The sequence below is a fragment of the Dama dama genome, chromosome 15 (assembly GCF_033118175.1).
Source record: "Dama dama isolate Ldn47 chromosome 15, ASM3311817v1, whole genome shotgun sequence".
NCBI classification, from domain to species: Eukaryota; Metazoa; Chordata; class Mammalia; order Artiodactyla; family Cervidae; genus Dama; species Dama dama.
In genome coordinates, this window is record NC_083695.1 from 95,891,233 (window position 1) to 96,013,128 (window position 121,896).

Sequence of the window (121,896 nt, forward strand, 5' to 3'; positions counted from 1 at the left end):
TGTGCACAGCTGTTTCCAGGTGCACACGGTACATTTTCAACTTATAACAAAAGATTTAAGGTTTAAAAGGAGCGTTTTAAGGGAACGAATGGCCTCCCCCACGCCCCCATCTCCCCACCCCCTCTCCTCACTCCCATCCCAGCCCCCACCTGGGGGTCCAGATAGGTGTCTCGCTGTGAGCGCGGCTGAGGACCCAGACCTGCCGCCCCTGCCCCCGCCCCCTGCAGCCACACGCACCCCAAAGACAGCGGTCAGGCCACTGCCCGCGCTGGCCCAGGCTGCCGACCCCCACCACCTGCACCCCGACCACAAACCCCGCAGATTTTAACCAAGCAGAGCGGGTGACTGACTCGCTTCCATCCTAAAGATTGACGAGCTTACCTTCAGAAAGATTTGAATTATGTATGGTTTGGGAATGACCATATTTCTTACATAAAATATTGATTTGATTCTTTTAAAACAAATAAAATGCAGGCGAGTGATCCCCAGAAAGGTGAGCTGGGCTGCAGACAGAAGCTCCCGGGACCCTGGTGAGAAGGCCCAGCGATTAACAACCAGCGGCGTGGACTTCATTTACCAGAAACCGTCTTTTATTTACTTGCGTAAGCTTCACCCTCTCAAAGGCGGCAGAAGCCATTGCCTGAGATGTTCCTACAGAATACACGCGAGCCTTCAGGGATGCCGCCATGATGACCGGAGATGGTCCCTGCAGGGGAGCAGAGACTCAGACCCCAGCCCCAGTCTGCCCAGGAAGTAAGGATGCGGCCAGCAACCCGGGAACAGCTCCTGCGGCCTGGTCACCTGCAGCAGGCCGTCACCATGACCAGGAGATGGTCCCTGCACAGGAGCAGGGCCGCCTGTCCTGCCCCCTGATACCGACCAGGGTCCTCGGCCTTCCCCACCAATAGAAAGTGACTATCAAGAGGGAGGGGACATAGGTACCAATAGAAACTGTCAAGAGGAAACTGTCAAGAGGGAGGGGACATACGTACACCTATGGCTGATTCATTTTGAGGTATGGCAGAGGCCAACCACAATATTTAAAACAATTATCTTTCAATTAAAAATAAATAAAAGGAAAAAAAATGGATAGAAGCTGGACAAGGAATTTAGGCAAGGCTTTATCAGGCCCCTGCTTCAGCCCTGGGGAGGAAGAGCAACCAGCAGGTTTCCTTGCTCCTCACTCCCGCAGGGGCCGGGCTGGGTCCTTCTATGTGGGGAGAGTGGGGCCAGCCGAGGGGCGGCTTAGGTGGGCTGTGTACCCTTTGCTGGTGTCGTGTGCAAGAGACACGTGCATCTGCGTGCATGTGTGTGTGCTCAGTCATGATTGACTCTTTGCGATCCCATGGACTGTAGCCCGCCAGGCTCCTGTCTGTGGGACTCTCCAAGCGAGAATACTGGAGTGGGTTGCCATTCCCTTCTCCAGGGGATCTTCCCGACCCAGGGACAGAACCCGCGTCTCCTGCATTGCAGGCAGATTCTTTACCATCCGAGCCACCGGGGAAGATCCTCTTTTGCATCTGGATATTCAGTTATTCAGCAACATTTACAGAAATACTCCTTTCTCTGTTTAATAACTTTGCACTTACAGGGACTGTTAGGATCAAGTGGCACAGTGTGTGGACATGTTAGGCGTGTGGGAAAACTTAAAGCGCTGGATCAACAGGAACTTAAAAACCCCACCTTCTCTGTGCCCAGAAGTTTTCATGACACGTGGGGCACAGCTTGTCTCAGAAGAGTTCCAGATGCATCCTGTGCTCCGTGGGGTGGGGCGGGGAGGGTTGGAGGGGTGGGGAGGGGTGAGGACTCGGAGCTGTGAGGCTCAGGCCCCGGTGGGGCCTTGGGTGCAGATAGCAGTTCTGAAAGGCTTCCTGCCAGCTAACCAAGCAGCGGCAAGTACAGTGCCTAAGCCCCCAAATATTTATGTGATAACAGTGCTTTCTGAACCTGAGATCTCACTGTTAGTACCCGGACAGCCGTATTTAGAGATGCTTTCCTTAGAAAGTATTTATTAATAATTGATTGGGCGATCACTTCTCACTTTGCCCACTGAGGACATTATTTGCTTTGTGTGCAGCACAATTGATTTTGTAAACAGAGTGTATTTAAACATAACTTGACAACAGTGATGATTTATTTGATGTTATCCTTTGAAATTATATTTATCAAGCCATGTATCTTTGGCATTTCTAATGCTTCAGCCGAACAAAACCACCAGGAGTCAGGCCAGCCTCCCAGCAGGCGTTTAATTCAAAAGATCATACAAAAGAAGCGCCACCTCCCCACGAGGCCACCCCAGCTCTCGCCTGGGGTCAGGGGTCTTGTGCACCCACATGCCCCAGACAGCGCATCCCTCCAGGTCACCCTCCCAGCACCCTAGGAGCAGGAGCTAAGACCCACATTCCAGAGAAGACTGTGTGTCCCAGGGCTCAGCCTGCACCTGAGGTCCGGGGGCAACCCCAAACCACCGTCTGCTCCCCGGGAACAGCCAGGCTCCGAGGACAGCGGCTCCCAGCCCAGTGGCCACTTGGTGTCACCACCAGCAGAGGGGCACAGGCCCCTGGTGCCCCTGAGCCAGGCAGTGATGACCTGCAGGGCTGAGGGTCCCCCACTCTCCAAGGGACATTCCTGCCAGGTTCTCAGGGAAGGGCCTTCCTCAAACACACACCCAAGGAACCCCTTCTTCAGCAAACACATGCAAAGCCGGCCCAGGAGAGGTCTGTGCAGAAGCTGGGTCTCCCTGCAAACCTCTGTCCTGGGGAGTGTGAGTGCAAGGCTGCCTGCATGTCCCCCCTGCCAGCTTCCATTTGAAAAACCCGTGGCCGAGAGGTCAAGTCCTCGGTCTTTCCAAATCACGTGGAGGTGGACACTCCCAGCCACCTAGGAGTCGCGGGGTCCCTTCTGTGTCTCCAGATTCCTGATGGGGGCACCCCGTCCTCTCTTTCTGATGCCCCCTCTCTGGCTAAGCCCCCAGCTCACTGCGTTTCCCCCCGCCCCCGGTGTGTTTGCTGCACGCACCCAGCACCAGTGAGGGGCTCATCTCTTGTCCTGCATCCGAGCCTGTGTCTGTCGGGGGTTGGGAGGGACCTGCAGCGGGACCAGGGCCCAGTTCCTTGGCATGTGGACTCTTTTGGTTGTGAAATGCACATTCATCTCTTAACAACTAGGAAGAAAACCAGAAAGTCACCCCAACAAGGATTGTAGCCTGGACAGCCCGAGACCCAGCGCTTCTAGGGGCAGGACTCGGGACCACAATCAGGAACTTCCAGGACAAGTGGGGATGGCTGCGATCCCTCCTGCGGCCCTGGCTGAAGGCATTAAAACTCCAGGACAGGAACAGTACACCCAGGAACCTGCGGTGACCCCTACCCTGGCTCACACCCAAATCATTTCCAGAGTCCCCCTCAGACTCCCAGGGAGCGGGCTCACGGGGGCTAAGCCTGGCCTGTCCTCACTCACACCCGGGACCCAGGCCCAGCCCCAGGGCCGTCACAAGCTTTGCCATGAGCTCATCCCAGGTCATGTCGCCCGGATTCAGACACAGACTCGGTCACATGCTCCACAATGACCTTTACCCCTTGGTGCCAGAGAAGAGACGCATTGCCCCAGGAAGGCTGGAGGATTGGTGAGGTTGTGTGGGCCCGCTGTGCCGTCAGCCGCCAACAGCAGAGCAGGGTCGTCACTGCCAACCTCCTGGAGGCCCAAGTCAGCTTCATCGCTGTAGATTTAATAATCTGCATGTTTGAGGACGATGATTTTGGAGGGGGGAGAGTCACACCTCAGTTCTCTGACCAGGGACTGAACCCCAGCCCCAACAGTGAAAGCATCTAGTCCTAATCACTGGACCACCAGGGAACTCCCAGTAATCTACATTTTTTGACAGAAACAGATCTCAGTCCAACAACTGTGATCACTCTAGCCAAACCTGTGAGGAAGCAAAACTGGTTTAAAAAGAAAACAACCACAAGCATAATATTCTGACCCAAGCACGAGGGGAAATGAAGCGCTTTGGTCGTTTCCATCACCAGCGTGTTTCAATGATGGGATGATCCCAGAGCATGCGAGGACAAGGACATCCCCCGTTGTGAGGCGGGGTGAGCGGGAAGGCAGCCAGTGCCGGGGTGCAGTCCGTGTCTGGGGAAGGTCAGGCACCGACTGGACAGATGACACGCGCTGACTGCAAATCCAGAGGAGCTGGCAGGGGGACCAACACCAAAACCGCTGGAAGCAGATCGTGAAGCTGAAGAACTCCCAGGGACCCGTCTGCCCTGGAAACATACACACTCGTTTATGCAGGCGCCTTCCGCTCTCCTGTCCTCTGTCTGTCCTTGTTGTTGCTGCTCACTTGCTAAGTTGTGTCTGACTCTTTCCAGTCGCGCAGACTGCAGCTTGCCAGGCTCCCCTGTCCTTCACCGTCTCCCGGAGCTTGCTTAAACTCATGTCCATTGAGATGGTGATGCTATCTAATCATCTCATCCTCTGTCATCCCCTTCTTCTCCTGCCTTCAATCTTTCCCAGCATCAGGGTCTTTTCTAAGGAGTCAGTTCTTCGCATCAGGTGGCCAAAGTATTGAAGCTTCAGCTTCAGTATCAGTCTTTCCAAAGAGTATCCAGGACTGATTTCCTTTAGAATTGACTGGTTTGACCTCCTTGCAGTCCAAGGGACTCTCAAGAGTCTTCTCTAGCACCACAATTAGAAAGCATCAACTCTTCAGTGCTCAACCTTCTTTATGGTCTGTCTACCAGACTCCTATGCAACCCCCATGGCGCTCTCAGACCAGCCCCCTGGGTTGAGCTTCCTCATGAGTTTTCATTAGGAACCTACTGCCCTTCTCAGCATCTCCCAAGCCCTTTGCTTTAAACAGGCTGGGCTCTGCTCCCAACGTGAGCTTACACCACAGTGGCCTGTGCCCCTTCTGGGGGTCACGTCCCTCTCCTCCAGACTAAAACTTCCTTGACAGCAGGAGTTGTGTCTGAATGGTGTTGTCAACTCAGAAGATTATGTGGTACAAAGACACAGCGCTGGTTGGCTGGGCAGTGCCAGGAAAAGCCCTTCAGGTACGTCCCCTTCAGAGTGAGGCCTGGCCCCCACTCTCCCTGCAGAGCCAGGAGCTGGGCTAACAGCCCAGGATGCCTCACACACCATCTAGGCCTCCCAGGCCCGGGAGCCAGCTCTCTGGGTGCTGGAGTCCTGCCCCAGGGCCACCGTGCGAGGCCTCTGATGCCTCCCCCACAAAACCCGAGCTGGCCCTTCAGCGGTGCTGAGCCAGCTGCCTGGATGGGGTCGGGAAGCTTGAGCTCTGATGTGTCTCAACAGCAGCAGCACAAGGAGGAGACCCATGCCTGCGCTTTGGGGTCGAGCCAGGCCTCGGCCTCACCGGGAAAATCGGGACTCTGAGAGCCCCGCAGCCCCACGCGGCCTCTTCCGCACATCCATCCCGGGAGGCAACACGGAGCCCGCCTCCGCGAGCAGGCGCAGCTCGGAGGGCGGCTGGTGAACTGTACGCTATTGTGTAGAGATTATCCAACTGCGGACAGACCGCGGGGAGCTCCTTACACATGCCGTCAGACAAAAACTAAAGTGCCAAAGCTGGCCAGTGACTATTACGGGAAATCGATTCCAACATTAGCCAAAGAAATCCACCTCATCGTGGGTATTATGAAGAACTTATTATTAAGTGGCTTCAAGAAATAATGACTGCCCTCTGCTTTCAGAAGTACTAATCCATAGTGAGAAAATATAGACGCACTGTATTTATTCTTCCTTCCAAGGTCTGGGTGTTAACCAGCCCTTCCTGGTGACGTGGCCATCAGTCAAAATGCGGGCTTAACAGAAGCCACACACGGCAATTACTCCCTGAACGTAACGCTGTGGCTCCCTGTTGACAGAGGGACAGACTGCCGCAGGGATAGTCACTGCCGACCATGAGGGGATGCCCCCAGGGGAAGGGGACAGAGGGCTGCGGAACTGCCTGGAGGTGGACCACTGACCCACACGGGGCCCCTTGCCCTGGGCCTGCCCCCCCAGTGGGGGCTAAATTTGCAGACAACACCCAGGCGGCGCTAGTGGCTAAGAACCTGCCTGCCAATGCAGGAGACACAAGAGATGCGGGTTCAGTCCCAGGGTGGGGAAGATCCCCTGGAGGAGCGCATGGCAACCCACTCCAGAATTCTCTGCCATGGGCAGAGGAGTCTAGCGGGCTACAGTCTGTAGGGTCGCAATGAGTCGGACACAAATGAAGTGACTTAGCACATACCCACACCCAGGGTGCAGGAGAGTGTGGGCCTCAGTTTACACTCGCCTGTTTCCCCTCTAGAAGGGGTGGAAAGGGAGGCAGCGGGGGAGGAGGCATTGGGGGGAGGGGGCAGTGGGGGAGGGGGGACAGCAGGGAGGGTAGTGGGGAGGGGCAGTGAGGAAGGGGACAGCGGGGAGGGGGCATTGGGGGAGGGGACACTGGGGGAGGGGGACAGCGGGGGAGGGGGCATTGGGGGGAGGGGGCAGTGGGGGAGGGGGGACAGCGGGAAGGGGGCATTGGGGGAGGTCCAGTGAGGGAGGGGGACAGTGGGGGAGGGGGGACAGCAGGGGAAGGGATAGCAGGGGAGGGGGACAGCGGGGGAGGGGACAGTGGGCAAGGGACAGCGGGCAGGAGGGGGCAATGGGGGGAGGGGGCAGCTCTCCCTGCTCCTGCACCCACCCAGGCTCTGGCCCCGTCCTGAGGGCCCTGAGTCCTCAAGCCCAGACTCAGGCTCCCGGGAGAAGCCCAGGGCCGTGTGCAGGCATTGATGCCCGCCCCCAACACAGGGAGGAAGCCTCTTCCTGGGGACGGTGGCCAGGACCCTGTCCTTCTGGAGTTGGCAGCTCCTAAGGGGGACTCCGGCCACGCCACCCAGGCCAACAGTTCAGCAGAGGGCCTGTCCTGTCCCCTCACAGGCTCTGCCCAAGGCCCAGGCCTGAAAGCTTCCGGGACTCACACATTTGCAGAGGGCTGGCCCCCGTCCTCTCTTTCAAGGGGTGCACACCCCCAGCTGTGCCCATCCTGCAGGCCTCCCGGGGGTCCCCACGGAGCAGCTGCTCAGGACAGCCGGGGGTCCCTCCCTGAGTCAGGAAGGGGGCTTAGAGTGAGGGGTGAGGGTGGCCTTCTGCCTCAGAGACCACCTGGAGGGCATGGGGGTGCAGGGCGTGGAGACGGGGAGGCCCCTGGCAAGATAATAGGGAGCGGGGCTGAGTGTGAGCCTGAGGGCCACCCTGGGGAGTGCACAGCATCTCGGGAGGTTGAAAATGGCAGCCCCCTGGCCTCACGTCCCCCTGCCTGTCTGGGGCGGGGGGCAGGGAGCAGGAACCCACATGCACCACTCCCCACAGTGATGCTGGTTCTGACACAGTGAAGGAGGAAACAGACAGAACAGGCTCCACCTTGAGAGCGGGACTCCATCTTGGGCTGGACTGTGGACTTTGAGCTCTAAGCCCAGGATCTATGGAACTGACATACCAATGGGAAAACCAGGCCCCCTGGAGGGAAGCACCCCAGGGCTCATGCCTAGACTCTCCATCACCTAGAAGAATGCCCTAATTATCTGTGTAACCAAATAGAATCATACATTCTATTATGCTTATTGGGGTATGACCACTGGCCTATTGATAATTGTCCACTGTTAACTACCTAGGCTTAAGGCATACGAATCACAGGTTTAAGGCATCAGAATCACGGGTTAACTTTGATTGTATCTTTCTTTTCCTTTGTTCAGACTAGTTTCAGAGAATTTGGGGAGGTGGGTTTGGGCACGTACACTTAGGGTATATAAGGTTTTCACAAAACTGGTCGGAGTCCTTGGCTAAGAGGAGACTCCTCCTTGGGCCCGTCCACTATCTGCATTGTCCTTCCGAGTGAATTTGTCTCCTGGAATGCGTGGATACAACAGCAACACCCAGACCATCTTCTCAGGCCCTAGACTGTGCTTCTGTCAGGAAACACAGTAATGGAAGGGCAGCTTTGGGAGAAAGCCGGGTGCAGATACCCATCGGTGTCCACCGAGCCGAGTGATGGCTGACCACTCCCCGAGACCAGCCCCCAGGATACACAGCTGCAGTATGTGACCCAGGGTGCACTGAAGGCTCCCTAAACCTCACAGCTGGCCTCGAGCCTGGTCCTGGGAACCTGAGGGAGGAGAGGAAAGGGGGACAGTCAGCCTGGAGATGGACCCTCATGGTACGTCCTGCCTCAGCCACTCGAGGACCACCATCCTGGGCCAAACCATGGATCCCACCCTGTATCGGCCAGCCCCTGGGGGAGTCCTCATCCCCAGCTCTGCCTGCAGGACTCCCAGGCAGCTCGCCTGGTGACTCAGATCTCCCTAATGAGAGGATCGGCCTTTGCAGGCAGACGGCACCACTAAGAGAGAATTTACAATGACACTTGGTAATTGAACCTCCAGGGGTTGATTCCACTTCTGTTAGAAGCCCAGGGAACCTCCTCTGTTGTTAACAAGGCCAAGCACCCATGTATCTGGAGCTCATCCGTTGTGCAGAAGAGGCTGTTAGCACAGCACTCTGAGCTCCTCAACAGTGTTAGAAAAAGGATGCCAACAGGAATGATGTCAGGGGGCCAGGCATGCCTGAAACCATGACAACAGCAAGAAGTCAGGCCACAAACACGGGCTGAGCCTCAAAGCCTGTCTCAGCCGACCATAGCATCCCGGTGCAGAGGACAGCCTCGTCCAGGGCCCCCTGACCCCAAGTGGGGCTGGGTGAGGGTGCCCCAGGAAGGCGCCCCTGCTTCTGGCTGCTAGTTCAGGGAACACTGGAGGCAAGGGGGCCCAGGTGACGACACTGGGTAGAGATGATCACACTTTGTCCACAGTGTTTGGTCAAAAGCAATTTTTTTTTTTTTTGGTCAATGTATTTGAGTTAAAACAAAATTGGTAAATGAGGCAATTTTAAGAACTGATGAAAAATGAGAAACTTCTAATTCTGGTTAAGATGAAGTTAACACACTACACCCATCTCTCCCACTGACTACAAGTAAAAACAACAGGCAGAAAACATAGGCAACCATCTGCGGACACTGAAAATCAAGTAACAGCAGAAGATTGGAGCCAGAAATTGAAAGTCAAAGGGAGATAACACAGCAGATAATCTCCTGGTTTATTTCCTCCTGTTTTCCTGGGTTAGACTCCAGGCAGTTCGGATTCAGCAATCCCTTAAAAGAATAATACATCACAATCAACCAGGGTTTGTTCTGAGAATGCAAGGTCGATGCACTTTTGTAAATTAGTCAATGGAATCCACCGGATTAACAGACTGAGACAAAAAATACATGATTATATAGGTTGCAGCAAGAAAAGCATTTAACAAAATTTGTCAACCTTTCTTTCTCAAGAGGAAAAAAAACCTCCTTATCCTGCTAAAGAGCATTGACCAAAAACAAAAAAAAAATTTTTAAGCTATCAATATGAATAGCATCATACTTAATGACAGAAGGCTAACTGCTTTTGTGGTAATATTGGGAACAAGGCAAGAATTTCTTCACTTTCTTTTGCCATTCCTGTTCCATATCCTTCTGAGCCCTAGTCAATGCAGTAAGAAAACAAAATGAAAAGGCATAGAATATAAATGAAGAAAAAAATTATCCCTGTGAACAGATAACATTATTGTCTATGTAGGAAACCCCAAGAAATCTACAAAAGTTCTGGAATCAATACATGAGTTATCAAATTCCTCACAGAATAAAGGTCAACATATAAAAATCAACTATTTTTCTATATACTAGCAATTAATATTTAGAAAGGGAAAAAATTTTTAATAATGTCATTTACTATAGTTCTAAAAGATAAAACATGTAGGCATAAGCCTAACAAAAGTGAAAGATACAAGAAGTCCTAAATAAATGGAAAGGTATACCATGATCATGGATTGGAACACTCAATTTAGATAAGATGTTAATTCTCCCCCAAACTCATTTATAAATTTAACACAATCCCAAGCAAATTCACAGCAGGATTTAAAATACATGCAGATGCTTTTTCTAAAGTTTATACGGAAAGGCAAAGGAAGCATAATAGACAAAACATTTTGGAAAAAGAATAAAATTGGCAGACTCATATTGCTGGATTTTACTTACCCTAAACTGCAATGATTAAGAAAGTGTAATGCTGGTGAGAGGATACACATATAGCTCAATGGAACGAAGACGGAGGCCAGAAATAGACTCACAACAAAGTGACCAGTTGATCTTTGACAAAAATGCAAAGACATCTCAATGGAGGAAAGATTACCTTTTCAAGAAATGTTTCTAGAACAATTGGACATCCTTATGCAGGGGGAAAAAAATGCTTACTCCTTGGAAGAAAAGCTATGACAAACCTAGACAGTGTATTAAAAAGCAGAGACATCACTTTGCCAACGAAAGTCCATATAGTCAAAGCTATGGTTTTCCCAGTAGTCATGTACTGATGTAAGAGTTGGACCATAAAGAAGGGTGAGCACAGAAGAATTGATGCTTTTGAACTGTGGTGCTAGAGAAAACTCTTGAGAGTCCCTTGGACTGCAAGGAGATCCATCCAGTCCATCCTAAAGGAAATCAGTCCTGAATAGTCATTGGAAGGACTGATCCTGAAGCTGAAGCCCCAATACTGAAGCTGAAGCTCCAATACTTTGGCAACCTGATGTGAAGAGCTGACTCATTGGGAAAGACTCCAATGCTGGGAAAGATTGAGGGCGGGAGGAAAAGGGGATGACAGAGGATGAGATGGTTGGATGGCGTCATCATCTCGATGGACATGAGTTTGAGCAAACTCCGGGAGATGGTGAAGGACAGGGGAGCCTAAAGTGCTGCAGTCCACAGGTTGGCAATGAGTCAGACACGACTGAACGACAACAATGCAGAAAAAAATGGGCCTCAACCTACCCTTCACACACTACACAAAACTTAATTCAAAACAGTCCATCAGCTTACATGGAATACAAAAAACTATAATACTCTTAAAAGAAACATAGGGGGAAAAACTAACTCTTTGGGCTAAGCAAAAAGCCCTTGAATGGCACACCTAAAGCATGATACATAAGAAAAACTTGGTGAATTAGACTTCATCAAAATTAAGAATTTCTACCCAGGTGGTTCAGTAGTAAAGAATCTGCCTACCAGTGCAGGAGATGCAGGACACCAGGGTTCGAATCCCTGGGTTGGGAAGATTCCCTGAAGGAGGAAATGCCAATCCACTCCAGTGTTCTGCCTAGAAAATGTCATGGACAGATGAGCCTGGTGGGCTACAGTCCATGAGGTTGCAAAGAGTCGGACATGACCGAGCGACTGAGCGTCCATGCATGCACTCTTAGAAAGACATTGTTAAGGGGACAAAAGGACAAGTCACAGAGCAACAGGAAATATTTAAAATCATATATTTGATAAAGGACTTATATCCAGAATATAGAAATAATTGTCTAAATCATAAGAAACCTAGCAACTCAGGTTTTTTTTAATGGAAAGATTTGACCATATACTTTGCTTAAAAAGCAATATGGATGGCAAATGAGCACGTGGAATGTGGTGGGTTTTCTTGATCTTTTGCTGGAAACTGCTCTCCCCAGAACTTCTGGGCAGCTGCTTCGTCCCCAGTGCCTGTCCCAGGGCAGCCCCTGGTCCCGCGGGTGCCTCAAGCCTGTCCCCGCAGGCTGGCACAGGCAGGAAGCTCCAGGCAGCAGTCGTTAAGGGGGAGATTTACAGCAAGTCAAGTGCATGGCACACGTGCGAACAGACAAATGACCGAGATGGCATTTTCCTCCTTGGCCTTTTCTCTGATGAGCAGGATTTACGAGCTTTGGTAACGGGCAGCGGCGAGAAGGCCAAGTTTGTAAAACACAGCTCCTTTGTCGAAGGACGCCGGCTGTCCCAACTCCCAACTCTGCAGATGTCACACTCCTGCTCCCCGCCCCAGAGCAAGCTGCAGGGGTCAAAAGCACCCTGGGCAACTGCTGACGAAGGCCCCCCTCTGTCCAGGTGCCTCTGCCGCCCCAGCGCGGGTCTCCGCTTCCCACCTGCTGAGGTCTGATGGCACAGGACGGTCTGCAGCCGGCGTGCTGACCTAAATCATATGCGACTTTGGCTCAAGCTCCTGGACCCCCATGAAGCCAGCGGGCAGCAGGACGCTAGGTCCTGGCCAACCTTCTCCAATAAACCACCACCAAGCAGCAGCTCTGCCCGGGCCCCCAGGCATCGGCAAGTGTTTTCAGCACTCCCGGGGCTCGTGAACACACACACACACACACACACACACACACACACACACACACACACACACACACACGAGTCTGCGCGCCCACAGGTGTCTGAGGCTGCCCCTGGCAGGCAAAAGGGCCTGACCTTCTCAGAGGATCAGTCGAGTCTCCCGCAGGTGGTCTCCCGCACAGAGTCCCTTGGTGGCGCTTCTCAGCCTGGCCAACCCCGAGGCCAGTCCACAAGGGCAGAACCTTCCTTTGGGGCCAGGCCACCCCTCCAGTCACAGTCCTGGCCCCCTCCAAGTGCTGATGGGCTGCCCGGGGGCTGGGCGGGGGTGGCTGCGGGTGGGGAGGGCGGAGTCCTCGCTTAGGGCCAGCTCGTGCTCAGCCCCGCCACCCCCATCACGGCCTTCGTGAGCCCCACCTTCCTGGCTGTGGGCGAGCTGACAATCGAGCCGGGACACACTCCCTACATTTGTCCTGATGGCCTGGCAGCCCCTGCAGGCTCAGCGCATCACTGAGACTCGTCCTCGGCTCTGTCTTCGTTTTCTCCAACCATGCTCCAGACCGAGCTCCCCCGGGTGAGCCTGGGTGGGAAGAGCCCCGCTTGTGATCGGGGACCCAGTTTGCCCTGTTTCCTGTGCCCACGCTGTGAACACACTGTCCACGTGCTCATCCTTGAACGGAAGTCTCAGCCTGCCCACCCCGATTCCTGGCGTCTGACACTGGGGTCCACTTCTATGAACCACCCGCGCTGCACTGCCCTTGTAAAGCTCCCCCAGGCTCAGAGGAGAAAACGTTCATGTTAGCAAAGGGGGCTTGAGACAGGCCCCCGAGGGTGGTAGTGTCTGCAGGCTGGAGTTGCATGTACCAGGGCCCCTCCCTGGGTGCCCCCAGCTTGGGGTGGGCCATAGGCAAAGCACATGAGGTCACGAAAGGCAGAGGCTAGTCACAGGAGACATTGTCCCCTCTGCCTGCACTATGCCCATGCCTGACCTCAGGCTGTGAGGAGCCAGGCCACCCAGGGGACCCCACTGGTGGTCCCAGGCTTTCGGTCATTGAGACACAGGACTGCCCAAGCCTCCAGATGACCCCAGCGCCCAGCTGTGCCATCACCCCTGCCCTCCAGTCTTCCCAGCTGAGAGGGCCAGAGACAAGCCATCCCCCATTCCCTGGCCAAACCCCCCACCTCCGAATCCGGAAGCCCAACGAAATGACTGCTAACTCCTGGAGCAACGTGTTACACAGCAGGAGTGACCGAGACGCCACCTGTTTCAGCCACAGCTTGACTTGACATCTGTACCCAAGAGATGCAAAGCTTTGGGCAAGAGAGACCATTCCGGGGACGTGATCCCACGAAACACCTTCTGTTTTCTCACGCTAAAGAGAAAGTACTTTGCTGGTCCGAGGCTTGCCTCCGCCCTGTTACAGGTGAGGCGTGTTGGCATCACTCACCAGACTCATGGGCGTGCCATCCTCTGCCCAGCCTGGCTGAGCCTGGCAGGTGGGTGGCCCTGGTTAGCCACCTCAGTTGATGCTGCCCTGGGCCCTGATTAATCACGTGGCAGCAAAGCCTCTTTGTGGGTTTTCTCAGATTCCTGAGCTGTTTTGCCCTCCTGACCTTCAGGTGCCTCAGGCAGCTGTGCGTGGATGAGCCCAGTCTGCCTCTGAAGCTGACACCACATTCAATGCAGGGAAGAAGGGAGTGTGCAGAGCGGAGCTGCAGCTGTTGTTCAATTTAGAGAATGTTCATTGCAATAAACACACCCAGACACGATTCTTCCAGGGTGTTTGACAGACAATCTCTGGAGGCCAACTTCCCACATCATTTTTTCTAGCAAAAACACAGTCCTTACGTCTTTATTCTGGAAGAAGGAGATTTACTTCCTTAATAATGGGAGTCCCGATATCACGGGTGTGTGGCGTGCTCGAGTTTGCAGCACCATTCCGTCCTAAGAGCAGTTTAATTGACAACTTGAGATTTAACATAGCAAAGCTATGAAACATCTGGGGAACTCGAGGAATGCATGTTTTTATAGCCTGAAGGCTACCAGCAATTTGATAAACATAAGATGTGGATAATTTAAATGTTTAAGCATTTAATTACTAGTGAATGGGGATGTTTTGTTTTATGTTGTGTAGCTTATTATTTCATAAGTTTTCATTTAAGCATCGGGGACAGGAGCCAACTTTCTGTCTCCAAGTGTCTCTCTTCCTGGTTATTCTCCTTCTGAAGGCAGCGCCTGGGGGGGAGCCCGCATGACCGCAGAGCGGATGCTGACTCTCTGCCACCAGTGTGTTGACAAGACTCAAACCTCTCCGGCAAGACCTGTCTCCTCCTGGCCCCCCAGAGCATCCGTGCCTACGGAGCCCAAGACCACGACCTGCCGGAGCTCCCTGGCTACTGCCAACAGCCTGGAGACGCCACGCCAAGACCCAGAGAGAGAGAAGGACCAGTCCCAACCCTTCATCAATTCAGACAGAAAATCTGCCAGCGAGGTGGGCTTTTAAACATCTTTATATGGGTATCCACAGATGCACACTTCAATAAAATTGCACGTGCGTGCAATACGGTGCCACACAAACTCTATTTTAAAATCTAGCCACTTTTCTCTCCACTTTCATATCTGTCTCCCTCCCTCCCTTCTGACCGCTCTTCCGCCCACCCCCAGCTCTCCCACCTGCCCCCAGGTAACCAGGTGGAAAATATCACATGAGTGTGTCTGTATTTTTCTCTTTAATCACATACATGTAAATGTACCGCTGTTTAGGCAAACATACATCTAGAGGGGTTTTGCCTTGTCTGTGGTCCAAAAGTAGGAATGGGACACGCACGTCCTTCTGAGTCTGGCTCTTCCTTCTCCTGAGGAACCCCAGACGCCCTCTGAGCCCTGATGCGCTCTTGGTCTTCCTTGGCTGGTCCTCGGTGTCCGCCCCCTCTGCCGGCTCTCAGCTCTCGAGGGTTCCCAGGGCTTCGACTCCATGAGCCGGCACCAGACAGCATCCCGGAACAGGAGCCCTGCTGGGCTCATGAGTCTTCTTGCAGGAGACGGACACCCAGTAACATCCCCGGGTCACAGGACATGGGAACGTTTGATGGTAGCAGTCGATGCAGGATAAGCCATCCCGTGAGCACGTGTGGCCACAGGGGCCCACGCGCAGACGCTGTGACCGTGGTGCATGCAGGCAGAGGGGTGGGAGGGACCCCGGGTGGGAGGGGCCCCCAGCTCACCCCTTTGCAGACCCCACTCTCAACTCTCGTTCGCTGGCTGTGGACGCGACAGTCTCCAAGCGGGAAGAGGGCGAGAGGTAAGGTTTTAAACTCGACACGGACGTTAGGGACTATACTGCCGCCGTGATTCCAGAGTCTGAACGGACTTACAAGGCTCAGCCCAGCTGCCAGCCGATCACCGCCTCATCACACCGCAGACGAGAAGCCAGCCCTGGGGACCCCCCCAGCGGCAGCGTCACCATGCCAGCGCCCAGGACCTCAGTCCCTGCTGGACAAGCCCCCTGGGCTGCCGTGCGCCCGTCCCTGCCCACGATGGCAGCCTGCTGTCTTCCAGGGCGGGGCGCAGAGCAGCCACCGTCCCCCAGGGCAGACCCCCCACCACACCCACCCCTGCTGGTTGGGTGACAGATACTCTGCAGCGGATGCTTGGCTGGGGTGCGGGGAGGGGGGTCATGTGAGAGGTCTGGGAAGGTGACGGCGGTGACCCGCCCTTCACAGGGGGGCAGAGGGACAGGGAACAGGCTGTGGCAGGCCTGCTGGGGGAGGGGAAGGAGAGGACAGCCCACCTGGGCCAGCGTGCGCTCCACCAAAGGGGGAGCCAGGGAGGAGTCTGGGGCTTTGGGGGCCCGGGGCTGCCCTGGAGTGCAGGACCCCAGCGGGGTGTGGGGGTCCCACCAGGGTGGCGGGTTCCCCCAGGAACCCCGGCCCTTGATCAACTGGAAAGGCCCGGCCTGGTCAGTTCCCCGCACCGGGGAAGCGGCGTGCCTGGCAGGACCAGAGCACCATCACAGCATCACGTGCCCTCCAGACCCACCCCAAGTCAGACTTGACACGCAGCATCCCCAAGGTTGTGCAACTTTTAAATCTGCTCACCTGCACAAAACGACAATCAAAGAGGAGACAGCACCGAGGCCAAGAACAGGTCACAGGCCTCTGACTCTTACCCCCGACTGTCTGTGACATCATATTGAAGAGCAGTTTCCGGTTATTGACAGCAATACTTAATCCTCCACAATCCCCGGAGAAGCAGCTAAGCGCCCACGGCAGGGTCCACGCGTCACTACGGAGGCCTCTGGGCGGGCCTGGGGGCAGCTACTTGGTGCAGGACACTGGGGAGAAGCCAGCTCACAGCACTAATAATGGGGCTGGAAAAGAGGCTCATTTGGAGCCTGAGTGGACAATGGAAAGGCCCGCAGTCACTGCTTAAATTCTTTTAAACTCGCACAATCCTGGGGCCATCTGAGGCACAGAAGGGCAGGTGAAGGTGCAGGGAGACGGCTGCGCTGTGCCTGGCCTGCACCTCCCAACCTGGCTGTGGCCCGGCCCCCCCCCCCCCCGTGTCCACCCCAGTAAACACCCCGAGATGGCCAAGGCCTAGGGCCGCAGACAGGCTCCCCTGAGCCCCGGCACCGTCCCCTGACTGAGGAGGCTGCAGCAGACGCCTCCCTGCAGGGAGTCAGCACTCAGGGACCTTCCTGCCGTGCAACAGGTGTGCTCCCTCCTTCCCACACCCACCCCCAGGGGGCCCATCACCCACCAGCCCCCTGAAACAAGTCGTTCTAATTCAGTCTAAGATTAGGAAACATGCTGTCTGGTTCTCAAAGACTTGGTGTTGCCACCTGATGCGAACAAGTGACTCACTGGAAAAGACCCTGATGCTGGGAAAGGGTGAGGGTGGGAGAAGGGGACGACAGAGGATGAGATGGTTGGATGGCATCACCGACTCAATGGACATGAGTTTGAGCAAACTCTGGGAGGTAGTGAAGGACAGAAAAACCTAGCATGCTGCGGTCCATGGGGTCTCAAAGAGTTGGACACGACTGAGTGATTGAAATGAACTGACTGATTGTAAGACGTCACCTGATCCTCTCGGAGGACGTTGCATTTTGTTTTGTGGGCATCAAGTGATGCCCACACTTGATGCCAACTACACACAGAGCTTCGGTGAGCTCTGTAAATACTGGGTGGTGTCCTGGAAACAGAGCGATTCCAGTATTTAATATGGTGACCCACGCGGCCCTACGGTACAGCACAGCGCAGTCTGGTGGGTGTCATGTGGCAGCCCGGACCAGAGGGGAGTGAAGGGGAGAAGGGACACGTGTACACATGTGGCTGAGTCCCCTCACCGTCCACCCGAAACCATCACAACACTGTTCATCAGTTGTACTACTCCATCAAATAAAAAGTTCTTAAAAAAGGAGCCATTCCAGGGTCTTCCCTGGTCATGCAGTGAATAAGAATCCGCCTGCCAGTGCAGGGGACACAGGTTCCACTCCTGGTCTGAGAAGATCCCACGTTGGAGCAACTGGGAAAGACTAAGTCCATGCGCCGCAGCCACGGAGCCCGCGCACTAGGGCTGGGGCCGGAGCCCCTGAGCCCACGTGCTTCGCCTCAACTAGAGAAAGCCCACACACAGCATGAAGACCCAGCACAGCCATAAAGAAATAAGCAATTTTTTAAAAATTAAATTGATTCTTTTTTTTTTTAAGGCAATTCCAAATTGAAATCAACAATGTGAAGGCAGGAGAATCTATGTGCCACATTTATTCCCTTCAGGACACGGGGTCCCCTAAAGCAGAAAAACACCAGAAGTGGTCTTTGGTTTGATTTTCAGATCATCAGACTAAATAAGTGGCTTTTCTACACTTTACAGCTCACTTCATGCCCGCTCTAATGAGCCCCCTGTGAGGTGAAATAGGGGTGCTAAATAAGCAATGCCCACACTTGATGCCAAAGCTGCCCGTCGAGGTGTCGCCTCTTTGGGTGCCGGAGGAGGACGTCAGCCCAGCTGTAACTCAGCTGCCGGAAGACGCTTGGCCACAGGGCCGCCAGACACGTCCAGGCCCACCGGCCCAGGCGGGGCGAGCTGGGCCGGGCAGCGGGAGGCCCGCCCAATGCGGCACTGACCACTCCCTGCGAGGCGCGCCTGCCCTCTGCCTGGAGACGGGGGGACAGGAGGGGCGGGAGGAGCTGGGGGCGCTCCCTCCCTGGAACCAGCCAAACCGCAGCGATTCCATCAAGCACCCACTGATCCCCACCCCAGGGGTGGGAAGGGAGCCCCCACGCCTGCCCGCCTGCACCAGGCCCGTCTCTCGCCCCTGAAACACCCGTAAAATCAGGGACTCAGCACTGACCCAGGGCCGCTCCACGCCTACCTGCCCCGTGAGACCTCAGAGGCCCGTGTCTCTCCCTCCCTGAGAACAAAAGGATAGAAGGCATTCGCTTCCAAAATGCACATTCTCCAAAGTCCCCAGGGGGGCAGCCAGTGGCTCTGGCGGCCCCCTCGCCCTCTGTTAGGGGTGGGGTGCACTGTCCCAGGCGGCGTAGCTAATATCCAGCGTCCGTGCTGGTGATGACCGTCCACACTGGGGCTGAGCAGGATTTGGGGGGCGGGGGTGGGCAGCGGCCTCCCCAGGAGCACGAGGACCCGCTGACTCAGCCGCAGCCATGAGGCCCACTCAGGTCAGCTCCTGCTGGGGAGGACCCGGGACTCGGGCCCTGAGCGGTGGGTTCCAGACAGCAGGCCCGGGCCTCCCGCCCCACACGCCCCCTGAGAGCCCCCAGCGGCCCTTCAGGTTCTGCTCCACCAACTCAAGCCCTCGGTCTCGCTTCGACCCCGGGGTCACTCTGAGCGACCAGTGCTTTCTGTCTCACTTAAACCAAGGCCATGAGATTAGACAATATGACCGGCTAGACTTTTACACTGAACCTGAGGTCAGAGGTCACGGACCCGCCTGGTGCCCTTGAGGCCCATCACGGCCGCTGTGCCCAGGAAAAGCTGCCAGAAGGACGGCTTTCCCAGGAGTGAGAGCTCAGCCACCCCCACGCTGTAACACAGTTGCCGGCCAGCCTGTGAACTTGCCGTGAAAGCAAAAAGGAGTGAGAAGTAATTGAGAGTCCTGCTCCCAGGTCTCAGTCTCTTCGGACACTCGCTCTGTCTGGAGGAGCCTTGACCCCCGCGTGCCACCCAGGGGTCACCCGTCCAGGGAGACGAGCCTCCCTCTCCCCCTCTCTTTCCCGGGAGCCACCCCCTGATGACCCCTGGGGTGACCGCCCAGTGCCCCACAGCCCCACCGCGGCCCCCAGGTGCTCCGTCCCCCAGGGAGGGTATCAGACCCTCTGAGCAGTTCAAAGCCGTTCCCGGTTAGTGATCCGAGAGGCCTGTGGGTCTGAGATGGTTCAGACAGGCCAGACCACAGAGGAAAGCAAACGCTGGACATTAGCCATGTGGTTTCTGTGAAAGAGTGGCTGTTTTCCTTGCGGGCATTAGCACAGTCTTACCCTGCGAGACACAAGCAAACAGCCCTCGGGACAGGCATCCCGCTGGCCACACCCTGCTCACAAGGCCTCTGCTGCAAGAGAAACCGTTTCTTTCATCCCATGGAGATGCCTCGGCACGTGAAACCCCTGCCCAGGACACAGCGCTCCAATGAGGGAGGGCTGGTGTTTGCAGAAGGGCCCAGGCCTGCTGGCCTGAGTGACAGCGACATGGTCCCAGGCCCGAGAGCCACCGGCGCTCGCCCAGCCCCACTCAGGAGGACCAGAGCCTCCAGTCCCAGCTCCAGCCCGGTGTCCTCAGGGCTGAGACCGCCTCCTGAGGGAGGTCCCTGTCCCCCCATCCCCAGGCAGAGGCCTGAGGGCTCACACACTCCCCCTGCCCCTCGAGCAACACAGGCTCCGCCCTCCTCCGCGGGGTCCCACCAGGAACCCCATGTGTCCTGCTGGGACCTTTCTGCCACGGATGCAGTGACCCTACTCTCAGCTGGAGTACACAGCCCGCCCCCAAGCAGCTGCACAGAACGGGAAAGTGGAGGTGAAGGCTCCTCCATCCATGGGATTCTCCAGGCAAGGATACTGGAGTGGGGACTTCCCTGCTGGTCCACTGGTTAAGACTCCGAGCACCCAGTGGAGGGGACATGGGTTCGATCCCCGGTTGGAGAACTGAGATCCCACATGCTGCATGTTCAATAGATAAATAAAATAAAATAAAAAAGTGCACTGGAGTGGGTTGCCATATTTCCTTCTCCAGGGAATCTTCCCGACTCAGGGATCAAACCCCGGTCTCCCGCATTGCAGGCGGATTCTTTACCGTCTGAGCCACAAGGGAAGCTCCACATAGGACAGGAACCTCCCCCCAAACACATGGACCAGAAGGAGAACAGGGGGGCCAGGAGTGTTGCTGGGAAAACCTGGAGAATGTTCTTGCTTTTCACCAAAACAGCCCCACCTCTGAGATTTTGTCTTGAAGCCCTGAGGGGGTTTCCCTTCAGACAAAGGCGTCATGGCCGCTGCACCCAGGGAGCCCACCGAAGGGACAGCAGAATGTAACTGTGAGGCCACAAGCGCAGAAATCACCAGAGAGGGGGCAGAGGGGTCTGGGAGAGCGGCGGGTGGCCGGGCAAAGTGGGGGGCCAAGTGTGAGCTCACGCTCCGCTTGAGGCTGGGGGGCCGTCAGAGGCCACCCTGAGCAGAGCCACCGATGTAGGAACTGGAGCCCAGCCCCGCTGGTGGCTTAGCTGGTAAAGAATCTGCCTGCAGTGCAGGAGACCTGGGTTCAGTCCCTGGGTTGGGAAGATCCCCTGGAGAAGGGAAAGGCTGCCCACGCCACTCTTCTGGCCTGGAGTATTCCATGGACTGCATAGTCCATGGGGTCACAGAGAGTTGGACACAACTGAGCGACTTTCACTTGTTTCCCCTGTCCAGCCACAGATCCCCCACTGGCCCGCACAGCAGAGGACAGGCTCTCTTTCTGGGGTGCACAGGCTTTGGAGGGCCTGGCCTCCCCGAACACGGCTGGGGCCAAGTGATGGCCTGACCTGACCTGAGGGGTCCAGCTAGGCTCTCATCCTGAACACCCCAGCTCCCAGGACACCGCCTGAGACTTAAGGCCCGGGGCCAAGGAGACAAACCAGCCCTCCTCCTGAGAAAGGGGCCCCAGGCCCTGGTGTGGGGGGTCCTTCCATTAGGGACCAGCCCATCACCTCCTCCATCCAGCAGGCCCGGCACTCAGCAAGGCCTCCTCAGGGACCCCCTGAAAATGAAAGTGAAGTCACTCAGTCGTGTCTGACTCTGTGACCCCGTGGACTGCTGCCCACCAGGCTCCTCCGTCCATGGGATTCTCCAGGCATGAATACTGGATCCCACCCAGGGATCGAACCCGGGTCTCCAGCATTGCAGGCAGACGCTTTACCGTCTGAGCTACCAGGGAAGCCCAAGGACCCCTGGCCCCTTTCACTTGCCTCACTCTTTAGCTGCCAAAGGCTGGAAGATACATAAGGAAACACCTGTTAGGTTAGAAGTATGGCGGGGAACAGAGAGAATACAGGGTAATGAAGGAATTTTTTTAAAGCAATAATCACTCCTGATATTGATAAGAAATGATATTGCACCTGTGAAAAACCTGAAGGGTCCCCTCTGGGAGAAGCGGGCAGCAGGGATGGGGTGTCTGCTGTCCTGTGAAACCACCGTGATCGAAACCTGGGCAGTGCAGCTGGGTGTGGCCGTGAACGCTATGGCCAGTGAGCTACAGAGACGATGTGTGCCGCTTCCAGGTGGCGCCCACTTCTGCATCCTGCCGCGTGGGACGTAGCCCAAGCAGCAGGTCAGCTGCAGACCAAAGGAAGGTAATCACGGGGGAGGCAGAACAAGAGAGAAGGAACCTGTGTCCTTGGAGGGCCGCAGGGAGCAGAGACATCTTCATAGCCTGGGACCCCCTTGTCTTTGGACTACAACATAAAAGAGAAAAGATTTTTGTGTCTGCCGTGGTCACTAAGGTATCTCTGCTACATCCAGCCAAGCCAGTATTCTCAATAATACTGTATGTGAAAAAACTGATGAGTGGCATTAATAACTTAGCCTGGAAAAAAATAGGAGGCACTTTCATCACCCTCAATCGCCTTCTGCTGGCTATTTAATCAACCCCACCCTCAACCCCCACGAGGCCACTTTTCTGATTTCTGCTCCTCCTGAATTACCTTTTGCTGAGTGTCATACAAACGGAACCAGTGCGTTTCCCGTCTGGCTTCTTTTGCGTCGTGTGACACACTCGGGCTCCATCCATGGTGCTGTGTGGCTTTGGTCAGTCCCCCTTTTCTGCCATGTGCCCTTTGCACAGACGGATCACCATTCACTCGGTCGCTTGCCCACTGAAGAGCATTTGCGTTGTTCCTCGTTTGGGGGAGTGAGGAATAAAGCCACTCTAAATGCTCGTGGACATTTAGGACACTTAGGGACCTTAAGGGAAGGCAGCTTTTTATTTCTCGTGGGTGTCTCTCGAGGAGCTGAATGTCTCGTTGTAAACCCCTATTAAGCATCCCGTAAGAAGCCACCACACTGCCTTCCAAGGTGACTCGCAGCTTTGACTCCCACCTGCCGTGAACCAGGACTCCTGTTTCTGCACGTCCTCACCAGCACTGGGTATTGGCAGTATTTTTCGCTTGTTTTGATTTTTAGCCTTTCCACTGGTCTCCTATGGTTTTAATTTGCATCTCCCTGATTCACTAGTGACGTTGAGTGTCTTTTCATGTACTTATTTGTCATTCATGTATATTCTTTAGAGAAGCATCTATTCAAATCTTCTGCCCATTTTTAGATCCTTTGCCTACTTATTATTGAATTTTGAGACTTAGCTACATATTCTGAATGTGCGAGTCTTTTTCAGAATATGATTTGCAAAGATTTCCAGCTTGTGGCTTGCCTTTTCCTTTTCTTAACAGCATCTTTCATAGAGGAGTTCTTAATTTCAAAGTTCAGCTTACTGGGTTGTTTTTTCTTTTTTTGTCTGTGATTTTTGATATCACACCTAAGTTTTCACCAAATCCAAGGTCATAAAGATACACGCTCCTATGCTTTCAACTGGGAAGTTTTCTGTTATTCCTGTGTGTGTGTGCTCAGTCACTCAGCTGCATCTGACTCTTTGTGACCCCATGGACTATAGTCCACCAGACTCCTCTGTCCATGGAACTTTCCAGGCAAGAATTGCAGAGAAGGTTGCCATTTCTTCTTCCAGGGGATCTTCCCAACCCAGGGATAGAAGCTGTGTCTTCTGCATTGCAGGCAGATTCTTTACCTGGTGAGTTGTCTGGGAAGCCCTCTGTTATTCCTACAGCTATTTAAAGTTAATTTTAAGAGCTTGTTGGGACTAAGGAAGCAATGAAAGAAATAAAATGGGAGGGGGAACAAATGAGCCATTATCAAGTAGAGAAGAACTGGAAAGCCACGCAAATTTTCTGGATGGCTTAGCTTGTGGGAGTGCTAGCCGTAATGCTAGGAAGATGCAATTAAAGCCGAATTCATAAAATCATTTCTATAGGGCAAACATATTCAGAAAATCAGAAAGCAAATCAGTAAAATTACGAAATTTCTTTAAGCCGCTGAAAACGAGGGGCAGATATGGGAATGCATTGGAGAGTAGCCTTTTCTTGACACCTACTGGTCACTGTACTGGTACGTTGTTGGTCTGGGCGCGTCACTGGCAGGGAGGGGTATGAAGAGACCCTTTACGGTACTGTCAGCAGTTGCTTCCAGAGCAGAGATGGGAGACCTCCTCATTTCATCACAGGAAACTCTCGGGAACCAACCATGATGGACGCGCACACATGCGGACAGTGACTTGGTGCTTTTAAAAAAAGTTCTGAGTTGCAGGCCGAAAAATAAGATACATAAATGTCTTTAAAGTTTAAATCACAAAAGTGGGGGGTGGGAATCTCTTTGGATCACCACTTCCCAGAGAAAAGACACCAGTTCCACGGTGTTTAACAAATGCAGAGACTGAAAATGTGGGACAGAGGGAGGGGAGAGAGAAATGGAAAGAAAAATCTGAGACAAAGACGACGGGAAGATGGATGCAGGATTGGGAAGAGGGAGGGAAGGGGGAACCGAGCCCAGTGGGAGGAAGGAGCAGAGACAGTGTTCACATGAGACCCGGGGACACAAGGCCCTCCCGGCAGCTTTTCTCAGCAATTTATTATGGGTTATTCGCGCAAGCCCCAGTGAAGGTGTTGGTTGCTCGGTCGTGTCCGACTCTTTGTGACCCCATGGACTGTAGCCTGTCAGGCTCCTCTTTCCATGGGATTCTCCAGGCAGGAATACTGGAGGGGGTTGCCATCCCCTTCTCCAGGGAATCTTCCCGATCCAGGGGTTGAACCGAGTCTCCCGCATTGCAGGCAGATTCTTTACTGTCTGAGCCACCAGGTAAGCCCATAAGATACTTTCTATAAGTGCTAAGATTTGGGATCTGGATAAGGGGACGATTTAGGTTCTAGAGATTTATTTTGCAAGTGCACGCATCATCCAGGCCTGGATCGATGTCCCTGGGTGATCGGCACTCACCCCACCGCATAATGTCTGTTTTCGGGGGTCTTCATGGCGTCGCCGACTCAACGGACGTGAGTGAGGCAGCGGAGGACGGCGGAGCCTGGCGTGCTGCAGGCCGTGGGGTCGCCAAGAGTCAGACACGACTTTAGCAAGTGGCCGAGAGCATTCCCAGCGGGACGGCTTCGTTCCGTGAGGTCTGGAGGTGGGGCTGGAGACCCGCCTCCACGTCAGGCAGGAAACAGTGGTCCCACTTCACACCCAGCTTTGGTCTCCTTAAGGGGAGTTCGGGGGCGGCGCCCGGAGAGCCCTGATCCGCGCAGCTCACAGCGGGCCCCGCCTGGCCGCGGGGGCTCCCGCCGTCTGCGTCAGGACACTGCCCTCTGCTGCCCGCGGGGCGAACGGCAGGCACCCCCACAGCCCAGGAAAGGCAGGACCCCCAGGGCCCCACGTCCACGGCCCAGGCGGCAGGTCCACCTTCCCAGCACACCGAACCCCCCAGACGGGAGGGTGGACCCAGCTGCGCACCGCCTCCAGGCTGTCCCCCTGCAATGGCCTCCCTGAAGGCAGGCGCCAGAGACGCTTCCCTGCGAGGCGGCCGTGGGTGTAGAATGAATGAGTGAGTGAGTGAATGCATGAGCAAGTTAACACGAGGATGTGACGCAAAGCCCTGGCGCCCCCTCCCCGGTGGTTTAGTCACCAAACGGCGTCCAGTTCTCGCGACCCCGTGGACCGTAGCCCGCCAGGCTCCTCTGTCCATGGGATCCTCCAGGCAAGAGCACTGGAGTGGGTTGCCATGCCCTCCTCCAGGGGATCTTCCCGACCCTGGAATCGAACCCTTGTCTCCTGCACTGCAGACAGATTCTTTACCGCTGAGCCTCTAGCAAAGCCCCGGCACTAAAGGACAGAGGAGTTTCAATTCAACCAAGTTTAAAAACTGATAACAACATCCATTGACCCATTTCCTGCACTTCCGAGAATGAAATCTAAAGAACCAATACTAAATATTCACAGGTATTTGCATAAAAATATCCCTATACTGACAAGCAGGGGTCCAGGGAACACCAGGGGGCCCACTCAAGTGCCCTCCTGTGGGGTGGGGGCGAAACAGTAGGCTGTTGTTAAAAATGATGATCAAAAAGACTTTTAAAATATGGGGGAAGGCAGGATTCAAAGTTGTATCTATAATTTAATGAAAATATATTAAAATTACATGTGACAATTAGCTAAGCTGACCGCTTAGGAGGGAGAAGAGTAAACTGTCCTCCTTTCCTCGGCCTCCCAGCTCCTGCAGGGACTCCTCTGTGTGGACGGGTAACTGGGGGGTTGGTAAATCAGTGTCTTTAAGACGCGTGGCCCCAGGACGGTCACAGCCTGGACCAGGCCCTCGACTACAAGGCCGGGGAGCCCCATTCCGGGGGGAAGGGGGGCTGGGGGACAAGTTCCGAGAGGCTGAGCTGCCTCTGAGTCGCTGAAGGAGGTTGTCGCTGTCACATGCAGGACACCTTTGTGACCCTCGCGTTCAGGGGCCACACCCCAGTTCTGTCCTGATGCGGGTCAGGAAGGCACCACTGTGGGTCTGTGCTGCTGGGAGGCTACGGGGGACGGGGAGGCTCGAAGCCCAGGGCCAGGCATCCCCCCAGCCACCGGAATCACCACCCCAGGGACTCACTTGCCAGGTTCGGGGGCCCACAGAGAGGGGCAGCGTCCCCAGCACGGAAGGAGGCCAGCCTTCCACAGGGAGGGTGGCTCGAGGCTGATCAGGGCAGACAGCAGTCACTCTCTGAGCTGGCTTCTCCCCAAATCCATCAAAATGGGTTTCCATTCTTGCTCAAGAGTCACCAAAAGACAGTGATAAGGTTCAGTTGTTTCAAAAACAACCTCCCCACCCAAAATAGCCTCCCCAGCACCACTCCGCAGGTCCACCTCCCCAGCACTACCATCCCCAAGACAGGAGGGTGGACCCAGCCTCACAGCAGCTCTGGGCTGTCCCCCTGCAATGGCCTCCCCGAAGGCAAGAGCCAAAGAGGTTCCCTGTGAGGCGGCCGTGGGTGTAGAATGAATGAGTGAATGAATGCATGAGCAAGTTAACACAAGGATGCGATGCAAAGCCCCTGGCAACCCTCCCCTGGTGGTGGTGGTTAGTCACTAAACCGCATCCAGTTCTTGCGACCCCGTGGACCGTAGCCTGATTGAAGTGGCTCTGCAGGAGGTGTCTGTGAAGTCTGGGCCCCCATGACACCCATCAAGGGTCACGCCCAGCAGCCTGGCTGAACGGCCATTGGCTGACCAAGACCCCAAGCCAGGGGCTCCCTCCATCCTGCCTCTTGGGGAGAAGCCTCGTGGGAGGCATGGCGGGTGGAGGGTTGGCTCCAGGCTGTGTCTTATGTGGGTGCTCAGTCAGGGGGCCATGCTGCGGCCACAGGGGAGGGGCAAGCCAGCCGGACCCAGGAGAGGGTCACATTCAAGGCGCCCTCGGCCACCTGCCCAAAGGAGGGGCGGGCTGCCTCTGCCCCCCTGCCGCCTGAAAGGCCCTTCCCAGCCTCAGAGTCGCCGCAGGGCCAAGAGAGAGGTTCTCCCACAAGAAGCCCACCGACCAGCAGCGCCTCCTCACAGGAAGACCAGCGGAGGGCAGTAAGGGAAGACAGGCTGGCAGAGGCCACGGGGACGCTCCAGGGCCCATCGACAGAGCAAGGGCTCCTCCAGGATGCCCGGGGGCAAGCCTCCCACACCCCAGCATGCACGCAGCACCCCCGGATTTACAAAGGTGGCTGTGAGGAGAAAGCAAAGGAGTGGATCTGAAATGTCTGCAGACAGGCATCGCGGCCTGGGGCCGCAGACCCCACATCCTTCCCCCAAGGGAGAGCGAGGGAAGAACCAAGGTGAAGAAGAAAGATGCAGACGGTGTTCGAAGTGATGATTAATCAGGGGAAAGGGACAGGGTGGGGGAGGGAACAGGAGGCTGGTTGCGACTCTACCAAAGTGAAAGGGACAGTCTCTCTGGGAAAATGAGATCTGGGCAAAACTCTAAGGAGACGAGGGAGAGGCCACCCAGAAACCTGCAGAACGTTCCAGGCAGAGAGGAAAGCAGGTGCCAAGGCCCTGGGGCTGCAGGAGCCGCTAGGGAGTGAGGAAGATGAGGGAGAGGGGAGTCTGGAGGGTGAGGAGGGAGGCCGGAGGGATGCAGGGAGAGGCGGGGCAAGGTCTGGTGGCCACGGGGAGCTCAGGTTTCGGGCCAAGTGTGAGATGGGGGCCTTAGGTGGGTTTTGAGCAGAAAAGTGACCCAGGTGTGTTGAGACATCTAGGACCGGGGTGGGGGGAGGGTGTTGCGTATTGGTCAGCCACAGACCACCTAAGTGTCCATCCCAGCCCAGGCCGAGAGCCAGGGAAGAACAGGAAGGTGCTGGCCCCAGCAGAACTGGCTCCAAGCAGGGGAGGCCAGAGGTAAAAGTTCAGTTCCCAGAGCAAAGCTGGTCAGGGCCCGGCAGACACCAAGCAGAGCTGGTCAGGTGGAAGGCACGGAGACAGAACTGGGTCAGAACCCAGAGATCACGGAGCCCAGGGCAGGTCCAGCCAGAGGAGAGGGGCTGTGAGCTCAGAATCAGGGCCTCGGGGCCTGGAGGGATGGGTGGCTGGCTGGACGCTGGGGGAAAGCTGCAAGACACCCCCAGGCCCAGCAGAAGGGAGACTGCCATTCTCTCTGGGGTCCTCAGGGCACAGGCAAGACCCCAGGGCTTGTCTGATGTGCCTGGGGAGCCTATCAAATCTGCTCACCCTCACAGCAGCTCACAACTGAACACACTTATTATCTCAGCGCTCTGGAGGCCAGAGTCTGACAAGGTCCGTCTGGGCTAGAATCCAGGTCTCTGCAGGCCTGGCCCCTCCTGGAGGCTCTGGAGAGAACTGGCTCCCTCCGCCTTCTGGCCTGAGAGGCATCCCCTCCCCTGGGTCATGCCCACCCCTCCATCCTCAAAGCCAGCCTTGGCTCTCAGGCTCTGCTGGCCCCCCGGAATGAGGCTGGGCCCACCTGGATGGTCCAGGAAAGGCCAGCTGCTCACCAGCCTCCATCCCTGACATACTCACCAGTTCAGCAGATCCAGGTGCAGACGTCTCTGGGGCCCGCACCCTGCCAGCCCCGGGGCTGCTCTCCAGGCGGGTCTGAGATGGGGAGGGGACAGAGACCAAACCCACAGCAGGTGCATCTGTGGGCAGGGTGTGGCTCCAGCGGAGCTGGAAGCAGCCCCTCTAGCGGGGCTGCAGCCGGGAGAGGGGACAGAGGAGGCAGCAGCAGGTCTGTCCCGGAGGCTGGTGCAAGTGGGTGAAGCAGGTGCCGTCCAGGGTCGGTTGGCGGCGCTCTGCACAGATGCGGAGAACCATTCGGAGCGCACCTAGGAGGCACGCAGCAAGGTGGGAACCCAGGGAGAGGACCCGCTGGGCTCGTGGGCAGCAGGCAGGGGAGGGCTGTGGGTGCCGTGGGCCCCTGGAGCACAGTCCGCACCACCCCGAGCACGGGCACCTCCGTCCATCACCAGCGAGGAAAGGGGGCCGCCACCTCCAAACAGGAACGCGGGCGGGCGCGCCCAGCTTCGATCCGCCCAGACAGAGGATGCGGTGTTCACAGAGACGGAATAAGCAGAGGGCGGGGAGAGACACGTCTGCTACAAAGCCCGGCCCCGTGTTCCGAGCCGGGTGCATGGTGTGATTGGACACTGAGCCCGGCCCTCTCCCACTCCCCCCAGGACTGAGCTGACCTCAGACGACCACAGGCATGGCGGCAGGGGGCGGGGGACACTCCGCAGTCAGAGGCCGTCATCATGGCCATTCAAGTCCAAGGAATAATGACCAATAGCCGCAGGGGGCAAGTTTTTCAAAAAATGTTTCAACTTTGTGCAACAAACAGTGATCCCGGGAGGACTGAAGGCTGCAGAAACACAGGAGCATCTCAGTGGGTTTGCAGCCCCATGGGTGGCGGGGACAGAGCGGGGATGAGCGAGAAGTCCAGGCTGCGGCCCAAGGGCCTGAGGGTGGGACTCCGGCCCTGCGAACGCTGAACCATCGGCAGCTTCCAGCTTTAGGACCGGGGGCGACAGTCAGGATTCTCCAGAGAAACAGAGCCAGCAGGACAGAGGTGTGTGTACCTAGAGACGGAAGACTGATAGATAAATAGATAAGTAGGTGGAAGGGATCCGGGGGAGAAAAAAGAAGACAAATTTGAAGTACTCAGCTCACAGGATACGGGAGGCTGGCAGGTCCAAAATCTGTGGAGCAGACACAGCCTGGAGCCCCCGCGGAAGGCGTCTGCTGGCAGGAGCCCCTCCCTTGGAGATGTCAGTCCTCTTCTTAATGCCTTCATCAGATTGGGGGAGCCGGCCCCCCAACACACACACACACCCACACACACAGAGCGTAATCTACCTAAATCTACTGATATAAATCTTCATCTCATCCAAGGCATACCTTCATGCAACACCTAGAATAACATCCGCCTAAACACCCAGGTACCAAGGCCCAGCCAAGCTGACACATGACGGTACCCTCGCAGGGCCCGTGGGTGACTGCACCCCTAATGGGAAGGGCCAGGGAGAGCCAGCATCTCTCTCCAAAGGCCGAGAGGGCGTGCGGAGCTAGCACAGCTCCCGGGAACGCAGGTGAGGCCGGGCCGCACGCGGTGCGTCCACGTGGAGGGGAGTGCCCGGATGCGCAGATGAATTCGTCTTGTTAAAAATCTTCCACATGAGCGGGTAAGTGCAATGCCGCTTGAGTCAGAATCCTAAAGCAATCTTGCCCGTTTTCTTTGCTTAAAGAAGCAAAATGGTGTGTAAAATCACACGGAAGAAAGATGTCTGAAAATAGCTGAAAACGTTTTTTTTTTAATCGTGAGATGGGAATCGACCTTTTCAGCTACGAAAACTTCCAGCATCACCAGGGAATCCCGACCACAGGCCTGAACCCAGCAACCCGCAGGAGGAGCAAGGGCCCAGCAGAGCGGCCGAGGCTGGTCCAGATCCCGCCGGGAAGGCGGGCTGGGGCAGGAACAGCGGCTGGACGTGAGACGCCGGCATCACTGGAACCAGGGGGAGAAATGCAGACCCTGTGCCCGCCGGGGTAAAAACCCACTCCACATGGATGGAGATGTGCGTGGACAGGGTGAGAATAGGAAGAGATGACTAAAAACGACATTTCATCCTTCAAAGAGGAGAGACCTTCCCCCTTAAGACAACTAATCTGGAAACCATAAAGGAAAGTACGACAGTTTAACGAGTGTATAGCAGTTTTTCTTTTAAAATATTTTTATATATCTTATCACATCATTATTTCCACCTTTTTTCTTGTGCAGTTTACATACAGATAAAATGCATGAAGTTTATATGTATAGTTTAATCAATAATTATAAAGAAAATTCATACACCTATCACCCAGATAAATAAACTACTCCTAAACAATAAAAGCAGATGCTAAAAAATAACTGTCAGCTCAAAATAACAGTAGCAAGAGTGTGTGGGGTGATTACAGTGAGTGGAGAGATGAAAGGAAGGCAGGCACGGTCAGGGGCTGGGAACAGGGAGCGGGGAATGCTCTGCTGGGAGGTACTGGACTGCAGGTAAAGAGGTAAGGTGCTATTTGAAGGCAAACTCTGACTTGTTAAAAATGTATATTAAGAACCCCGGGGCGACCACTAAGAAATTTCTTAAAAGAAGGAAGGTTGATACTCTAAGAGTGGAGATAAAACAGAATCGTACAAAATGGTCAGTGAAAACCAGAGCAGGTAGGAAAAGTGTGAAGTCACTCAGTCGTGTCCAACTCCTTGCAACCCCATGGACTGTAGCCCGCCAGGCTCCTCTGTCCATGGAATTTTCCAGGCAAGAATACTGGAGTGGGTTCCCATTCCCTTCTCCAGGGGATCTTCCCAACCTGGGGATCGAACCCGGGTCTTCCGCACTACTGGCAAACTCTTTACCATCTGAGCCAAGTGGGAGGAAAAAACAAAGAATAAAGGCAAGAAAAAGAAATGAGTTAAAAATGGTAGGTATTAGTATTAGTTCAATAATATCAAGCCATTTTAAATGTGAATGGTCTAAACACATCAATTAAAAGCAGAGATGGTCAGAGTGACTTTTTTATAAAACGAGGCCTGACTAGCTATTGACTACAGTAAACCCACTTTGAATACAAAGACAAGGATAGGTTAAAAGTGAAGAGGTGGGGAAAGATGTACCACGAATCACTAGTCAGAAGAAAGCTGGATCGGCTCTATTTATTCAGATTTCATTCCCCGGTGGCTCAGATGATAAAGAATCTGCAGGCAATGCAGGAGACCCGGGTTTGATCCCTGGGTAGGGAAGATTCCCTGGAGAAGGGCATGGCAACCCACTCCAATATTCCTGCCTGGAGGAGCCCATGGACAGAGGAGGCTGGTGGGCTACAGGCCACGGGGCCACAAATTTCAGAACCGGGAGAATGATCAGGGACAAGGAGAGGCATTACATAATGACAAAGAGTCGGTTCTCCAGGGCACACGACAAACCTAACAATGAAGCATCAGAACACGTGAGACCAACGCTGGCAGAACCAAAAAGAGAAACTCGGGATTCCAGTGTGATAGATGGAGACTTCATCACCACGCCTCCGCACCCGACGGGTCCGGCCGGCGGAAAGCAGCAAGGGCACAGCTGACCCCAACAGCACCCTCAGTCACCTGGGGGCTGTCTCACCCAACGGCGGCATCACACACGCCCCTCACACCAAGAGAATGACAAAGGGCGTTCTTCCCTGCCTACCATCAATGAACAATTAGAAACTGAAATTTTAAAAACAGCTCCAAAACATTGAAATACCTAGGTGCATATTTGAATAAGAAAGAACTACAGGATCCGTCTGCTGAAAACTGCAAACACTAATGAGAGAAATCAAAGATTTAAATGAGCACAGAGATATTTGTGCTCACAATCAGAAGACTTTGTAATATTTAAGGCATCTAGTCTTCCCAACTTGATCAAGACGTTCAATGGGCTTGCAAAGTCACTTGGTAGATATTGACAAACTGATTATAAAGTTTTCGTGGAGAGGCAAAAGACCCAAAATTGGCCACTCTGAAGAAGGAGGAAAAATGTGAAAGTCTCACTCTACCCAATTTCAGGAACTACTGTAAAGTTACAGTAATCAACACAGCATGGTTTTGGCAAAAGAACAGACACACAGACCAATGGACTGAATAGAGGCCCACATAAACATGGTTAGTTGATTTTTTTAACGAAAGTGAAAAGGCAATTCAAAGGAGAAAATATAGTCTTTTTAAGAATGGAACAATGGTGCCCACATGCAAAAAAAAAAAAGGAAAAAAACCTACACACAGACTTGACTTCTAATGGGAGCTGGATTTCTCTTTGGCATGGTGAACCTCTTCTGGAAGTAGATGGCTTTGGTTTCCTCATCTGTAAAATATAGGGTTTATCTCCTAGGAGAACTACAAGGGTTAAAAAGCATCCACGTTGGGCACTGAGCATATTCTCTTACACAGAACAGTTCAGTCCAGCCACTCAGTCATGTCCCACTCTCTGCAACCCCATGGACTGCAGCACGCCAGGCCTCCCTGTCCATCACCAACTCCTGGAGCTTGCTCAGACCTGTCCATTGAGTCAGTGATGCCATCCAACCATCTCATCCTCTGTTGTCCCCTTCTCCTCCCGCCTGCAGTCTTTTGCAGTATCAGGGGCTTTTTCCAGTGAGTCAGTTCTTCGCATCAGGTGGCCAAAGTATTGGAGTTTCAGCTTCAGCATTGGTCCTTCCAATGAATTCAGGACTGATTTCCTTTAGGATGGACTTGTTGGATCTCCTTGCAGCCCAAGGAACTCTCAAGAGTCTTCTCCAACACCACAGTTCAAAAGCACCAATTCTTCCATGCTTACACAGAACACCCCTCAGTAAATCAGCTGCCATCACGGTTACTGTCTCATCCTTTATATATGCAAGCAGAGAAGCCTCTTTTGACGAGACAAGGAAAAACTTAATTGTCCTAAAAGGATTTTTTAAATTATTTGTTGATAGACATATTTTCCCTTATTGTGATACCCACGTATTTTCAATTAACAGCAAGCAACAGAAACGAGTTAATAAATAAATGAAACAATCGTGGACACTTTGCTCTCACTGGAGGTTAAGGCTCTGCCGTGAAATGAAATAAGGAACAGAAGAGGGGCCTGCAGAGACAGAGGCCACTTTGTGGCAAAGGCTGCCATCAGGTGCCAAACGCCAGACGCCCTGAGCCCGCGGGGGATTGCTCTCGGCCGGAAGGAGGCGGGAACCTGGCAGAAGGCCCTAGGGCGTGGGCAGCCAGAGCTCGGATGCTCCCCTGGGGTCACTGCCACCTGCCTGAGCTCCCGGGTGCCTGCCAGCTGCTCCGGGACCTTCCAGGCTGGCCTCTATATGCAAGCAGGGAGTGTGGGCCTTCTTAATGAGAAACTCCTGTTGGCAGACTCTCCGGGGCTGGGCCTGGGGTGGAATGGCATCTGGTGCTCAGGATGGAGCTCGAGGCCTGCCTGCTGGCAGGTCCTCGGAGGCTGAGGGCTCGGCAGGAGAGCTGCCCCTGCTGTCCCTTGACCTGAGGGCACTGAGCCCATGATCACCCCCAGGACATCGCCGAATCCTGCCCACTCCTGAAAGGGTCACGGAAATGCTGCCAGCTGATCCACCATCACCCACGGGCCCCCAAGGGGTGCAGAGCATGGGGAGGCCTGAGAAGAGGCCAGAGCTGGGGTGCCCTGCAGCAAAAGCACTTCTCATCACCTGCCCGTCACACCAGGGCAGGGCAAGGCCCGGGGGCTGGCAGTGGCCGCTCTGGGGAGTGAGTGATGAGAGAGGGTCTGCGGCCCGACCCCTGGCCCGCGGGCCCCACGTCCTGGGCAGACCCTACAGGGCCGGGCTGGCCACGACACCCATCCCCGGGGGTCAGAGAGCCACAAATGGCTTTGTCAATCGCCAAGAGCTAAATGCGTGTCAGGGCGGTTAGTATCACTGCTCCTCATCAGACTAACCAGCCATATTCCATGATCACAAAGTCTTTCTGCAAAGAGCAGGTCGGGACATGAATGCTCATTAAGAATTCCAAGTGACTTTACACGGTTCTGCTGACCTTTGCATGAATTCTTGCTTTTTCTCCCCTCATTAAATCCTATTCCTGGAGCCCTTATTAGCTCCCCGGTCTCTCCCCTGATTAAATAATGACCCAAGATCACTGACGTCAGTGTTTCCCATTCTCCTCACACGGCAACCCACGGCACCCCCACTTTGGACACAGCCGGCTTTGCCGCGTGTGCTGGTCGGTTACCAGGCGCTTCTCCATCACCCCGTTTGTGTGCACAGACCATGCCTCTCACACCAATTATGAAAAGCTTGCAACTTTCAGGGGGAGAAATTCACTTTTACAAATAATTAGGTTGGGGTTTGATGTTCCCTGCAGGAAAAGGGCCCTCATGACTCCCACTCCATCAGCCAAGTCCTCAGAAGCTTGGGACACCACAGGGAGATATTCTCTCTGACAGCACAGAGGAGGCCCTTCTGCTTTCTTCCTCTGAACTGAGCCGAGGCCACTCTGCTAGGTGGGCACCCACGCACGCTGCGACAGAGTGTCTGTCCTCCGGCAGCTCTGGCCCTTTGTACACCAAGTGTCTATCAGCTTAGACTAGAAAGACTTCCCTGATTCCTTACTGGGGCAAGCACTGCGGTGTAGGTTTCCAAGGGTTTGAAGTTTAAGGTTAACCCTTAACAACAAAAAACACTACACAAACCAAAAGAAGACTCTTGAGAGTCCCCTGGATGCAAGGAGATCCAGCCAGTCCATCCTAAAGGAGATCAGCCCTGGGCATTCACGGGAAGGACTGATGCTGAAGCAGAAACTAATACTTCAGCCACCCGGCGCAAAGAACTGACTCCTGGAAAAGACTCTGATGCTGAGAAAGATTGAAGGCGGGAGGAAAAGGGGACGACAGAAGATGAGATGGTCGAATGTCATCACTGACGTGATGGACATGAGTTTGAGTAAACGTCAGGAGTTGGTGATGGACAGGGAGGCCCAGGGTGCTGCAGTCCATGGGGTCACAAAGAGTCGGACACAACTGAGTGACTGAACTGAACTGAACTGAATGCAAACCAATTTGAAAGTGTGCAACAGTCTCAAAAAGACATTTCTCAAAAAAAAAAAAAAAAAAGACCAATAGCAAATAAGTACATGAAACGATGCTCAGCATTACTTATTATTCAGTTCAGTTCAGTCGCTCAGTCATGTCTGACTCTTTGCCATCCCATGAATCGCAGCACGCCAGGCCTCCCTGTCCATCACCAACTCCCGGAGTCTACCCAAACTCATGCCCATCGAGTCAGTGATGCCATCCAGCCATCTCATCCTCTGTCGTCCCCTTCTCTTCTTGCCCCCAATCCCTCCCAGCATCAGGGTCTTTTCCAGTGAGTCAACTCTTCCCATGAGGTGGCCAAAGTATTGGAGTTTCAGCTTCAACATCAGTCCTTCCAATGAACACCCAGGACTGATCTCCTTTAGGATGGACTGGTTGGATCTCCTTGCAGTCCAAGGGACTCTCAAGAGTCTTCTCCAACAGCACAGTTCAAAAGCATCAATTCTTCAGTGCTCAGCTTTCTTCACAGTCCAACTCTCACATCCATACATGACTACTGGAAAAACAATAGCCTTGACCAGACGGACCTTTGTTGGCAGAATAATGTCTCTGCTTTTTAATATGCTATCTAGGTTGGCCATAACTTTCCTTCCAAGGAGTAAGTGTCTTTTACTTATTACTAGGGAAATGCAAATCAAAGTACAATGAGATACTCATTAGAATGGCTATCATCAGAGGGGGAAAAAAGCAAAATAGAAAACAGGAAGTTTAGGGAGGTGTGGTGAAACTGGAAACTTTGTGCATTATCAGCAAGAATGTAAAATGGTGCAGCCTTTGGGGAAAACAGTATGGCAATTATTCCAAAAAAATCTAAAATGGCATTGCCATATGAACTAGCAACTCCACTTCTGAGTATAGACCTAAAAGCATTGAAAGCAAGGACTCAAACAGGTATCTGTAGACTCGGGTTCACAGCAGCCTGATTCACACCCAGGGAAAGGCGGGAAGAATCCCAGCACCCATCAGGGAACAAGCAGAGAAGGGAGTGCGGTCCATCCACATCACAGGACGCCGTCCAGCCTCCGAGGGAAGGAGGTTCTGACACGAGCTGCAGCCCGGGTGAACCCTGAAGATCTCAGGCTACACGCGCTCCGTCAGGGACCCTGTATGATGCCAGCTCACCAGGTGCACGAACAAGCCTGATGCTAGAGACAGAGAGGAGAGCAGACGTTCCCAGCACTGGGGAATGGGGAGGAAAGGAGTGCTTGATGGGGACAGAGTTTCTGTTTGGGACGATGAGACACTTCCTGAGACGGAACTCGAGATGGTTACACAATGTTATGCATAAACTTTAATGCCACTGAACTGTGCATATTACATGCATTCACCACACTTTTTAAAAAGGAAAAGCAAAATGCACTTTTTTAAAAGTTCAAGGCCCATGCCCTGACAGCCCCTAGGCCAGCCTGGGCAGGCTGAGACAGGCCGGCACCTGGGACCCTGAGCCGCAGTCCTGGTGCCTGGACAGATGTCTCCTCGAGCAACAGATACAAAGAAACTATAAAGGCCAAAAAAAATAACTTCTTGCATGGGCAGTTGGGACAAATTCTGGACAAAAGAAACTAAAGGGCCAAAAAACTCAACTGCCACTTCTGAAGAGGCTGGAAGCAAAAGCAGGGCACTGAGCAGGCCCCCTGCATACGACACTGAAGGGGCAGGCAAGACACCTGAGCCCGCAGGGGCCCGGACACCCCCAGCCCACCCCACAGGAGGGACCGGCTCCCCGCCCCACAGGAGGAACCGGCTCCCCACCCCGGGGAGTGAGGAGCAAGGGGACCACTCCCTGATGCTGCAGGGCCTCCAGTAAATCCTTGCCTGACCTTCTCTGTGGCCTCAAGTTGATTTCTGTTGACCAGGGAGACCAAGGAGCCTTTCCATATCAGAACAGCAGCCCAACTAGTCTGACGAGACAAACAGTTCTGCCCAGAGGCTGTGAGCGGCGCTGTCAGCCCTGGGAAGAGGGGAAGCCTGCAGGTGAGTCTGCACCATCTGCCCAGAGCCCCTGAGTCCTGAGAAGGCACCCTTCAAGCCAGCCTCGGGAAAGAAGGAGCATCACTAATGTTCTGACAATAATAAACTGAAACTTTAACTTAATTCTATTGAAACTGTCCCATATTTATAACCCACCATATTTTGAGACTGCAGCAAAACAGACTTGGAGAGTTTCTGCTGTGACTTCTCAGATTCTGTCCTTTCAGGCCACAGAGCAGACTTGGAGACCCAAGGCTGCCCTTTCACATAAAGGGACAGCAGGGTGCTTTGTGGTCTGAAAAAGCCTCTGTCTGAGATGTTGAAAAGGTTCTGTACCCAGCCTGAAGACCTAAGCAGGAGACCCATTTGAACTCTTTAAAGCAACATGAAAATAGATGAACAGCAAAAAGCCTTCCAAACAGGTCTTTGGACCCTAAGCCCTGGTAGATGAGTTGGCTTCCCCATCCTCCACACAGAGCAATGCAGTTGCTACCCTGGGGCTTTGGGAAGAAATGACTCTAGGTTTCTTGAGAAACTGAGGACAGATGGGATACAAGTCACCAGTGGCTCCCTGATATGAACCATTGTGAATTCTATCCTAAACCTACATTCATGAACATGAGAAGATTTACAGCAGGAGTGGTCAATAGGAGAAAGATGGACTTGCCAAGAGGAGGCAGCACTGATACGGTGCCCCCTCATCCTCAACCTTCAAGATATCCCGATCCTCCCAGCATGCACAGGGTAGCTAATACCCCACCCCCCGATCCTGGGATTCTCCCAGCGTGCACAGGGTGGCTAATGCTCCCCCTATCCTGGGATTCTCCCAGCATGCACAGCAGTGGCTGAACCCTCACTGGAGGTGGAAACGCAGGCCAGCTGCCCCAGAGGCTCCTGTGTTGTTGTTCAGTCGCCTAGTTGTGTCCAACTCTTTGCGACCCTGTGGACCGCAGCACGCCAGGCTCCCCTGTCCACCATCTCCGGGGTTTGCTCAAATTCATGTCCACTGAGTCAGTGATGAAGACAGGGATGAACTCTAGGTCTCCTACTAGAGTTTATCACCCAATATGGTAACCATTAGTCACATAAGCTATTTCACTTAAATCTAAACTAAGCTTAAATAAAATTTAAAACTCAGTTCTCCAGACACACTAGCCGTATTTCCACAGCACCACGTGGCTAGTGGCAACTGCAGTGGACTTGCCAGGTGGCTCAGTGGTAAAGAATCTGTCTGCCAAGCGGGAGACCTGAGTTTGATCCCTGGGTTGGGAAGATCCCCTGGAGGAGGAAATGGCTATCCATTCCAGTATTCTTGTCTGGGAAATTCCATGGATGGAGGAGTCTGGCGGGCTACCGTCCGTGGGGCCGCCCAGAGTCTGACGACTGAGCGACTAAAGAGCAGCAGCAGCGAAAGCACCGACAGTGCGGATCTGGAACAGTCCGTCCTGGCGTGAGCTGCTGTCTGCAGAGCTCTCCAGAGGCGGCCACATCCTCCGTCGGTGTGGAGGTCACCTCAAGGCTCAATTACATCACACCTACTCAGTGGCCCCCAAGCACTGAGCAATTCCAGAAGCAAGAGGAGAAACTCCAGAGGGCTCCCCCTCCTGCCCACATGCTCAGTGGCTGTTTCTGGAATATTCCCCAGTGTGTGAGCAACGAATGAAACCACAGCCATATTGGTGTCCCAGGAAAACAGAGGGCAGCTTGAGAAGCCTGGTTCCAGAGAATGGCATTGCCACCTCCCCTTCTAGGGCATCCTCTCAGGTGACAAAAACTCATATTTAGTAATTAAAGCTCCAGCATTATCCGTTTAAGGCATGAAGTTGACTTTTCACCTCCTAAAGCCTTCATAATTGCTCTTATTATTATGCCAGAATTTTATCTCAGTTGAAATTTTCTTTTTTTACATCCTACTGTAAGTGTTAATAAGCTGTATTTAAGACCTCACCTTGCAATTATGTTGAGCAGACTAAATAAATCAACACTGGCACTTTGTCCATTTAAGGGAAAAACCTGAACTGCTGCTAACTTAACAAACATTTGGAAAGACAGAGCTGATGAACCTTTTAATGCTGTCCAAAGTAAGCATATTTGATCTATGGTGATAAACATGGGGGTGGCATTACTGCAAAGTCCTGTGTCAGGGGGCAGGGGAGGTGAGTGGATGGGCCTCGTGCTGGACCCCAGGTGGGAGAGAAAGACGGGGTCACAGGAGAGGAAAAAGTAAGGGGATGCACTTGACAGGACCCAGCGTCCGGGGTTCAGAGACTCGCGTGCCTGTGCTTCTCCTTCCTGTTTAAGAGCCCGTGGGCTCATCAGAGAGCAGGCTTTTTTATTTTTATTTTTTTTTTCATGATTAAGAAGTTGAATATTTATTATTAAATTGCTTATTCTCCTGCAAGGCTGTTGCTTCACTGTATAAAAACAGCACCAGCAAACACAGTATATTGCAAAATTAAGACAGTAATATTCTTCACTGGACACTATATAACTAACAAACTTTTCTCCACTGGCAGTTATTTCTAGTGGGAAGATCATTTTGACCCAAATCCAAGGATAGCTGTAAGCAAGTTACAATGTCATATAAGGTATAAGATAACCAGGTTATCCTTGAATTCCATAATTTTTGTAATTAGTTTTATCAGAGATAATTTCAGGAATTCTGAATATTATAACTGGAGCCTAGCCTAAAAATAACAGGATGCTGTGGAAAAGATACACAGTGTTTATCTGAAGGCATTAGAAAGTTAAGGGGTATTTTCTTCAGGAAACATTGTTACAAGTAGTTTCTTTTGCTAAAAGTTGCTTTTTAAATATCTATCCACCACTAATTTAAGACAACTATGCTAGATTAAGTTGTTTCAAAGTAGTTTATTTAGGGGTTCCATTTTCATTCCTCAATAGATTTTATGTATTTTTCATATGTTTCTTCACTCATTAGTTCATCTAGTTCTGAAGGGTTACTGAATGTCATCTTGATCAGCCAACCATCTTCATAACAAGACTTATTGACAAGTCCTGGATTTTCTGCTAGAGCTTTATTAATTTCAGTTACTTCTCCTGATAGAGGGGAATAGAGTTCACTAGCACCTAACTCCTCTTGTTTGTTCAACTTTGTCCCAACTTCAGGCAGACTACAGTAAACAACATCTCCCAAAGCTTCCTGTGCAAAATTGCTGACTCCCACTGTTTCAGCACCATTTTCTGTTGTTACCCATTCGTGTTTCTCTGTGAATTTCCGCACCGACAGCAGAGCAGGGCCGGTGCGCAGCGCCCGGACGGCACCGCCCGCAGTGCCCAGGGCCGTGGCGAGCAGGGCGCGCGGGGTGCGGAGATGGCGCGCGGGGTGCGGAGATGGCGCGCGGGGTGCCGAGATGGCGCGCGGGGTGCGGAGATGGCGCGCAGGGTGCCGAGATGGCGCGCGGGGTGCGGAGATGGCGCGCGGGGTGCGGAGATGGCGCGCGGGGTGCCGAGATGGCGCGCGGGGTGCGGAGATGGCACGCAGGGTGCCGAGATGGCGCGCGGGGTGCGGAGATGGCGCGCAGGGTGCGGAGATGGCGCGCGGGGTGCGGAGATGGCGCGCGGGGTGCGGAGATGGCGCGCGGGGTGCCGAGATGGCGCGCGGGGTGCCGAGATGGCGCGCGGGGTGCCGAGATGGCACGCAGGGTGCCGAGATGGCGCGCGGGGTGCGGAGATGGCGCGCAGGGTGCGGAGATGGCGCGCAGGGTGCGGAGATGGCGCGCAGGGTGCGGAGATGGCGCGCAGGGTGCCGAGATGGCGCGCGGGGTGCCGAGATGGCGCGCGGGGTGCGGAGATGGCGCGCGGGGTGCGGAGATGGCACGCAGGGTGCCGAGATGGCGCGCGGGGTGCGGAGATGGCGCGCAGGGTGCGGAGATGGCGCGGGGTGCCGAGATGGCGCGCGGGGTGCCGAGATGGCGCGGGGTGCCGAGATGGCGCGCGGGGTGCCGAGATGGCGCGCGGGGTGCGGAGATGGCGCGCGGGGTGCCGAGATGGCGCGCGGGGTGCCGAGATGGCGCGCGGGGTGCCGAGATGGCGCGCGGGGTGCCGAGATGGCGCGCGGGGTGCGGAGATGGCGCGGGGTGCCGAGATGGCGCGCGGGGTGCGGAGATGGCGCGCGGGGTGCCGAGATGGCGCGCAGGCTGCCGACCGCGGCCCGCACGCTCCGCACCGCTTGCAGCGCCGTGTTCGCACGGGTCAAGAGCAGGCTTTTTTAAAGAGCTGCCCTGCTGCCCTTGAGTCAGCAGTGTCCCGGGGAGGTCTGTGCGGGGGCCCTGCAGGCCCTCGGGTCTCCAGGGTGCCGCTTGCAGGGCACGTCCCACAGCTCTGATCATTCCCAGTAAGAAGGTTTCTGTCTCCCCTGGCTATGACAGTGTGCGCGCTGCCACAGAGGAGGGCATGGCAACCCACTCCAGTTCTCTTGCCTGGAGAAGCCCTTGGACAGGGGAGCCTGGTGGGCTACAGTCCGTGGGGCAGCAAAGGGTCGGACACGACTGAGCACGCATGCATGAGCACTGCTAAGAGGGAAAATAAGCCCTAAGAGTAAAATCCAAATCGACTTCCAGACAAAAGTGTCAACACTCAGATGGTCACACCTCCAAATACCACCACCAAAGGCCTGAGCCGCTGAACCTGGGGAGTCCCTCCTGGCTGGTGGGCAGGAAGAAGAGGGGCTGGGGAGGCCTGCCAGGCACCAGGCCACATCCCCTCACCTGCAGGAGGCGAGGCCATCAGACGCTGAACTGCTCTCCCAGCATCATCCAGGGAGAAGCCACGGGGCCTGCCAACCATGCCAGGTGGCATGACACCTAACCCAAGGCTGCCTGAACTTTCTCCAAACTCAGAGGCTAGGAAGCTCACCACACCAGTGATCTCGAGTGTGACCCAGGGCTGCCCGCCACACGCAGAAAATATGCAAGTTTTATCCACTGTTTTGCAATTGCAATATTTCACTCTAGATACACTCTTGAAAAAGGCCAGCAAAAATTCAGGACCCTGAACAGAGGCGGCGGGCTCCCCGCCCTTTAAATGAGGGGCAAGGGCGCCACCCAGTGGCGGTCCGCTCCCATCAACCGTTTGCAGTGGGATTTGGTTCCCCAACCCAGGCTGAACCCAGGCCCAGGCAGTGGAGCGCCAAGTTCCAACCACCTGTTCCCCAGGGAATTCCCAGCATCTTCCTCCTAATTTTACTTATTTGGGTGCCCGGGACATCCGCACACCCTACCCAGCACGCACATCCGGCCGGAAGTGTCCAGGGGAGCCAGGCGGTCAGCAGACAGCCCCCCAGCTGCTCCCCGCCTTCCTTATGCCAGGGGAGCCCAGACCCTGCCCCACCCTGGCCGAGGGGGCGTCCCCCGAGAGCGTGTCTCTGGATGTGTCTCCCCAGGGGGCCTGCCCAGAGCTCCAGCCACAGAGCCTGGAGGATGGACGCTGGAGGGAGCTCCCTGGTCGGGGAACTAAGCCCCCCCAAGGCACACTGCCTGCTGCCTGCTGAGTCCCTTCAGTCGTGTCTGACTCTCTGCAACCCCATGCACTGTAGCCCGTCGGCTCCTCTGTCCATGGAATCCTCCAGGCAAGAATCCTCTGTCCATGGAATTCTCCAGGCAAGAATACTGCAGTGGGTTGCCAGTTTCTCCTCCAGGGAATCTTCACAAACCACACAACACAGCCAAAAACAACAACAATAAGATAGGAAAATAATTTCTTCGGAAAGAACTTTAGATGCATGCGGCCCCAGGCGTTTGTATGAGTCCATAATGATCCAGACTGTGTTCCAATGGGGTTTTTTATTGAACGTACGTTGATGCCACACGGTCCCTTTGGATCACAGCAAGGCTGACTCGCCATCACTTCTGTGGCTAACTTGTACCTGTGGTCTCCTCCTCACTACACGGCCTGACCGTCCTGCTTACCCTTGACCCAGGCGGGGGCAGGCTCCCCCAGGCCACTGGGCTGACCTCACAGGCGCCGGCACAGGGCCCATTTCCGCTAAGGATGTCTGGCGGCATCCTCCCGGCGGTCCGCCTTCCTGGACGGCCCTGGACTGGACTTGTACGTCCACTCCCTGCTGGGCTAGGAGCGCCTTGAGGACGGAGACCCCTCCCCACCCGTGCTCTCCCGGTGTAGAGCCGGTCTCGGAGCAGAGCAGGGGCCGAGCTGATGTGCGACATGGGACCCCAATTCCCGCATCTCTTGCGTTAGACGGAGGTCCCAGAGGCAAGCCGGGAGGGACCCGCCCCTGCTGGGCCCCCGGGGCCCCTGGGGCAGAGGAGGAGCCCGGCTCGGTAGGAAGGTGGGGCTGGCGGGCCCTACACGCCATCACGAGAGAGGCGGAGAGAGGCCGCCGCACAGAACGGAGGCCGCGTGGGGCGGATGCAGAGACTGGAGCCTGGCGCCAGCAGCCCCCGAAGCTGGGGAGGGCACGGTTTCTCCCCTCGCAGCTCCGGACGGAGCGGGGCCCTGCCGGCGTCTCGCTCTGGTCCCAGCGGTCCTGATTCTGAACTTGGGCCTCCGGGGCTGCAAGTGAACAAATTCCTTTTTTTCCAGTCAGCTGGTCTGTGGTGCTCTGTCGCTGCAGCCTCAGGGTACTCACCCGCCTCCCTGTCTCATTTCTCTGGACTCCTTTGTACATTTTGGATACAAGTCCTTCATCAAATGTTTCTTTTGCAAATAACGTTCTCCCAGTCGGTGACTTATCTTTTTATTCTCTTAATAGCGTTTTTCACAGAGCAGAAGTCTTCTTTTATTCTAATGAAGTCTAGTTTATACATTTTTCTCCCATCTGCTCTGTAGACACCCCTTCCATTCCCCCTCTGCTCCGGGACCCTTCCTCACCCCAATCAGATATACCAGCTCCGCCCATGAGCCCCCGGCCCGCCACCCTCCCGTGGCCTCTGGCCCATTGCGCCCAGCCCCTTGTCTCCGCAGTGCCCTCGGCCACCCGAGTCTTTCCTTGAATCTGGAAAAGTTGCAGGCCATGGGAGCACAGTGGATTTTATCAAACCACTCTTTTCTTTTTCTAAAGGAAACATTTCTAAAGTAGATTTCAAAAGTACACACTATATGCTGGGCGTTGTAATACCTTCGTAGTCTTGTGCGTCTGTGGGCACCTTCTAGGCACAACCAGTGGCCTGTGTTCGACCAGGACTCAGGACACCCTTGCCCAGAGCGAGCTCCTGGGGTCTCAGGAGGCGGTGGAAGGTGGGCCTGGATGGGTCCCCAGCACCTCCAGGGACAACAAATGTGTCGGGTCCCCAGGACACCCCTGCCCCAAATCCCTCCGACCTGCCTCCCTCTGGGACCGATACCCTCGTGGGGGTGGCAGACGCCCACAGGGAGGTGGCCGGCGGCACCGGCCTCCACTGTCGGCAGGAGAGCCACTTCCCGGGGTCTCGGGGACCCTGATCTCCTTCTTCCTGTCTCACGGGCTCACCTTGTGCTTCCCCTGCCCCAGATCCAGGGGTCGGTGCCCCCCTTAGTGGGAGCTGCTTCTGTGGCCAAGAGCAGACACGGGGGCTCCCGGCCATTTCTGCGGGCGGGGCCGGAAAGCACCTGGGGTGTGTGTGTCTGTGTGTGCATCTGTGTCTGTCTGTGTCCAGACCACATTCACAGGGCTTCCGTGGTGGTCCAGTGGTTAAGAATCCACCTTGAAATGCAGGAGACACGCGTTCAATCCCAGGTCCAGGACGATCCCACAGGCCACCGAGCACCTAAGCCTGTGTGCGCAGCAGGTACTGAACGCTCGCTCTAGAGACTGGAAACCGCAGCTCCTGAGCCCGGGCGCCCTGGAGCCTGTCTGTGCTCCCCAGCAAGAGAGACCCCCGCAGAGAGAGCCCATGCCCTGCAGCTGGAGAGCAGCCCCTCTCTCCACAGCCAGAGCAAAGCCCGCACAGCGACGAAGACCCCAAAGAAGACGGCATTCATAAAGACACAACCTGACCCGCAGGCTTGCATTTAACGTCTTCAGGTGAAATCTGCATCTCGCCTTGGCTCTTACCAGCTCTACCAAATGGCTCATCTGCTTCGTCCCGCGAGGAGGGGCCGTGGTGACCACTGGGCTCCAGCTCTGCTCCCCAGCAGGGACAACCAGGAGGGGAGGTGGTGTTCCGGAGGACGGGCAGCCAGCACCCCTCCACGCCTCCACTCCCACCCCCCACCCCCCATCCCCCACACACTCCCCACCCCCACCCCCACCCCAAGCCGGGGCGGGGCTGGAATCCTCCCGATGAGCCCTGAGATTGGCCGCAGCCCTGGGGCAGCGCTGGGCGCACAGAAAGGATGGGGGCCTGGCTCTGCTCTGCCCTTCTCAGCCTGAGCCCTGAGCCTCATACAGAGTAGGGCAACTCACACCTCCTCCTGGGGTGCGGACTTGATATTTTTAATTTAAATAAAAGTAACTGAAAGGATGTGTTTCCCCCCAGGGCGGCTCACATTCATCAGAACACCAGCCTCACAAACACTCTGCAAGACAGTGGCCGTGGGGCGCCGCGGCTCTCCAGGCAGAGGCTGTGTTTCAACCCGTGGCCGAGAGACCAGCTCGGCCTCCCACGGGGCTAGCCGCAGCCCTGAGCTCGGAGACCCCTGAGGAGGGAGGGCTCTGCCTCTGCTTTGCTGTGATGCTTCGGCGCCACTCGGGTGAAACGTCCGCCCCAGGCGGGCCTGGTCCTCACCACCGCCGGGCAAGTCCACCCTCAGCAGGGGGCCCCACGGCCTCTCCCTCCATGGCGGACGCGGACATAGAGCTCTCTGAACCCGTTGCTGCTCGACCACGGTGCTCACCCGCCCAGCAAGCCGAGCCCCCCATGTGGGCCCCGCCCTGAGGGTTCCCCCCGTTTCCAAGATGCTTCTGGGGCCACAGCGCCCAGCTCCAAGAGCAGACCCGGGCTTGCTCCCGCAGCGGCCTCGCGCTTCCCCGCGTGGCCAGCAGAGGGCAGCCCAGGAAAGGTCCGGGTCCAGCCGGGACAGCCACCTGCGAACCGCCAGGGACCCCCTCGCCGCATCCTCCACGCTGACCCCACTTTGCAGTAAGGGCTCGGGGCGGGAACATGGTTACCTCCACTCTAAAGCTCAGTAACAAAAACCACGCACAGGTAGACACAACGACAGTTTGCAGAGTTTTCATCTGTCTCTCCTGTGACCTCCGTGGCCGCGTGGGGTGACTGTGCATGTCCGCCAGGAGGCGGACGCAGACTGGGACTGCGGACCCCGCGCGCCTGCGGCCAGAGTTGCAGGGCAGGCTTTGGGAACTCGTGACCCAGAGTCCGAGCGCCTCAGCCCCGCGTCCCCGGGGAGGGATGGGCGGACACCAGCACCCACCCCGGGGCTGAGCACCCGGTCACCAGGCTCCCAATGCAGGGGCCACCTGGGGCGCGCGTTCACCCCACCTGCGCGCACAGCACTTCGGAGTCATTCCCGGAGTTGCTGTATATCGGGGGTCCACGCCCCAAGTTCCCCACCACGTACTGGGACTTGTTCTCAGAGCTCAGACTGGGCTCCGGGGAGCGGGCGCCGTCCAGGGCGGGTCCTGGGAGGGACGCCCTCGCACTGTGCATGTCCAGTTGGTGCTGGAACGCAGCCTGAACTCCGGGGTGTGAGGCCCAGCTGTGTGCCCGCGAGTGAACCCCTCCGCGTAATCGGTGGTCTGCTCCGCACACCCCGCGAGGCCAGCGTCTGAAGCTCACTGTCGCCACAGCAGAAAGAAAGCGGTCAGGAAGAGGGGGTCCATCAGGAGGCAGACGGAGGCTGACGCAGGAGACAGAAGAAGAGGTGCGGGGTCTGGGCACGGGGTCTGAGGTGCAGGGTCTGGGCGCAGGGTCTGGACACGGGGTTGGGGTGCAGGGTCTGGGGTGCGGGGTCTGAGATGCGGGGTCTGGGCATGGGGTCTGGGTGCAGGGTCTGGGTGCAGGGTCTGGGGTGTGGGGTCTCGGTGTGGGGTCTGGGCACCGGGTCTGGGCATGGGGCGTGGGGTCTGGGCACAGGGTCTGATCTGTGGGGTCTGGGCATGGGGTCTGGGTGCAGGGTCTGGGTGCAGGGTCTGGGGTGTGGGGTCTCAGTGTGGGGTCTGGGCACCGGGTCTGGGCATGGGGCGTGGGGTCTGGGCGCGGGGTCTGATCTGTGGGGTCTGGGCATGGGGTCTGGGCACGGGGCCTGGGCACAGGGTCTGGGTGCACGGTCTGGGGTGCAGGGTCTGGATTCACAGTCTGGGGTGCAGGGTCTGGGTTCACAGTCTGGGGTGCAGGGTCTGGGGTGCCAGGGCAGGCAGCCCTCCTCAGGGGCCTTCTGCAGGTTCCAGCCACTCCATCAATCAGGCAGACTGGCTCCCAAAGGAGACTCAGATTGTCAAGGAGCCTTTGAAGAACAAAGATCTTTCTCAATATACAGAATTCCTAAGTTACTGAGATAAATGGGGGGAGATTTGACATTTACTGCGCATAATTTAAAATTCAAAACATCTCCCAGCAAAGGAAAATCACCAGATATTCTCAACTGATGGTTTGGAGTCTGATCCTTCTGCTGACAGGAGGACTCCATGTCGCCTTAGATCTGCCTTAATTCTTATAATCTAAAGAACAAAAACCATACTGCAGAATATCATGAAGTTCATGTTTTTACTTTTGAAAGGAAGTTATCCCCATTGTGAATTATTTCTTTAAAAGAGAAAAACACTTAAAATGAGCAAGTGTTTTCTCAATTTTAAATATCTGATTCAGAGATAACACCACATGACTGACGGTGTCCCAGAACACTGAGAAACACACAGGTGCATGTGGGTGTCTAATTTAGAGAGAGTTCTTTTTTTTTTTTTTTCCCACCAGGAAAATGTATGAAGTTTCTTCCAGACCCCGCTGCTCAGGGACACTTGGAGATGGAGGGTCCAATCACCTCACACCCATGACCTTGGTCTGTTGCTCCAGAAAACACAAAGGGCAGAGAAGCCCCTGAGTATTTCTGGACAAGACCACGGTGGGAAATCCCCGGCCACCTCCAGGTCAGGGATCTGGCCATGCCGGGTGCCTGCGTAGGCTGGTCTGACCCGGCTGCCCCCCAGGTCACAGGGCTCCGGGTCCTCCCTTGGCCTGAGCTCATCCCCTGCCCGCAGGACTGGGGGCTCCCAGGCAGGTTAAGCTACAAGCGAGTGTTTACTCCTATGAGCCTTTGTCATGGGCGTCCTGAAAAACTTAAAGAACCAGAGGAAGAGAAGAGAGCAGTTGATTCCGGCTGTCAGCAGGATGCTATGGGTGTGGGAGGGTGTGGTGGGGGGGGGAAGGGTGTGAGCCCCTGACTCAGAGGAAGCGCTCGGTGACCTCTGACCCACCAGTGACATGCATGTCTCCCCAAATGTCCCACTTTCTGTAACCCACCTGCAGTGTTGCCGCGATGCTGTGACATTTGGCCTGTCCTATTGCCACAGGAATTAGCTGTGCTGACCCAGGACTCACTCTAGTCTGGGACACACCTGACCTCCCCAGAATCAGGATCAATTATGACTGTGTCTCCCATCAGTCTGGACCACGAGACACATCATCTGCTAAACACAAACACGTCAGCTCCCGCCAGTCCCTGAGGGCACGGCCTGACGCACCTGCAGCCCCGCTCTGCCGGAGAGGGCCGGGTGGGGAGCCCGAGAGAGGAGTCCACGCCCCAGACCCGGGAACTGCGAGTGTGACCTTGTTTGGGAAAAGGGCCTTTGCAGAAGGGATTACATTGCAGATCTAAGATGAGGTCATCCTGGCCCCCGAGTGGCCCTAAATCCAGTGACAAGTGTCCTTACCAAAGAGAGACAGAGGGAGATCAGACAGAATGGGGGTGGAGAACGCATGTGATGATGGAGGCAGAGGCTGGGAGGATGCCCCACAGCCCAGGGACACCGGGGCCACCACAGCCAGGCAGGCAGGAAGGACCCTCCCCTGGAGCCTTTGCAGGCAACACGGCCCTGCTCACACCCAACTTCGGGCCGTGAGCACAAGGGTCAGTCGTGTGGAGCCCGTCCGGCTGTGGTCATTCCATACAACTGCCAAGGAAGTCCTGCGGTTGCCTCCTCTGGACTTCATGCTCACAGAATCTTTCAGCCACAGCCCAGACCTGCTCCTCCAGGTTCAGCCATTTAGCAACCTTCCCTTTGACTCCACTCTTCCTAAGTTAGGTGACGATGACCCTGCTTGCCTGGGGCTGTCCTGGTTCTAGCACTGAGAGTCCTGCCTCCTAGGAAAAGTAGGACAGTAGGTCACAGTATCATGAGGCTTCTCCAAAGTGGAGCCAGGAAGTGATGTCGATAGATAAAGAGACAGATAGATATAGATAGATAGATAAGAAGAAGACTCCTGTGAGTCCCTTGGACTCCAAGGAGATCCAACCAGTCCATCCTAAAGGAGATCAGTCCTGGGTGTTCATTGGAAAGACTGATGTTGAAGCTGAAACTCCAATACTTTGGCCACCTGATGCAAAGAGCTAACTCATTTGAAAAGACCCTGATGCTGGGAAAGATGGAGGGCAGGAGGAGAAGGGGACAACAGAGGATGAGATGGTTGGATGGCATCACCGACTCAATGTACATGAGTTTGAGTAAACTCCAGGAGTTGGTGATGGACAGGGAGGCCTGGCGTGCTGCGATTCATGGGGTTGCAAAGAGTCAGACACAACTGAGCGACTGAACTGAACTGAACTGAACTGAACCAGATAGATAGCAGTGTCTGTATATATATATATACATGGCTTCCCTTGTGGTTCAGCAGTCAAGAATCTGCCTGCAGTTAGATTAGGTTTGACCCCTGGCTTGGGAAGATCCCCTGGAGGAGGGCATGGCAACCCACTCCAGGATTCTTGCCAGGAAAATCCCATGGACAGAGGAGCTTGGCAGACTGAAGTCCATGAGGTCGCAGAGTTGGACACGACTGAAGTGACTGAGCATGCACGCATGGACACCGATGTGTACACATATAGAGAGAGACATTATGGAGGCTGAGGGCTGAGAAGCCTTAAGACCTGCCATCTGAAGACCTGAGCCCCGGGAGAGCCAATGGTCCGAGTCAGAGGCAGGCCAAGACCAGCGTCCCGGCTTCAAGACCAGCAGGGGAGACGGCACAGCCTCCTGCACCCAGCCTTCATTCTGCTGCATTCAGGCTCCGAGGGGCTGGCTGACAGCCGCCGCCCACATCCCCACCCCTGCTCGGGAGGGACCTTTGCTCAGCCCACCAACTCAGCATCAGCGTCTTCCATGAACGCCCTCACAGACACTGGAGCGTGGCTTAGCCGGCCTGGCCAGGCCGAATGTCCAGGCGAACCTCAGCAGCGCCACCCCCCGCATGCTCAGGGAACGCGTGTCCCTCCGAGCTCCTTCCAGCTGCTGGCTGTCTTCCGCCCCTTTAAGTTGGTGGGCTGCGGAACCAGGGCTCTCCTCGGGGCCTGGTCTCGGCTGCCTGCACTCTTTCCTGTGCTTCCCACGTGGGCCCTCCAGCAGGGACAGGTCAAGGCCCTCACACACCTCGAATCTGACTTTCCTGTCTGTGTGTCTCTGACTCCAGCTGGAGAAAGTTCTCTGCTTTTTCACATGCTTGTGTGGTTAGACTGGTCCACACAGTTAGTTCTGGATTATCTCCCTGTGCTCATGTCTGTAGCCTTTTCTTTCTTTTTGTTGTTGTTGCCTTACCTTGCAGCTTGCAGGATCTTTCCAGGCTCTGAACCCATGCCCCCTGCAGTGGAAGCAACGAGTCCTAACCACTGGACTGCCAGGAAGCCCCTAAAGTCTGTAACAATTACATCTCCAAAGTCCCTTTTCACATGTAATGTAATATAGTCCTTTGACTTTTCCTTCCTTAATCATTTGGGGGAAAATCCAGGGATCCGGTCATTGGCGGAAGTAAAGACAGAAGATGGAATGACCTGGCATGCTCGTGGAGCTCCCGCAGTAAGGAAGCAGCAAATTATGAAGAGTCAGGGATGTTTACACCAGATTTATTCATAATTACTGAAATTTGGGAGCAACTAAGATGTTCTTCCATACCTGAACAGATTAGTAAACTGTGGTCCATCCAGACAAAGGAATATTATTCAGCAGTAAAATTATTTGTCAAGCCATGAAAGATATGGAAGAACCTCAAATGCATACTACCACATGAGAAAAGCTGATGATGAGACATTCCGGAAAAGGTGATACCATGGAGACACTGAGAAGATCAGTGGTTGCTGCAGGGATGCAGGGAGGGAGGGAGCACAGAGGATTTCTAAGGCAATGGAAACACACCGTATGATATCACAGTGACGGACAGGGCGAGACACGTTCATCTAAGCCCACAGGACGGACGACATCAGGAGCAAGCCCCAGTGCGCACTGCGGACTCTGGGAGGCGACCTATCACCACCGCTTCACCCTCGGTCTCGGAGGTTCCGTCCTGCTGAGAGATGCTGACAGAGGGAGGCTGTGCCGGTGTGGGAGCCCAGGGTACAGGGGAAACCTTGGCACTGCCTCCTCAAGTTTACTGTGAACCTAAAGCTGCTCTTAAAAACTGTCTTAAGAGTCACAGCCACGAGCCAGCAGCTGCACTCGGACCCGGACACCACCCCAGGGTCACAGGATGAGCGTGAAGGGCCCAGAGACGCACGCGGGAAGCCCGCCTGGCCCCAAGCAGCCCAGGGGAGGGACCAGAACACCCAACCCAGCGAGTTTCCGGATCAGCGTACCCTGGAGGAAGGCTGCACTCCTCCAGGAGGGTGTAAATCTGGGCTGGCGACTGTGTCTCAACTGGAAAACAACCCACGTTTAGCATGTTAAATGGCATTGAGTCCCTGAACTCTGAATAAATCAAAGAAATTGCTTTTAAAACATATAAGCATGCAGGGAAGAACAATTAACAGGAAGGTTTCTCTATGATTTCTTCCAAACTTTTAAGACATAAAGTCCTCTTTAGGCTTGGAGAGAAATTAGACATATGGTAAGTTTTAAGTTATAATTTTAAACATCTATATTATTGAGATATAACTCACATACAATAAAATGAACCCACTTGCAGTGTATGGTTCGGTGTCTGATGAGTTTCGACGGCTGCATACACTTGTGTAATCTCTTCTCCAATAAGACCTGGACCATCTCCATCACCCTAGAAAGTTCTCTCTCGCTCTTTCCGAGTCAACCCCCTCCCTGCTCCGCAACTACCACGTTTATCACGAGAGGGTTGTTCAGCCTGTTTTATTTTTCAACTTTTTATATTGGAATTGCACTCATCTCACACGCTAGTAAAGTAATGCTCAAAATTCTCCAAGCCAGACTTCAGCAATATGTGAACCGTGAACTTCCAGATGTTCAAGCTGGTTTTAGAAAAGTCAGAGGATCCAGAGATCAAATTGCCAACATCCCCTGGATCATCGAAAAAGCAAGAGAGCTCCAGAAAAATATCTACTTCTTCTTCATTGACTATGCCAAAGCCTTTGACTGTGTGGATCACAGTAAACTGTGGAAAATTCTGAAAGAGATGGGAATACCAGACCACCTGACCTGCCTCTTGAGAAACCTGTATGCAGGTCAGGAAGCAACAGTTAGAACTGGAGATGGAACAACAGACTGGTTCCAAATAGGAAAAGGAGTACGTTAAGGCTGTATATCGTCACCCTGCTTATTTAACTTATATGCAGAGTACATCATGAGAAATGCTGGGCTGGAAGAAGCACACTGGGAGAAATATCAATAACCTCAGATATGCAGATGACACCACCCTTATGGCAGAAAGTGAAGAAGAACTAAAGAGCCTCTTGATGAAAGTGAAGGAGGAGAGTGAAAAAGTTGGCTTAAAGCTCAACATTCAGAAAACTAAGATCATGGTTTCCGGTCCCATCAGTTCAGTTCAGTTCAGTCGCTCAGTCGTGTCTGACTCTTTGCGATCCCATGAATCACAGCATGCCAGGTCCCCCTGTCCATCACCAACTCCCGGAGTCCACCCAAACCCGTGCCAATCGGGTCGGTGATGCCATCCAGCCATCTCATCCTCTGTTGTCCCCTTCTCCTCCTGCCTCCAATCCCTCCCAGCATCAGGGTCTTTTCCAATGAGTCAACTCTTCACGTCAGGTGGCCAAGGTATTGGAGTTTCAGCTTCAACATCACTCCTGCCAATGAACACCCAGGACTGATCTCCTTTAGGATGGACTGGTTGGATCTCCTTGCAGTCCAAGGGACTCTCAAGAGTCTTCTCCAACACCACAGTTCAAAAGCATCAATTCTTTGGGGCTCAGCTTTCTTCACAGTCCAACTCACACATCCAAACATGACCACTGGAAAAACCACAGCCTTGACTAGACAGATGTTTATTGGCAAAGTAATGTCTCCGCTTTTAAATATGCTATCCAGGTTGGTCATAACTTTCCTTCCAAGGAGTAAGCATCTTTTAATTTCAGGGCTGCAATCACTATCTGCAGTGATTTTGGAGCCCCCAAAAATAAAGTCTGACACTGTTTCCACTGTTTCCCCATCTATTTCCCATGAGGTTATGGGACCAGATGCCATGATCTTAGTTTTCTGAATGTTGAGCTTTAAGCCAATTTTTTCCCACTCTCCTCCTTCATTTTCATCAAGAGACTTTTTAGTTCCTCTACACTTTCTGCCATAAGGGTGGTGTCATCTGCATATCTGAGGTTATTGATATTTCTCCCAGCAATCTTGATTCCAGCTTGTGCTTCTTCTAGCCCAGCGTTTCCGATAATGTACTCTGCATATAAGTTAAATAAGCAGGGTGACAATATATAGCCTTGATGACTCCTTTTCCTATTTGGAACCAGTCTGTTGTTCCATCCAGTTCTAACTGTTGCTTCCTGACCTGCATACAGGTTTCTCAAGAGGCAGGTCAGGTGGTCTGGTATTCCCATCTCTTTCAGAATTTTCCACAGTTTATTGTGATCCTCACAGTCAAAGGCTTTGGCATAGTCAATAAAGCAGAAATAGATGTTTTTCTGGAACTCTCTTGCTTTTTCAATGATCCAGCCCATGTTGGCAATTTGTTCTTTGGTTCCTCTGCCTTTTCTAAAACCAGCTTGAACATCTGGAAGTTCACAGTTCACATATTGCTGAAGTCTGGCTTGGAGAATTTTGAGCATTACCTTACTAGTGTGTGAGATGAGTGCAACTGTGCAGTAGTTTGAGCATTCTTTGGCATTGCCCTTCTTTGGGATTGGAATGAAAACTGACCTTTTGCATCATGTGGCCACTGCTGAGTTTTCCAAATTTGCTGGCATATTTAGTGCAGCACTTTCACAGGATCATCTTTCAGGATTTGAAAGAGCTCAACTGGAATTCCATCACATCCACTAGCTTTGTTCGTAGTGATGCTTTCTAAGCCCCGTTGACTTCACATTCCAGGATGTCTGGCTCTAGATGAGTGATCACACGATCGTGATTATCTGGGTCATGAAGATCTTTTTTGTACAGTTCTTCTGTGTATTCTTGCCACCTCTTCTTAATATCTTCCACTTCTGGTCCCATCACTTCATGGGAAATAGATGGGGAAATGTTGGGAGTCAGCACATGAGATCCCACCCATGACAAGGTCGTGAGGAGAAGACCTGACAAGCAAGGTAGATCAGGACTTCAGGGATTTCGAAAAGCTGCCCCAGTGCCCACCTTAAAGATGATATCTGTCTTTCTGATGCTTGCTATATTAGACTACTCCCTAATTTCTGTGACATGGGTAGAAGGCCTTCCCCGATCTCTCTCCAAACAGAATCAACTTAGAACTTTAATCAATATGTCCCCAAAGGATAATCTAATTCCTATAAGATTATCCAGGATGAAAGGAGTGTTTCAATTTAGACCCCTTTGCTGGCATTCTAGCCTGCTTGGCAAATGCGTACTAATGCACATGACAGCTCACAACACCTTAATCATGAACAGCATAAAGAACCTGATCACACAAAGGCCCTAATAGGCACAGAGCCCTTCGGGGGTGAGGAAGCCCCATTAGAGAACATAAAATATTATTCTAAAAGTGGTTAGAGTTAAAGATTTCGAAAAATAACAGTTTAGAATTGTTCATCTTAACCAGGAATGCTTAACAGGGGCTGCCTCACCGGAGCTGCAGAGTCTTTGTGTGGTAAACCCTTTAGATAAATTTAACTGATAACGTCTGCAAAAGGACTGACCTTTGTGTTCATTAAAGAATAGATTATGGAAAACAGCTTTGCTTTCACCTAGGTCACAAAATGTCAATAGGCCCTAAGGCCAGAAGATAATGTATAAGACTCTCACAAAGAAGCTGCAGAAAACACCCTGGTTTCATGAAGGATAAGCTGATGTAATATTAAACTATCTTCCCCTGAAAAATGTTCTAACTTAGAATATAAAAGCTACGGTAAAAAAATAAAGATTTGCCAGACTCTACTACACCCCTCCAGTCTGGTCTCTCTCTCTCTCCTTTTCTCACCGATGCCGTTCATCCTGAGGGTACCCCTGGATCCTGCTGAGGCTGGACCCCAGCAGGGAAACAGTGGAAACAGTGGATGACTTTATTTTTGGGGGCTCCAAAATCACTGCAGATGGTGATTGCAGCCATGAAATTAAAAGATGCTTACTTCTTGGAAGGAAAGTTATGACCAACCTAGACAGCATATTAAAAAGCAGAGACATTACTTTGCCAACAAAGGTTCATGTAGTCAAGGCTATGGTTTTTCCAGCGGTCATGTATGGATGTGAGAGTTGGACTATAAAGAAAGCTGAGTGCTGAAGAATTGATGCTTTTGAACTATGGTGTTGGAGAAGACTCTTGAGAGTCCCTTGGACTGCAAGGAGATCCAACCAGTCCATCCTAAAGGAGATCAGTCCTGGGTGTTCATTGGAAGGACTGATGTTGAAGCTGAAACTCCAATATTTTGGCCATCTCATGCGAAGAGTTGACTCATTTGAAAAGACTCTGATGTTGAGAAAGATTGAAGGAGGAGAAGGAGACAACAGAGGATGAGATGGTTGGATGGCATCACCAACTCAACGAACATGGGTTTGGGTGGACTCCAGGAGTTGGTGAAGGACAGGGAGGCCTGGCGTGCTGGGGTTCATGGGGTCACAAAGAGTTGGACACGACTGAGCGACTGAACTGAACTGATAGCCAATTAACTGCAGGAAGAAATGGCAACCCACTCCGGTATTCTTGCCTGGAAAATTCCATGGACAGAGGAGCCTGGTGGGCTACAGACCACAAGGTCACAAGAGTCGGACACGACTAAGTGACTAAACAACAACAATTGTAGTCAATTAACAAACAATGTCGTGATAGGTTCAGGTGAAAAGCGAAGGAACTCAGCCATAGATAACCAGGTATCAGTTCTCTCCCAAACTCCCCTCCTGTCCCCGCTGCCACACAGCACTGAGCAGAGTCCCCTGGAGGTTTCGCCTGGTTTAGAACTTCAGGTTCTCCAGGAGGAACAGAGCCAGCTGGATATGTGAGACACATTAAGAGACTTATCTTAAGGAAACAGCTCATTTGATCACAGGAGCTTGCACGTCTGAAATCCGTATGGCAGTCTGGAAACTCGCACAACAGGGGAGGTTGCAGTCTTGAGGCAGAATTTCTTCCCTGAGAAACCTCAGTATTTGTTCATAAAGTTTTCAACTGATGGGGTGAGGTCCACCTACATCACCAGGGGTCACCTTCTTCCCTTAAAGTCAGCTGATCCCAGGTGTTAACCACGCCTACAAAATTCCTTCACAGCAACACCTAGATTCCCGTGTGACTTAATCCTGGTCCTATGCCCTAGTGAAGCAGATAAAGAAGACCCGGATCATCCTGCAGACGGAATCACACTCATCTGCTGTTCTGTGTCTGGGTCCTTTCCTTCTGTGTAAAGTCTCTGAGTCGTCCCTGTTTGTCTGAGTAGTAGGTTCCCTGTTATTAGTATTCTCTGGTATGAATACAGTAAGCTAGGTTCTAATACACACCAGGCATTTCACAACTTAGCCATGAAATCTACAAATAATAAAACAAGAAAATTGCTTTGTGATGCCCAGGGACTTGTAAACACCAGTTAGACTCCACCAGAGTAACTGGCTGGATATTTAAAGTTCACTGGCATTATACAGCAGAATGGTTTAAAATCTCTTAATATCAGCTGAAGCACAGTGGGACACAAAGGAGGCCGCTCACCCCTTTCAGGAAAAGGTTCGTTTTGTGTTGTGTTTGTTGTTTTAGGATTTTAATTTAGTGGCAGCTAATTAACCAAAGAATACAGTCTAACTAAAACTAATCCTCTTGTGGTCACTTCAAAAGACTTCAATAGCATTAAAGCAATTGCATATAGGAGAGTCTGAGAGTGAACTTGGGTTTCCAACTGCCCAGGCAAAGGTCGGCTAAATCTGTCAGTTGAAGAGGAGGCTACGGCCGCTTCTCCTCTCCGCTCACAAAGGACTGCTGCTCCTCACGGCCTTCTCTCTTCTCTGACTTCCCTTCAACCCTCTCATAGCAGCTGCACTGGTCCCCTAGAGAGCCGGCTCTCAGGTCAGTGACAGCACTCACACGGCCTCAACCACACGGCCGTCCCTCGGAGCTCCTCCCGCGGGGTTTGCGAGCGGGCCCCTCCCCGCCCCGTCTGGGCTCCTGGTCCTCTCACACGGCTCCTCCTCAGCCTCCTCCCGGCTCTGATCTCAGTCCTCTCCTCCATCTGCCCTCCCTACTAGGGTGAGGGGCTCACCAGGCTCTTCTGGCTTGAAATGCCTCTACCTGCCAGGGCCTCCGGAGTCTACGCCTCCAGGGCCTCCTTCCCCAAGGCCCCAGACCCGTACCCGCACCCTTTGCGACCACTCCACGAGCTCACGACCAGCCTCTCAATCAGCCTGCTCATCTGCACAGCCCGGCCGCTGCCATCTCGGGGCCAGGAAACGCCCTCGTACCGGGCACTCAGGCCGAGGAGTGCAGTGTCCCTGAGCCCCGGCTCCCTCACACTGCACCTACTCCACCGCAGCCCCGAGTGCTTCGCCTTCAAAATGCCGATCTTTGATAGCTGACCAGTTCTCAAGTCCACGCCCTATAATCGCCACATCCACGACGGCTCAACCCTCACCCCTGCCTGGCCGACCGTGGCTCCCTGCAGTGTAGTCTCAGCGGCGCAGTCACAGTGGCCCTGTTACATGCCAAGTCATCCACGACCCTTCTCTGCTCGTGGCCCCACAGCTTCCTGTCTTGCCTGGACTCCACCCCACCTCCGGCACAGGCTCCTCCCAGGACGGCGAGGCTTGCTCCCTCATCCTCCTGAGGTCTTCTCCAGGCGCCCCGTTTAAAACCGCCACCCTCCGAACAGGCACGCCCTCGTGATCTTACCCCCTCTGTTTTTCTGCCCAACTCCAGCTGACCTACTACATATTTTGCTATATTCCTGTTATTTTCTGTATTCCTAAACCAAGATGCATCCGCCTGCAATGCAGGAGACCCCAGTTCGATTCCTGGGTCAGGGAGATCTGCTGGAGAAGGGATAGGCTACCCACTCCACTATTCTTGGACTTCCCTTGTGTCTCAGCTGGTAAAGAATCCGCCTGCAATGCAGCAGACCCCCAGTTCGATTCCTGGGTCGGGAAGATCTGCTGGAGAAGGGATAGGCTACTCCAGGATTCTTGGGCTTCCCTGATGGCTCAGCTGGTAGAGAATCTGCCTGCAGTGCAGGTCGGGGTTGATCCGGGGGTTGGGAAGATGCCCTGGAGAGGGGAAAGGCTACCCACTCCAGTATTCTGGCCTGGAGAATTCCATGGACTTTATAGTCCATGGGGTCACAAAGAGTCGGACACGACTGAGGGACCTTCACTCACTCAAACCAAGACGTGCGCTCCCTGAGGGCAGGCATTTGCTCTGTTTACCGTCGTGCCTTCTGGGACGTGAGCAGTGTGGCACACAGCCTGAGCTAATCAAGAAGTACTATTTGCGGACAAATGTTCCTGATGTAGGAGGAGCATCTTCTAGCGGTGCCACACGGTCATCACCAGCTTTACAATATCACTTACAGTCATGATTTCGGACACATAAACCCCACAAATGAATAATCTCTGCGCAGGCCACAGCAAACACACCCACGAAGGAAGGAAGGCTGGGCCACGTTGCACTGCAACACCACTTCTCCAAGATCGTCCACTGACGGGGGCGCGGAGGCCGAAGGAACCGAGGCAGACCAGGCTGCCGTCAAAGGTGGACACCGACCCCCGGGCACCGGAGCCCGGTGCGCGAGGAGTGAGAGCGGGTCGGCAAGATGCCCTCAGGCGAGGGATGCCCCGAGTGGGCCAGGCGGGCCCGGGGCCGTCTCGCGGCCTGCAAAGCTGCCCAGAGGGGCGGAGGGCCAGCAGCAGCCCCGCGGTGGACCTTCAGGGCAGCGCCAGGCTTCGAGGCCCAAGGCTGCACGCCAGCTCCAGCGCCCGCGGCGACCCCGAGTCCTCCCTTCAGGGGAGCCTCCCGGCGGCCCCGCCCCCGCCCGGGCCTGAGGAGGCGGGGACAATGACGTCATCGCGCTGAGCGCCATTTTGGAAAGGGATAAAAATCCAGCGGCGGCGGCCGGGCTGAGGTGCTTGGGCTGCGGCGACGCTGCGGCTGTGGCGGGTGAGGGCCCCGCTGCGCGGGGACGGGAGCGCCTGAGGGGCGCGGGCGGGGACCGTGGCTCACGCGCCCGGCGCTTCCGCGGGAGCCGGAGCCGGCGGCTGCCCGGCTGGCGGCATCCACTTGCTGCGGTGCTTCTCGCAGGTCCAGGGGGCCGTGGACAGGACGGGCGGAAGGTGAGGGCGCGCACCTGACGTCCCCAGGCGCTCGGAGGCCGGCCCGCCGCGGGGAGGCGGCCCCGGGATTGCCTGAGGAGCCCAGGGTCAGCCTCAGAGCCCGAGGGCCCCCGGGTCACTCCGCTGCAGGTGGCTGCCCCCTGCGCTGGGCCGCTCGCTCCGGGTTTCCTGTCCGTCCCTCCCGCTCCTCCAGTGATGCGGTGTGAAGTTCCCACTCCAGGTCGCGCTGCTGGACCTTATGGATTACTTGAAGCCGGGTGGTCTTTCCCTTAGTCTCGGCGCAGAGCTTTAGGGCGCAGGGCGCTTCCCGCCGCCTTGTGTGTCGTCTCACTCTCCCTTGGTGCGCCGGGGCGCGGTTTATTTGGAGTCGTGTAGTGACCGTGTTGTGTGCGACCACGTTACTCAACCTAGGGAACCTTCAGTTCAGTCCAGTCACTCAGTCGTGTCCGACTCTACGGCCTCATGAGCTGCAGCAAGCCAGGCCTCCCTGTCCATCACCAACTCCCGGAGCTTGCTCAAACTCTTGTCCATCCAGTCGGTGGTGCCATCCAACCACCTCATCCTCTGTCGTCCCCTTCTCCTCTCGCCTTCAATCTTTCCCAGGGTCTTTTCAAATGAGTCATTTCTTCGCATCAGGTGGCCAGAGTACTGGAGCTTCAGCTTCATCATCAGTCCTTCCAATGAATATTCAGGACTGATCTCCTTTAGTATGGACTGGTTGGATCTCCTTGCAGTCCAAGGGAGTCTTCTGCAACACCATAGTTCAAAAGCATCAATTCTTCGGCGCTCAGCTTTCCTTATAGTCCAGCCTTTAGGTTTCTCTTTTAAAAGTGTGTGTCCTTCCGTGAAGTATACCTTCTTTGCCCCAAGGAACTAACAGCCTCTGTTCAGGTCTCCGGTCCCTTTCCTCCACCTCCGCCCCCTCCCATGACCTTTGGCTGAGTCCTTCTTCACTCTGCACCTCTCCGGGGTAGAGTGACATCTGGACATCCTTGGCCTGGGAGCGAAACAGTGCCTAGATTACTAAGCAGGTAAAACTGTGCTTGGGACGTTTGTGCAGATGTATATGATTTGAGATCGAATTGTTTCTTTGTATTCATTTAACGCATTTTTCATTTGCAGTCTCAAATGGGTAATTTCAGCTTACTGAAAATTGCTTTTGGGAGTAAAGCAAAACCCGTTTGTTTATGGCTAGAGAGGTGGGAGGGCTTACTGTCTGTCTTAACTTCCGGTTTCTTCCCTTTTTATAAGAAGGTTTAGTTGATAACCTGAGTGAATTAAAATTTAAGTCTAACAAAAACAGTCTATTTTAAGTGTTGCTGTTATACTTTGAAAATGGTATTTTTACTTTTAAAAATCTTCACAAAAATATTTTGTTTTCTTAACTAAACTCAGACTTTTTTCCCAATTTTAAATCCCTACTTTAACTAAAATTTTGAATATATCTAAAAGTTTGATATTTTGAGTTATCTATTTTCTTAGATCACTTTGTGGCAATTACTCACTTTTTTTTTTTTTTTTTTTTTTTGGTTGTTGTATGTATTCAAAGCTTTCTGTTTTACTTCACATACTACTTTGGTTTTAGTGACCCTTCAGGGTTAACGTTGAAAACATTCATCATTTTATCAAATAGGTGTGACACTGTTTAAATTGTATCATTATCTTGAAAGTCCATGAGAAAGGAAGAAAAAGTAATGTAGTGATTGTTAAGCAACCAGAATTAAGAAGCCAAGTCGGTCCTGAAGCTGGTTGTGCCCAGACTCAATCTTGGTGAAGAAATGTTGATTGTTATTCAGAGCACGCTCAGCTTCTCTGTCCCTCACCATCTCCCAGAGTCTGCCCAAGTTCATGTCCAATGAATCAGTGATGCCATCCAACCATCTCATCCTCTGTCGCCCTCTTCTCCTTCTGCCTTCAATCTTTCCCAGCATCAGGGTTTTTTCTAGTGAGTCAGCTGTTTGCATCAGGTGGCCAAAGTGTTGGAGCTTCTGCTTCAGCCCTTCCAAAGAGTATTCAGGGTTGATTTCCTTTAAGATTGACTGGTTTGATCTCCCTGCTGTCCAAGGGATTCTCAAGAGACTTCTCCAGCACTAGAGTTCAAAAGCATCAGTTCTTTGGTGCTTTGCCTTCTTTATTGTCCAGCTGTCATATCCATACATGACAAATGGAAAGACATGTTGACTATACGGATCTTTGTTGGCAAAGTGGTAGCTTTGCTTTTTAACACACCATCTAGGTTTGTCATAGCTTTCCTGCCAAGAAGCAGTCCTTTTCTAATTTTCATGGCTGCAGTCACCATCTGTGGTGATTTTAGAGCCCAAGAGGAAATCTGTCACTGCTTTCACCTTTCCCCCTTCTATTTGCCATGAAGTGATGGGACCAGATGCCATCATCTTAGTTTTTTTTTTAATATTGAGTTTTAAATTGGCTTTTTCACTGTCTTCCTTCACACTCATCAAGAGGCTGTTTAGTTCCTCTTCACTTTCTGCCATTAGAGTGGTATTGTCCAAATATCTGAGGTTGTTGATATTTCTCCTGGCAGTCTTGACTCCAGCTTGTAACTGATCCAGTCTGGCATTTTGCATGATGTGCTCTGCGTATAAGTTGAACAGGGTGACAGTAAACAGCCTTGTTTCTCCTTTCTCCAGTCAGTTCCACACAGGGTTCTAACTGTTGTGTCTCGACCCTCATACAGGTTTCTCAGGAGACAGGAAAGATGGTCTGATATTTCCATCTCTTTAAGAGTTTTCCACAGTTTGTTATGATCCACACAGTCAAAGGCTGTAGTGAGTCAATGAAGCGAGACTCTACCTTGGTGAAGAAATGTTGATGAGAGATGATTAATGGAAGATTCGTAGTTTAAGGGAGGTTATTGTGCACTGATCCTTGGACTTTTGGACTAGAGGTGCAGTGAATTTATTTATTCAGATTTGTGGCTGGTGAGTGTTTTGTTCTACTCCAGGCTCTACTTTGAAGAGTCCTCTGGTAACCTTAGAGTACGGAGGTCATTCTGCTTTCTGCTGCCATGGGGGATGAGAAGGGGAGACTGAGGTGGACCTTTCCTGCGCTGAGTGCGGGCAGTGCTGAGTGAGCATGAAGGCGCGGGGCGATGTGGGCTCCCCTGACTTCTGAAGGCTGAAGGGTCAGTACAATGGAGAGAGGCTTTTGATTTCCTTTCTGCTTTTAAAACTGTTAATTTTGGGGGACTCCTGAAGAAGGAATTATAATGTGTAAAATTTGATGGTGGCTTTTTTTTTTTTAATAACAGGGTATTGTTTGTGGGTCAGGTCAGCCATCGTGCTCCCCTTAGGCAGGGATAGAGGTGGACTCAAGAGGAGCTAGTCAGTATCTGCTGCTGGTGACAGGATATATGAGTGACAGTCGCTGGTGGCCTGCCCTCTCTCCTTCCCCTACGACAAGCTGGCCCTCGTGGTAGGCCATCACCCCTGAAGGTGGAGTAAGTGAGCAGGCGTCAAAGTAACAAAGCCGGGGGAGACTTCCAGAAGGAAGTGAGGAGAGCTGTCAGCTCCTGGTCCAGCCCTTACGCCCTAGACAGCGACTGCCCTTGGGAAGTTGTTCAGAAAGGGGACAGGTTCTTCACATGTGGTGCTCACTCACCTCCTCCCAGCACTGTCGCTTCCCTTGGGCCGCTCTCACCACTGACGTCTTTTGCAGGTGTCCCCCGTGTTACAGTTCTTCCCTTGTCCACCTGCAGTAGAGTGCGCTCTACTTAAAGCTGGAGGGCTAGGTGCCCCCTCCCCCACCCCACCATCTTATAGAGCCGAGTCCCCAAGCTTTTTTGGCAGCAAAGGCCGGTTTTGTGGAAAGCAGTGTTTCTGCAGACCAGGGGTGGGGGTGGGGTCAGGGTGATCCAAGCTTGTTACATTTATTGTGCACTTCATTTCTAACTTGATGCCATCACTGGTCTGACAGGAAATACCAGTCCATGACCTGGACGGTGGGACCCCTATTGTAGAAGACCCAACCCGGAGGTAAAGATGGCTAACAGTTGTTGAGTCTCTTATGTTCCAGAGCTTGCTTCAGGTGCCTTGTGTCTGTTCATTCAGTCTTCACACAGCCCTGGGAAGGAGGGGCTCTTGTTCTTCCCAGCTTTAGACAGGGAAGCCAGGGCACCGGGGCAGGTCATTTGGTCGGCAGGGTGGCCAGGCCAGGGTTTGCAGCTGGCTGGCTGGCTCCAGAGCCCACGCCTGCTGGCCTGTGTCAGCGGCCATTTGTGGCCAGCACTGATGAAGCCCTCGCTGTGGGATGTGGCTGCCCCACTTTGGGATTGCCCTGTCCTTCAAAAGCCCAGGAGAGATCTCCCCACCAAGAATTGTAGAAAGTGGCCTCTGAAAGAAAATGGAAATGAGAGGTCTTTGAAGGAGGTGCCTATCAAAATGCTGTGAGCTGAGTAACAAGGGTTTCAGAGTGGCCATTCTCAAAGTCTGGGAGAACACGTTACACAGACACCTCAGACAGGTGCCAAGACAGCCTCTCCCGCCCGCCCTCTCAGGACCATGGCTGCCCTCCTGCAGGGGAGCTCTGGGTCTGCACTTGGTACGTTCACTGCTTTTCCTGATTTTCTCGAGGAACAGTGGGAAAGAGTTAGAGGAGGGGCTTGTCATGAACTGTTTCCGTTCAGTTTACTCACTCAGTCCTGTCCAACTCTTTGTGACCCCATGAACCGCAGCACACCCGGCCTCCCTGTCCATCACCACCTCTCGGAGTCCACCCAAACCTATGTCCACTGAGTCGGTGATGCCATCCAGACATCTCATCCTCTGTCGTCCCCTTCTCCTCCCATCTTCAATCTTTCCCAGCATCAGGGTCTTTTCAAATGAGTGAGCTCTTCACATCAGGTGGCCAAAGTATTGGAGTTTCAGCTTCAACATCAGTCCTTCCAGTGAATATTCAGGACTGATCTCCTCTAGGATGGACTGGTTGGATCTCCTTGCAGTCCAAGGGAATCTCAAGAGTCTTGTCCAACATCACAGTTCAAAAGCATCAATTCTTTGGCACAATTTATAGTCCAAATTTCACGTTCATACATGACTAATGGAAAAGCCATAACCTTGATTAGACAGACGTTTGTTGGCAAAATAATGTCTCTGCTTTGTAATATGCTGTCCAGGTTGGTCATAGCTTTTCTTCCAAGGAGCAAGGGTCTTTTAATTTCATGGCTGCAATCACCATCTGCAGTGATTTTGGAGCCCCAAAAAATAAAGTCTCTCATTGTTTCCACTGTTTCCCCATCTATTTCCCATGAAGTGATGGGACCAGATGCCATAATCTTAGTTTTCTGAATGTTGAGCTTTAAGCCAGGTTTTTCACTCCTCTTTCACTTTCATCAAGAGGCTCTTTAGTTCTTCACTTTCTGCCGTAAGGGTGGTTTCATCTGCATATAAGGTTATTGATATTTCTCCTGGCAATCTTGATTCCAGCTTGTGCTTTCTCCAGCCCCACGTTTCTCATGATGTACTCTGCATATAAGTTAAATAAGCAGGGTGACAATATACAGCCTTGACGTACTCCTTTCCCTATTTGGAACCAGTCTGCTGTTCCATGTCCAGTTCTAACTGTTGCTTCCTGACCTGAATAAAGATTTCTCAAGAGGCAGGTCAGGTGGTCTGGTATTCCCATCTCTTTCAGAATTTTCCACAGTTTATTGTGATCCACACAGTGAAAGGCTTTGGCATAGTCAGTAAAGCAGAAATAGATGCTTTTCTGGAACTCTCTTGCTCTTTTGATGATCCAGCAGATGTTGGCAATTTGTTCTTTGGTTCCTCTGCCTTTTCTAAATCCAGTTTGAACATGTGGAAGTTCACGGTTCACGTACTGCTGAAGCCTGGCTTGGAGAATTTTGAGCATTACTTTACTAGCATGTGAGATGAGTGCAATTGTGCGGTAGTCTGAGCATTCTTTGGCATTGCCTTTCTTAGGGGTTGGAATGAAAACTGATATTTTCCAGTCCTGTGGCCACTGCTGAGTTTTCCAAATTTGCTGACATGTTGAGTGCAGCACTTTGACATCATCATATTTTAGGATTTGGAATAGCTCAACTGGAGTTCCATCAACTCCACTAGCTTTGTTTGTAGTGATGCTTCCTAAGGCCCACTTGATTTCACATTCCAGGATGTCTGGCTCTAGGTGAGTGATCACACCATGATTGTCTGGGTCATGAAGATCTTGTTTGTACAGTTCTGTGTATTCTTGTCACCTCTTCTTAATATCTTCTGCTTCTGTTAGGTCCATACCATTTCTGTCCTTTATTGAGCCCATCTTTGCATGAAATGTTCCCTTGGTATCTCTAATTTTCTTGAAGAGATCTCTAGTCTTTCCTATTCTATTGTTTTCCTCTATCTCTTTGCATTGATTGCTGAGGAAGACTTTCTTATCTCGCCTTGCTATTCTTTGGAACTCTGCATTCAAATGGGTATATCCTTTTCTCCTTTGCTTTTCGCTTCTCTTCGTTTCACAGCTATTTGTAAGGCCTCCTCAGAGAGCCATTTTGCTTTTTTGCATTTCTTTTTCTTGGGGATGGTCTTGATCCCTGTCTCCTGTACAATGTCATGAACCTCCGTCCATATGAACGTCAGTCCATAGTTCATCAGGCACTCTGTCTGTCAGATCTAGTCCCTTAAATCTATTTCTCACCTCCACTGTAAGGGATTTGATTTAGGTCATACCCGAATGGTCTAGTGGTTTTCCCCACTTTCTTCGATTTAAGTCTGAATTTGGCAGTAAGGAGTTCATGATCTGAGCCACAGTCAGCTCCCGGTCTTGTTTTTGCTGACTGTATAGAGCTTTTCCATCTTTGGCTGCAAAGAATATAATCAATCAGATTTCAGTGTTGACCTTCTAGTGATGTCCATGTGTAGAGTCTTCTCCTGTGTTGTTGGAAGAGGGTGTTTCCTATCACCAGTGCATTCTCTTGGCAAAACTCTATGAACTGCTACCCAGATTTAAATAGTTTTTTGTATAATCCATTTCTTAATCCATAATCTAATCTGTTCATTTGAATTAGGCATTAATCTTTTTGTAAAGAAATAGTGCTTAACAAAATTAAAGGTTCATCTGCTAACCTCAATCTTGAGTCTGGGAAGTTGTATAAATCATATGGGTATCTGGGTAATCTGGTATGGCCACCCTTCATAAATGGGTTTGCATAGATATTATGAAAGAAAGAAATATTTAAATTGGGGCAGGATAACAAAAATTAAGAGCACTTGGGCATGAATAGAAGGAATGTTCAGTATGTTTCATTGACTGTTAGATACATGGGATTTCACAAGACGTTTAAATGAGAGGAAATGGGCTCTCTAGAATCAGTGAAATACCATATTTGTGAATGCAGAAGTTTTCAGTCAAGGTCATTATTTCTGGAGTATTGATTTGTTTCCTGTGAAAAGAAAACAGAGATGCAGTATTTATCATTGATCTTTTTTTTTTTTTTAAATCACAGTGGGACACCTTATCTGATTATTTGAATTGTTTTCAGTCTGGTGTCTACCTTCTGTTTTAGAATTCCCATTTACTTAATATTTATACCCGTGTCCCTAAAAAGGGCCTTCAGGAAAGCATCTTGTGGGGAAGGCCATCAAACAAGAAAACAATCTAGTAGCATTCTTGCAGTTTTATTTAGGAGATTCTGCCTTCAGGAAATCAGAGATCGGTGGTTTCCTTAAGATTGATGCCTCCACTGCGCCTGCTGAGCACTGGTCCATCTCTGTGTCCGCAGTCAGGCTGTGCTGTGAGGGAGCAGGACTGACTCTGGTGATACAATCAGGTGCAGGTTTACAGGGTTCATGGTAGGGCCAGATCATATCCCTTGACTTTTAAAATCTGTTGTTTTGATGGGAAGTTCTGGGTTCAATTTGTGTCTGCTATTTATCAAGTTTGAAGGCCCTTTCTAAACCTCAGCTTGCTTATCTGGAAATCACATAATAAGATTTTTGTTGAGATAAAACAGTGCAGTGCTTTTGAACCTGTAAGGTGTTGTTGGAGTGTTAGGTCCAGCTGTTCATTAATTCTCATGTATTTTAAGGTGTTTGGGTTTGGTTGTACCTATTTTTAAATGTGAAAGTAGCAGTTTCATCTTTTTTCCTGACCTCCCCCTCCACTCACCCAGGTCCCTTCCATGGGGGACCTGGTTTTTCTGTTATTATTTAATGATCTTTCCCATCACTTGCTCTTGGCTCCTGTTTCTTTCCCAGTGTAGAATACCTGTTTCCCCTGTGTTCCTATCTGGAAGAGCCTGTCTACAGAGCCCATCCTATCTGCAGAGGCTTCCGTAAGCTGAAGTGGTGTGAAGGCAAGAGGCAGTTGCTTAAGACGCATGTTGCTGAGGAGGCACAGAGGAGCCGAGGTAGGACCCAGACACTCAGACACAGTCCAGAGCCCAACCGGCCTGGCGCTGAGGTGCTGAATGTAGTTCCTGGAGACGGCCTGCCAGGGCCCCCACTGCTCAGGGCGCACTGCCTGTGTGAACACTTCCTGCAAAACAGTTGCTGACGGCTTTTCTTTTTTTTGCAAAAGTGAGACTCTTCGGCTGTCTTTCAGATAGCAAGGACAGGTTATTGATGCAGGCCTTTTGTTAAAGTGAAATGATATACAGCAAGCTTTCAAAAAGTGGGGGATTTCTCGGGAATTCCCTGGTGGTCTAGTGGTTAACATTCGAAGCTTTCACTGCTGGGGGCTCAGGTTCGATCCCCGGTCAGGGAACTAAGATCCTGCAAGCCAAATGGGGTGACCAAAATTAAAAAAACCTGAAGTGGCGGATTTCTGTACTCTTTTAGCTTCCTGTCTTCCTTCCATACCTACTGATCCGTCTAAATCCATCCCAGATTCCACTTTATGGACCATTGCCCAGCCACTCTTCACATCCAGTATTCTGTATCAGGACCTGACCTTGCTGTCACTTAGCAGGTCATGGTGTTGAGCATTGGCTGTATCCTGCTTGTTTTCCAGTTTTATCTTACAGGTTAGGCTTGCTCTTCAACTTGGTGTTCATCAAGATACAGACTTTGGTACAAATCCCTTTCAACTTTCTTACTAGCTTTGTGTTAACCTGACAGGTTACTTACCATCTGTTCCTCATGTGTAACACAGGGGTGCTGTTTCCTGTGACCCTTACAGGTTTGTTAGATTCCAGATAATGCAGGGAAAGCGTCAGCAAACTGGCTCACAGTAACTGATAACTGTTAAGATTTGGTATCTTTTTAAAAAAAATTTTATACAATTTTTGAAGGTCACTTTCCGTTAACAGTCATTACAAATGTTCACTGTATCCCCACGTCGTACAGTGCGTCCTTAAGCCTGGCTTAGGCCGAGTAGCTTGTGCCTCTCACTTCCCCTCCCCAGAGCCCCCTCCCCCATAACTACAGTTTGTTCTGCTAGTCTCCTTCGTTTTTGCTATATTCATTAGTTTGTTGTATTTTTTAGATTCCACATATAAATGATAACATACAGTGTTTGTCTGACTTACTTCACTAAACACAATACCCCCCAAGGCCATCTGTGTTGCTGCAGATGGCGAAGTCTCATTCTTTATGCTAAGTCATCGTCCATTGTATGTATGTACCACGTCTTTGTCCATTGGACACTTAGGTTGCTTCCATATCTTTTCTATTGTAAATGATGCTGCTGTGAGTATTGGGGTGCATATATCTTTTCAAATTAATGTCTTTGTTCTTTTCAAATATATACCCAGTGGTGGAATTGCTGGATCATACGTTAAGTCCATTTTTACTTCTTTGAGACAGCTCCATGCTGTTTTCCACAGTGGCTGCCCCAGTTTACATTCCTACCCAACAGTGCATGGGGTTCCCTTTTCTCCACACCCTGGGCATTTGTTGTGTTCTCTTTGATGATAGGGAAATGTTGATTTTTTTTTTTTTTTAAGAGACCCTCTTGCATAGGTGAATAACTTACTCTGGTGGTGATTTAGTCAGTAAGTCGTGTCCGACTCTTACAACCCCATGGACTATAGCCTGCCAGGCTCCTCTGTCCATGGGATTCTCCAGGCAAGAATACTGGAATGGGTGGCCATTTCCTCCTCCATAACTTACTCTGTTACTTAACAACTTACTCCAGGAAGCTGGCCTGGGAAAATGAAGGGTGTTACGGGGGCTGACTTCAGCTTGGTTCATCTGCACAGCTCGCAGCAGAGTCCTGAGAGGCTGCTCGTGTTGGGATGGAGAGACCAAGTGTCCGCCTCGTAACCTCCGTTTAGACAGGGACTGGCTGGCAGATGGGTCCTTGCCCCGTGGTGAGGGCAGGGTGTGCGGAGGGAAGGTGCCCGTGTGGCTGGTACACAGACTCGGGTGGGGAGTGACAGGGAGTCAGGGTGTTGGGAGGGAGAGAAGAGCGTCCAGGTTGAGGGCTCAGAGTGGAGATTGGAGAGGGTGAGGTGTGTGCACTCTGGGAAGCAGGGCCTGGAGTGTTTGACAAGAGGGGAGGGCCCGAGGGGTGAGGGGGCGCCTGGAGTTCCATGCTGAGAACCTGGAATGTGCTCACAGACCTTTCAGATTCTAAGTAGAGGCGCAGCATCAGCTTTAGGGAAGCTCACTCTGGCCTTTGGAAGATGGGTGGTGATGGGGAGAGAGAGGAGGCTGAAACGCGTAGGGCTGCACTACTGCAGCAGTAAGGGCCAGGAGCGTGGACTTACCTGAATCAGAAGGTTTCCAGTTCTCCTTAAAGGGCCAGATAGTAAGTCTTCCAAACGCTGCAGGCTGGTCTTGTCTTTGTCTCATCTGCTCAGTTGAGCTATGCCTTTGTAGCAGGAAAGCAGCCGCAGGCCCCAGGAGCATCAGGCAGGGACCGTGAGCCAGGACCACTGCTTCCAGACCAGCAAGGGCAGGGCCGTCAGCCGGGACCAGTATCTACAGACCAGCAAGGGCCAGGTTTTGATTTCAGGTGGTGGTTGCCTGCCCTGTGCTAAGCCAGTGGTTCTCAAAGCCTTTTGGTTCCAAAACCTCTTGGTTTTATATTCTTAGTAATTTTTGAAGACCATGAGGGTTATAGCTATCAGTATTTACTGTGTTGAAAATTAGGACATCTGAAAATGTTTACTGTTTCACTGTGATAATCTATTACATCTTAACATATTTTAGTGAAAAACAGCTTTCTCAAAACAAAGATAGAGAAGAGTGCCTTTGTCTTATACGATGCAAGCGTTTTAAGTGTGGGGCTTAATAGGATGCAGCTGGATTCCAGATCTGCTTCTGCATTCAACTTTTTAACAATTGTTTTATTGAAATACATGAAAATTTGGCCTCATACTTACATGTCATTAGAAAAGGGAGGGATGATTTAATAGCCTTTTCATCTGATTATGGTTATTCCACTTTGTTTGTTTACTTATTTTATATTTTGACCATGCCGCATGGCATACGAGATCTTAGTTCCCCCACCAGGGATTGAACATATGCCCCCTGAAATGGAAGTGGGGCGACTTAACCACTGTACCTCCAAGGAAGTCCCTAATGTTCCACTTTAATAGCAGTACTACAATAAACTGTGCACACTCTGGCTTCTTTAAGTTATACTTTAGATGTGTATTCATTCACATCTTCTAAATGTTAATATATTTCATTATACAAGATCGAGAAAATGAATACTGATCTCATCAGAAAAGCCTTAAAAGTAAGAAGCTGTCAAAGTAGTGGTAGTCGAAACACATTTTCAAGAATTCTGATTCTCTCAAAGGCTTGGATTTTATCATCGGCAACAAACACTGTCCAGTTTGTGTAGAGAGTAGCTCACTTGGTTCATTTTTAAGAAAATTTGCGCCAAATGCCAAAGTCTGAAGAAGCGCCGTTGCTGTTTCAGCTGAGTGGCGCTCTGTGAGCAGTGCCTGCGGTGGCGCAGCTGCGCCTGGCCTTTCCCTCTAGCCCGTTGCCGTGCTCGGGACGGAGGGAACACACCGGGTGCATGTCGCACGTCGGACCACAGAGACCCTGAGAAGCCTCACCTCAGGCATGGGACTGTAGGACCACAGAGACCCTGAGAAGCCTCACCTCAGGCATGGGACTGTAGGACCACAGAGACCCTGAGAAGCCTCACCTCAGGCATGGGACTGTAGGACCACAGAGACCCTGAGAAGCCTCACCTCAGGCATGGGACTGTAGGACCACAGAGACCCTGAGAAGCCTCACCTCAGGCATGGGACTGTAGGACCACAGAGACCCTGAGAAGCCTCACCTCAGGCATGGGACTGTAGGACCACAGAGACCCTGAGAAGCCTCACCTCAGGCATTGGGATTGTAGGACCACAGAGACCCTGAGAAGCCTCACCTCAGGCATGGGACTGTAGGACCACAAAGATCCTGAGAAGCCTCACCTCAGGCATTGGGATTGTAGGACCACAAAGATCCTGAGAAGCCTCACCTCAGGCATTGGGATTGTAGGACCACAGAGACCCTGAGAAGCCTCACCTCAGGCATTGGGATTGTAGGACCACAAAGATGCTGAGAAGCCTCACCTCACGCATGGGATTGTAGGACCACAGAGACCCTGAGAAGCCTCACCTCAGGCATGGGACTGTAGGACCACAAAGATCCTGAGAAGCCTCACACTCAGGCATTGGGATTGTAGGACCACAAAGATCCTGAGAAGCCTCACCTCAGGCATTGGGATTGTAGGACCACAGAGACCCTGAGAAGCCTCACCTCAGGCATTGGGATTGTAGGACCACAAAGATGCTGAGAAGCCTCACCTCACGCATGGGATTGTAGGACCACAGAGACCCTGAGAAGCCTCACACTCAGGCCTTGGGATTGTAGGACCACAGAGACCCTGAGAAGCCTCACCTCAGGCATGGGACTGTAGGACCACAGAGACCCTGAGAAGCCTCACCTCAGGCATGGGATTGTAGGACCACAGAGACCCTGAGAAGCCTCACACTCAGGCATCGGGATTGTAGGACCACAAAGATGCTGAGAAGCCTCACCTCACGCATGGGATTGTAGGACCACAGAGACCCTGAGAAGCCTCACCTCAGGCCTTGGGATTGTAGGACCACAAAGATCCTGAGAAGCCTCACACTCAGGCCTTGGGATTGTAGGACCACAGAGACCCTGAGAAGCCTCACACTCAGGCCTTGGGATTGTAGGACCACAAAGATCCTGAGAAGCCTCACACTCAGGCCTTGGGATTGTAGGACCACAGAGACCCTGAGAAGCCTCACACTCAGGCATTGGGATTGTAGGACCACAGAGACCCTGAGAAGCCTCACCTCAGGCATGGGATTGTAGGACCACAGAGACCCTGAGAAGCCTCACACTCAGGCATCGGGATTGTAGGGCCACAAAGACGCTGAGAAGCGTCACACTCAGGCATGGGATTGAGAAAATCAGCTCGTCTGACAGGTCATGAAGGATGTTCCTGAGTCACACCGGCTGTTCTCCTTCCTTCCTGCCACAGGCGAGGTGAACAGCAGCGCTGCTGACGTGTGCTGGACCCCAGCTCCAGCCACTGTTGCCGTTGGTCATTCACGCAGCTGACAACACGGTGAAGGTGGCACGTGCGCTGTTCACATTGTTATGAAAACAGTTTTGACTTCATAGACCTCAGAGAGGTTCTTGGGTGCCCCAGGGGTCCACGGACCACACTTTGAGAGCGACTGCTTTAAAGCTAGCCTCAAGCAATAGGAATAACAGAACAGGGCAGATTTCAAGATTATCTGTTGCCTCTCATCTTTCCTGGAGCTTGTTGGTTTTGTCTCAGAATACCAAAGCAGAGCGTTCACTGTTTAAAGTAACTCAAATGATGCCGGTGTAAAAAAGACTGAAATCAAGCATTCCCCTCCTTCTTCCTGAGAGGTAGCCACCCTGAGCCAGGGTGTGTGTATTTTTTAGACCATTTTCTGTTCATGTATCTCTGTGTACCTCTGTTTTGGCGGTTAGTTTGTGTGTGAGCAGCGGTTTCTCCGTCCCTTACACAGTCCGAGTCCTGCTCTCGGTGGTGGTTTGCTGCTGCCCGTTTGCGTCCCCAGTGCGTGGTGTGAGACGTGCGGTGACCCAGGCTTGCTTCTGAGCTCTGCGTGCCCTCTGCCCATCCGACCCTGCACACGGCCCCTGGAGATGGGAGGGCTTCTGTTGCTGTGTGTACAGATGCACACTGTGGATCTCAGAAGCTGTGGTCGCCTGCCCGGGGACATGCAGCTGGTGGTGCTGAGGTCAGGGTTTCAGCCCAGCTGTTCCGGGGCCAGAACCCAGCTGTTGCTGTTGTTGTTCAGCTGCTCGTCATGTCCGCTCTTTGTGACCCCCCTGGTCTGCAGCACACCAGGCTCCTCCATCCTTCACAGGCTCCCGGAGTTTGCTCAGTCGTGTCCGTTAATGCTATCCAGCCATCTCCTCCTCTGCCACCCTCTTCTCCTCCTGCCCTCAATCTTTCCCAGCATCCAGGTCTTTTCTGGTGAGTCAGCTCTTAGCATCAGGTGGCCAAAATATTGGAGCTTCAGTCCTTCCAATGAATATTCAGGGTTGATTTCCTGTAGGATTGACTGGTTTGATCTTCTTGATGTCCAAGGCACTCTCAAGAGTCTTCTCCAGCACCACAAGTTCAAAAGCATCAGTTCTTCAGTACTCAGCCTTCTTTATGGTACAACTCTCATATCTATATATGACTACTGGAAAAGCCATAGCTTTGACTGTACAGATGTTTGTTGGCAAAGTGATGTCTCTGCTTTTTAATACACTGGCTAGGTTTGTCATAGCTTTCCTTCCAAGGAACAAGCATCTTCTAATTTCATGGATTTTCATGCTTAAAAATGGTTTAAAAAGCTGTGCCTTCTTGCACAGCTCAACTGGACACTTTCTGACGGTTGCACAGTATTTAGTTGGATGAATTACTGATTTATTTAACAAGCCCTCAGTGAGTGGGTTCCAGTTTTTGCTGTTTCAGAAGATGCTATGTTAAAGAGACTGTCCCTCCATCTGCCCTGCAGGCATGTCTGTAGCTGGAAGACTCAGGACACACACAGGCCTTGGACATTACCTCTCCACGTGGCCCGGGTTGTCCTCCAGAGACGCTGCTCACTTAAACCTTCACTACGCATGCTGAGAACATCCATCTTGTTCATTGTTGCTATTTTAGTGTAAATTTTAATGTTGTAATTTGCATTTCCTTACAGTTACACAATTGAGATCTTTTATCCACTATATCCATTTCTTCCATGAATTGTCAAATTGTAACTCTTGTCCATTTTTCTGCTGAGTTTTTTAAAAAATCAGTTTTTAAAAGCTTTGCATGCATTACAAATATTAATCTCTGAATATTTTTTATTTGATTTTTAATTTTTCAACTATATCTATGTATATATGTATCGTAAAAGAGGATTTTTTTGTTGCTGCTGCTGGGAATTAAGAAAAAGCTGAGATGCTTGTTTGGGTCAGTTAATGGTGCAGAAGAGGAACAATGTGTGGAGCAAGAAGAGTGATTCATAGTAGCAGGAGCTCAGAGGTGACCATGAAAACAGAAGAGCCTGGAAGATTCAGAAAGCGTGGTGAGGATTTTACTTAGGCAGGCTGGAAACAGAGTTCATACCATTTTATCTAGATCTCCAGAGATAGAAAGCTGCAACTAAAATTCAGGAGTGTGAATTCTACATCCTGAGCTGGACTTAGTACAGTGCTGGCACATAGGAAGCACCTTAACGCATTGTGACTTCTTAGTGAGTCATGATCCTGCCCCAGAGGTATTGCGTTACCTCTCCTGAGAACGATGTGGGAAATTCGGGTGAGAAAAACAAATGATGAGTCCTCATTTTTAACCATATCTGTAAGCATGTCATTCACTTTTAAAAAGGGGTAAGAAAGTTAATACAGATCATCAAAGAAAGAGCATTAATGAGCATAAACATTTTAATTAAAGCAGTGATGAGGTTTTATTTTTGCTTTACATTTCTGGAAAGAGTGGGCTTCCCTGGTAGCTCAGCTAGTAAAGAATCCACCTGCAAAGCAAGAAGGAAGATCTGCTGGAGAAGGGATAGCTGCCCACTCCAGTATTCTTGGGCTTCCCTGGTGGCTCAGCAGGTAAGAGTCCGCCTGCAACGTGGGAGACCTGGGTTCAGTCCCTGTGTTGGGAAGATCCTCGGGAGACGGGAACGGCTACCCACTCCAGTATTCTGGCCTGGAGAATTCCATGGAATGTGTAGTCCATGGGGTCGCAAAGAGTCGGAAACGACTGAGCAACTTTCACTTTCCGGAAAGAGTATCTTGAGCTCATTTTTCTGGAGGGCAGTTTCACAGTATCTGTCAAACTTTAAGCAAGGGTTGGGAGCATATGGCTCCATTATAGGAATATGTCAGCATTTCATGAAGACATATTTAGAATTGTGCATTGCAGCAATGTAATATCTGGGTAAACTTAAATGTGCAAAAAGTAGTGAAGTGATTAAACGCATTGTGGTGCACCCATATCGTGGATTAAAGGGTCTGTGCCTGTCAGAAAGCAGCTTGTGAAATGTTAGGTGAGTTAGGTGAGAAGCAGTTGACAGGTCAGTGATCCCATGTAAAACTGAGAGGGGTTGTAAATGTCGGGAAGGTGCTGGATGGCTAATGTCTGGGGGCTGGGGGGTGAGGGCTCAGGTTTGCAGCAAAGAGAGACTTTGGCTTTTATTCTACACTTTTGTGTTACTTAATGTTCCACACTGTGGAGGCATTGTTTGTGATGATAAAAAGACCTGTTAAGAAGAGGGAAAGACTAGCTTTATAACAATGGAGAAAGGTTCCTCTTCCTGCTGCTTATGAACACCTTACTGTTGAGGCTGCCACTTGTCATCCTAAACATTGTAAGGTTTTGTTCTGAGGGGTTTTTGGTTTTGTTTCTTGGAGTTTAGTTGATTTACAGTATCATGTTAGTTTCAGATATACAGCAAAGTGATTCCGTTCTGTGTATTTTTTTCCAGATTATTTTCCATTATAGGTTATTACTAGAAGATACAAGATGCTGACTATAGGTGTGCTACACAGTAAATCCTGTTGCTTATCTATTTTGTGTATAGCAGTTTGTATTCATTAACTCTGTTTTTCCGTGTTTTAGTTCCGCCCGAGGTATCTATAACGACAAAATAGATACCCCTCAAAACGTTATCTATTACTAAAGCTCTAGTATTTGTAACTAGATGTAAAACAAAGCAAAATGATAAACCTGCTCATGGTGATTGTTGAAGGGGGCCTTCAGGACCTGTGTGCATCCGTGCGTTTGTAAACGGACCTGACTCTATTAACCATGGGGGCTGCTTCTGGCTTCGTTTCAGCCGTTTGCACTGACCTGTGAATCTGCAAGTTTAAAGAAATGTCATAATTTCATTGTTTTTCTGATACACCTTTACATATAGGAGAAATATTTTAAATCTTGAGACCATCATTTGCCACCTCACATTTTGATAAACTATAGTTTGCTTTTAACTGGCATCTGTAATCAGATTAAATTCATGTTGGAAATTTAAATTTTATTGGTTGTATTATTTTGTTAGTATTTAGTTTGTTTATTTTGATTTTAGAGCTCTTCTAAAAGCTACAGAGGGTACTTCTAAGTCTAGGCTCATACATATTTACATAGCTTAATGAAAATAATTTTTCTCACCGCTGGCAGTCACGGAGTTTCTCTTAAAAGATTCATGCCATTTTAATTAAGTGTGAGAATCACTGGCAGAGCTGGATACCACTAATTATATAATATTGTGCACCCCCTGGGTATAAGTGACGTAAATTTTTAGTCCCTTTTAGTCCTTTTAGTCCAATAAGAATATTTTGGTTTCATTTAAGCAAATTTGGTTATTTCAGGTAATTTAATTTAAAAGGTGACACTTCTAACAAGAAGCTTTATTCTTTCCCAAGGCTTACTGAAGATTAAAAAAAAAAAAAAAAACCCAGGTGGCAGAATTCAGTACATTTTTGTTGTTCTTCAGTCAGTAAGTCGTGTCTGATTCTTTGTGAACCCAGGAATTGCAGCGCTCCGGGCCTCGCTGTCCCTCAGGATCTCCTGAAGTTTGCCCAGATTCATGCCTATTGAGTCAGTGATTGTATCCAACCATCTCATCTAAGTAAGAACTTATTTTTAGGAAGGATATCGTATATTAACAAATAATGTTTGTGCAGATCTTTTAAGAGTTGGGCTTCACTTGTGGCTCAGCTAGTAAAGAATCTGCCTCCAGTGTGGGAGACGTGGGTTTGATCCCTGGGTTGGGAAAATCCCCTGGAGAAAGGAAAGGCTACCCACTCCAGTATTCTGGCCTGGAGAAGTCCACGGATTGCACAGTCCATGGGGTCGCAAAGAGTTGGACACGGCTGAGCGACTTTCACTTTCACTCAAGAGTTACGTTGTTTTGTGGCCACTTTTCTGGGACATTCTTCAAGTAGTTTCAACTTTGGGATCTATTTTCCATTAGTAGGTAAGTTGTGTATAACAGCTGTTTACACTGTTTGTCTTTGAACGCTCTATCCTCCGTAACGTGGAGGTAGGATACCTGCTTTGAGCCGGCCCCAGCTGCAGGCTCAGGTCTGTAGTGCTCCGACCCTTCCACGGAGCAGCCAGAAAGGAGATTCTCTGCAGCAGCTGACCGAGGTGAAGAGCCTACTTGTGGTCAGAGAACACGCTCACCCCAGCCCCTCAGGAGACCAGACCCAAGGCTTTGATCGGTCGGTGCTCAGCAAAGCTGAACCCCAGAGAAGGTGGTTTCCCCTGAAGCCCAGCCTGGGTGTCCTTCCTGACCAGAAATCCGTGTCCTAAGCCCAGATCCGTCTCCTCCGCCTGAAGTGCTCGCCTCTGCACACCCAAGGCCTTTCCGGCCTGGGCTTTGCTCTTTGTTCCTGTGGCTTTACCGTCCCGAGCGGATGTCCAGATCTCTCTGCTGACCGTGTCGGAAGTCTCAGCATCCCACTGGGTGATGATGTCATCCTTACCAATGGCGGTGACGCCCCAGACCTGAGATTTGCCCGGCACTCTCTGCACAGAAGCTAACCAGTCACCACATAGGGGGAAGCATTTCTGTCTCTGTCGTGTAAGAACCAGGTTTGTTTTTAAAGGTGATGCCAGGCATGGGTTATACGATGGGCAGCAGTCTTCTAGAGCCAGTTCTTCTCTGTTTTTGTTTTTTCTCAAAGTTAATTTCCTAAATTTCTACTCATATATCAAGACAGCCCAGTCTAGAGAAATGCTGACGTGCCAGGGACCAATGAACCCATACGGACTCTGGGCTCCAGAGCCAGGAAGTGGCTGCTGGATACTTACAGGTTTCTCGGGAAAATTTTCTTTATCCAAGGAGAAATTTCAGATGTGCTCATCTTTCTTTTGATCCTTTTTGATGATTTTTTACATTTACCGTAGCCTGGTGGATTGCATCTGTTTCTTGACAGCTGACATCATCTCAACTGCTGAGTTTAATTTCTCTGGAGACCTCTTGCCACAGGGGACTCAGGCGGCGGAGTTATTTTCCAGCAGGAACAGGTCGGTAGTTGCAGTCCACCGGCCGGTGAGGTTGTTCGGCCCTTCTCGTCTCACACTAGCTTCTGTGTTAACGTTCACCGTGTAGGGGCTTCTGTCAGAGGCTATCTTGGGGTCAAGGAGAAGCCCCAGCCAAGCCCAGAGCCCCCATCCACAGGGCGGGAGGAGGATCCTTGCCCCCGCCCCCAGGTTGGCTCGGGTGGTGGTGAGGTGCTGGGTCTGTCTGCTCTCTTCCCATAGCGAAGGGAAGCCCTTCCCCCGCGGTGGAGGTGCGGCCCGCTGGCTGCTGCCTGCCCTGCGCGCCCCGAGCCTCAGCGCACGGGCCCTGGAGGAGCCGTGGGTGAGTCTCGCCCGTGGGCGCGTCTGTTAGGCCCCTCCCTTCGGGGGAGCGGGGGAGAAGGCCCTCTGACTCACTACACAGAGGAGAGTGGGCGCGGGCGCCGGCCCCCCAGCCCCCCTGGCCCCTGGCGAGTGGCCTTGGCGGTGCTCCTGAGGGCGGGGCCCCTCGCGGCGGCCAGGCCTGGGGCTCCCTGACCCGGGGCCTTCCTGTCTGCTGCCCGGCAGGTCGGTGTTCAGTTCCCTTTTCCTCTCCACGTTCTGGTCTCTGCATCGCGGTGAAGCTCCGGTGTCGGGGCTGGTGGGCCCTCGCTCCTCTCCTGCAGCAGGAGATGCACTTGTGACCCCAGAGGGGTGCGCAGTAGCATCCGTGGGGCACGCCCTGGGTCATTAACATATAGCAGCTCTTTATTAACATGTGCCTGTTGCAGCCCTCAGTTTAATTATGTCTGTGTACATTAAGAATTTTTTATTGTATTTTTTCTGATTTGGGGTGGTAACAATTCTTTTGCAAATATATATATCTTTCATATTTCTGAATCTTCGAAGACCATTTGATAAATTCATAATTTTGCATTCTTATTTTGGAGGTAGATTATCACACAGCTACGTAAAAAGAACTGTATACGCTTTTCAACAGAAGTGGAAGTGGGTGGTGGTATTTGAATATTACTTTTAGCAGAAGGATTATTCAACCGATTACTAAGCCATAGCTATCTTAAATTTAAGAGTTCACTTTTAACTCCTTGAAGTTTGCCATTTTATTAAAATGGACATTATTAATGTCCTTATAGAAAATGAAGTTTTTCTTGTTTTGGGGGGGTCATATTTAAACCTAAGAATACACTAGCTTCAAATGTGAATTAGATTACAGTAAAATGCATCCGGCTATAAAATGTGTTAATAAGTATTGTAGTTTTGAGAAGCTGTCTCATTAATTGTTCAGTGAAGAAGTATTAAGTCAAGGTTGTGACAGATTTGTACAGTAGCAGGTACCTAAAGTTGTTTAAATTTGATAAGCCCAACCAATGGCACGTTCATAAATCCTGGACAATGTTTTTCCCCATCTTTTCCCTCATATTTGGTTAATATAAAAGGAAGGCGTTCCTATTCCATCTGCCTGTAAGATGTCTCAGTGGTGGCTGTATGTTAATCTGCGTTGTGGACTTGCGTGTTACAGCGTGGGTGAGGGTGTGGACTGACTCTTCATCTGTCACCTCAGAGGCTGATGGCACCGCTCCCGTTACAGTGCCGAGGCTCTCGATCAGAAGCCACAGAAAACTTCCCGAGGGGTCAGAATATGCCTTTCAGAATCAGTGAAGTGTGGAAGTTGTGGAGCTGGAGCAGCCCTCTGCTTGGTTGGGGGAGACGCAGGACGTTCAGTCAGGAGGGAGCCACCGAAACTAGTCAGCATCGGATAGTCCAGCTCTCTTCCACATTAGCAGCAGAGCCCTCAGCCCGAGGACCCCAGCGTGCCTGTCTGGGCTGAGCAGTTTGTGGATATGGCTCCCACCTCTATGCAGAATGGGTTTTCTCTGTGGGAGCCCCCAGAGACATCGAAACTAACGGGACCAGCATGTCCCAAAACAAAGTGGACTCCGCCGTCCCCCTCTCCTCGTCTCCTGTTCCCCACACCCTCTGCTGCTTGGAGTCCCTTCCGTCCCCCATTCTGTCCCCACCCTCCCCGCTCATGGGGCCTCAGGGTGGAGGACAGGGGCCGAGGGTTTGCAGTGACCTCAGGTTCCAGGAATTAAGGGTGGCGCTCGGGGTGGCTGTTCCAGGAGAGAGTGACCCGGGAAGGTCGGGCAGCACTGTGACAGCCGCTTTTCTTCCTAGAGTCACGTCTGAGGCCCAGGACCCAGCAGTGCCACAGATTTTCCTTTTAAATATTTGTCATTCAAGAGCTTGAAGTATCTGTTGGTGTATTTGGCTTTTTTTGTGAAGCAGGTGAGGGCCAGCAGGTGAGGGCCATGAAGAGGGAGAGCAGCGTAAGTAACATGAACTGCTGAGCCCGCGCCCGTGGGGACAGGCTGGGAGCGCCAGGGTCCTGCTGAGGAGCGCTGGGCCGCAGGGGGTGTGGGTGGTCTGGGGAGTTTTCCCTGATACATGGTCTTGGTGCAGAATCATAAGGAGGTGTCTGTCTAGACATAAAGGTTGCTTATTCCGTTTATTGGACACACATACTAACATGTTAAGAAGTGTAAGATTTTAGATCCTGGTTACAGAGTAAGAATTAAAATGTTGGTCTCCTTGATTTTTAATTATGAAATACTATCTCATGGAGCTTCCCTCATAGCTCAGTTGGTAAAAATCCCCCTGCAGTGCAGGAGAACCTGGTTCGATTCCTGGGTTGGGAAGACCCCCTGGAGAAGGGAAAGTCTACCCACTCCAGTATTCTGGCCTGGAGAATTCCAGGGACTGTATAGTCCATGGGGTCCCAAAAGTCGGACAGAACTGAGTGACTTTCACTTCACTACTATTTCATAGAAAATGTCATTTTGGACATGCAGACGATTTCGGAGATTAGTATAAATATACTTATGAACCCAGCACCCAGGCTTGTCTTCCTTTATGAAAGAAAAGGAGACGCTGGGCCTGTGGACGACACACGCGTCTCGCCCCACCCCCACCCACCACCATGTCATCTTACCCTGTTACTCCCAAACCTTATGTTATTATCTCTGTGCCTCCCAGACTTGGTTATTAGCTTGTGTGTCTGTTTTCACTGCAGTGTGTAGGATTGTTCTGTGTGTGTGAAAATTTGCATGAGAGGCATCTCACCACAGGTGTGTTCACACAGCTCGCTTCCCCTTGACGTGCTGCGGGATGTGCCTGCGTTGGTTCCTAGACCGTAGCGACTCACTCGTGACTCTACCCGTAGCACTCCCTTCCTTGGTGGCGCGGGCGCGTGCTGGCGGCTGTCGAAGGTGATGGGGAACGTGCGCCATGGCTCACCCTGGAGGAGTGAGCTCAGGGCTCTCCACGGGGCCAGGCTGCAGCCCCTTCCCCCTCCGGGCCCTAGGTCGCTCTCAGAGTGCCCACCCCCCACCCAGCAGCAGAGGTGCCCGAGCCTTTGTGCACACAGGGTTAGCACCCCAGACCCTGCCCTCGGCCAGATGCCTGCAGGTGGAAAAGGAGGCTGGGGATTTGGCCTCATTATTTGTTTCTTCCAAGTAAAGTTAATTCTGAGTGTCACCTGTTTGACATTTATTTGACCCAGACTTTTTAATAACTTTTAAAAATGCATGTGGTCATTTGATATTCAAATGGAGAGTACTGAATGTTTTTCTACATTGTGTTCTTTTCATTAAAACGGCTTTCTGTTTTCTTGCAGAATAAAAGCCACCCTCATTCCAGGGGGGAGTATAACGTTTACAGTACCTTTCAAAGTCATTAAGAGTTGGACTATTTGAAAAGTCTAGAAATTGAAGAAAAAAATTGATAAAATTAGGTGGTTACCTAACAATGCTGCTTATTTTCTGCTCTCTACCAATGGTAAGAGCTGTTTTTTTCCTTAAGTGGCTGTTTGAGTTAGGATTTTATTTTTAATTTCTATGTGTAGATTCATTTTTATTTTAACCTTCTTTGGAAGTTATTTCTGCCTTAAAATTTTGGGGGATGGTAAATTATTAGGTAGCAAGTGACAGGTTGAAAACTCAAAGTATGCAAAACACACTCCCAGTAGTACGTTTCCTAATTCTGCATGCGTCTCTATGTCTTTACTTATTTGTAGGAAACAAGATGTTTGTGTAAAATTGGAAATACTAATGTTTAATACTCCTACCCTGTAAACCAGGGTAGAACCACAGTTTTCTGCTGTAACACTCAGCTAGTACCGGTGCATAACATACAGTTTTTCTTTTAATATAGATAATGAAATTTTTCTTTTCAGATAAAACTGTTAATGTATGGGAAATAAGTGAAGGGGATAAAAGAGCAGAAGACTATAATTTAAAACATGAAGATGGACGACTCTGAGATCCGTTTAGAGTCACGGCACTGCGGGTATATATATTTTTTTAACTATCCGGTACTTGTCTTGAATTAGTCAGTGGCAGCGCTCAAGTCAGCCGTGCAGACAGTGCTGTGCCTGCACAGAAATGCTGTGAGGCCCGCCTTCCCTGGAGTGTCGGCACAGTCACCTCGTGTGCTGTGGAGTGGGGGTCCTTATTTTCACAAAGACGAAAAGTCACATAATGCTACTGAAGAAAAGGCTGATTTAATTCCACAACAGGTCTCTCTGAGTGCGTCTGCTGTCTTTCCCACCGAGGTTTGGTGTAGCTCGGTCGGTGGGGATGGAGCAGGTGGCGCTGAGCGCAGTTCCCTGTAGGAAGCTGACCTGCAGACAGCAGGCAGGGAGGCCTCCGCCAGGTTTCCTCTGAGCCAGCTAGGGTAGAGCCTGACTTCCCGGAATTCTTGGCTCATCAATCCATTAGCATCATTGCTAGTTCTTTTTTCATAAATAAATTCTTCGGTCCCTTTTTGGTGTGCCTAGGTACACTGTGAATGGCCATATCCATTCTGATATCTCAATTTTTCATCACATTTTGACATCTGTGAAATTAAATAAAACTTAAAATCTGGTATCTTGCTGTTGGCCTAGTGAGGACCCCATGGATGGTGTCTGTAGTAAAACAAAGTGTGTGAAGGAGGTTCAACAAGCTTGAGTCCTGCCCTGGTGAGACGCTGGGGTGCTGCCTCAGGCCAGGAGGCCCGCCCACCCCGGAGACCAGCCCCGACACTGCCTAGAGTGCCCCTCAGCCGCCTGCCTGGGTCCCCTGGGCGCTGTGGGCCGCGAGGTCGGTCGGTCAGTTCAAGCTTTGTTGGGAGTGATCTGCCCGGTGAGGGCCCAGTGCGTGAGCACAGTGTGGATTAGTGGCCGAGGAGCCAGAAGAGGGCGGGGTGTGGCAGACAGCCCCCCACGCCTGCAGCAGCCTGGCCCGGGCCCGCCTCCCTCCCACTCTGCCGGCTGCGTGCACGCAGTGCTGGGCGGCCACACAGGACAGAGGCACGGCCCCGCCGTGAGGAGGACGGGGGGTCACAGGTAGGTGCTCCCAGGGAGCAGGCTGGGGGACCGTGTAGGTCAGTGGCAGCACCCTGCTTCCAGAAGGTGAGGCAGAGAAAGCTATGCAGTTGGGTAAAATCTGAACCCTAACTTGAACCAGGATGTCTGGATCCAAGCAGTGTTTTGTAGGCTTGTTCTCGCACGGGTCCTCCTCACCTCCGTTCTACTGCTGTGTCTCGGAGTCTGTTCTCCTGGATGTGGTTTGCTGCAGAGCCCTGCAGTGGACGTTCACTGTGACTTCCAGGGTTTGTCTGTAAAGTGGGAACTTCCCTCTCCCTCGGGGAGGCTCGCTGTCTCTGTAACGGGAATCGCCTCAGCTCCTGCCTCCAGGGTTGACGCAGAGGCAGTTTTAAACAGTGTGTACGTCAAAGGTAAATAATGCTGCCTGTTCTTCTGCGTTTCTTTTTCTAAACTTGCTAATAGATAATAAGGATGGAAAATACTGGCTTTGATTAGAATGACGTTTAATTACCCAATCCAGAGGTGACTTCTCAAGTAAGAATGACGTTCTAGAAGACAAGTTGTGTACGGAATAGTCCAAAATTAGGTTATTGGTTTCTCTAGAAAGTGAAGGAGCCCTGTGATACGCTGCATTTTGGAATGGCATCTGCTTGGCCATGGTTGCAGCATCTGATGCATCGTGCTGACGTTTCTGTCCTTTTGCTTGGTGTAGTGGCTCGCTGTTTGAAGCAGTGTATGCAGCGCTGGCTTCTGTGTCCGGCCAGCACCTGCTGAAGTGTCCCTGCGGTCGGGAGGGCTCCAGGGCCTGGGCTCACTCAGTGACCTTGGCGTCAGTCGGGGGGTCTCTTCCAGCCTTCCTCTTCCTCTGTAAGCTGAGGCGCTGGCGTGAGCCTCCTAGGATGACGCTGGAGACTAGGAGAAGCGCTGCAGGCTCCCAGCTCCGCGCCTGGCTCAGAGCAGCGAGCACTCAGCCTAGGTCTCTCCCACCCTCCTGACACCTGTCTGCCAGGAGTGCCTGTCACAGCCGCGGGCTCCACAGTGCGGGTGGCCTGGACGTCACGCCTGCTCCTGGAGCCGCAGGTCACTTGCAGTGACCCCTGTGGACACGCCTTCGTGTGCTTGGTCAGACTCGGTGCCCAGGCCTGGAACTGGATGCGGGCTGTGCACCCCGACTCCCTGGCCGCCTGCATGACTGGGTGCTCCCCGCCATCGGTGAGTGTTTTCAGCAGAACATCGGAGCTCTTAAAAAAGTCACTTCTCAGTTCTGTGAAACCAGACGGGCCTTCGTTTCTCTGATTATTGGTGAGCTAGGATGTCGTCTGTTAGTTGATGTCCATTCCTGTGACACTTTTAGTGTCCTTTATCGTTTTTTCTCCTGTTTGAAGCTCACATCCTCTCTCAGTAGTTTGTGAGGACTGTAAGTCATGAAGGGTTTGTTTATGCAGTAGCGTCTATCGTGGTTTTCGTAAAGATTCTGTCCCCCCATCAGGATTCAGATGCCCTCTTGTGACTGAGGTAATAAAGCCTGGGAACTGGCACGTGCTTCCTGGGGTATGTTGGCACTCTTGTGCCTTGGATCCACTCACAGGGGCGAGCTGGCACCCTGTGGCTCCTCGCCTCCCACTTGACTTTCACCCAATGCCCAGCCATGCCCCTTGGCCAGCTCTCTCCCGCGCTGGGTCACCATTTCTCATTTTGGGGGTGGTTCCTTGCCCAGTCCGGGGGTGTCCTTGAAGGCCTGCGCTGACCAGTCCTCCGGAACCCGTTGGCTTTTCGGCCCTGTGAGCCCCGTGTGCTTCCCCGACACTAGGCTAGCCTGGTCCCCACCCTGCTCGGCAGCCTGGCGTACCCACCACCGAGTGCTGGGCAGCGTCATGCTCCGGCACTTTGGAGCCCTGCGCGTGCTGTCTGACGGCTGCAGGCTCTGCCGGGGGGTCCCCGGGTTTATCAGCCTCCATGTTGTCATCAGTTCCTACTCTCCTGGCCGGGCCCACAGCCAGGTTCCACTCTTCCTCGTGTTTTCAGTCAAGTGATGTCTGTGTTTGGCAGCCTGCCATGTGACCTTGCTCTGACCGCTTAGGACAGGCTCTTGGTATCAGATACTTCGACTCTGTCGGGATCCACTGGAGTCTGGCAATACTCCTGGGTCTGTGCCGTCTTGTGGCTGTTATGTGGGACTCGAGTGCAGTGGACACTTGCCTGCTTTTCTTCCTTATCTTTTAATGTGTGTTATGTTGCTTTGAATGAGATGAAGGCAGCCCCCTCTCCCCAGGCGTTGCTGGATCTGATTAGTGCATTAACATAGATCCTCTTACCTGGCAGATTACAGTGCCTGTAATCGCTTCCTTCACACCTAAGCTCTTAAACCTCCTGCCTGCGAGCCCTGCCTTAACCATGTGCTTCCAGAAATCGTGGGCAGAAGCCAGCCAACATGGAGGAGATGACGGAGGTCGTCAAGGCGGAGCCCGCCCCCTCCAGTGTTGCGTGCTCGTCCACAGCGGAGCCCGCCCCCTTCCAGGGTAGCATGCTCCTTTACAGCACCAGCAAGGGGCCCGTCCGCCCCGCGCTGCCGGCACGCCGAGGGTAAGTTCTGGCGAGCTCACATACCTCCCGTCCGGAGCCCGCCTTGTCCGGGTTCTCACCACCTCCAGAGACCTTGCGGTGCCGCCTGCCGCCCGTGTGCCTGCCTGCGCGGAGGCCCTGCTTCCTGGGTGCCCGCGGTAGGGCCTGCCGGTCACCCCGGCCAGCCCCTCTGTGCACAGGGCCCTCTGCTGAGGCCGGAGGCCATCTCCCCCTCTGGATGGGCTCTGTCCCTGCAGAGCTCTGCTGGCCTGGAAGCCAGTTCCCTCAGGAAAGCCCAGGCTTTCGCCCACTGAGCCTTGAAGTTCTTCTGGGGGAGGAGAGCTTTGGGTTTGTCATTTTTAGTCACAAGGAGCAGGCCCTACTTTGTAGAAAACCAGGAAGTCTGTGTGTCACGTGACACATCGTGTGTGTCCCGGGAACTCTGCCAGCACGCCCCTGGGCGCTGAGCGCTGATGGCATCCCGGCCCAGAGTGGCGTGGACTGTCCTGTTCTGGACACTTTGTCCTGCAGTGAGGTCAGTGTATCGGTCAGTCCGTCCAGAGCGTCTCCCCTGTAAAGTGGCAGAGCCTGAGCATCTGGCCTGTATTTTCAAGACAACACTCTTGAGTAAGCAGGTTTAGATTCCAAGAACGGTTTTATTTGTCAGCCAAGTTATTTATGTGAGTAAACACTCAGTATTGCCACTAGGTTGCTTAGGATCAACTTCAGATGCAGAGTCAATAAACATATAGGTTCCTTGTAATACATTTATTTTTTAAAAAGCAGCAGCAGAAAAGGAAAGGAAGGACAGGCCTCCTTGCCCACAGTTCCTGGAGCCAGAGCAGGCTCTGGGGTCTGGCACACAGGCGGGTGAGGGAAGACAGGCACTCGAGTTATTGCTGACAGAGCAGAAGTGTTGAGGGAAGAAAGGTCTGCCCAGGAAGTCTTCAGAATCTTTCTGAAAACAGTAACTGGGTTTTGCTGGAGTGAGTCTTGCCCATTGAATAGTGAAGGAAAACTCTCCTGACGGGCCGTGGCAGGTGGGACCTTTCTGGCTGGAGTCCAGCCGTCCTCAGCTGAGGGCTGGCCCTGCAGTGCCTACGGCTCCGGGTGGCAGAGGGCCCTGCGCCCGTGTCCGCCTTGTGCTGCCCTTCGTGGTGTCCAGCATGGAGCCTGCCGCCTGGGGTGCGCGGGGCCCCGGCCCCCGGCCCCCGTGGAGCCGCAGGATATGCAGGGCGTCTGCGGGCGCCCTGGCGGCGCTGCGGGTTGCAGGCCAGGGCCGGGTGAGCCTGGGGGCCTCGCTTGCACTGCAGAGTGGGTTGTTCTTTGGTTTTTAAATAGAAGTGGAAACACTGTGTTTTCCGGTTTGGGAAGACCCCAGCAGTAGGTCCTTCTCAGAAAGTAGCTCCTCCGTGTCCGACGTGAACTTCAGCCACGCGATTGGTACTGGATGGGCCGGGACTACCTGTCGGTGGAGGTGTGGGACCTGAACACGCAGCGCCGGCCCGTTGAGACCCACCAGGCGAGGCCATGGGCGCCACCGCCCCGACCTTCCTGTGCTTCCATGAGGTCCACGAGTACCTTCGAAGCAAGCTGTGTTCCCTCTACAACGATGACTGCATCTTTGACAACTCCAAGTGCTACTGGAATGGCTCCGACAGGTGAGGCCTGCGTGGGGACCTGGCCTTCCAGGGGCAGGGTGGGCACGAGCCCGGCTGCCCAGGGTGGACACGGGGTGTCTGGGCATGTGTCTCTCGTTGCTTGCAATTCCATCCCAGTCTGAACAGCAAGCACAGTGCTGGACTCACACTGGCTGTTTCTGAAATGCTTAGTGGATGATAATTTCTTATTTTCTATTATTTTCAAGAGGAGTGAAAGGAAGGAGGGGAGAAAGTTAGTGTGGGTGGGATGGCCTTTGCTTTGGGAACGAGCAGAGGACAAGACCCCAGAATGCTGCCGTGTGGGGACGCCAGTGCGGTGGCTGGTGTGACGCCCCGCTCTGACGGGGCTACGGCCGTTTCGATGCTTCTGGTCGTCTGTGGGCACGTGCCTTAGAAGTGACGACCATGCTGGTTTTGCCTAGAGGTCTGTGTTTAATAACATTTGAAACATCTCATCTCGTGAGATGGGAGGAGATGCTGCCATGGGTCTGTGATGGGATTGTGTGCCGTGTGGGGCTTGCACACGTCTGAGCCAAGGACCTCCCGGCAGTGGTGAGGGGCTGTTAGACATCCCGAGGCACCCTGCGGCACAGGCCCTGGGAACTGCTAACCGTGACGCCGCCGTCCTTTGTGCATCTGGTTGAGAGTAAAGAGGGCATGGCGCTGGCCTCGGGGCCTCAGCTGGACCTGGGAGCCGGGAGCCCGGGTTGGGGGGAGCCGTGACTCTGAACCTGCAGAGGTTGGCTCTTGAGATGGACACCCTCGGGATCTGTAGAAGGCACACATCTGCATTAGACGGGCCCCGAGGGAGACGTGTGTGTGAGAGACCTTGGGCTGGGGTGGATCACGTCCCCTGAGATTTGTGACCGTGAGCACGCCTGTGTATGTGTTGATGTGCGGAGCATGCCCAGCAGGCCTAGCCAGGCACGTGGGGAGTGGACGTGTCAGGTCTGCCTGCCCACTCTTCACAGGTTGACGTGCTCCACGTGGTGTCCATGCCCGCGGAGGGTGTGGCGCCCGGGGCAGAGACAGGACTTCGCCCTCAGGCCTCAGCACAGCCGCCTGGGCACCATCAGAGTCCTGTGGGGGCCCCAGGCCCGGGCGGGCCACCCTTGTGGCGGACTTGGTGTCCGAGCAGCACACGGAGCTCAGGGTCCCCCCGGCTTCAGAAGGTGGAAAACACAGCTGCGGCCTGCGGCGGGACACAGGTCTAGAGCCCTCACGAAATGCTTTCTCAGCAGACCCGCTGAGGCCATGCAGGGTGCCCGGCCCCCACGGAGGATTTGCCCTTCCCAGGGCACCAGGGCCCAGGATTTCCCCGGGCTGAAACCCATGAAACCGGAGCTCACCGGCACAGACGGCCAGGCACGCGTAGGAAAGGCAGTGTACACAGGCCACCGGAAACAATAGAACGTGGAGCCCTGAGAATCCAGCTACGGGAGTCACGTGCAGCAGAGTGTACCCGGGGTGCAGGAAGGGGCCAGGCCGCGCTCATGGACATGCACATGGCCCCCACACTGGGAGGGGACCCCGGCCGCGGCTCAGGACGGGAGCTGCGTCCTGAAAACCCACTGTGGATTCAGCGCACTCTATGCAGCTGAAGAGATCTTGAATTCACTGAAGATGGGAAACATTCTAAGGAGAAAGTCAAAGTTTTCACCTTTTTCAAAAACATTAATATAATTAAAAGTGTAAATTCATTACTTTTTCCTTTTTGATTCTGTTGTATTTGTTTTTACTGATACAACTGTGTATGAGGCCCAGTCAGACATTTTCACCGCGGCTGTCCCCTGGCCGTTAGGATCTTTCGTGTCTGATGTCTGAAGGTGACCTGTGCAGCGGTGGGGTAGGCGGTGAGCCGCTTCATCTGGGCAGCGGGGTGGGGGTTCCTCGTGGCTTACAGGTCATCGTCTTTCACGCGGCGCTGTCCTGATGAGCCCTACAACAGCTTCTTCCGGATGTTCGATGGGTCCACCCAGAGGGACGAGACGCTGGAGGCCTCCAGGGAGAACAGCAGGCCCCAGGCCAGCCTGCAGCCTCGCAGGGTGTGTGCGGGCAGGTAGCGGAAGGGCGAGGTGAGCGTGGGCAGCCTGGACCAGCAGGAAGACCCTGCACATGCGGGCACGCGGCCGGGAGTATCATCGCCGCGGCCGCCCCCAGCTGCCTGTACATCTTCCAGATGAGGTCAGCTGCGGCAGCAGAGGCCCCGCGTCTACGGAATCGCGCCCGCTCGCTGGCGGAGCACAGGTGGCCGCCTCTCCTCAGAGAAGCCGGGATGCCCTCCTGCCTCAGCGTAGGCTGCCTGGGGTTCCGAGCGGGGACCCAGGCTTCTGCTCCGGGGAGGGGAGCCCTGGGTGTCGCTGCTCAGGTGAGAAGCCAGCTGGAAGCGGAGTGACGGGCAGGCCTCGAGAGGCCGTGACTAATGTAGATGTCTTTATTTAGGTCTGAGCCTGCCTTCCAGACTAGAGACCAGACATCCACACCCCAGAGAAGAGGCGTCAGGTGCAACCTCTCCTGCCAGCCCTCCTCCTCCTCTGCCGTCAGCCGGCCTCCACCCGCCCGCCGGCCTCGGCGGCTCTGCGTCCGGGTCTCTCAGGCAGCTTCACTCCACCGCCCCTGTATCCACTGTCACCCCTTCTGGGGCAACCGCTTAGTAAAAGCAACGCACTGTAAAGAATGTTTTTAAGTCCAAAATAGGCATCGTCTTTTTATTTGCTTTCATTGCACGTAACGAAATTATGCAGAATTAAGACTTTAAAACTCTTATATCCTTCACTGACAGAATGGTGGAACGTGTGTAGTGCTTGAGGCTCTGAGCGTATGTATCCCCAAAGTTCTGTAACCTTTGTTTCTGTAGAACTGGTACCCCTGACCCACCAGGTGAGGACTGGACAAAGCCTTAACAGAGAGAAAATCACAGGGAGGAGTAACAGGACCGCTGCTGAGAAGCCAGCTCGGGGTTTAGAGCACATGGCAGATGCTCTGCGGTTGAAGACTTTTGCGCTTTTTCTAAAATTTGTTTAAAAGTACTAGGTGTGGGGTGGGGGGATAACATACTTTTTTAAAATGTTAAAATTATACCCTAGATTTCACACTTAAAGGCAGCGAAAATTAAAGTATTTTAATTTCTATCCCTTGATGGTTTGTTTTAACAGTAGGATCTTTGGTATCAGAAATCAAGATTTCCCCCCACCCCCAAAAAAAACAGGTAACAGTAAGTCACTGGAGCTTGCTCTGTGGAATTCCACACTGGAGCCAGGGCCCTAGTCTTCTAGGGGGGCGAGCAGCTGGGCCCATGTGCTGCTTGTGGAGTCACTGTGGTGGAGGAGGCCCCATCAGCGCACATTTCAGTTGCAAATTGAGAACCAAACGTATTAGGTGGGTGCAAACATATTTGCAGTTTTTGCATTGTTGAAATTTACCGTTTGATACTGGAATACATCCTTAATGTGGTTATGTTATATATCATTTATTGCTTTATGTTTTTTTGCTAATGACTGACCTGCTGTGTATTTTATATTTATTTGAGACTAGGGAAATGATGTTAGACAAAAAGCAAATTCAAGCGATTTTCTTATTCAGGTTCAAAGTGGGTCAGAAAGCAGCGGTGACAACTCGCAACATCTACAGCGCATTTGGCCCAGGAACGGCTGACGAACATACAGCGCAGTGGGGGTTCAAGAAGATTTGCACAGGAGACGAGAGCCGTGGAGATGAGGGTGTAGTGGCCGGCCATCAGAAGTTGACAGCGAGCAATTGAGGACCGTCATCCAGGCTGATCCTCTAAAACCACACGAGCAGTTGCCATGGAATTCAGTGTCGACTATTCTACGGTCATTCAGCATCTGAAGCAAATTGAAAAGGTAAAAAGCTCACTAAGTGGGTGCCTTGTGAGGTGACTGAAAATTTAAAAAATGGTCGTTTTTAAGTTGTCTTTCTTACTGTATGCAAAACTTATGAACCACTTCTCGGTTGGATTGTGACGTGCGATGAAAAGCACATTTTATTCAACTGGCAATGACCAGCTCAGTGGCTGGACTGAGAAAAAGCTCCAAAGCACTTTCTAGTCACACTTGCACCAAAAAAAGCTCAGGTCACTGTTTGGTGGTCTGCTGCCCCTCTGATCCACGACAGCTTTCAGAATCCCAGGGAAACCATTACTTCTGAGAAGTAGGCTCAGCAGATCAGTGAACACCAAAAACTGCAGCGCCAGTCAGCACCAGTCAACAGAAAGGGCGCAGTTCTCCACAACGCCCGACCGCATGTTGCACAACCAATGCTTCAAAAGTTGAACGAGTTGGGCTATAAAGTTTTACCTCATCCACCACATTCACCTGACCTCTCACCAACAGACCACCTCTTCAAGCAGCTCAACAACTTTTTGCAGGGAAAACATTTCCACAACCAGCAGGAGGCAGAAGATACTTTCCAAGAGTTCATCAAATCCCAAAGCACAGGTTTTTATGCTCTAGAGATTAATTATAATGATTTATTGCTCCTTGGAAGAAAAACTATGACCAGCCTAGGTCGCATATTCAAAAGCAGAGATGTTACTTTGCCAACAAAAGTCTGTCTAGTCAAAGCTATGGTTTTTCCAGTAGTCATGTATGGATGTGAGTTGGACTATAAAGAAAGCTGAGCACTGAAGAATTGATGCTTTTGAACTGTGGTGTTGGAGAAGACTCTTGAGAGTCCCCTGGACTGCAAGGAGATCCAACCAGTCCATCCTAAAGGAGATCAGTCATGGGTGTTCATTGGAAGGACTGATGCTGAAGCTGAAACTCCAATACTTTGGCCACCTGATGCGAAGAGCTGACTCATTTGAAAGACCCTCATGCTGGGAAAGATTGAAGGGTGAGGAGAAGGGGACGACAGAGGATGAGATGGTTGGATGGCATCACCGACTCAATGGACATGAGTTTGAGCAAGCTACAGGAGTTGGTGATGGACAGGGAGGCTTGGCGTGCTGCGGTTCATGGGGTCGCAGAGAGTCACACACAACTGAGGGACTGAACTGACTGATGACGATTTAAAATTCACGGTCTGAAATCAGTTATTTTTGCACCAACCTAATACACTTACTTTAAAGGTAATTCTTGTACTCTGTGTTGGTTGTGATGCAGTTCACAAATCTGAGATATTGAACAGTTGTCTAAGTATCAAGTCAGCCCTGGTCCTTAAGCAGTTCTGGAAAGATGGGGTTGTACATATTTGTTTAGCTGTTGTAATAAATTTCAAATGTTTAACTAGATTTGTCCTGTGTAATTGGACAGTTTTTTCCATGTTTCCTTCAAGACATACTTCCCACTGAACAAGAAAGCAGCCTTCTGCCTCTCAGAGGGCCTTGTGCTGGGGTGTGCATGGCCAGGCAGGGGTCCCCGTCTTGGGCTGACAGCCCTCAGAATTGCTCTTGCGGAGTGTGTAATCTAAGAGACGTACAGGAGTTTCTCCCGTGTTCTCTGCCAGTTGACACTCTGACTCCATTTAAGCCCTTTCCTCTCCCGATGATGTAAAATTCCTGTGGTTCGTTGGACCTCAGGCTCATGTGTTTATTTTTGGCTGCACTGCGTTAATTGCTGTGCGTGAGCTTTCTCTACACGTGTCGAGCGCGGGCTCAGTAGTTGTGGCCCACGGGCTTCATTGCTCCACAGCATGTAGGTCTTCCTAGACCAGGGATCAAACCCATGTCCCCTGCGCTGGCAGGCACATTCTTAACCACTGGACCGGTAGGAAAGTTCACATTCTCAATAGTCAGGTTCCCATGTTATCACCAACTTGAATTAATCACTTTTGCAGTAAATGAAGCAGCACTGTTGGCGCAGGAGTAGGTTATTCAGAGGGTTCCCCCGCAACCATGTTCCCACCCCCTCTCCTGGTTACACCCCGTCTGTGGGGACAGCCAGGCTCATTCATTTCTGGCAGATTCATCCCAAGTTTCTGGCACAAGTGAGCAGATGTCCACACTCTGCCTCTTTTCTGCATGTTGTTCAGGCGCTCAGTCATGTCCGACGCTTTGCAACCCCATGAAACTGCAGCACGCCAGCCTTCACTGTACTTTACTGTCTCCCAGAGTTTGTCCAAATTCATTTCCGTGGAATCAGTGATGCTATCTAACCATCTCATCCCCTGCCACCCTCCTTTTGCCTTCAGTCTTTCCCAGCATCAATCTCTTCCAACTAGTCAACTCGTCACATCAGGTGGCCAAAGTATTGGAGCTTCAGTATCAGTCCTTCCAGTGAATATTCGGGGTTGATTTCCTTTAGGATGGACTGGTTGGATCTCCTCACCATCCAGGGGACTTCCATGAGTCTCCTCCAGCACAATCCAAATGCATCAGTTCTTCTGCATGAATACTAAACCGTTCACTTGCACACACTTTGTCACTCAGCCTGCAGTTAGGGCTCCGCAGACAGCCCTTCCCCGGGACAGCTCAGCGGGGGACGGGCCGGCCACAGGGCTGCCCGAGCTCTCCGGGAGGGCCTGCTCACCAGCTGGGGGTGGGGCTAAAGGCCGGGCCTCAGAAAGCCTGGCCGCTGCTTACACAACTGGGGACACTGGGATGCTTTCCCACTGCTTATTTTATGCTGGAAACCACGTGGTACTGGTTCAGGGACCCTGTCACGTTCTCCCAAGTCATCATCTTCGTGCACACGCATTGTCAAGTGCTAAACCAGAAGTGGCCCAGACACATCGCTGAAGGTGCTGCCCGCTTCCCACCAGGGGGGCCTCCCTGCCTCCTCCCCCAGCTTGACCCCACAGTCTGCAGGCGCGGCCGGCAAGAGTCTAGTCAGAAAACAGCCGAGCACAGGCTTGAACATCCTCTGGAGGCTGTGTGAACTTGCTATTCAGTCAGTAAAATGGATGACAGTGTGATCTGTGTTAACAGGATGGGGCATGGAAGCTGTCACCATGCTGTCCTCTTGCCCCAAAAAGTGAAAACGCTCACACACACAGTCCCACACCTTAATTGGATCAGACATCCACTTAACATCAGTGATGGGAGAGAAGCTTCAGGGAGCCTGGCAGCCCAGCTGTGCCTGCGACAGCATCAGTCAGCGGGCAGCTGGGAGAAAGGATACACAATCTGGGGGGGGGGGGGGGGGGGGGGGAGGGGTGGGGTAGGAACAGAAAAATAATCCCGCCAGAAAACAAGAGAGAACCAAGGTTTTAAAAAACGAAACCAAAAGGAAGTTGGTGCAATCAGTCCTGAATTAAAACTGGTGTTCCAGAAACTAGAGGGGAGGATACCCTCAAGAGCTTACAACTCCCCAGCCCTGGGCACGTCCTCGCGGCCTGGCTGCACGAAGCCGCCTACCGTCACGGCCCGACTCACCGGTGCTCTCCAAGTGCGCTGGCTCGGGGACCCCTGTCCTCCAGGAGGCCCCGAACGCAGCCTCAACCACGCCCATCGCGGTGGGACGCGCCCCTGGCCAGGGCGGGTCAGCGCGACGCAGGCTTCACCTCTTCAGGACCAATCATGTACAGAAGCTGACGCCTCGCCTCCAGATGGAAGGCCTGCGAGCTACCTCCAAGGTCATCGTTTAAATATAAACCAAGTTTTTAAAAATTAGAATGTTACATTTATTGAACACAACTGGAATTTAGTGTGGAAAAGTGAAGCAAATACAACAGCATTTATTAATACAGTGTATGAAAGGGCATCCTTTAACACCCAGGCAGTGGGGATACACCTGGCTTCACCAAGAAGCTTGTGTGCCGTTTGGCTTTTTAAACCGTATGTTAATACCATAACCAGGGATTTGGCAAAGATTTATTTTTTCTCTATTTCCAGCCTTTTAAAATAGACAATAGCTTAGAATGAAGCTGATACTAAGACCACACAGAAACCCAACACAGACTAAACTCAGCAATCCGGAGACGCGAGGAGACAGTGCTTGTCCAGGGGCTGCTGCCCGGGGCGGTGCCGACTGCCTCGGGGGTCCGCCCCGTGCTGCCCGACCGCCCGGCGTGGGGACGGCTCGGCGTGGGGACGGCTCAGCGCGGCCCGGCCTGCTGCAGCCTGGATCCCACACGCCGCCAGGGGCTGCTGCCCGCGGTGGTGCTGACGGCCTCGGGGGTCCACGCTGTGCTGCCAGACCACCCGGGGCGGGGACGGTTCGGCACCGCCGTGCTGCGGCCTGAATTCTGCACGCCGCCTACCAAAGCCACCAGACACTCGGCGCTAAGGGCCGTCTGCAGCGGGAGTAAGGCCACGTGTTTATTCAGGTAAACCCCTCAGGTAGTCCTTCTAGCATCAGTAGTATTCCTTCTCTCAAAATAGTGTTTAATTCAATCACGGTTGCAGGTAATTCGTTAAAATACTACATACAACATAGCTAGATATTTTAAAATTATTTATACTTTGATATTTATAATATCGGAAGAAAGGTTACTACCGAATTATTACAGTAGATATTAATCAATGACATGCTTGTCGCTCGATCCCGTAAGTGTGGCTGCGGGAGAGCGAGGTTTAGTGTCTGTTTCAGAGTTAGGAAGGCGGCGCTGACAGAAGAAATGGCGCATGGGGCGGCCGCCCAGGACGACAGCTGCTTCCGCGCCCTGTGCGGGGCGCGGGCCTCGCAGCGTGGGGACGCCGGGCTGAAGCCTGCATCAGAACGTGCTGGTGGATGTGGTCAGGCGCCTCCCGATGTAGATCCTGGCAGAGAAAGGAGGCGGTCGTTAAAGGGCGTCCTGTCTCCCTGGGCGTGCGCAGCCGAGACAGCAGCGGACTGGCCCGGCTCATCTGCAAAGGGGACTGGCTGTCAACACTCACTGAACACTTGTGTTTCACGCCTACCAGCGCGCACTTCAGCATCCCATTCAGAAGAATCCACTTGTGCTCGAATGCGGTGCAACGCACACACTCGGCACACAGGAGGACCCCTGAGCTGAGAGGCTCCCTCTCCACTCTCTGACCTGATGGGGCAGTCGCCCGCAGAACAGCTGACGGCCCCGGGTCTCTCCGCACATCTCACAAAACCACTGCCGCGCAGGTGCACGCCAGGGAGCCCGGAACGGAGGGGCTCGGGGGGCCGCCCGGGAGGAAGGCGGGGGGAGGACACCAAGGGCCTGCAGCCCAGGGGGAGTCTCCGGAGAGCAACGGAGGAGACTGGACAAGAGGGCTGGATCCTGACCCCCAGGAGGTCAGCGGGCAGACACACCTGCGGAAATCCATCCCGAGATGAAGGCTGAAGCCTAACCCTGCCCGGCCCCGGAGGACCTGCCTGCTGGTTCTGGACAAGGCTCCCTGCAGGACCCTGACAGCCCGACTCTGAGAAGGACGGGTGGAGACAGAGTCTGCGCTGTGCTGAGGGGGAACCAGGGGGTAGCGGGAGGCAGGGCTGTGGGCCAGGCCTCAGGAGGTGGGGGAGGGAGGACCGGCGCCTCCTCCGCCAGCTTCTCGGAGCTCGGTGGCCCCAGCCCGCATCAGAAGCCTGTCCTGACATCCAGCGGCCCGGCAGGCTGCCCAGGAGAAGCCCATCTGCCCGCGTCAGGACCAGGGAGAGCCGCGCCCGCCTGGACAGAGGCGGGGTGAGCCCCGGGAGCGGCTCTGGGCTCAGGTGCCCACGTCACAAGGATGGGAGCCCTGGCCGGACGCTGCCGAGCAGCTCTGACAGGCACACACACGGCCAAAGTGGTGGACTCCCGCCTGCAGCCGCTCTCAAGGAGGAGCTGCTCTGCCCCTGCACCCGCACCTCACCAACCAGCGTCCTCCACGTGTGGACCGCCCCGGGGTCTGCCCCACTCCCCCGCCTGTGCCCGAGGCCAGCACGGGCCCGCGCAGCGCCACTCACCCCAGCCCGATGGCCAGCAGGTGGGACAGCAGCAGTGACGGCAGGAAGACCTTGAGGAACTCCGCGGAGAAGATGCCGCCCTTCTTCATGACGCTCGTGTTGCGCATGCTGAGCGTGGGCGCGCGCTTCGGGTGCTTGAAGAGCAGGAACTCCCTGCAGGGAGAGGGCAGTCAGCGGGCGCCGGCACCCGGCCCCCGAGGCCCCCAGACGCAGACTCACTTGGCCGGGGGGACGTTCTCTGGCCGACTGGACCAATCCCAAATCCAGTCTGAGTTTTTCCTCAGGATGCTTTCGACCTCTTTCCTCCTCTCCATGAAGTCTTCCTCGGACTGCGGGGAGATGAAGTCGGTGAACCTGCTGCCTCCACCCCAGGAAGCTCGCCGCCCACCCGAGCCCACGGCCCAGCCCCACCACACCCCCAAGGAGGGCCCGCCGGACTCCAGCGGCCCTGAGCTGCAGGCACCGCCCCAGGGAGGCACCGGCCAGCAGGGACAGACGTCCACAGAGACGCCAGCTGTGGTTCTGGCTATAAAAGGAGAGAACAGAAACCCCCTAAAGGCCCCCAGCAGGGATGGGCCTAAGCAGACGGCACGCTGAGCAACGGTGAGAGCAAATACGCCCACGTCTGTGGAGAGGAGACCAGACCCCGATGTGTACCCCGGCTTCAGCGGCCTTCTTAAAAATGCACATGTTAGTGATAACACGCTAACTGAAGAGCTGTAAGAAGCTGCATTTCTTTGAATTTTAAAAACTCTGTACCTAATGATAGAATTCCTCTTTAAATTTGGGGGCAAATTATGGAAACACTCTAGAACATGGCACCAAAACCAGCCAGCTGCCCGGACACAGGAAGCCGGGCTGGAGCCGCACATCCGCGAGCGGCGGGCAGCGCCCCGGAGGAGCCTGAGCCCAAGGGCTGCTGACTCCCGGAGGAGGGAGAGCCTGGGGGGTGGCCGGAGGGAGCAGGGGGGACCAGGGGGCACTGGCCGGAGGCTCGGTCCCCACAGCTGTCACAGGGAGCCAGGGGGCGGGGAGCCTTTCCCTCCTGCAGGGGATCTTCTCGACCCAGGAGTGGAACCGGGGTCTCCTGCATTGCAGGCGGCTCCTTTACCAGCTGAGCCACCAGGAAAGCAGGGCCCCCCAGGTTCCTAGATCCCAACACACCCCTGAGCATCACAAGGGGCGGCAGGCAGGGAGACGGCCTGGCAAGGCCGCACGGGCCCGACCCAAGGCTACAGAGAGGCAGCTCGGGGCACAGCTCACCCTGCTCTCGTGGACTTCCCCCAGCAGGGGCTATGGCCCCCCCCCAATCTCAGAGATCCATTAAAGGCAGGTCAGGAAACAGCGCAGCCTCAGCCAGCCTAGTCAGCTCCTAACCCAAACCACGCAAGCGCTGGTCACTGCAGCCCAAGGCACGGTTTCCTGAAGCAACCAGCGCCGTCCCAATGGGGAGGCCCTGGGCAGGCCTCCAGCGACTCCAGACCCCCACGGACCCCCACAGCTCCCACCTCCCACCCGCATCCCCTGGGAGGGCGTGTGGGGCCGAGGGGGCCCTGGCCACACACCCTGAACCAAACTGGGCCCCGCCGCCTCCAGTCCATTCTGTGAGGTGCTGGAGATGCCCCCACCCCCCACTGCTGAGAAAGTCTGAGGAACCAGAAGTCTGCTTCGGGCCAGGTCACCCAGCAGCCTGTACCGACAGATCGTGAAGGCAGGCCGTGCACACCTTACCTGGGAGCTGTTCTTCTCTCCGAGGCTATGCGTGTCTGTCTCAGAAGCTCTGTTAGTGTCCTGGGGGGTCTGTGAGCGGGGCGGGCTTGGGGGAAACAGCACACGGTCACCTTTCCATCAAGACACACAGACCCCCACATAGGGGACGGTGTCCCAGGGAGAGGAAGCGCTCCCACCAGCCCTGGGGGGACCAGGGCCGCAGAGTCACAGCGGGTTCCCCCCACCGCCCGCCTTCTCAGCTGAGCCCCGACGCCCAGTGGGCCCCCGCCGGGCCGGCCCGCGGAGCCTCGCCGGGACGCGCACGCTCGCCCACCTGTCGCAGTGAGAACTCTTGGAGCTGCTGCGCCCGGACTCGTGCTGCGCGTCCAGCAGTATTTTCTCCATGTCGCCGTTATAAATAGAAACGGAGTCGGGGACACTGCTCCCACTCCCGTTACTGCCGAAGTGTAATTCTACCCAGGAGCCTGCCGGGGACGAGGGAAGGACAGGGTTGCAATTTTCCGCCCATCCCAGAGTCTGGCACTAAGATATCCAGCTCACCCCGTCTGTTTCGAGACATGCTGGAGACCGCCAGGGCCCCTCCACCGGGAATCCGGCCGTAGCGCCCCCAGGCCCGGCTCGGGCCCTGTGCACAGCGAGCCTCCGCAGGGACCCTCGGGAGCCGCCCCCAGACCATCTGCTCCGTCAGCAGAGGCCAGTGCCAGGACTCTCCCACACACTCAGCTCTCAGAAGAAAAAGGGCTCAACCAGCGCCTTGGGGACTTAGAAATTGAGGAAAGGTTTAATGTCCACATTCCAGCCTCACGTTCTGACCCTGAGGCCCCACAGATGGGTGACCGATTAGCAAGGCTTAGCTTTGTGCCCCAGTCCGCCGCAGAGCTGACTTGGTAAATTCACCGGGGCAACGGCAGCTGAGCTGGCAGGCCCTCCACTGCCCCAGTCACCGGGCCGAGCCCCTCCGGGCCGCTGTGAGGGGAGGGGTCACTGGTCCCGGCGCCACCGCTGCTCCCGGCTGGGTGCTGTGGAGGCTGACGTGGGGGTGAACTCGGGAGGACAGCAGCGTGGCGAGTCCACGGGAGGACAGGGGTGGACACTAGAGAGCTCCGGAGGTAAGAAGGTCCGCCTGCGGTGCGGACCGGAGGCCCAGCCCCGTGGCCCCACAGGGCGCCGCTGCCCACTTCTCCGCGCTCAGCTGCGTGGCCGGCGGCCACAGGCTCTCATGTCTGAACCACGCGAGGTGCTGGGTGTGGGGCGGGGAGCCCTGCTGTGCATCCAGTCGGGGACCACCACAGCCCCGGGCAGGAGAGCCAACCTCCGCGCATCAGCCTGGGGACCAGTACTGACACGCAGCCCCCGCGGGCAAGCGGGGTGGGGGGGCGGGTCATCACCGCGGGCGAGCGGGGGTCAGGTCGGAGGTGCTGGCGGGTGGGGGGGCGGGTCGTCCGGCTCATTCAGCGCTGCTGCCCCCTCAGGGGCTGGACATTTTCCCACAGGCTTGCGAGCCGTGGGGAGAGCTTCTTTTCCGAGTCAGCTGTTGAAACCTGCTCCTCTCTTCTGCTGAGCATCTTTCTCTATGTAGCTCAATGTTCAGGACATGTGCCTTTCCTTCTTCTGGCCACACAGGAGGGCTTGCAGGACTGAATCCACCCTGAGCGCCAGACCACCGGGACAGCTGGCACGAGCCGTCCTTCGCTCCAGGAATGCTGGTGACCGTGGAGACTGCCCTTCCATCCCGGTCTTCAGGTGAGAGGACGGCAAGTTCTGCTTTTAATTCCGTCAGATCTGAGGCCACGAAGGTCCACTGCCCTGCCTCCCTCCGGGACCTGGCCCCCAACACGTGTGCCCTGACACGGTGAGCTTACTCCACACGGCCGTCCGCTGCCCTGTCCACGGATAACACTGCCGTCCCCGCCCCGGCCTCTCCCGAGTCAGCCGCTCACACAGGTCTCCTCTGGGCCCAGGACCGTCCACGGCGGGTCACGGGCCAGCCTCCCCGGTGGGTGCAGAATGGGAGTGCCCAGGCCGGCGGCAAACCCCAGCCCTCCAGGGGCCCACCTCAGCGCTGCTCTGCACCCCCCGACACCCGGACCCAGCCCAGACCCCCACCTCACCCCCTCCTCAAGAGTCCTGCCTGCCCAGACAGCGGCCTGCTGCAAACAGGTCAGTCATCAAAAAGGCAAATCCCAGGAGTAAAATGTAAACGTCCATCACAGGCACCCTCCCACGGAGCCGCCAACCAAACAATCACCAGTTTCCAACCGAAAGCACTGTCTTCTCTTCAGCCTCTCCAGCTTCCTCACACCGACCTGGCCCACAGCAGGCCTGGGGCGTCCTGGGCACTGCCCGCCCCCAGCCTCCGCAGGTCAGCAGAAGTGACGAGGACGCCGCGTCACTCGGGCGACAGCCCAGCTTGGAGGCGGTGGCATTCCCGGGGGAGGAAAGCCCTGAAGCTCACAGAGCGGCTCCGTGTGGACGCCTCAGCCCCCTCCTCCCCGGGGCGAGGGGACACAGCCAGCCCGCGCTCGCTGCACAACGGGGCCAGAGCCCAGGCCCGGACCCCTCTCCTGGGCTCTGTGGGGCCCGGTTCGGGGCCCGGCTGCCCAGACCACCTTTACGTATGGCATCTGACGCCACCTCTGACATGAAATTTGGGTGGTGGGGGGGCTTTTATATCAATAACTAGTTTTCCAGCACCAACTGGCCGCCCAGCAATTTGGTTTTGACACTACCTGTAGTAGCTTCAGATCCCACAAGTTAAAGATCTCAGTCCCACAAGACTGTCCCCACAGTGGCCACCTCAAATGCCTGACAGACCAAGAATTCAGGGGTTCCTACAACCCTCCCTCTTCAACAATTCCCTGGGACAGGTCACAGAAGTCAGAACAGTACCGTGCTTACACGAACGCCCTCTCAGATGGGCAGATATGCAGGCAGAGGTGGGCGAGGCTGGTTCCCCGCCCTCTCCCGGTGCATCCCGTAACCCCACCTCAGCGCCCCTCCCTCCCCAGGCTGGCTTGGGGAGGGCAAGTGCTGAGCTTCCGGCCATCCCCACCCCACCCTGAGGCTACCGAGGGCCTCAGGAGTCCCCTCACTAGCACAGACTCAAGTGTTTTCAAAGATCTCAAGAAAGTCCAAAGGTTCTTAGACCTGAGCTCTGGATCTGGAACCAGGGACAAAGATTAAATATATTTTTCAAATTAAAATATAATGGACATATAACACTGTCAGTCTCAGGGCTTCCCTGGTGGTCGTTAAGAATCCCCTCTGCAATGCAAGGGACACAGGTTCAATCCCTGGTCAGGGAAGGTCCCACATGCCCGCAGAGCAACTAAGCCCACGGGCCTGAACTACCAAGCCTGTGCGCCAGAGCCCGGGAGCCGCACTCCTGAAGCCCTGGAGGCCGAGGGTCCGCGCTCCACAGAAGAAGACACCTCAGGGAAGAGTCCACACACCGCAGCGAAGAGGAGCCCTGCTCGCCGCAGCTAGAGAGAACCCGAGTGCGGCAACAAGACCCAGCACAGCTGCAGACAGAATATTCTTTAAAAAATAACACCACGATTAGCTTCAGGTGTATGTTTAGATTCCACTCCAGACTCCACGGAGATAAGCATGTTTTACGGAACCATCTCACTGAAAGTGTTGGGCATCCTTTAGAAAGACCTCTATCCGGGCTGTCTACAGCGGAGCTCTGGGGCCAGCTCAGAGGCTGTGATTCACTAACGGACCAGAGTTTATGATTAACCTGCAGCCACTGCCCAGGGGAGCAGCTCCCTGGAAAATGAGGACAAGGGGCCATTAATCTTCTTTCACCTGCAGTTACGATCACTCACCTTTCTAAGCAAGAAAGAGGGGTTTCAGGTTGCTTTGTTGTTATTTAGTCACTAGGTCGTGTCCCACTCTTTGCGACCCCATGGACTATAGCCAGGCTCCTCTGTCCATGGGATTCTCCAGGCAAGAGTACTGGAGTGGGTTGCCGTTTCCTTCTCCGGGGATCTTCCCGACCCAGGGATCAAACCTGCCACGTCCCCTGTGCTATAGGCGGGTCCTTCACCGCTGAGCCACCAGCGAAGCCCTCGAGCTGCTTTCCGACCTCAGATCACTTCCTCAGAACCCCACACAGCCTGTGAGATAATCGGGCCACAGGAAGAGGGGTGGCGGTGCTGATCCCGATGAGTCTCGCCCTGACTCAGGCCACTGGCCACCCTGACCCGTAATTCACACTAACAAGACACAGGGCAGGTGGGCTGGGCAGATGAGATGGGCAGAGAGCCTAGGCCAATACCCCATCATTGCAGAAGAGAAGGACAAGCCTATACTATAAGCCATTTCTTACTTTTGTTTAAAAAAACCTCCTGTGACCCCCAGGATACTTGGTCCCAAAGGAAGGAAAGAACACATCTTGAATGAGATGATTTGTGGGCCCCAAAAAGATCTGTACCAACAATGCTGTCCCGTCTTCAGGCTCTGGAGAGGCCACAGGAATGACCCAGACACAACCACTCACTGGCTGGGCCACAAAAGCCATTGATTCAGCTGACCTCAACTGCTAGTAACTGGGCACAAGCTGTGATCACACGCAGAGCGTTAAAACAGTTCCCTGAGCCAGTGCTCGGTGAGCTGGGTGGTTGGCTAAAGCTTCCAGTTTACCCTAGCCTGAAAACAGATGATGACAATTGTCCTTCTTAACCTGTGGAGCCTCACCCTATCAAATAACCTCAACACAGCACCCACACATTCCATCCTGGGTGTTCTGCACAGGGTTTCTCACAGTCCCTGCCTGCACTGTGAGACTCGCCACTCCTGGCCCCAGGCCAACATCCCTCTCCAGCACCCCCGGCAGAGCACCCCACACCCCAGTCGGGGACAACAGGTTGCAACCTGGCTATGGAGGACCCCCTTTGGTGCCTCCCCTGTTCTCCAGCAGTCTCACCCACCAGCGGAAAATCCTGACTTGGAATGCTAGAACAGAACCCTGGTACCTTTACTCTGAAGAAATCACAATGGTGACGGTGGGCAGCCAGGGTTAAAAACTACAGGGGAATGACCTACAAGACGCCAGGGCCAATGTCCTGGGATCTCTGGGACAGGTGGAATCCTGAGCACAGCCCTGGGGCAGCGCAGGTGCTCCGCTTGGAGGCAAGGCCCACCCCCGTCAGAAGGCTTCTTCCCCAGAGATGGGCCTTAAGAAGTCCCATTTCTAAAAGCTTCTTGAGTGAGGTGGGACAGAACGAGAGGCTTGATCAACAAGTGATTTCAAACACAGAGTGAGGCAGGCGGGTCACTGAGGTTCCCGTGTCTGAACAGGTCCCGGTGGACCCTGCTTCTGTCTGCCTGTCTGAGGCCTTCTGTCACCGAAGCCCGAGGAGCCCAGCACTCAGTGAGGAGCCCGAAGAGCCCCAGCTGCCGTCACCTGCCTGCCGCGTGCCTCGCCTCCCCTCTCGGCCTCACTGCGGCCAGCTGCAAAGCACAGGCAGGCCAGGACCCCGATGCCGGAAACCCCTTCCCTCTCAAAGGGCAGGACAGGAGACCTGCACGTCCTGTGCCTCTTCATACACCGCACCTTCGTCCACGGTGGGGGCCTGTGACAACATAAGCCTCTGACTGGCTGCAGACAGACCAGCAGGTGAAGAGATGGGGGCCATCCCAGGGTAAGCCAGTGCCAGCTGATGGCACTGATCCCCACTCAGCAGAGCAGGCAGCGGGGCGCGCACCTCTGGGAAGTTAAGTCTCGCACCCCCTCCCACGATGCTGCAAGATAATACTACAAAACTTCACCTTCCCCCCTGCATGTTAGGGCTTGTTTATCTGAGACAGGAAAGGCGTGGAGGACATCTTGCTACCCTTCAACAGCTTTAACTAGAACGGAACGGACCAGGAGCAGAGGCAGCAAGACTCAGGGAAAGCATCTGGCCAGAGGAGACAAGCAGAGGGGAGAGCCTTAGCCTTTGTCTTCAGGCTCAGCGACCAACTGTGCCCAGTTCTTTCCGAGGTAAACAAGAGGTAATCAAATCAAAACAGAGCCCAGGACAAGTGTCCGCCCAGCCACCAATCCCGCCCGGATTCGGTTTCCCAGGGTGGCCCTGCCCACGTGACCCCTCCCACACTGGCCAGAGGCGCGAGTGCCCGGCTGCACGTACCCCGACCGCGGCCCAAAGACTCCTCGAAGGTTTCCACTCACCGTGTAACGGTCTTTTTATAGAATACACAAAACAGAGGAGCAAACCTTTTAACCCATGAGCTGGCACTCTGCGTTGCCAATGACTCAGCAGTTGGGTCTGCCAACCAAGGACTGGCGATGAAGCCGCTCTGGACACTGCGGACTCTTCGGTCCAACGTGACCACTAAGGGAACACACCTCGGTAGGGGCAGAGCTGTCTGCTAATAGGACTGACTTAAAGGCGGTTCATCAAACGCTCTTTAGATCTTTTTTAAGGCAAAGATTCAGTCCCTTAATCTGTCTCAAAGAAAATAGCCCATGTCGAAATTTAAGAGAAGATTATAGGACTTTTAGGCTGTGATTGCGGTTTCACAATATACGACGAATTTGGTCAAGTCTTGCCGAGTAAAAATGCTGTTTTAACAAATAAAGAAAATTAGTGGCTCAAATTCAGGCAGTGTGAAGATTTTTAAATTTTAATGAACCTTTAAAATTCTCTATGGTGTCCACGGTCCTCTCCAAACCTTATTTACGCGCTCCCGCGGCCCACTGAACTCTTGCTTCAGAGAATAAAGGTCGGCGCTCGGCCCCTTCTCCAGCCGCGGCTGGAGCGGGGGTCCAGGCCGCCCCCGTCCGGTTCCGGGGGCGGGTGTCCGCTCGCGGGGCGGCAGCTCGGCCAGCTGCCCCGTGTCCCCCCGGCAGGCCAACCCGCGACCCCGCACGAGCGATCGTGAAGAAGGGCGCGGCCGCAGGGACCCCCAACGCTTCCCCTCAGGCCGCCCTGCCCCGAGTCCCAGACCGTGTCCTCCCCAGTCTCCCTAGGCCGGTACCGGCACCGGCACCAGCACCGGGCTGCGCCTCGGAAGACCAGGCACCCGCGGGCTCCGGCCGCCCCGACGCGGAGACCCGCGCCCTGGCCGCCCGGGGGTCCTCTCCGCAGGCCGCCCCCTCGCCGCGGGCCCCTCGCCGCACGCCCCCGGCCCGGGCCCGGCCCCCGCTCACCGTGCAGGCTCTCCTCCTGCAGCCCGGGGCTCTCGCTCTGCGACATGGTGGCGGGGCGAGGGCGCCGCGGCCGGCGGGTCGGGGTCTGCGGGCGCGCCAAGGGAGCGCAGGCGCCGGAGCACCGCGAGCAGCGGACGAAGCGTCGTCGGCCCGCGGCCCCGACTGACTGACGCCGACGGCCGACGCACAGCAGATAAGCGGCGGCGCCGCCCATTGGCCGCGGGGCGGGGCCTGCGCGTGCGCGAGGCGCGGGGCGCGTGCGGCGCGTGCGACGCGTGCGCGAGGCGGAGGCGGGGCGGTACGGGGGCCTCCTGAGGAGCGGATCGCGCGTGCGCAAGGCGGGGGCAGGGCGGGGCGGGGGCGCCTGAGGAGCGGACCGCGCGTGCGCAACCGGGGCGCGGAGGACGGGGTCCGCGCGTGCGCAGGCGGCGCCCAGCGCGGGAGTCAGGCAGGTACGCGCGGGACGTGCGGGAGCCGCCTGGAAGCTGAGGCGGCCGGCGGGCGGGGCCTGGCAGGGCCTGGCGGGGCGGCTCGGCCCGGCGATGCAGCCTGAGGCCTGGTTGCCGCGGAGGGGCCGGCAGGCTGACTGTAAACAGGCCCGTGGAGCCAGGCCGGTACCTGTGGCCCGCGCCCCGCGCCCCTCAGACGCGGGGCTGGGAAGGCCCGGCCCTCAGCTGCGGTGACCACCCGCCGTCCGTTAGGCCGGCGGCCAGTAGGACGGTCTCTGCGGCGGACACCCCTCGGCCCCAGTGACGGGCGGCGGGAACTTGATGGACGACCGACCGCCCCCAGTCCCTGCCCCCGCCGCCCCCTCAGGACCGGCCAGAGGAAGCCAAACGTGACCAATCACAGCCCCCAGCCCCGCCTCCGAGGGCCCGCCCTGGGTCTGTGCAAACGTGGGCCCACGCTTTCTCTTGGGGTCGCCTTCCTGGGCGATGCCACTCCTAAGGACCGTTGGTCTTCCCGGCTCTCTGTCCGGATGGAGAAGCGCCGGCCTTTTTTACCCTGGACCCTCGATCCTACCAGCTCACCGTGCATTCACCAAACCCTGTCCCAACGCTGCGCTCTGCAAGAGGGGACGGCCTGGGTGGCAGCAAGCAGCACCCCGCAAAGGACAAATTAAAAAGGCGCCCCCCGGACCTCCGGCTCCCCCCACCTCCCCCGCAGCGCCCCTCCCAGCGCCTGGTCCTCCGCCCCAGGAAGCTGCCTGCCCTCGGAAGCTGCCTGCCCTCGAAAGCTGCTCCTATGGAACCTTTCAGTCCTTGAACACCTTCTGTTTCCTGACTCAAGCCTTCTTCAGTTTACAGGGCTTGCTTATCTTTTTTCAGATGTATCCCTCAGTTCAGTTCCTCACTCGTGTCCAACTCTTTGGGACCCCATGAACCCCAGCACGCCAGGCCTCCCTGTCCATCACCAACTCCCGGAGTCCACCCAAACCCATTTCCATCGAGTCAGTGATGCCATCCAACCATCTCATCCTCTGTTGTCCCCTTCTCCTCCTGCCCTCAATCTTTCCCAGCATCAGGATCTTTTCCAATGAATCAGCCCTTCCCATCAGGTGGCCAAAATATTGGAGTTTCGGCTTCAGCATCAGTCCTTCCAATAAACACCCTGGACTGATCTCCTTTAGGATGGACTGGTTGGATCTTGCAGTCCAAGAGACTCTCAAGAGTGTTCTCCAACACCACAGTTCAAAAGCATCAATTCTTCTGCACTCAGATTTCTTTATAGTCGAACTCTCACATCCATACATGACCACTGGAAAAACCATAACTTTGACTAGACGGACCTTTGTTGACAAAGTAATGTCTCTGCTTTTTAGTATGCTGTCTAGGTTGGTCATAACTTTTCTTCCAAGGAGCAAGTGTCTTTTAGTTTCATGGCTGCAATCACCATCTGCAATGATTTTGGAGCCAGAAAAATAAAGTCAGCCACTGTTTCCCCATCTATTTGCCATGAAGTGATGGGACCAGATGCCATGATCTTAGTTTTCTGAATGTTGAGCTTTAAGCCAACTTTTTCACTCTCCTCCTTCACTTTCATCAAGAGGCTCTTTAGTTCTTCTTCACTTTCTGCCATAAGGGTGGTGTCATCTGCATATCTGAGGTTATTGATATTTCTCCTGGCAATCTTGATTCCAGCTTGTGCTTCATCCAGCCCAGCGTTTCTCATGATGTACTCTGCATATAAGTTAAATAAGCAGGGTGACAATATACAGCCTTGACGTACTCCTTTTCCTATTTGGAGCCAGTCTGTTGTTCCATGTCCAGTTCTAACTGTTGCTTCCTGACCTGCATACAGGTTTCTCAAGAGGCAGGTCAGGTGGTCTGGTATTCCCATCTGTTTCAGAATTTTCCACAGTTTATTGTGATCCTCACAGTCAAAGGCTTTGGCATAGTCAATAAAACAGAAATAGATGTTTTTCTGGAACTCTCTTGGTTTTTTGATGATCCAGCAGATGTTGGCAATTTGTTCTCTGGTTTCTCTGCCTTTTCTAAAACCAGCTTGAACATCTGGAAGTTCAAGGTTCACGTATTGCTGAAGCCTGGCTTGGAGAATTTTAAGCATCACTTTACAGCTGTGTGAGATGAGTGCAATCGTGCGGTAGTTTGAGCGTTCTTTGGCTGTACCCCTAGCCATGCTTTTATAACGTTGTGATCACCATTGTTCTATTCCGTTTGGTTGCTTACTGATACGTGCTTAGTCCCGCAGTCATGTCCGACTCTGTGACCCCATGGACTGCAGCCCGCCACACTCCTCTGTCCATGGGATTCTCCAGGCAAGAGTACTGGCAAAGTGGGTTGCAGGCCCTCCTCCAGGGGATCTTCCCGACCCAGGGATCGAACCCAGGTCTCCCGCACTGCGGGTCAATTCTTCACTGACTGAGCCACCATGGAAGCCTCTGATATAGAAATATACTGGATTTGTGTGTATTGTTGCAACCTGATAAGCTCACTGAAATCTACAGATTTTCTAAGTTCTCTGAAGTCTTTAGAGGCAATTACCTGGAAGTGTTCAAAGGAAAATCTTTCTTATTGCACCTGATTTTCCCTCTTATGGAGCCCTCCACAACTCCCACCAAGTTCTATCACTCGGAGGCTGCCGTGAGAGAGGGAGGGAGAGGCCTGAGGCCTAGAGATTAACAGCATCCCTGTAAAGTAGCCTGCCTTTCCAAAGGTTAAAGTTAGGGGTGGGGTAGTTTCCCGGGTGGCGATGAACCTGCCTGCCATTCCAGGCTTAAGAGAGGTGGGTTCCATCCCTGGGTCTGGAAGATCCCCTGGAGGAGGGCCTGGCAACCCACTCCAGTATTTTTGCCTGGAGAATCCCATGGACAGAGGAGCCTGGCGGACTACAGTCCAGGGGGTCACAAAGAGTTGGACACAACTGAATTGCCTAAACACATCACAGCCCAGTCTGCCCTGCGGAAGCCCAAGGAGCCCCAAGTCAGAGTTGGTGGTTCAAGAAAAACAGAAGTGGGGAATGGAAAAGCAAACTCAGTGACTGAAGATGTTTTCCCTGTCCTACTCTCACTTCCCTGCCCTGAAAAAGCAGTCTGGCTTTTGAGGCAGTGCTCATCAAACTTTTTGCTCCTATAGTCGCTGAAAAACTTTGAAAAATTTTTCCATCCATACTTCAAGTAGACGTCTTAAGTTTTGCATCATAAATGTAAATGCTTGTGAAGGATGTTATTTCTGACATACTATATTTTTAATCAAACTTTTGTCAGTTCAGTCCAGTCACTCAGTCGTGTCCAACTCTTTGCAACCCCATGGACTACAGCACATGAGGCCTCCCTGTCCTTCACCAGGTCCTGGAGCTTACTCAAACTTACGTCCATTGAGTCACTTATGCCATCCAACCATCTCATCCTCTGTCATCCCCTTCTCCTCCTGCCTTCAGTCTTTGCCAGCATCAGGGTCTTTTCCAGTGAGTCAATTCTTCACATCACGTGGCCAAAGTATTGGAGTTTCAGCTTCAGCATCAGTCCTTCCAGTGAATATTCAGGACTGATCTCCTTTAGGGTGGACTGGTTGGATCTCCTTGCAGTCCAAGGGACTCTCAAGAGTCTTCAACACCACAGTTCAAAAGCATCAGTTCTTCGGCAGTCAGCTTTCTTTATAGTCCAACTCTCACATCCATCCATACATGACTATGGAAAAACCATAGCTTTGACTAGACAGACCTTTGTTGACAAAGTAATGTCTCTGCTTTTTAATATGCTGTCTAGGTTGGTCATAACTTTGCTTCCAAGGAAGAAGCATCTTTTAATTTCATAGCTGCAGTCACCATCTGCAGTGATTTTGGAGCCCCAAAAAATAAAGTCTGTCACTGTTTCCACTGTTTCCCCATCTATTTCCCATGAAGTGATGGGACCAGATGCCATGATCTTAGTTTTCTGAATGTTGAGCTTTAAGCGAGCTTTTTCACTCTCCTCTTTCACTTTCATCAAGAGGCTCTTTAGTTCTTCGCTTTCTGCCATAAGGGTGGTGTCATCTGCATATCTGAGTTTATTGATATTTCTCCTGGCAATCTTGATTCCAGTTTGTGCTTCCTCCAGCCCAGTATTTCTCATGATGTACTCTGCATATAAGTTAAATAAGCAGGGTGAAAATATACAGCCTTGAGATACTCCTTTCCCTATTTGGAATCAGTTTGTTGTTCCATGCTGAATTCTAACTGTTGCTTCCTGACCTGCATACAGGTTTCTCAAGAGGCAGGTCAAGTTCTAACACTTTTTGAAAAATATTTATTTGGCTGCACTGGGTCTTGGTTGGAGCATGAAAGAGCTTTATTTGCAGCATGCGAACTCTTAGTTATGGCACATGGGATCTAGTTCCCTCATCAGGGCTCGAACCAGGGCCCTCTGTATTGGGAGTGCAGAGTCTTAGCCACTGGACCACTAGGGAAGTTACTCATCACACTTTTCAGGTATACAGTGGCTACTAACTACCAAAACAATTTGATTTTCTCATCATAAATATGCATTGGTAATTATCCTTCTTTAACAGAAAATTTTATATCTTTTATTTTCTTCTTCAACTTTTATATCAATTTCACTTTCTCCTTAAAAATTTATCATAATGTAATCTTTTCAGTGCTTCCCTTTCGGCTCTGTGGTAAAGAACCCACCTGCCAATGCAGAAAGTGTGGGTTTGATCCCCGGGTTGGGAAGATCCTTTGGAGAAGGAATGGCAACCCAGTCCAGTATTCTTGCCTGGGAAATCTCATGAACAGCGGAGCCTGTAGGGCCACAGTCCAGGGGGTCAAAAAGAGCTGGACACCGCTGGGCACACACAGAATATCTTTTTACTTTTGAAAGTCTTTCATTTATCACCCTATCATTTTTCTGCCAGATGACCATGAACCTACATTTAAATGTAATAAAAAAAAGTTCTTAGGACCCTAAGGCTCTTTAAAAATTTATTTTTGATAAGCTTGTCATTCTGATGGTCAGCATTTCACAGTTCAACATAATAACAAATCTGAAATCTTGGTAAGTAATTATTAAGAATGAGACAGGTACAGCCACATTCAATTTAGAGTTTTCCTTTTTACAGCTGTAAATCCTGAGACGCCTTGGTCACATAAATAAACAAATGAGAACAGAAAGCACTGTGGGCTTGTGTGTGTGTTAATAGTCCTGACGCTCAATCCTCTGAACCCTGTGAGTTATATACCAAAGGTCATATGTTGATCTTTCGCCAAAAAACTATGCTAAACTGGAGAGAAATTGAGCTCTCTTCAAGTCTGTTGAAACTTAAAGAATTAGAATTTCTCTGACTTGCTGAAGGAGTCATCAGTTCCTGCAAACATTCGCATTGTCAGCAAAAAGGAACACATTTCAAATTGTCCCTCAGGAGCTCCTGAAAGTTTGCACAGCTCAGGGCAAAACCCCACAGCATCTAATGGACTGAAGTGGGAAGAGATGATGGTCAAAGGGTGTGGGCAGAAACCGTTCAAAGGCAGATCAATTTTTGGAAAGAAATTGATTTCCTTCAAACTATCTGCCTCTCCCTCCTTGATAAGTCTTCACACGTACTCAGCCACACCCCAGCTTGAGAACAGGGTGTTAACAAAAGCCCTTCTCAAGCTGGCCTCGGTGCAGGGGAGAGGAGGAGGTGGGCAGGTCAGGCCTCCCGAGCCAGGCGCCCTGACACGCGTGGCAGACCAGGGGGCTGGGAGAAGGGCAACGGGAAGTGCTGAGGCTCTGCTTTCCTTCTAAGGGAGTGGACACCAGAAGGTGCTGTCTAAAGTTTATGGAATCAGAAATAGATACTTTATTATTTTAAAAAAGGCCTAAAGAGAAAACCTAAATAAAAATCAACAACCTCAGACACCACCCTTATGGCAGAAAGTGAAGAGGAACTAAAGAACCTCTTGAAGAAATTGGAAGAGGAGAGTGAAAAAGCTGGCTTAAAACTCAACATTCAAAAAACTAAGACAATGGCATCCAGTCTCATCACTTCATGGCAAATAGATGGGGAAACAATGGAAACAGTGACAGACTTTCTTTTTTTGGGCTCCAAAATCACCGCAGATGGTGACTGCAGCCATGAAATTAAATGATGCTTGCTCCTTGGAAGAAAAGCTATGAGGGACCTAGATAGCATATTAAAAAGCAGAGACATTACTTTGCTGACAAAGGTACATCTACTCAAAGCTATGGTTTTTCCAGAAGTCATGTATAGATGTGAGAGCTGGACCATAAAGAAAGCTGAGCACGAAGAGTTGATGCTTTTGAACTGTGGTGTTGGAGAAGACTCTTGAGAGTCCCTTGGACTGCAAGGAGGTCAAACCAGTCAGTCCTAAAGGAAATCAGTCCTGAATATTCATTGGAAGGACTGATGCTGAAGCTGAAACTCCAATACTTTGGCCACCTGATGAGAAGAACTGACTCACTGGAAAAGACCCTGATGCTGGGGAAGATTGAAGGTGGGAGGAGAAGGAGATGACAGAGGATGAGATAGTTGGATGGCATCACTGACTTGATGGACATGAGTTTGAGCAAGCTCCAGCAGTTAGTGATGGACAGGGAGGCCTGGCATGCTGCTGTCTGTGGGGTCGCAAAGAGTTGGACGTGAATGAGCGACTGAACTGAACTGAACTGGCCAAGGCCAGTGGAGGACATTCTGTGGAACCTGGAAATGATGAAAAAGCCTCAGGTGTGGCTTCACCAGGGCAGGGAGGAGCTGCCCCAGGGAAGGATGCACAAGTCACTGGTTCCCCTAGGGCCCTGGTTGCTGCCAGAAGGGAGGAGGCCAGATGGACATGCTTGACCCTGACCTTGGGGGCCAGAGCCTTTGGGGAGGGCTTATCCTTTGCCTTCTAGGATCCCCACCAGGCGTCGTCACGGAGACGCCGCCTTGGGGCTCAGACCTGGGCTCTGATTGTGCTGTCCTGGTTCCCATCCTCTTCCAGGAAAACCTGGGTTTTTCCACGCAGTCCCAGCGATGTCCACGCACCGTGCCAGGCTGCTTTTAGGTACGGCTGGCGTGATGCAACACTAGGAGCTGTAAACAGCGTGCGCTCACGGGGTCCGGCATGTCCCCGCTCCCGTCCAGGCACTTGAGGAATGGGATCCTTTCCAAGGAGAGGCTGCGTCTCAATTAGGATCCCCGCCTGCCCTGGCGTGAAACATTCGCAACAGGAGAGGGCTCCCAGAGCGGAGCCGCGTCCCTGCCAAGCCTGGGCCGAGGCCCGGGGGCGGCGGGGCTGTTTGTCTGCCTCTCTTCTGAAGCACTGGCGCAGCTGCTCCTGAGCACGGGGCGGGGGCACACGCACGCACGCACAAACACACACGCGCGCGCACACACACGCGCGCGCGCACACACACACACACACCCCGCCCGCAGGCCCAGCAGGTGGCCTCAACAGAAGCTCAGCCCCCAAACCCTCCCGCACCTGCAGCATGCCAGGGGCCCAGGGGGAGAGGCTGCGGGTCGGGCGGACCCGTGAAGGGCTAGACTGACGGCTCTCAAATGCCCGAAAGGCTGGGCTGGGAGCAGTCCCGGGGTCAGGCCATCGGTTGTGTGCATGAAAAATGCTTAGACTTACCTTGAAGGCAGAGGTCTGCGGGGTAATGCCCTTCGCTGGCCACTGGCCGAGGGGGCCACAGGGTTGCAAGGAGACTGAGGCCCAGAGAGGCCTATGAATGAGCCGGAGTTTGAGAACAGGCCTTCCTGCTCCAAGGCCCGGTCTTACCACTCTGTCATCCCTAAAAGACAGGGCCTGTGTGGGCAGCGGTGCAGCCAAGGGGACCAGTCCGAGAGGCCTGGGGACCACGGCCCGGGGCAGTGCAGCCGCTCAGTCAGACCAGGGGCCAGAGCTGGATGATCCCGGAGCAGCAGGCAGGGCCCAGCCCTGCCACAGGAACCCCTGGGCGCACCAGCAGGGCAGAGCCCTCAGCCAGAGCTTGAAGACAGGGCCCCAGAGCCCTCGTCCTCAGCCCAGCCGGCCCCCTGCCCCGGGGCGTGGGGGGGCCTGGGGCTGTCTCTGGGGCACCCCGAGGGGCCCAGCAGGGCTGTGCAGGGAAGGCCATGATGACCCTGCTAAGCTGCGGACATCGAGCCCGAGGTGCAGAGGACAGGGCTAACTCGGTGCCCGGGGCGGGTGGGGGATGCTGTGTGCCAAGTCTGGAGCACGGCTCAGGAGCCGGGTGGGCACGAGGTGGGTGGGCAGAGGGCTGGTGCTGCAGGAGCCTCGGCGCTCACAGGCAGGTGCAGGCTGGGCGCGCTCGGGGACTGCCGGGAGGCAGCGGGAGGAGCAGGTCACAGCCCCTGGACACAACTGGTCCAGGCGGGGTGTGCACGGCAGCAGCCGTGTGGATGAGAGACCAGGACCCGGAAGAGCGCGAGAGACCTGAGCCACAGCCAGGCACCTGCGGGAGGAGGAGGGCGGGCCGGGGCCACAGCCGGCCCACAGCCGGCCTGAGCTCCGGCACGATTCACAGCCCTCAGCTGAGGTGGGAAGCGGAAGCCACCACTAAGCGCTGGACTTGGGCAACCAGCAGAATCACTCCAGCACCCCGACGGCCTGGAACTTTCCCATTTCACCCCAGATGTGCCATCTGCCCATAGGGAGTAGAGTGGACTCCCAGGCTGCCCCACCCAACTGCCTTTGACCCTGGCCCCTCTCTGGTGGCCTCTGGGACAAGTTGCAGGTTTGCCCCAAAGACATCAGTTCAGTTCAGTTCAGTTGCTCAGTCGTGTCCGACTCTTTGCAACCCCATGGGCCAGCACACCAGGCCTCCCTGACCATCACCAACTCCCGGAGTTTACTCGATTCATGTCCATTGAGTCAGTGATACCATCCAACTATCTCATCCTGTATCGCCCCCTTCTCCTCCCACCTTCAATCTTTCCCAGCATCAGGGTCTTTTCCAATGAATCAGTTCTTCTCATCAGGTGGCCAAAGTATTGGAGTTTCAGCTTCAGCATCAGTCCTTCCAATGAGTATTCAGGACTGATTTCCTTCAGGATGGACTGGTTGGATCTCCTTGCAGTCCAAGGGACTCTCAAGAGTCTTCTCCACACACCGCAGTTCAAAAGCACCCATTCTCCGGCGCTCAGCCTTCTTTATGGTCCCGCTCTCACGTTCACGCGTGGCCCCCAGAGAAACCATGGCTTTGACTAGATGGTGTGTCAGTCGCTCAGTCATGCCCAACTCTTTGCCACTCCATAGACTACAGCCCACCAGGCTCCTCTCACCATGGGATTCTCCAAGCAAGGATACTGGAGTGGATTGCTATTTCCTTTTCCAGGGGACCTTCCTGACCCAGGGATGGAACCGGGGTCTCCTACAGTGCAGGCAGTTTCTTTACCAACTGAGCTATGAGGGAAGCCCTGACTAGATGGACCTTTGTCAACAAAGTGATGTCTCTGGTTTGTCATAGCCTGCAGTCAGTGTTTGCAGTGATTTTGGAGCCCAAGAAAATACAATCAGCTACTGTTTCCAGCCATCTATTTGCCAAAATTGGCACTTGCCAAGAACATTGCCACTGACTGGACAACAAGGGCATTTGCCATCTGCCTCTGCAGAGACTGAACGCGTGCTGCTGCAGCTGCCAAACTTCAACACCCCTGAGGGAGTGCAGGGTGGAGGGAGGCCCTCTGTGTTCCAGGGAATCTGGTGGAACAGGTCTTTAGAGAGCTAAATATTTTTAGGAACTGATTTCACGATCCCAATCCTTTGTTAGGATCAAGGGACTCTCAAGAGTCGTCTCCAACACCATAGTTCAAAAGCATCAGTTCTCCAGTGCTCAGCCTTCTTTATGTCCAACTCTCACATCCATACATGACTACTGGAAAACCCACAGCTTTGACTACACGGACCTTTGTCGGCAAAGTAATGTCTCTGCTTTTTAATATGCTGTCTAGGTTGGTCATAGATTTTCTTCTAAGGAGTAAGCATCTTCTTATTTCATGGCTGCAGTCACCATCTGCAGTGATTTTGGAGCCCAAGAAAATAAAATTTGTCCCTGTTTCCCCATCTATTTGCCATGAAGTGACGGGACTGGATGCCATGATTTTAGTTTTCTGAATGTTGAGATTTAAGCCAGGTTTTTCACTCTCCTCTTTCACCTTCATCAAGAGGCTCTTTAGTTCTTCTTCACTTTCTGCCATAGGGGGGTGTCATCTGCGTATCTGAGGTTATTGATATTTCCCCTGGCAATCTTGATTCCAGCTTGTGCTTCATCCAACATGGCATTTTGCATGACGTACTCTGCATATAAGTTAAGTAAGCAGGGTGACAATATACAGCCTCGACGTACCTTTCCCAATTTGGAACCACCTCCTCATGCCTAGAAAAGCACTAACCCCCTTCATGGTGACATCAGATCCTTGGGACTAGCAGAAAACCTTTTGTAAAATGGGTGCTTAATGGTATTGAACTCCACCTTCACTAAAACCTTAGATATGGACCTTCCTCCCACTGCCTCTTTGGAACAGTCTCTCAGAGCTATCTGAGGTGCTGCCTCCCAGGCTGCAGTCCCATTGTGCCCTAAATAAAGCTTAACTCGAAACTCTCAAGTTGTGTATAATTTTTAGTCAACAAAGTGATAGGACCAGATGCCATGATCTTAGTTTTCTGAATGTTGAATTTTAAGCCAACTTTTTCACTCTCCTCTTTCATCTTCATCAAGAGGTTCTTTAGTTCCTCTTCACTTTCTGCCCTTAGGGTGGTGTCATCTGCATATCTGAGGTTATTGATATTTCTCCCAGCAATCTTGATTCCAGCTTGTGCTTTATCCAGCCCAGCGTTTCTCATGATGTACTCTGCATATAAGTTAAATAAGCAGAGTGACAATATACAGCCTTGACATACTCCTTTCCCAATTTGAAACCAGTCTGTTGTTCCATGTCCAGTTCTAACTGTTGCTTCTTGACCTGCATACAGATTTCTCAGGAGGCAGATAAAGTGGTCTAGTATTCCCATCTCTTTCAGAATTTTCCACAGTTTGTCGTGACCCACAAAGGCAAAGGTTTTCACATAGTCAATGAAGCAGAAAATGTTTTTCTGGAATTTCCTTGCTTTTTGCTCTGATCCAATGGATGTTGGCAATTTGATCTCTGGTTCCTCTGACTTTTCTAAATCCAGCTTGACCTGGATTCGAGTTAACCACCTGGAAGTTCTCGGTTCACATGCTGTTGAAGATAGAGAGTGGCCCCTCCTCACCACAGCTACAGAAAAGCCGCATCCTGCAGTTACTGGGAGGGAGACCCCTTCCAGGGCCTGAGAGTGGGCTCTTGTCTAACACTCAGAAATGAGTTGTCTGAGGAGACACACATGCTGACAGAGCAAGAGACTTCTTGGGAAGGGGCGCCCGGCGGAGAGGAGTGGGGTCAGGGAGCCCAGGAGGACCACTCTGCCACGAGGCTCGCAGTCCCGGGGTTTATGGTGATGGGATTAGTGTCCGGGCTGTCCTTGGCCAGTCATTCTGACTCAGAGTCCTTCCTGGTGGTGCACGCGCCGCTCAGCCAAGGTGGACGCCAGTGAGGAGGGTTCTGGGAGGTGGTCGGACACGTCGCGTCTCCTTGTGACCTTTCCCAAGCTCTTCCAGTTTTGGTGGCTTGTTAGTTCCGTGTTCCTTACCAGGACCTCCCATCATAAAAGCACTCATGCAAATAGTCACTGTAGTGCTCGGCCATGGTGGGCGGTTTCAGTCAGCGTGCTTCCCCAAACACAGCCATGACGATCCAGGGCAGCCAGCAACAAACAAATAGTTTCTATAAAACAGCCTTTCTGTGTCACACCCCTTCAAGCTTTTCTCGTCCAGATGGAGCTTCTCCTGGGGCTTCTAGCCCAGGACACGCCTCAGGAGAGACAGGGGTTCACCCGGAAATGCAAAGGTCACGGGAGCACCGGGGGGCCCCGTGGGGACTCCCTGAGGACCCCCTCCCCGCCCCACACCGCCACAGGGCACGCGGGGAGGATGCCCGTCCCCGGCCTGGCGTGACGACGCCCGTGGGCACATCCCCGCCAGGTCCCGGGAAGGCCCCCGGTCCGATCCTCCCGGGCAGGCTCCCTCCCTGGACCGTGAGGACCCCTCCTCGCGTGGGGCATCCCATGACAACTGGCTTCCGATGACTGAGGTCTGACAAGGCTAGAGTTTGACTTCCCCCTGCGATCGCCTCGGAGGGATGGTGGTACCAACTCCGCTTCCTCCTCGGGGAGAGTCGGGTTTCCGGCTCCTGGCTCACGCGCGCCCCCTGCTGTCCAAGACGCAGAATCCGGCAAGCGCCCGGACAGGGAGCTGGTGCAAGGATGTTAACTGCGGGTTTATTCATAACAGACCCGCAGGTCGGGGGAGCCCAGCTGGCCCTCCACCGGAGACGAGAAGCAAACGGTGGTGAATTCACACAAGCAACCCATGCAGTATTAGTTACGAACGCACTGTTGATCCGTGCAGCCCTTTAGAAGCCTTACATGAAAGATCGTCTATGTGACGCTCCAGGCTGAGCTAGTCCATGGTGAACGGTGTCAGAGGACGCTCTCTGGGAAGGTGATTCCAGACAGTGAGTGTGTGCAGGCTCACAGACGCTTCTTTCAACTTGCCTGTGTGTTTGGAAATTTTCATGATAAGATGTCGGGGAGAGGCTTATAGTGCCTGCCCTAGGGCATGGGTGTGATCAGATCTGCATTTGCAGAAGATGCACTTAGAGCTAAAGGACCAAGGCGGGCTGGAGAGGACACGGAGAAAGCATGGCCAGCGTTTGTGCTGGGCCCCGCACGGGTCTGTCCCGTCCTCGCATGGGACGTGGTGGCCACTGTCCTAGGTCTGGGGACACAGCATGAGCAGGACCAAGACAGCGTGTGCCCTCTTGGGGAGACACATAAAGACACACGTTCAGATGAACACACCATGTCTCAGGGGCTGAACTGTGTAACGGAGACAGACACAGTAAGGACACGGCTGGGGCTCAGAGAGGTTTGGAGGAAGCAAGGGAGGGAGTCAGCTAGCCGCTGTCGGGGAGAGGGACAGCTGGCGCAGAGGCCCCCAGGGAGCCGCCGCTGGGCAGAAGCGGGTGGAG

At 53.2% G+C, this 121,896-nt stretch overlaps 1 protein-coding gene and 1 long non-coding RNA gene across 8 annotated transcripts; one reads left to right on the top strand and one right to left on the bottom strand.

Annotated features, from left to right (window-relative positions):
- Window positions 1-60,407: 60,407 nt before the first annotated feature.
- Window positions 60,408-103,388, top strand: LOC133070538 (uncharacterized). 7 transcript variants are annotated; one of them, XR_009696176.1, is made up of 6 exons: window positions 60,408-60,470; window positions 86,464-86,666; window positions 87,861-88,037; window positions 89,358-89,677; window positions 90,919-92,045; window positions 92,120-94,924. It is a non-coding gene; the product is annotated as an uncharacterized LOC133070538 (long non-coding RNA). The 7 variants fall into 7 exon arrangements; XR_009696173.1 differs by lacking the exon at window positions 60,408-60,470 and adding an exon at window positions 73,757-83,923 and having other exon boundaries at window positions 84,321-86,666; XR_009696174.1 differs by lacking the exon at window positions 60,408-60,470 and adding an exon at window positions 102,829-103,388 and having other exon boundaries at window positions 73,763-86,666; window positions 92,120-93,540.
- Window positions 98,019-108,513, bottom strand: BNIP3 (BCL2 interacting protein 3). The gene is made up of 6 exons (XM_061162941.1): window positions 108,365-108,513; window positions 101,519-101,669; window positions 101,206-101,290; window positions 99,694-99,803; window positions 99,475-99,627; window positions 98,019-98,336 (listed from the first exon to the last, which is right to left on the bottom strand). Exons 1-6 carry the CDS (start codon window positions 108,408-108,410, stop codon window positions 98,291-98,293), a joined length of 591 nt encoding a protein of 196 aa, XP_061018924.1. The 5' UTR covers window positions 108,411-108,513; the 3' UTR covers window positions 98,019-98,290.
- Window positions 108,514-121,896: the final 13,383 nt, after the last annotated feature.

Coding starts and splice junctions, on each gene's coding strand:
- BNIP3 (XM_061162941.1), bottom strand. CDS start 108,410: ATGTCGCAGAGCGAGAGCCCCGGGCTGCAGGAGGAGAGCCTGCACG. Junction 101,670..108,364: donor GCAGGAGGAGAGCCTGCACG/GTGAGCGGGGGC, acceptor CGTCCCCGGCAG/GCTCCTGGGTAGAATTACAC. Junction 101,291..101,518: donor AAGAGTTCTCACTGCGACAG/GTGGGCGAGCGT, acceptor GTTTCCCCCAAG/CCCGCCCCGCTCACAGACCC.